A 137,302-nucleotide genomic window follows, 5' to 3' on the forward strand; every position below is an offset into this window, starting at 1 on the left:
GCGGGCCGGCCGGGCCGCCAAGCCCCATCCGCGCCCCTGTCCCGCGCGGGCCACGCGGGGCGCCTTTCTCCGCGGGGCGCCGAGAGCGCGGGCTCCGGGCTGGGCTCAGAGGCGGCGGGGCGGCGGGCTGGGCCTGGAAAGTTCTCGGAGCTGACGCCCACTCCCCGCGGGCCGCCCGGGGTCCGGGCTGGAGGGCGCAGCGGGCCCGCGAGCGCTGGTCGTCCCGGAGCGCGGCCGTTTCGCACGCGGTAGCCAGGCCCCGCGGCTCCCGGTCCCCAGTGTCCCGCCGAGGGTCCTGCGCGGAGCCGCTGTCCTGGCAGACGCTCCGGCCCCTCTGGGTGCTCCGAGGGCCCGAGACTCCAGAGCCGGTGCTGGGAATTTCGACGTTTCCAGGGACCCCGAGGAGCGGCCCCAAGCCTGCTCGGGGGGTGGGGAAAAGGGCACCCAGTGCGCGGTACGGGGAGGGCGGGCTGGCGGCGCCGAGCGGAGGAGCCGCAGGGGACACGAGGCCTGCAGCTCCGGTGACCCCCCCACTCCCGCCCCGGGTGTGAGTTCCTGCCTCTGGGGCACAAATCCACAAACAAATAATTCCCGGTATTTCCCAAACGAGGGGACCAAGGCGGTGCGGGGGGGGGGGGGTGTGAGAAGGAAGGAGAGAGAGAGGAGGGGACAGGGTCGAACCCGCTGTTTTTTTTACTTTAAAAATTATATATTTTATGTCACAATCGCTTTTCCTTAAGACCACAAACATCCAATTTGGCTTGGCGTAATAAAATCAGCCGGAGCTCCCTTAAACGGAGCCATTCCGGTGAATGAAGTTGTGAAATCCAATCTATTGTATCCATAAAGGAGAATGCTTTCGTTGTAAATTCGGGCTATCAGGCAGCCATACCTGGGGCCCGCCTCCCCTCCGGATTTGCTACTTGAAGGCTTATCAAATTACTTCAAAATGTGGGGCTACCCTCTCCATATCTCATGGCAACAAAAATTAAATATGGCAACATTTCTTTTAATAGTAGGAAAAGGTCAGGTACAACCCCCACAACAAGGGGGTATAATTAAAAAAAGACTTTCCCCCCTCAGCCTCTCCTCTGTGTTGGGAAGCACCTTTACTATTTTACCAATTAATTCGAGTTTCTAAAACAATCCAAACGGGCCAAGGCTTCCTTCACGTCCTCTTCGGTCCGAGGCTGCAGAGCGTCTAGGGCACAGCTCCCGGGTGGATCGCACTTGGGCCCAGAAGACCTCAACTGCCGGACACCCGGACCTCCGGTCCCCCTGGTGCTGGGACCTCTTGGCTCAGCCCCAACCGACGGCCGCATCCCTGCCCGCAGTCTGCGCACCTGGGCCACAGAAGTGCCTGGGAGTCCGGCTCGCTCCTTCCAGCACTTATGCTGGGCCCTGAGGCCTAGCAAGCTGTGGGTTGGGCAGTCTCCGCAGTGGCCTCCGCAGTGGCCGGGCCAGACAAAGGAGTCGCTCAGGAGGGGTTAATCCACCCCCAACTCTTCTCCATCCCCGCCCCACACCCTCCTGGGGCAGCATGGGGCAGGGAACGGGGAACAGCCTGGTAGTATTGATCTGGTTGGCAAACGGGGTCGGGATCTGGGCTGCTGTTCCTTGCACGGGGGTCCTGGTCCCAGGCCCTCGCGGTCCAGACCACACCCTCCCCCTGCGACACCCTCCATGTCTGAGAATTAACTGACTCCAGGCTTGGGCCAGGGGCATTGTGCGCTGGCCAGAAGCCGGGGCCCCCAAAGATTTTCCATCCGTGCTCCCAAAGAGGGGTGTTGGGGGGCCGGCAAGGAGGAGGTGGAGAAGCTGGAAACTCCCAGGTAACCGAGGAACGGCTCTGTCAGGCCCTCGCAGATTTATGAGGTGCCGGTGGGGTGTCGGCCAGGCCTCGCGGAGGCAGCCAGCGCACCCCGCCTAATCTTTGACTTCCATCTAATCATTTTGTTCCTGCCACTTTCGACTCAGTGTCCAGAGAAGCAAACAAAGGGAGGATGGGGGATGGGGCCACTCGGCAGCAGCGAGGGATCCGCCGGGGTCCCCCCCCCCAGCCCAGTGGGGACCCCTTGAGCCCCAGGCTCCTACCCTGTGTGGGTCTCCGGGAAGGCGAAGGACGAAGGGTGATCCTAGCGGACGTGGGGGACTCACTCTTCAGGCCGGCTCAGCCTCTTCCGCTGGTCAGGGTGGGAGCCGCGACGCCCCAGCGGGTCTCAAAGCCCCAAGCCGCCAGGCCGGGCTCCTTGGGAGCAACGCCCGTGAAGGCCCTTGGGCGGCGGGAGAAAGAGAAATACTTTCTCCTAAATTGCAATGGAATTCGTGGAGAGCGTTGGGCCGGGTGCCCCCAAGGCGGGGGGGAGGTGGTAGAGAAGGCAGAGGGAGGCCGGATTTCTTTTCTTCCCACCAGATAAAAGATCCGCCCAAGCGGGTAAGACTTAAGGAGTGAAACTTGAGTTTTTCATGTTAAAAAAAAAAAAATTCTAAAATGGAAAATGACTTTAGTGGTCACCACCCGTAAGTCAACTAAAAACAGGGATAATTAGAGTGTGGGGAATTCAGGGGACCATAAATCTTCGGCGCCTTTTCTACGGGAATCGGGAGCCTTTACGGTTTGTTGAGTTTTATTCCAGGGCTTTGGTGGATGCGGGTCTGCGCCAGGAGCCCCACGCCGGGGCGAGCCGGGCCGCGCGCAGCGAGGGCGCCGGGCACCCCTGGTCTCCGTCCCCGGAAGGTGGAAACCGAAACCGCGCGTTCTGCCCAGCGGAGGGGCTCTTCCTGTGCCGGGGCCCCCTCTCCGCGGCCCGGTAACCACAACTTGGGACAACGTGAAGCAGGGTCTCGGGGCTGGGTGTTGGCACAGAACCGGACTCCGGGGCGGGGGGCCTCCTCTTTTTTCCAGACCAGACTCCAAGGAGAATATTCGAGTGTCCACAGGGACTGGGAGGTGAGGCATTTTTTACAGCGTGCCCCACTCGAACCCCCACCCCTTTCGCCCAGGCCCTTTGTTCTCATTTATGGAAGGGGGGCAGGAGACAAGGACACGAAATCACCCCCTCCGGGGCTTCATTTTCAGTATCCCCCAAACGGCAAAGAATACATTTCACTCCATGGGGGATTTTTCCCCACCGGGTAGAGACCAAATTTCCAGTTACCCACGGAAGACTCTTCCTTTTGTGAAACAGTCTCCAAACAAAAACACCCCAAATCCAAACATCACCTAAAGCCCCATCAAAAGTGGGCAGAAGGAGGTGCATTGAAGTGTCCCCCAGATAAAAGCGCGCCCTTTCCTTCAGTTCTCTCCAACCCTCCCCTTTGTTGCAAAGACTCAGTCTCATCCTAAGAAGGGGGGGGCTACAGGTTCACAATCAGACGAGTTCTCCCCCCAAAACGATTCTCAGAGGACTTCTTTTGTTTGACGTGGGCATGGGGGAGGGGAAGGAGCCCGCCGGAGGGCGGCTACTGGGCCTCCTCTATCAACCCCCCCAAAAAACAAAGCCCGCGGCCTCTCCTAACTGGCAAGTTCGGGGCCCCTGGGGCTAGGAGGGATCACTACAGAACTAGGGGAGCTGCCCGCCCAGCATGGAGCCAAGGTTGGGCCTCCCCGTTCTGAGCTCCCTCCGACCCTCCCCCAAACTGAGCTTCCCAGCTCTAAAAAGAATCCGGGTTTTCCAGGGGACGAGGGTGAGAAACCGCAGGGAACAAAGCGCCGTCGCCCCGCTCTGGGACCCAGGCAGGGCTCGTGGTCTCTTCGGCGAGTTAAACGGAACCTGGAGAAAACAAGCCTTTGCAAAGCGGCACGAGGTCCCAGCCCCGAAGCGGAGCGGAGGACGGTCCTCCCGCAGGGACTGCAGGCGCGACCCGGGACGGCGGCCACCCCGCCTTCAGCGGCCCTCCCAGAGCAAAAAGACACGCTTGCGGCGAAAGGCTCTTACACACCAACCGGGTTTTTATTCGTTCGCTACCCGGGTGCGCTCCGGGCGCGCTGGAAACAAGGAAACGCACGTACCTGGCGGCGCTCCGAGCGCGGCCTCGCGGGCCCTCCGCCGGCGAGGGGGCCCCCAGAAGCCACTCCCCGCCCGGCCGGTCGCCCCACGGCCCGTCCCTCCCTCCCCGGCGACGCACCCTCCGAGTCAAGTCGTCAGGAAGCGCGAGGAGCTTCCCGTCCGGGCGCAGCATCCGGCTTCCAGGGCGCCGTCCCCGGGGAAGATCCCCGCGGCCCTGCAGGCCGGGAACGGGGCGCCGAGGCCGGGGAGCGGCGCGTCCCGCCGCCGGGCAGGGGCTCTCGCCGCAGGTCGCACCCCCGGCCCGCGCGCATCCTTCCCGGCCTGGGCTCCGCGTTCCCCCGTTCCCCGCCGAGCCTCGGAGACGGCCGCGGGGCCCTCGGGGAAGACGAGGAGGCGGCAGCGGCCGCGGTCCCGGCAGGAGCCCCGGGGCGGGAGGGGTGCTGGGCGGAGGGGCGGAGGGGCGGGCGGGCTCCCCGCGCCCCGCGGCCGCCGCCCTCCGGGGCACCCCGCCCCGCCCCCGCCCTCGCCCCGCCTCCGCTCCGGAGCCCTCCCCTCGCGCGCCTCCCCCCGCGCCCCGCCCCCTCCCCGCGGCGCCCCCCCCCCACTTCAGGCCGCCGCGCCTCGCCCCCCGCCGCCGCGGCCCAATCACCGCCCGCCGCCGCCGCTCCCTTTGTCTGGGCCGCGGGCTCGGACCAATGGCGGAGCGCGGACACGCGGGCGGCGCGCGTCTGGCCCAATGGGCTGGCCGGGCGGGCCGCGTGGGGCGGCGCCGGGGCCCCGGGGGTCCGCGCGCGGCCGGGCGGCTTCGGGCAGGCCCGCGTCTGCGGCCCGGACGGCGGCCCGGGCGGCGGCCCGGACGGCGGCCCAGAGGCAGGTGGCCCGCCGGTCGCGGCCCGCAGCGTTGTCCCCCTCTCGGAGTCGCCTCCGCTGTGCGGGAGGGCGGATGGCCCTGCGGAGCGGGACGACGGCGCGCCCCGGAGCGCGAGGCCCTGGGGGATTTGGCCCGAGGGGCTCCGCGCGCCCGGCGCCCTGCAGAGAAAGGCAGCACAGCGGGAGGGCTCGAGGGTCCCTGAGAGCCGGCGCCCCCGAGGGACGTGCCGCCTAGAGGCGTCTCCTCCCCGAACTGGGTCCCCTGGGGTGGGAGTGGGGTCCAGGAGCCAGTCCTGGCCGCGCTCCCTGCCTGGAGGCTCTCAGGTCACCCTGGATAAGGAGTGGCCCTCTGTCCCCCTGAGCGGGGTCATATTGAGGGGGAAATGTCAGAACGCCAAGAGCCGGCATCCACAGCCTCTCAGATCTGGGGTCTGCACAGCCGGGGCTGCACACCTGCTGCCCTTGGGGTCCTCCCGCAGGTGGGCTTCTTCCTGTGACGGCGGGGTCACAGGAAGGGTCTCTGCCTGTGCCCTCACCCAAGCCCTGTGGGAGGGAGAAAGGTTCTGACCTCTGTACAATGTCCTTGTTGCCTCCTCACGGAGGGAGAAGGTGAAAATCTCCAGGATGCCAGATCACTCCTTCTGGTCCCCTTTTCCCTAGGGAAACACATGCACACTCGAGCGCGCGTGCACACACACACACACACACACACACAGCATGTCGGCTTGCTTCTTCATGGAGGACTTCTGCCCACGCCGCTCCGGTACCTTCTTTGAAAGTAGAAGACATGGTCTTAATTCCACAAGGAGCAACAACCACCATGCATGGCCCCAGCCTCAGAGAGGGTGGCTTCCAAATCTGGGCTCAGAGTAAAGTCACGGATAAACCCAAGTAGGATCCTGAGCACAGCGCTTGTGGGTGGTTCCCTTCCAAAGCACTGGACGTGGAGATTGGGAAGATCCTGCTCTGTGGGGTGAGTTGGACACTGGCATGAGGTGCTGCCTGCCACAGGGACCTGCCATGTCACACGGTCCCAGGACTCGTCCGGTTTGGCTGAGGTTTCTCGGTCCACACATCACTGGAGCTGATGTCACCAAAGTCACCAAGCAACTCTTATGTCTAAGGCCTCAAGACAGTGACCTCCAAGGCTCCACTCTGGGGTTTCCCACTCCAGGCCTTGGTGATCCTGAGGCAGGCCTGGAAGACCACCCCTAACCCTGGTGGCAGCCCACAGACCCCATCAGCTTGTCCTTGGAAATTTTGGTCCATGGGATGCAAGTCCTGAGAACTGACCAGGTTAGGATGCCGCCAGGAGATTGAGTGAAGATGGTGATCTGGTCCCTTCCTGGCGGCCTCTGGACTTCCCCTAGAGACTGGGCAATGACAGAAAAATTTAAAATCCATTCTAACCAGGAGCACAAGAAGGGTGCCCTCAGTGGACCAGAGATCCCAAGGGGTTCCAGGGAGATGGGTGGTAGTGGGACTGGTTGCTCTGCCCCGAGGGGAGAAACCAAGCTAAAAGCAGGGGCCAGGGCGCCTGGGTGGCTGAGTGGGTTAAGCCTCTGCCTTCGGCTCAGGTCATGATCTCAGGGTCCTGGGATCGAGCCCCGCATGGGGCTCTCTGCTCCGCGGGGAGCCTGCTTCCTCCTCTCTCTCCGCCTGCCTCTCTGCCTGCCTCTCTGCCTGCTTGTGGTCTCTGTCAAATAAATAAATAAAATCTTTTAAAAAAAAAAAAAAAGCAGAGGCCACACCTGCTGGCAGGTGACAGGAGCTCAGGGGATGCTGCTGTGGGGCCACAGGGACAACTGTCAGGGTGACCCCTGGGGGGGTCTTGTGGGGGCAGCTTCACCCCTGGCTGTGCCAAGCACCAGACAGCAGATAAAGAGGAGACCCTACGGGAGCCCAACACCCGGAAGGAACAAGGAGTCCCCTGTCCCCTGAGCGGTCCCCAAGTCCCTCAGTGGCCCGCTGGACCCTCCACACAGTGGCCACAGGCCACCGACAACGTGCTGTTGGACAAACGGGACACTCGGCGTCTGAAGAGGACCCCAGCCCTGGAGGCGGCGGCGCCCGGGAAGTTCCCGAAGCAGGGCAGAGGCCGCAGCTGTCCGCGGAGATCGGGTTCCCCGGCCCCCTGGTCGCGGGCTAGACTCCGTTTCCCAAATTCCTTAGCAAGTAGGTGTGGCTGGGACACCAACCCTTGTCCAGTGGAACTTGAGCAGACGGGACAGGTGCCCGTCTGGGAATGGCCCAAACCCCCCTCCCGGGGGCCTAAATGGTGACAAGCCCGGTGAGGGTGACGGGAACCTTCAGAGACTGCGGGTCACCGTCCTGGGCTTTGAAGGCCAGGGTTCAGGCCACGGCCACTTGGAGCTCTGGTGTGGCTTCTCCGGAGACAAAGGCGCTTCTCCAAGTTTGTGTGGTCGCGCCAGGTCTGTGCGCAGGGGCAGGCAACCCTCCCGGGCTTCACTGCCCTGCACGAGACTCTCACGTCCACCTGCAGGCCGTGGCCTCCTGGGCAGTGGGAGGCACTGCTGTCCTTGGACCGGGCAGTGCGACTCCGTCGGCCCCAGGGTTGTTGGCCGGCGCATGGGGAGGCTGCCCTGGAAAGGCAGAGGGCACAGCGCCATGTGCTGGGGGGTGTCGCCCGAGGGGCCGGCCTGCGTCCAGGTGCCAGCGACCCTCAGGGCCGCGAGCATGAGCATCCGTGGTTGTGGCCCTGCCGCCCGACGTCGGGTGGTTTGTTTGCGGCGTCGCTGTGGCAACGGCTGCCTAACACGCCCACCACAGCTAAAGCAGAAACGGTGCCCGGGGAGCCGGTGTGACAAAGCCCGAAAACATGTGGCGCTGGCTTTGTGCTCAGCTCGCCGGGGGGGGGGGGTGGGGGGTGGGTACAGGGAAGCGGACATGGCGAGCTGGAAATAATAACACACTTCCCTTGTCGGGTCGTGGCAACACGTTCGGAAAAACTGGGGCAGTGATCGCCAAGGCCCCAAGGGCAAGGGCGCGTTGGCCGTCTCTGCGGCTTCCCTGTGGCCTCACCAGAAAGCCAGGGCCGGCTGGCAGCGTGGCCCGTGGGGCCCGGGACCTGCAGGTTGGCCCTGCACTCGCGCTGCAGAGAGTGGGAGGCTCCACGGGTGGGAGAGAGACTTGGGCTTTGGGCTGGGCCATCTCCATGGAGATGAGGTGCTTTTCTCCCTGGGGGAAGCCTGGGTGCTCCTGGACCTCTGGAGGCCAAAGGGCAGATGGTTTAGCTGCCCAGCCCCGGGCCCCGTGGCACAACTCTTCCCTGGGTCCGTTGCAATCAGTGTGACCAGGAGCATGTGGGAGAAGCAATGTGCGTCAGCTTCAGAGGAGCCCGGAGACCTCTCCTGAGACTTTTTCGTGACTCCCCTTCCCACGGCTGGGGCGGGGACAGTCCGAGCGACCGAGGAAGCCACCCGCTGCAAATAGGCCCTCCTACCCCCACGTGGGACCCTTGCCCTGGGCAGGTGAGAGCTTCAGAAGCATCTAACGTGCACAGTTACATGCGGGGTCTCGGTGTTACAGGACTTGAGCTGTGTTGGCCTATAAAGAAGCAAGACTTTCCAGAACCCATGGAACGTGTGAAACAGCATCCGTAACACCATCCGAGAGAAAAGAAGAGATTTTATCCTTTATTTTACTTTAAGATTTTTAAAATTTATTTATTTATTTTAAAAAGATTTTATTTATCTATCTGACAGACAGATCACAAGCAGGCAGAGAGGCAGGCAGAGACAGAGAGGGAAGCAGGCTCGCCGCGGAGCAGAGAGCCCGACGCGGGGCTCGATCCCAGGACCCTGGGATCCTGACCTGAGCCGAAGGCCGAGGTTTAACCCGCTGAGCCACTCAGGCGACCCCTAAACTTATTTATTTGACAGAAACATAGCAAGAGAGGCAACACAGGCAGGGCGAGAGGGAGAAGCAGGCTTCCCGCCGAGCAAGGAGCCCAGTGGATGTGGGACTCGATCCCAGGAACATGACCCGAGTGGAAGACAGATGCTTAACAACGGAGCCACGGAGGCGTCCTGATTTTATCCTTGAAAAACAGCATCCGGGGAAGCAAACTCTCAGATGATTTTTGTTTTCTTTTTCTTTTTTAATAATTTTATGTATCACACAATTTTTATGAGAATATGTTGTTTACATGTTCAGAGGAACAAAAACAACAAAACCAGGTTTGTTGTGAAAAAAATAAAAATGAATTTTAAAAGATACCTTCCAGAAGTCAACTATCTTGGGACATAAAAAATGTGGACATTGAAATAAACAATATGTAAAAAAAAAAAAAGTGCTCAGGAGCACCTGGCAGGCTCAGTCAGCAGAGCGTGTGACGTTTGATCTCGGGGTGGTGAGTTCAAGCCCCACATTTGGCATAGAGATTACTTTAAAAAAATGGGGGGGGAAAAAAGGCCAAAGAGTAGAATAGAAACGGTGGAACCACGAACTAGTGCGCTGGAGAATTCTCTAGAACACAGAGTAAAATGTAAAAAGTTATAAAATAGGAAGAAAATTTAAGAAGCATGAAAATTAATTCCACAGTTTCCTATATCCCGTTATTTAGATGGAATTCCGAAGCACGGGACTAGAGGGAAAGCTATCTACTGCAACAAAGAGTACAGGAAAACGCCCCGGCCTCGAGAACACACATGACAACACTTTGGAACCCAGACAAAGTGAGCGAATAAAAACTCCCAGTGGGGGAAAAAAAAAGAATATGTTACTTCCAAAAAAAGAAAGAAAAGGATAAGCCTGATGTCAGACATCAGCAACTTCAGATTCCAAACAATTCAGGGTACCTTCACAGTTTGGAGGGGAAATTATTTGAGCCTGTGATTCTCTGCCAGGCCTAACAGCCATTCAGCTGGGAGGAAAAACAAACACTTTTTTGGGTCATGCCAAGTGTTCGGAGAGTTTATTTCCAACAAATACTATCTGACATAATTACTAGATTATATGCTCTAGCAAAACGAAAAATGAATCCAAGAGGAAGACAGGGCCTACAGGAGTCAGTGAAATTATTTTTATCGGGGAACTCATGCTGGAAAATCCTCTCAACAGCCTGGGAGGAAAATCCCGATGACCTCATCCTGAGCAGGGTGGAGACAGGAGGAGGGAAATAACACTGGAAAGTGTGTCTTATTCATGGGGACAATCTGGATCCTGATTAATTCTCAACATGGGTAGGAAAAGGTAAGTTCACATATGCATGCTAAAAATTTTAAGAAACCACTAGGTGCATAGAAGTACGGTATAAGCCTTCCCAGCCATTAGAAGGGAAAGCTGGAGCAAAGAGGACTTTCAAATCTAAGAGAAACAGGAAATGGGGGGGGGGGGCAGGAAGCCTCCAGATGGAAAGCTGAGGCTACATCGCAGGACTGGATTTCAGTACCCTGGTGATCACAATAAACACGAAGAAGTTAAAGTCATGCATTCAAAGGCAGAGACGCTTGGGATAAATAAAGGTTCAAAATCCAGACCCCGGGCTGTCAGGGAGGCTGACCCCAGCACCCAGCCTGGGCCCATAGAGCCCAGGCGGGAGGTTCCTGAGGGACTTTCCGAGCCTACGAGGAGGGCTAGGACAGAGTCATCCCCCTTCTTTTCTCTAATTTCCCACAGCAACTTGGTGCTTGGTGCAGGCATCTTGAAGTGCTGTTTCTGTCCATTAACGCTTCCAAATTTTGGTAACTATGTAATGTACTAATGAAGAAGCTCAAATCACATATGGATGTTTATGATATATTAACACACACGTGTACAAAACATAAAAAATCATATAGACGTTGATGATTGTATTTGAATATAGTTGGTTTCTCTTATAATCCTATGTGTTTTCTGTATTTAAAAACCTTATTCAGGGGCGCCTGGGTGGCTCAGAGGGTTAAGCCTCTGCCTTCGGCTCGGGTCATGATTCCAGGGTCCTGGGATCGAGCCCCGCATCGGGCTCTCTGCTCAGCAGGGAGCCTGCTTCCCCCACCTCTCTCTGCCTGCCTCTCTGCCTACTTGTGATCTCTCTCTCTGTGTCAAATAAATAAATAAAATCTTTAAAAAAAAAAACAAAAAAAAAAAACCTTATTCTGAGAAGGGATCCACAGACCCCCAGATGCCAAGAAGAGACCAGGCCAATCTCCGCGGCTCTGCTGCTGACCCCACACCCGGGCAGGGCGGGCACGCAAAGGGACGCGCGCTCCAAGGACTCCAGGACGAGCCCATTACCTCCGTACCCGCTCCCGGGGGCAGATGCTCTGGTCTTCCCCTGGGTCCTGTTGGGTTTGGGTGAGGAGCCTGCAGCCCCCGGTCCCCTCGCCCAGCCTGCAGCCCCCGGTCCCCTCGCCCAGCCTGCAGCCCCCGGTCCCCTCGCCCAGCCTGCAGCCCCCGGTCCCCTCGCCCAGCCTGCAGCCCCCGGTCCCCTCGCCCAGCCTGCAGCCCCGGTCCCCTCGCCCAGCCTGCGGGCGGTCCGGCCCGTCCCCCCTCTCGTAGTCGGAGCCCAGGAGCCCAGGCCTGCGAGAGGCACTGCCGGACCCCGGCTGTCAGCTCCGGCGCCCGCCCCCCTCTGTCGTGTGAAATGTTCAACTTCATCACCGTCGATGCGGGGGACGGAGTCTCCGCTTCCTGCACCCCCGCCCGGAAGCAAACTTGGAGCGAGCGGAGAAAACGGCCAAAGCTGGCCGCGGGCTAACGGGCTGCTCCGCCGTCCGCGCGGGGGCCGCCCTGCGGGAAGTCCTAGGGCCGCACGGGTCCGTTTCTAAAGATTTATTTACTTCAGACAGGGAGAGAGCGAGGGAACGTGCAGGGGTAGGGGGAGAGGGAGAGAGTCTTAAGCAGAGTCGGAGCAGCACGGAGCCCTGCGCGGTTCCGTCTCAAGACCCTGAGGTCGTGACCTGAGTCGAAACCAAGAGTTGGTTTCAAGCGGCGGTGCCCCCCAGGTGCCCGGTAGAAGCGCACATTTAATTCCGGTCCGGTCCGGTCCGTGTACCGTCCTTCCAGTCACCGTTTTTAAAAATGCCATACCAGGGGCGCCTGGGTGGCTCAGTGGGTAAAGCCTCTGCCTTCCGCTCGGGTCATGATCTCAGGGTCCTGGGATCGAGCCCCGCATCGGGCTCTCTGCTCAGCGGGGAGCCTGCTTCTCCCTCTCTCTGCCTGCCTCTCTGCCTACTTGTGATCTCTGTCAAATCAATAAATAAATCTTTTTTAAAAAATTTAATTTAATTTAAAAATGCCGTACCAATGGTGATGGTTGCACAACATTGTAACGGCTCTTCATGTCACCGAATCGTATGTAAAAATGCTTTAAATGATGAATTTTGTATGTATAGTTTACCACAACAAAAAGGAAGAAAAATTCAGAGGATTAGAGAAAACATGGCTAAAGCAAATGCTAACAAAAGGGAACATATGTAGCAATGCTAGTAAGAGAAATGGAATTCAAGGCAAAAGGCGTGTAAAGCGATCCCCCAAAGCCCACTGCATTTCCCTTCCATCCGCCACAGAGCCGTGCCAAGTGCATTGGCTGTCCCGTAGCCGTTCAGCTGCAAATGACAGAAAACTTTACAAACACTGACCTGGGGGCGCCTGGGTGGCTCAGTGGGTTTAGCCTCTGCCTTTGGCTCAGGTCATGATCTCAGGGTCCTGGGATCGAGCCCCACATCGGGCTCTCTGCTCGGCGGGGAGCCTGCTTCCCCCTTCCCTCCCTGCCTGCCTCTCTGCCTACTTGTGATCTCTGTCAAATAAATAAATAAAAAATCTTTAAAAACAAACCACCAAAAAAACACTGACCTGCATGTTGTTTGTCTCATACGGCAAGAAGTGCAGACGTTGGAAGTCTAAGATTAACAGAGCTACCCGAGGAAATTGTCAGGGGCACAGATTCTGTCTTTTGGCAGCATGTGGCTTACGTCCTCATGGTTACAAGATAGCTGCTGTGCCTTTAGTCACATCCTGTTTCCAAAAATGAGCAAGGGAAAGGGCCAAGGGGTAAAGCTTTATTTCCACGAAGCTTCCCTTTATTTTTAGGTGGAGAAGTCCGCAGAGGTTTCTGCCCACATCTCCTTGGTCAGGACTGGGTCACACGGACACCCCTGTCGTCAAGGGAGACAGAGCCTGCGGCACCAGTCACGAACGGCTATAAACCAACTAACATGTCTTCAAAACACGGAGAGCAAAAAATCACAGGTTCACCTGACTGGTTCAGTTGGTGGAGCACACGATCTTGACCTCAGGGCTGAGAGTTTGGGCCCCACGTGGGGTGTCGAGATTACTTAAAAATAAAATCTTTTAAAAAACGATAGTGTACACAAAGCTGCACATAGATCTTAACACAGCAGTCTCAGAAATTGAGAGACCCAGTGCACAGAAAACAACGAAGTATATGACAACTAACCAATGTGATCCCGCAGATCTCTGTAAGAGAACTTTGTGATGGATGAACAGAAGCTCTATTATTTCACACGTATGGACCCGTCACAGAGCTGTCCATTCATTGGGTCACAAAAGAAATCTAATAGATTGGGGCACCTGGCTGGTTCAGTGGGTGGAACACTGGACTCTGGATCTCAGGGTTGTGAGTTCAAGCCCCACACTGGGCGTGAAGGCTACTTAATTGAAAAAAAATACATCGACTGGATTACCAGAGCAGAAACCATGCAGTTCACATTCCTTGACTACAGCGAAGTCATTTAGAAATTAAGAGGAAGTAGTTTACATAAAGATTAATCACTTGGATGTTTAAGGACATCGACATAACTCCTGGCTAAAGGAGGAAATCAAAACAGCAATTGTAAACTCTTTATAAATGAAGAAGCAATGAGAGTATTATAAGCCTGTGTGCTTATCCCCAAGGAATAACTGAAAATGTGCACCCTAAGTACATTATGGGAAGGCAAGAAAGACTGAAAAGGAACAAATCCAGCCTTTGAGTGGAGAAGTTTATAAAAAGCAGCAAAGAAATCCCAGCATTTTAGTTAAGGTTTTTACACTGGTGTTCATAAAGGAACACAGGACCTTGAAACATTTCTGTTGGTTTTTCCCCTTTGGGTTGGTAGAAGAATCAGGACGACCCCTGTCTTCTATGCTTTGCGGAGGGGGGTTCCCTATCTGTCACTTATCTGTTCCATGAAAATGTGGTGGAATCTTCCTTAAGACCATTTGAGCCTGGTGACACTTCTATGGCTAGATTCTCGACAACTTCCACTGATCATTTCTACTTCTTCTTGAGTCAGTTTAAGGCTTTTCTTCCTCCTGGGAAATACTCTAGGTTTCGGTTTCTGTCTTGTTGGTATACCCCATGTTCTCCTGCTCAAACGAATAGACGCCCCGCTCTGCATTCGTATGTTTGGTCCCTTTCCCCACCCCGTGCTTGTGTGCGTGTGCGCGTACGTGTCTACACTCCCGAGGGGTCTTCCTGCAGCTCCGGAGGGACCCTCAGCCCGACAGTGACATCTCTGCTGCGTCCCGTCACCTTTCTTTCCCCACTGGCTCTTCTCCCCGTGTATAGAGGCGCCGGAAAGTAAACAGCGTCAGCACAACAGGCCAACCCCAAAGGCCTCCTGTGCCTGCGCTCTCCTCCGCTCCCTCTCGCCTCCACAAAACATCTGGAAAGGGTAGTCCGTCCACTCCAAGGCTCCTGTCCTGTTTTGGTGTTTCCCCAGTCCTTTGGAACCGGTGCCCCTGTCAAATAGACTAAAATGAATGACTGCAAAAATAAAACAAAACCCCAAAGGCATCCACAGTGCGGGCCCTAATTTTGCTGGATTCCACAGCCATGGACAGCCCTGCCAGCTCACTGTGGCTGTTGCTAAGTGCTCGCTCTGGGCTCCCGTGCTGCTCTCCTCTTGCTGCGAGGAGGGTGCTGGCCCACTCTGGAATCCACCACCCTGGGCCCTGCTTCCACCTTTCCTCGCTCGGCCGGCGGCCTGCAGAGGCTCCGGAAAGCCTCCCCTCCCTGGGCAGCTCCCTTGAGGCCCCCTCTGGGCCTTTCCTTCACTGAGCTTGCTCTCCTGTCTCCCCTCCTTCCTCTGTTTCTCCCCCTTCCTCCGCCCACCCAGCGCGTGCTCTCCCTGCAGGACCACGCTGTGGGCTGGGTGTTCCACACCTGCGTGCCAAGAACGTCCAGATCGACCCTCTAGCCTCCTCCTGGATGTTCACGGCACCTCCGGGTCAGCGTCCCTGTGTCGACGCGGGTTCTTGGAGCTAACTGGGGAGGATATAGGTTGGCTCACAGATTGGAGGGCAGAGCTGCATGACTAGGCAGGGGGCAGGGGCCCAGGACCGAAGCAGGGGTGCTCCTGGAATCTAGGGGCAGGAACCCCCTGGGGGTCTGCTCAGGCTTCTCCAAGGGAAGTTTCTGCCCTGCTCTGGCCGCTAGCCCTGCATGACACCCCTCAAGGCTCCGCGGCTAAACCCCCACTCCCTTAGGCTCATGCTCCTGTGAGCTGGAATCTGGACGTGGTGCAGCGGGTCCTGACCTCTGCTCTGCGAGGTCTGAGGTTTGGGCTGGGAAGACAGCTGGGGGTGACTCGAACAGCCCGGGGCCTGGAATCATCTGGAAACACCTGCATTCCTATTTCTGGCGGTCGACACCAGCTGTGAGTCTCTCCTGTGGCCTCGCGCCCTGCAGCCCGGGGCGCCAAGCTGCTTGCCGCCCAGTCCGGGCCTCGGAAGGGAGAGAGCGGAGCCGAAGCTGCTGGTCTTTTCTGACCGAGCCAACCCGGTCAGCAAGACCAGCCCTGGGTCGGCGGGACCGGGGAGACGCAGATCTACCCACTAATGGAAGGAGGATCAAATCATTTGTGAGCATTTTTGTTTTCAGATTCGGCAAGAAGGGAAGGTCGCACGAGCCTCCGCCGGCTCTGCTGGGGTGGAAATCCCAGGCAGGGAGAATCTGACTGCTGAGTCCCGGCCGTCTGCAGAGAGATCCCCGGGGGAGACCGCTTCAAATTCAGACCGCAGGCCCGGAAGTGCGGTCCCTGAATTCAGGATGGGGCCTGGGAAGCTCGCAGAAAAGCTCCCATAGTGATTCTGATGCGGGGTCCCCAGGGGAAACTCACTTTGAAAGACATCAGAGTGACTTTCTCAGGGTTTTTCCAAACTTAGTGTGAGCCATCAAGATAACCACACCCGGCCGCAGCCAGAGCCGGGTGGATACGTGATGGAGGGGTGGGCCCCAGGCCTGGCTGCGGGCTTGGAACGAGGGGTCCGCCACCAGTGGGAGGTGTGAGAGATGGGAGCCGGGGGTCATGGTCTTTGGCCTTGCTGGCCACCTCACCTCTGTCCCCTCGCAGCCTGCGAGCCCCACGCAGGCAGTGTCCTTTCCTTATTTCCTGTCCCCCAGCACTTGCCCAACATCTGCTCACAGCACCTCCACAAATCCTAGGAATGATCTGGATCAGGTGTGTGTGTGTGTGTGTGTGTGTGTGTGTGGCTTAGCCAGGGTTGTGTGATCATGTGTGTGTGTGTGTGTGTGTGTGTGTGGCTTAGCCAGGGTTGTGTGATCATGTGTGTGTGTGTGTGGCTTAGCCAGGGTTGTGGGCTTGCGAAGACTTTTGTCCCCAGAGAGCTGATGGTTCTCCATCTGAGTGCACAGCAGAACCAACGTCGGGGGGGCGCCTGGGTGGCTCAGTGGGTTAGGCCTCTACCTTCGGCTCAGGTCATGATCTCAGGGTCCTAGGATTGAGCCCCACGTCCCACTCTCTGCTCAGCTGAGAGCGTGCTTCCTCCTCTCTCTGTGCCTGCCTCTCCGCCGACTTGTGATCTGTGTCTGTCCAATAAATAAATAAATAATCTTTAAAAAAAAAAAGAACCAACGTGGGAACCTCCAGAAGGCCATCGGGGAATCCAGCTGAGAGGTTGTGGAGAAGACCCCGGACGGGTGTTTCTTGTTAAACACTTAAAGTTGTATTTGCATATGCAAATGTATATAATAAATAGCGAACCGCCATATATATTTGGCAACTACACAAAGTCACATTAGACACACACATAGCATCAGTTAGGATCTGTTGTTGTTATGCTTTTTATTTTGAAATGATCATGGATTCCCGCACAGTTGTCCGAAATAGCACAGAGGGAGCCCGCCCCCCCTTTCCCCAGGGTCCACCCGTGGTCACACCCCGTGAAATGATCCCGCAGCATGGTGACCTAGGTATTGGCCTGGATGCGGTCAAGATACAGAACACCGGGTCACGCCAGCGCCTTCCGTGACCGCCCCCCTGCCCCCCGCGACCACCCGCCCCCCTCCATTTCTACACTTTCCTGGTTTCACGAGTGGCGTGGAGGAGGGGTCACACAGGCGCTGACCTCTGGGCCTGGCTTTCCTCACTCGCTGTCATCCTGGGAGCTCCCCGACCCGCCAGAGGTCACGTGCGTTGTTTTCTGGTCTTGACCGTCACCAGTAGAGCCGCGGCGTCCGCCGGAGCTCGGGGTTTGGTGTGAACACGAGTCGCGGCTTCTCTGAGATAGTGATGCCCCCGCACGCGACCGCCCTTCGGGCTTGGTTTTAAGAGACACCGCCAGGCCGCTGTCCAGAGAGGCTGCGCCACGGCGACCCCCGCGCTCTCCGGCCGCGGCTTCTGCGACCGGGGGAGCCCTACCGTGGCCCGTGTTGGGGACTCGCGTCTCCCTAACAAACGATGACCTCGAGCGTTTTCTCGGGGGCTCATTTGCCACCTGCAGGGCCCCTGCAGGAAAATGTCTGTTCACGCCGTTTGCTCGTTTCCTAACCCAGTTGTTGTCTCCGCGGCTGGGCTGGGGGAACCGCGCCAGCCCGTGGATGGGTTTGTGGTTTGCGTGTCCTCCTCTAGCCGGCAGCGTGGACGGGCCTCGTTGCTTTTCTTTAATTGTTTTTTTTTCCTAAGATAATTAATTAATTAATTAATTTAACAGAGAAAGAGAGAGACAGCGAGAGAGGGGACACAAACGGGGGAGTGGGAGAGGGAGAACCAGGTTTCCCTCCAAGCAGGGAGCCTGATGCGGGGCTCGATTCCAGGACCCTGGGATCATGACCTGAGCCGAAGGCAGACATTTAGCAACGGAGCCACCCAGGCACCCCTTAACTTTGTGCTCGTGAACAGTTTCGAACTTACAAAAAAGTGGCTGAACTGTTACACAGTCCTTCTGCGCTGTTCACCCAGATTCCTCAAGTAGTGACGTTTCGCCACATTGTGTCACCCTAGCGTTTTACAGCTTTTTTGAAACACTGAGAGTCGCAGACACGGTGCCCAGTTATCCCTTCAGTGAGCGTGGATTTCCTCAAACGAGGACAGGCCCCCCCACAGCCACAGCGTAGCAATCAAAATCAGGACACTACTACTGACACGACGCTACTCCTCAACCACAAACCCCGGGACACTTCATGGATTGTCCCAAACGTGTCCTAGAGAGTCCAGAATCCATCCCGGGGCCACAGGTCGGTCCGTTGTCCCGTTCCTCGGTCTCCTCTGATCTGGAATCCCAGTCTTTCTTTGTGACTTCGTCACGCAGGCTTGGGAAAGCTCACCGGCCACACTTTGGTCAGACGATCGAGGTCAGTGCCTCGGCAGTCAGGAAGGAAGGCAAGCTAAGCAAAGCGTGTTGAGCAGAAGGGTAAACTGAGGCCAGGAAAATGCAGGGGCTTGTTCAGTGCGGCACGGCTGGTGTACGGCGGGGTTTCCGAGCTCGCCAGCCCCTTCCCTAAGGCCGCACACACCCTGGGACTCTGGGTGGTGCTGTCCGCTGATAAGGCGATCCAGAAGGTCAGAGGACAAAAGGGTTGCTTTTTCAAAATCTACTTTAAAAAGTGGTACACTGGGGCGCCTGGGTGGCTCAGTGGGTTAAAGCCTCTGCCTTCGGCTCAAGTCATGATCTCAGGGTCCTGGGATCGAGCCTCACGTTGGGCTCTCTGCTCAGCGGGGAGCCTGCTTCCTCCTCTCTCTCTCTGCCTGCCTCTCTGTCTACTTGTGATCTCTCCCTGTCAAATAAATAAATAAAATCTTTAAAAAATAAATTAAAAAATATTGTTTTTTTAAAAAGTAACACCCTGGACCACTTTTTTACACATACCCAAAAATAGACTCAAAATGGCTTCAAGACTTAAATGTACGAGTTGAAACCACAAGCCTCCTAGAAGAAAACCTAGTAATTTCTCTGACATCGGCCTTAGTGGTATTTTTTGGATCATCTGTCTCCTCAGGCAAGGACAAGGAAAGCAGAAATAAGCAAGTGGGACTGCACGAAAATAAAAAGCTTCTGCACACTGGGGTGCTCGGTGGAATCCATCGGTGGAACATGTGACTCTTGACCTCAGGGTTATGAGTTCGAGTCCCAGGTTGGGTGTAGAGATTACTTAAAAAAAAAAACCAAAACCAAAAATAAAAAAAACCTGCACAGCAAAGGAAACATTTGGTGAAACGGAAAGGTAACTTACTGAGCAGGAGAGGATATCTGCAAATGGTGTTCCTGGCAAGTGGCTAACATGCAAAATGTGTAAAGAACTTAAGTGACTCGATATGAATAAAACCCAAATAATTCAATTAAAAAATGGGCAGAGGACCTGAACAGACTCTCTGATGCCCAACAGGCACGTGAAAAGATGCTCTTCATCACTCAACGTCAGGGAAATGCAAATAAAAACCACAATGAGATCTCACCTCCCCCGTCAGAATGGTTAAAATCAAACAGACAAGAAGCACAAGTGTTGGTGAGAGTGCGTAGAACAAGGACGCTCGTGCACTGTTGGTGGGGTTGTGCACTGGCGCAGCACTGTGGAGAAGAGTATGGAGGGTCCTGAAAAAACTAAAAGTAGAAGTACCGTCCGATCCAGCAAGTCCATGTCTGGGTATTAATCCAAAGAAAACAAAAACACGAATTCGGAAAGACTTATGCACGCCTTTCTTTGTTGCACAATCACTTATAATAGTCAAGACGTGGAAACAACCCAAAGATCCACAGATAGATGAATGGATAAAGAAGTGCTGTGCATGTGAGCTCTCTCTCTCTCTCTCTCTCACACACACACAATGCAATATTACTCAGCCACAAAAAAAGAATGAAATCCTGCCATTTGCAACAACGTGGATGGAGCCAGAGGGTACTACGCTGAGTGAAATAAGTCGGAGCAAGACAAATAGCATATGACTTCACTTATAACGCAGAAATCTGAAAAACAAAACGAACACGCAAAAGAAACCAACAACAACAAGACAGAAACAGACTCAGGTACGGAGCACAGACAGAAGGGACGTGGACCAAATGGGTGAAGGGGACGGAGCGGGTGATCTTGGGGTTACAGAGAGCGTAAGACACAGGGACGTGAACAGTGTGAGGAATGCGGTGCTGATACTGTAACAACATCGTACTGTGTATAATGTAGCATCACTCTGTCCTGCGCCTGAAACCCATATGATGCTGTCTGTCAACTACACTTCAATAAAAATTTTTAAAATGTGATACATCTGGGGTGCCTGGCTCTCTCCCATGAGTGTGGGACTCTTGACCTCCCCGTTGTGAGTTCTAGCCCCAGGCTGGGTGTAGAGCTTACTTTAAAAATGTGATAAGTAGGGGCGCCTGGGTAGTTCCGTTGTTAGGCGTCTGCCTTCGGCTCAGGTCGTGGTCCCCAGGTCCTGGGATCAAGCCCCGCATCAGGTTCCCTGCTCTCGGCTGGAAGCCTGCTTCTCCCTCTCCCGCTCCCCCTGCTTGTGTTCCCTGTCAAATAATAAATAAAATCTTAAAAAAAAAAAGGCAAAAACAAACTTTAACTTGAGAATTGCTCTTTATATTTCGTGACTATGATATTCTTGAGGGGTACAGGTGACTGACTTGGTCAGCTATCCCTCCATTTGGGTTTGTCTGATATCTCCTCCTCATTGGGTCCCACTTCTGTGCTTTTGGTGAAATCTTCCAGAAACGACTTATTGTTCTTCCTGGTGGTGGCACCGGGAGGCACATGACGTCTGCCTGTCCCAGTGCACGCGGTATGAACATTTGCCACCCGGTGAGGATCACATCTGCCAGGTTTCTCCACCATAAGGTCAATTAATTGGTATTTTGAACTCACAAAATTAGTAAGCAATAATTAGTAGAAACTTGTGACGCGACGTGCTGAGTCCGCGTGGACACCCCGTTTCTCCAGCCTCTCGCGGGCCGGCAGCTCCCCAAGGGCTCTTCCGTGAACCGGGACGGACGAGCCGCCCGCCCTGCTCACCTGCGCCCACCGCCGCGTGCCCTCCGCGTTTCAGGCTCTGCTTCCTGCCCCGTTTCTGTGTTCGTTCATTTATTGGCAGCACGGGTTACCTCTACCGGACGGAAGGACGGCGGCCCGGTACGATCTTCATTCTGGTGCTCGATTTGTCCCAGCGCGGCCGGTGGGACCCTCTTCAAGCCTCTTCTGACTTCCACGACTTTACCTTCCTCCTCTGCACACTGCCTTCCTTGGCAGCCCCACAAGCCTTTCCAGGCACATCTGGAGCCTTCCCTGCCCCAGCCCTGGAACCCGCCATGTCTCCAAAAAGCCCTCGTTCCTTTTAGAGGAGAGTGGAATTTGGACGTCCAGGTCTGGGCGCCAGGTGTGCTCACTGCCCCCGGGACTTCGGTTTCTGGGCCCTTTGGGCAGACGGAGCCAAGAAGCACGCGGCGCGCACATCCCAGCGTTGTTTCTGTATTAAAGAACCAGTTCATGCCCATAGGTGCTCCCCAAGACGAGGGGCGGGGGGTTGTGGGCGGGACCTGGGAACCCTGTGCCGGACGATGTCCGCGGACTCCACCTGTCCCCGGGGACATGCTGGTTGGGGGACCCTCTGCACGGCAGCCAGCATTGAGCCCAGAGCCCCAAAAGGGAACCTGTCTTCATTCTCTGGCCTCAGGGCTGCGGGGGCTTCGGGTCTCAGGTCCGGACAAGCCAGAGCCGTCTCCGGTGGGCCGGGGCAGCAGTGAGCCCATGCTGGCCCAAGGCGTCTGAGCCAGTGGCCTCGTGCGAGAGCCGGACACCCCCTGGCTCAGAATCCCAGCAGTCAGGCGAGAGGGCTCCATCGGCGCTTGTCCCCTCCCAGCACTGTTCAGGCTCTGCTGTGCTCTCAGAGCCATTTCGAACCCACCCTGGGCCAAAACCTAAAAGACAGCCTGCCCTGATGAGCACAAGCCCTTAGCATAAAGGTTCTGGAACTTGCTCCCTCAAGCCGCGGAGTGGGGAGGGGGGACCCTGTTCGGTGTCGGCAGCACCAGGTCAGGCCTGGTATTTGGAATTCGAGAGGGAAATTGAAGCCTGCCGGCTGCTCTCAGAGGGGGAAACTGAGGCCGGAAGAGAGATCACACACCTGGTAGCATCGGCTCTGCCCTGTGCACAGTTCAGTCTGGAGCTCGGGGAAGGGCCTGGAAAGGGCTGGAAGGCGCCTCCGCCCTCGGAGCCGGAGCGGCCCTTCTCTCCTTTTTTTTTTTTTAAATTTATTTATTTGTTAGAGAGAGGGAGCGAGCGAGCACAGGCAGACAGAGTGGCAGGCAGAGGCAGAGGGAGAAGCAGGCTCCCCGCCAAGCAAGGAGCCCGATGTGGGACTCAATCCCAGGACGCTGGGATCATGACCTGAGCCGAAGGCAGCTGCTCAACCAACTGAGCCACCCAGGCGTCCCTGGCCCTTCTCTCCTGAGGCGCAGGGAGGCGCGCGGCCCTCTGTGCTCGCAGGTTCATTTGTTTGATGAATTTGTCATAACTTGAAAGGCGCTGGTTTATAACACTCACTTCCTGTCCCCGTCCCGCTGCCAACAGAACCGCAGGCCGGTTAACTGCGCGTCCATCACCGGCCGGGGCGGGGGAGGCGGGGCGGGGAGCCTCGGGGGGGGGGGGGCCGAGCTGTGCTCGCTCCGGCTGCACCCAGCCCGTGGCCCCCGCGCTCCAGCGCCCCCTCCTCCTCTTCCTGTGGGGTGGACCCGGTGGGGACGCGAGGACCGACACCCTCCGTGTTTGCCGAAGAGGCCCAGCCTTCCTGGAGAGTGGCAGAGAGGAGTCATCGGAAAGCGGCCGAGCCACCAGCTTGGGCTTGGAGGACTCGGGGCCTTGGGGGGCTAAGTGGGGAGGCGCAGCAGCGTGGGGCTGGCTGAGGACGGCCAGGACGGCAGAGCTGTCCTGCCGCACGTCCCCACGGCCGCCGGGAGGGCACCAGGCCCCTGGAGCGTGCCTTCCCTCGGTCATTTCTATCGTCTCTACCGTGTGGACTTTGGTTTTTAAGTCTTGTGTTATTTCCCTCGGACCTCCGTGACACTCTCCCACTCACTGGGTGCCTGAGAGCAGCGGGAATTGGCACTCGGACCACTGGAGAGACCACAGGCCCTAAATCAAGGTGTGGGCGGGGCCAAGCACCTTCCAAAGGCTGGGGGGGGGCGGGGTCTTCACCGCGTCTTCCCGGGGCTACCCCCCAGTGTCTGCCTCCCCCTCACTGGACTTCTCCCTCCCTGTGCCTCTGAGTCTGAAATGCCCCTCTACCTTTCTCTGATCATGAGGACGCTATCATTGGATTTAGGGCCGAGCCTAAGTCCAGGATGCCCTCATGTGAAAATGGGATGTAATTCAGAACCAGGAGGGACCGCGGACCTGGAGCCCGGCCCCCAGTCTAGAAATGCAGGTGCGTGGCCCTGAGAGGGACCTGGGCCTGGCTGGAGCCCTCAGCACCCAGGTGCCTGTGTGGCTGGGCTGCCTTCCCAGCTGGGCTGCCTTCTCAGCGCCCCTTTCCTTGGGCCCGGGACACCCTGGCTGGGATCAGGGTGGGAAAGCCACGGAGAAGTGCTGGGATCTCTTTGAGACCAGGTCCAGGTGCTGCAGAGACCAAGTGGGGCCAAGGGGTGGGGCGTGCCCGCCTGTCCCAGCGGCCCCTCCTGGGGTGGCTCTCTGCCCACACGGAGCCGAGGAGCCGGTAACGTCCTAGTGTTTGGGGCCAGGCAGCCCTGGGCCCTGTCTGCAGCCCTGGGGCCTTGGCTAGTGACCTCCGCTCCTCACCTGGAGGCCCCCCTCCACTGGGGGTCCTGGGGCGGCCCGTGCCTACTGCTTTGGTCCAGCCACCAGACTTCACCCAAGACGTGGCCTTGGGAGGAGCGAGCAGGTGGCCTATCGAGCCCTCCATGCTCCCCTAGCTCTAGAGGTGGCCAGGCCCAGAGTGGGACCCCTTACTTGCAAAGGTGTAGGGCCAGAGGAGGAGGGAAGGCCAGTGGCCCACGTTCGACGAAGGCTTCATGCACTTCCCCCTTCCAGAGGCAGGACCAGGTCGGAAGCTTGCACAGGAGACTGAGGGCTCTGTGTCACCCCCTGTGGGGCTGAGAGGCCAGGAGCCAGGGACACGGCGGCAGTGCCCTTCCTCCACCGAGCCGTCTGGGCAGCCTCAGACAGGGGAACGGTGATACCTAGGAGCATGTTGGGGCCCAGAGAGGGGGCCTGCGGCTCTCCCCGCAGGCCAGAGGATCACCAGCCGCTGCCCTGGGCCTGCGGGACACCGGGCCGTGCCTGGCTTCCCCAGGGCCCCCCCCTGCCCTCCTGCAGTTGGGACAGGAGGGGCTGGGGGCTGACGCAGGACATCACCTGTCAGGACTTGGGGCCATTTCCTCTCCCCCCCCGCCCCCGCCCCAGGGGGAGCAGCCAGCTTGACCCACCATATCCTGCCCTTTTGGGCCCCCGGCTGCCCTAACCCCCTCTGTCCTCCCAGTGCTTCTCCTCTAGGGTGGGGTCAAGGGCGGGAGGCCTGGGGGTCCTTAGGGAAGCCGCTGCAAGGCGGGCCGTTCACGCCCACAGCGCCCTTGGAGGGAGGCTGGGGAGCCCAGTTTTCAGATGAGGCTCGGCAGGATCGGAGCCACCCAGGGCCCCTGCTGGCCGGGGGTTGGGGGGGTAGAGCCATAGGGGGAGAAGCAGGGTCCCAGGGGCTCCCTGCTCCTGCCGGTGGGGGGGGGTGGCGTTCCCCAGTTCCCAGGGATGCAGGTCCTAACGGGGTGACCGGAGTTTTTATAAAGTGAGGTGCCAGGGATGGAGGGGGCTTAAAGCCGCCGAGCGGGGCTTACAAACGGTGGAAGTGGCCCCTTTCATGTGCATTTCACCACGATCTAAAAAATAGGTAAAAACTCCAAAGAGAAAAGAAGAGGGAGGCAACGGGAGATTTGAGACACAGAAAGGATGGAGACCGGCGGGGCTGCGGGGACGGGGCCGGTCTCAGCCACCAGACGCCAAGAGGCATGACCCGACTGTCCTCAGAGCCCCGTGGGGCCTGGGACTTCTGGCCTCTAGAGCTGCCAGAGGACATCTGTGGTTCTGAGCCTTCGGTGACATCCACACCCAAGTCCTCCAAGTTCTGCCCCTTTGCTGGAATGGGGGGCGGGGGAGGCGGGAACCAGGGCACTGCTGGGGTCACTGGGATGGGAGGCAGGAGCCCTTCCGTCCCCAGCGTGGGTCCGACCAGGGCATCGGGGAGTCCTCCCCTGCCAGGACGGCTTGCTGTAAGCAGGGGGTGCACGGGCACCTTAGGACACAGCCGGGCTCACGGGGCCCCGAGGGGCTGGGCCTCGGGGCTGGGGCCCCCCCACAGGGTGAGAGGTTGGGGCCAGGAGGCCAGTTCAGGGAGGGTCCCCGCGGTCCACAAGGGGGTGGGGTGGTACTTGGTCTTGCTGTTGGTTGACCCAGGAGACCATACCTGCTAGGTAAGGCCTTCCTTTTCCAGGCTTCCATTCCCTGGCCTGCTGGCCCTCTTGCCTCTGCCCCGCCCTCCCCACCCAGCCTGTCCCTCCTCACCCCTGCACGGACCTCATCCACACCTCTGCCTTCCGTCCGAGCCACACTGGGACCCCCCCGGCGGACTCTGCAAGCCGGCGGCTGGCTCTCGCTCACTCCACACGCCCGTGGCTGGTCCAGCTCCGGCCCGCCCCAGGCCGAATGCCGTTCCCTGACCCGCAGCCGCCTCCCCTGGGCTTGCCCCCCTCCCCCCACCCAGTGGCCTCCCAAGTATGGCAGCCATCTCTTCCACACTCAGAGCTCTCCCCTGGCCTCTCATGCCAGTCTTCCCAGTGCTTGCAAAGACCTCTGGGATCCAGCCACTGGCTCCTCCCGCCCCTTGCTCATCTCTTCTCCCCTCTACCGCCACTGAAGGCCCACTGGCCCCCTTTCATTCCTAGAAGCCTCAGGGCCTTTGCACCCGCCAGCCCTTCAGCCTGAAATGACCCCTCCCCCCCCCCCCCCCCCCCCCGCCACAACATTCATGACTTGGTTCCTCATTTCCTTGATTGCTTTGCTCAAATGCTGTCTCGCACGTGCCCTGTCTGAATTTGCAACACCCCTCCAGCCTCCTGGGGGCCACGCACTCCCTGAGCGTGCTGTAGAGTTGACTCCTCGGTGCAAGATCTCGCCTCACCCCCCCCCCCCGCAGTGTCAGCTCTGGGGTCAGCTCCTCAAGGTTCCAGCTCTCTGGGTGCCCCCGGCGGGCCCACAGCCGGTCCCGGGCGACAGTGGGAGGATCCACAGGGAGGACTCCTGCCCGCAGGCAGGCTTGACCTCGGCACGCCCCTTCCCTGCGAGCCACCCCCACTTTCATGCACAGTATCTTCCAGTAGGTGTGCTCTGCCTCAGGAACCTGCCTGGGAGCGGCGGCTGGGTCTCCAGGCCGCGGAATCTGGGCTCTGCGGACACTGCTGTGGGGCTGGCGGTACTCAGTGTGGGAGGGGAGAAGGCCACAGTCTTCGGGGGAGAGAAGTAAGCTGGGCGGACAGACACTTGGAGGCCTGGCGCCCAAGACAAGCTCTCCAGCGGCCTCGCGGCCTCCTCTGCTCCAGCCGGCAGGAGCACTCACTGGGCAGCGAGCAGAAGCCTCTGATGATTGGCACAAAAACAGCAAAACAGACCAATGGAACAGGAGGGAGGGTCAGAATGAGGAACCCCCGACCCCATCTTCCGATCCGCTGGGCTCCCACAAGGGCCGTCGCAGTGCAGGGAGAGAAGATGGCCTGAGTCTGGGCCTCTCATCTGAGGTGCCGTGTCAGCTGGATTTGATGGGGGGAATGACCCTTGATCCCTACATCACACCATATACAAAAATTAATTAAAAATGGATCACAGACCGCTATGTGAAAAGTAATATCAAAAAAAGCTTCCAGAATAAAAATAAGAGAACCTCTTTAAGACATTGTCACTGGGCAAGATTGCTATAAGATACAAGAGGCTCTCTCCATGGACGATTGGACTTCATTGAGCTTAAGGACATTGGCTCATCAAGACGCCATTTAGAGGGACACCTGGGTGGCTCAGTGGGTTAAGCCTCTGCCTTCGGCTCAGGTCATGATCTCAGGGTCCTGGGATCAAGCCCCACATTCAGGGAGTGTCTCTGCTCAGCAGGGAGCCTGCTTCCCCCGCCCCCGCCCTCTGCCTGCCTCTGCTTACTTATGATCTCTGCCATCAAATAAATAAATAAAATCTTTAAAAAACAAAAAAGACGCCATTTAGAGAGTGGAAAGGTAAGCCACACACAGGGAGACAACATCCACCCCATACATCTGTGTATCTCTTTTTTAAAGATTTTATTTTTAAGTAATCTCTCAGCCCAGCACGGGACTCAGACTCACGCCCCGAGATCCAGAGCTGCACGCGGTACGGGCTGAGCCAGCCGGGCACCCCTCCGTCTGTCTACCGTGATAGACAGAGAGGCACCCAACCGAAGCCTCCTTCCTGCGCAGAATACATAAAGAACATCCACGAAACCATAAAAACAAGACAATCAAGCAATTTTTGAATCCAGTACAACACTTGAACAGGTACTGTCCAGACCTGTGGGGTTTCCAAGTGGCCAACACGCAGGTGAAAAGTAGCTTGGCGTCCTTAATCATCAGGGAAGCAACCGCGTCCGAGAGCTGGGCGCCCCTTTCTCCCGCCTCAGGACTCGCGCGGAGACAGGGGACGGCCCGGTTTCCAGCGGCCAGCTCCCAGCCCGCGGACTTAGCCGCACGACCGTGTGGCCAGCTCCTTACACGCACTCCCTCTGTCCCCTGGAGCCCTGCGCCAGTGTCCCGGGGCTGCCGTCCCCAGAGGCCCACGGAGTAGCCGGTTCAGAACAGCACAAATACCCCATCGCAGTTTGGGAGGCCACAGGTGTCCAGCAGTCCTTCTGGCCGGAGCTCCCTCCTGGCTTCTGGGGCCTTCGACAATCCTCGGCACCCTGTGGCTTGCGGTCCCATCACTCCAGTCTCTGCTTCTGTGGCCACGTGGCCTCGCCTCTGTGCCCCCTGCCCCCCAGCCCCACTGGAATGCGGACATTTGTCACTGGGCTTAGGCCTGCTCTCACCACGGTGGCCTCATCTCAAGATGACTAACCAATTACATCTTCTCCTAAAGAGCGGCACGTCGTGGCACTTGGTAGTTGCAGCCTGCGATGGGGCCACGTCGCTCAGCAAGCCTCTGCAGCGCAGGCTCTCTGGGGCTCACCTCTGTCCTGAGAGCGCAGAGGAGGAGGGACACCTCCCTCCCAGGGACCAGCTCACATCCTCACCGTGCGCCCAGGAGCGGAGGAGCTGCCCGCGGCCAGGCCCGCGTGGGGGTTGGCATCCTAGGCTGGTCACACAAAGGACCCCAGACTGGGTGCCTGGCGTAGCAGACACGTGCTATCTCAGCGCAGGAGGCCGTTGTTCCAAATCCGGGGCTGGATGGGGCCGCACTCCCTCCCGAGGCTCCAGGGGCTCAGCCTCCCTCTTTTCTTCCCACTTCTGGTGACCCTACGAGGTCCTCACCTCTGTCATCATGAGGCCGCCCCGAATGCCCCTGTGCCTCTCTCTTAAAAGGACACTTGCCACTGGGTGTGGGTTTGGGGCCCGACCTGATGCAGAACGCCCTCCCCCCACACCTTTCCCTAGGTTGTATCTGCAGAGAAGACTTCTCCGAGCCAGCTCACACCCACAGGAGCCGGGTGGACTCTCTTTTGGGGTCACCATCCAGCCACTCCAGGAGGGTTCCCAAAATATCAGAGCACTGATATCAGTCACCCCAGCTGTGTGGTTACAGAAGTGGAGTGTGGCATCTGAGAGCTGTGGGCAAGTCACCAAAGACCTCAACCCCAATGCCAGACGAGGACAGGCCCGTGTGGGGAAGGGGCCCCCGGCAGTGGTTCAGGCCGGGGAGAACGCTGGCAGTGGGGATACAGGCCGCCACTGTGCACACACACTTGCCTCCAGGCTTCTCCGTGTCATCGGGACCACCCTGCCATCCAACCCCTTTCATCCCCACTGAGAGAGCGTCTTCCCTGTGATTGTGGGAGACACGCTGGGCTCAGGGAAGTGGGGTGCCCCAGCAGTACATGGCAGACCTGGGTGTGGACCCAGACCTCCTGAGCCCAAGGAGGCCCTTGCCTGCCTGGCGGTGGACTGAGCCTAAGCAGGTGCGGCTGGGCCAGAAAGAGTTTGCGGGAAGAGAAGGGTCTCGTCCCAAGTCCTCGGGGACTTGGGCCCTGCGGATGCCAGCCAGCCCCCGAGACACGGAGGAAGAGGGACCTTGGAAGTGCCCCTAGAGATTCCATTTCTGGAATGGTGTGTGGTGGGGGACGGGTGTGTGTGGTGGGGGACGGGCACAAGTGCAGGCACACAGTGGGGCTGCGTGTGGCCCAGACAGCCAGAGACACGAGGGGTTCAGGGGCCAACTTCCCCTCCATGCAACTGGCTGAGGCCTAGCGGGGCCTCTCTCGTCTCGCGGCCCAGAACGGACGGGGCCCACAGGGCTAGGGAGCCATACTGAGCTGATACGCCCCTCGGAGCTTTGAACTTGGTATCGTGGGTTTACTAATGATGTGAATCACCCAACAGGAGGAAGAAACAGGCCGGGTCCCCACATGTCCCCTCAACCCTGGGGCCGGGCCTCACCCTTGTTCTGTCCCAAGTGCCCTGGGCTCTGGCTCAGCCCCTTCCCCGCAGACCCCGCAGCCCAGCTGGCCACCTCCACGCTCCAAGGGGCCTGTCCCGGCAGGGAAACAGCCGAGCACCTGTGCCCCACCGGGCAGAAGGCGAAGACGCCGCCGTCGCACCCTACCTGCATTGGAGGACGGGGGTGTCTGCTGTATGGCCACGGGGGAGGATGAGGACAGGAACAGCTGCTCCCCCCAAAACACTCTGCAGAGGCCCCCTTGGCCCTTCAGCTGTCTGGGTCACGTCTGGCTGTCCTGAGCCAGAGGCCAGCAACGGCCCCTGTGAGGTGGCCCATCGCCCAAATCCTCCATTTCTCTGTTTTGGGGGCTGGTGGGCAGCAGCTGGAGCTCAGATTGAGGCCAACGGCCGGGGCCCAGATGCTGGCTGCCCTCCTTCCTGCCTGCGCGGCCCTGGCCAGTGGTGAGGGGTCCCCGGGGGCTGCGGCTCAGCGCTCGGAAGACCGCCCTGCCCCCTCTTGGTCAGTGAGGACGGCATGGCTGCTGTGTCCCAAGGCCTAGCGAGGGACCCGGCCCTTTCTCATCCTCTCCCACTTCCGTCCCCCCCAACCCCCTTCAGATTCCTTTTCTTTTCTTTAAGATTTTGTTCATTTATTTGACAGAGAGAGACACAGCGAGAGAGGGAACACAAGGGGGAGTGGGTGAGGGAGAAGCAGGCTCCCTGCTGAGCAAGGAGCCCGACGCGGGGCTCGATCCCAGGACCCCGGGATCATGACCTGAGCCGAAGGCAGACGCTTAACGACTGAGCACCCCAGGTGACCGCACAGATTCCTTTTCTGACTTCATGCAGGGAAATCTCTCCCGCCCCTCCCCAGGGGAGGGCCCTAGGCCTGCTCCGTCCAACCCCCGGGCCCCTGGCACCCCTCAGCCCAGTGCACGCTAAGCCGGCAAATCTCCGGAGCCAGCCCCTCGCCCGGCCTCCGAGGGAAACCCCTCAGCACCCACACCTGTCACCCTCCTGGGGGCTCCTAACCCATGGCCCTGGATCCCGGGGTGGGGGCAGGGCAGAGTCGGCGCCAGTCCGGCCAGCAATCCCTGTGGTGAAAACAGGGCAGCCGGCCAGGCGTGGTCAGGGCGCCCAGCCCCGTGCCCGCCTCAGCTCACCGTGCCCACCCATGAGACATCAGGAAGTTCCTTCCCTGGGCCCCCACACGACGGTGTGCCTGCCGGCAGGGGACCCTGACCCCTGCACGAGGCTTTCCCAGGGCCCTGACAAGGTGAAGGAGGCTGGCCTCAGCCCCGGAGGCCCGGGCCCCCCGCGGGCCATGACTGTGCAGCTTGCACCCCAACCACGGCATGGAATGTTCGGGGCTGTGGGCCTCTGGAGAGCGGGACCTGCTGCCCAGGGCTCACTTCGTGTGCAGGCTCAGAAGACAGGTGCCCAGCTTTGGGGATGGGCTTCTGGGAGCTGGTGGACCAGACTGGACCCTGTGGATGGAGGGACGACAGCCAGAGCAGGGGGCACCCACCCTGAGCCCAGCTGGTGGTCTCCATAGGGCCTGGGGAAGGGGCTGTAGGGCAAACTGAGGCACCCCAGGGCCTACAAACCATCAAGGGGTCCAGGGAGAGCAGGGATGGGACCGAGGCTCCTGGGGAGGACTGAGAGCACTGAGCTAGTGATCCCCAGCGGTACGGCCGGGGGGTCTCTGGCCCAGAGATGTGTCGGGGGTCACGCCTATTGTTTTGGATTTCTCTGATTGCAAAAAGAATACTTTCAGGGGCGCCTGGGTAGCTCAGTGGGTTAAACCTCTGCCTTTGGCTCAGGTCATGGTCTCAGGGTCCTGGGATGGGGCTCTCTGCTCAGTGGGGAGCCTGCTTCCCTTCCTCTCTCTGCCTGCCTCTCTGCCTACTTGTGATCTCTGTCAAATAAATAAAGAAAATCTTAAAAAAAAAAAAAAAGGAATACCTTTCAAGAGAGAAATGTGAGAAGTCTAGGAAATTATAAAGAAGAGAACCATCCTGCCCCTACCAAGGGGCCTGAGGCTGGGTGGGTGGGCCAGACAGGCACAGCCTGGGCCAGAGACGCTGCAACCCCGGGGTTCCCTGGGGTCCCCGTATGCCTCGCTGCCCCTTTGCCGCCCCTGCCACTTACTGCGAGAGAACAACCCACAGTCACAGGGAGGACCCCACTGCCTGGCCCAGATTCTGGCAATTCAAGCCCAGACCCCCAATTCAAAGCCTGCAAATCACCCTCATCTGCCCCTCCTGACCTCCATCCGCCTTCTTGCCTCCAGGAAGCCCTTCCTGACCCCCCACCCCCACCCCAACTCGCTCTGAAGTCCCTGCAAGGTCCTCCGGCTTCCCGCCAAGGATGTCTGGGCTCTTCTCCCAGTTGGGTGTCCCTGTGGTCAGGGAGGAGATCCGGCGGCTGCCCGGTGGTGCGGGAGTTGCTCCACAGGACCGAGAACTTCCCAGGAGTGAGGTGCATGTCGCAGCCAGCTGAGGCACGGGGTGCCTTCAGGTTGGGCTTCTGTTCCCAGACGGGCCTGGTACAGGAAGGGGAATCTGGGGAGGGCCGAGCGCATCTCAGAGCTCCCACCACCTGGAACACCCCCGCCCCCGCCGCCCCCTGCCAAGGCTCACCCTCTCACCCCCCCCCCAGCTGCAGCCATTTAAATCCAGAAAACATTTGGTTTCACGACACTGTTTTGAACCCTGAGTCCTGACACTGATTTTTACCCTTCTCCTGCATGCCGCCAGCCCCCAAGCACAGAGCCAGGCAAAAACTATGCATGCAACACCCACTCAAGGGTTAACTGAGGCCAAAAAGCAGAGCCACTGTTGTTCTCCCGGCCCCCAGCCCCAGGCGCTGATCCCTGGTCCCGTGGTGACCACGGGAGTGTGGGTGCAGACAAAGCTGTGTTCTTCCAGCCCCGGGTTTGATGATAGCAGCACAAGGACCCCATTCTCTCTTGTGCCCAGCTGTGTCCCCTCCCCCAGTGAGCCTGACACCCCGGGAGGGCCCCCAAGGGCACAGGCTCAGCTGCCGGGGCTGGAGAAATTCACAAGGGGCCTCTGCGGGGGAAGCCAGCTCTGTCTGAAAGGTACAGACAGCTGCAAGTCGGCACATCCAGCCTTGGGTGGGAAACTGCCTGCCTTGTTACAACTGATTTTTGAACCTAAAAGTGGAGGTTCATATCCAGCCTGTTAAACATAATCTTATTGGTTTCAGTCCAATGTGACCTTTTGGAATCTGGCTTCCAGATTCTTCCCATATATTAGCAGTTCTCCCCAGCTGTAGAGATGGTGACCTGCCTGGCTGTGCCTTCATCCCAGGGACTCAGAAAAACAGGCCTGGCTGGCAGAGCCTGCAGAGGGGACTTCCCAGGGAGAACGGGGCCCTTGGCATCCTGCTTGTGGGTGCCGTGGCCCACAGGGTGGGGTTATAAGGCCCACCTTTTCCTGCTCTCCGTCTACAAGCATAAGGGCTTGGAGAAGTCAGGACACAGTCTGCCCGGTCCATGAGTCTGGGGCTCTCGAGAACCCACAAGCCAGTCAACCCATGTCCCGAGGTTTTGCAGAATCTGGGACCCCAGCACCCAGCCCCTGGGTAAGAACACAGGCCGGCCAGTCCCTGACTGTCCCAGTCTCCATTTGCTCATCTGTAAAATGGGAATGGTCGTCATGCCATCTGTATCCCGGGCTACCCAGAGAATTAAATGAGGGTCCAGGACACCATTTGGCACCCAGATGTCCAGGTAGTCACATAGACCAGAGAGGTGGACCAGTGGAATTGGCCCAAGTCTTGCCCTCTGGATCCTGGTCTGGTCCCACGACCAGGAGTGAGTCCCTCCCCAGGGACTGCCCCTTCTTGGCCAGAGCCCAGCTCAGCCAGGTTGCCAGCCCGGCTGGTACTGTGTTTTCTGTTGAGGATGTGGGCCTTCCTTTCGGCAAGCTGCCCCCACCGGGGTCCCTCATTCATTCCCTCTCCCAGAAGCACACCCCTCACCCTCAGTTGTTGAAAGCCAGGCCCTCGGCCCCAAAGGCACACCGCAGAGGACGGTCCGCCCCAGCCTGGAGGCCTCAGGAAGCCTCTGGCCTGGTGGCTACTGGGCCCGGGGCCTCCTCCAGGCCGCCGGCAGGGCAGGGGGAGGCCGCGGCGGAACGTTGCCCCTGGGCTGGCGGAGGGGATGGGGGGATAGAGTCCAGCTCACCGGCCGCACCTCCGGCCCCGCGGCGCCCCCTCCCCCACCCCCACCCCGGGCGTGACCTTCGCCGCCGCGCGGACAAAGGCCGGCGGGGCGGGCGGCGCCTTTAAGGACGCGGCGCGGCGGGGTCGGTGCCAGGAGGCGCCGGGCGAGCCCCGGGGAGCCGCGCGGCGGGCGGAGGAGAGCGGGCGCCCGCGGCCAGCCCCGCAGCCACCCCGGGCGCGCCCCGCGTGGTCGCTCGCTCGGTGGGGGCGGGATGGGGCAGCCGGAGGCGCGGCGGAGGGGGTGGCACTGGGGTGCGGAATGCGGCGGGGGTCGGCGGGCCGCGCGTGGGGGCTGGCGGGGAAGCGGGGCGAGGTCTCGGCGCCCCCCCCCCGCGACCCGGCCGAGCTCGGGAGGCAGCAGCGGGCGCGGGCCCCCCAGCCCCCCCGCGCGGCGGCCCCCCCGCGTCCCGGCCAGCGGCGGCCCCGAGCAGCGAGCCGAGCCGGCGTGCGGGGCGGAGGGCGGACCCCGCTCGCTCCGTCCGTTTCCCGTTCGCTGTCGCCGGCCCGTTGCGGGGGGAGCGGGGAGCGCCTCCGGGCGGTGAACCTGCGATGGTGGCGCCTCCAGCCGCCTGCGCGCTCCGGGGACCGGCGGGACGGGGCAGCGCGGCGGCCGCTTCCCGCGCGGGGACCCGGAGCGGGGCCGGATGGGGACCCGGAGCCGCCGAGCGGTGGCTGCTCCCGACGCGGCCGCCCCCGGCGGGCTTTGGTTTCTCGCTCGCAGCCGGGGCTCCGCGCTCCCACCCGCCTCGCGCGGCGGCTCCGGGCCTGGGCGCTCGCGCTCCCGGAAGACACGAGCGCAAACCCCGGAACGCGCGGCGCGTCCCCGGGCCCGAGTCCGCGCGTGGGGACCGACCGGTCCGCGCCCCCGCGGCCCCGCGCCCGCCGGACGCCGGGCCCGCAGCCGGGGGCTCGCGCGCTGGGGACGCGGCCGCGGAGGTGGCTCTCGGGGCGCGGGGCGCCGGGCCGGCCTCCGCGCTGCCCTGGGTGCGGCCCCGCTGCCCGTCCTGCCTTGCCCTGTTGGAAAGGGGACTTTCCCGGGGATTCTCCCCGCCCCCCGCCGCCGTCCGCACGCAGCACTGATGCGTCATGGACTGGGACGCGGTACATATTCCTGCAGGTCAAAAATCCACAACAACAACAACAATAATAATAATAAACGGGGCTATTGAATGATCTTTCAATTGAATGGATCTACTGTCCTCTTAACAAAAGCGGGGTGCGCAGGCTGCGGTGCTGGTCCTGTGGCCATGCCTGGGCCAGGCCCTTGGCTTGCCTGGGAGGAATGAGAGGAGAAAGGGCTTTGCCACAGTCCCCAGCTGCTCTATGGGAATTTTGATGGGAATAATTTATTGTTGGTTCATCTATGCTGCAGGCTAACAGGCGGAGGGCTCAACCCCCCAGCAACAAGGAGGAAGAGAAGGGGCAGATCTGGCGCCTGCCCAGCCCTGGTTTCTTCCCAGACACAGCCGGCTCAGCCTTGGTCATCCGACTGGGAGAAAAGTCCTAGGGAGCGCAGGGACAAGGGGAGGTTGTGAGGTGGGCCCACCCCATCGAGCGGGGTCTGGGATGTGAGTGGGGAGCGTGGCCAGCAGCAACTTCACAGCAGGAAGAGAACAGGAGGGCTGCCAGACTGAACCGTCCAGGCCTCTGGCTTTGTGTGTCAGAGGCCAGTCTGCACCAGGCAGCCCCGACCATCTGGAGCCCTCTGCTGGGACAGAGGCAGGAAGGGGAACCTAGCAGGGCGGTGGGGGGGTGGGAGGCTCCCACCTTCGGGAATGTGAAGAAGTCCAGCAGGGAAGTCTGCTTCAAGGTTCTTGGCCATTCTGGAGGCTGGGGTGAGAAGGGGCAGGTGCCATTTCCCCCTACATCTGGGGGGAACTGGTACTCAGAGGAACTGTGCTGGTCATGTGTTAGGGGTGGGGTGTGATGAGCTGGGAGCTGTGGCCAGCTCAGTCCCCTGAAGATCGGGCCAGCCTGGTTGGTCCCAGACACGTCCTGTAGGTTTTGCTCCTGGCCTTGCCTGTCGCGGCTCCCCAGGGCCAGCTGGATTTTATCAGAGGAAACCCTGACACCCAGCCCATACCCCCTCTCTCAGCCCCCCACCCCCATGTGAGATCAGGCCCAGGAAGCCCGGCCCCAGAGACCCTGTCCAGACATACCCTGACAGCGACATGTGTAAACACACCCAAACGGCCGGCCGGGAAGGAGCAGCGCACAACAACTGCTTACTTGGCCCTCCCTCCGGCGGGCGTGCGAGGCCTGGTCTGGGAGGAGGCAGGTGTCGTCGCAGAGAAGGCATGTGGCCAGTCTCTGTGGGGAACAGGGGGCGGGTGCCCAGAAGCCCCCTGTACCTGGCCCCTCATGAGGTCCAGCAGCTCCTGTCCCCCACCCCGGCCCGGCGCACCCCCCTGCCGGGGCTGTTTCAGCCACTAGGCCGCCCACCTCCATTTCCCTGGGCTGGGGCCTTTCCACAGAGGCAGGAGGAGGAGGGCCCGGTTTGGGTCAGCCTCCTGCAAGGAGACCCCCAAAACGCACCCCTCCACAGTTTTGGCTATGGAGGGTGGTCATCGGTAGAGAAGGAGCCGTTGGCCTTTGGGGTGGGCGGCCTACTGATTCCTCCCCGACATCCCGCGGGCTCCCTTGCCTTCTTGTAGCCCATGCGAAAAGGTGTCCGGGAGGCTGGAGGGGGGCAGGAGGACAGCGGGCAGTAAGGACGCAATGGGGGGCTCCCTCTCCTCGGGCCTCCCCACCCCTTCATCCTCTTCAGCAGTACTAACCATATGAGCCGCCTCACGGCCACCAATCCAGCGTCTGGGAGGGGGAGCTGGGCAACAGGGACGCTCCTGCCCTTTTATGAAAATCACTTCGATTTAACACAGATGGGTCTCCTGTTGATAACCTCACGCAACCAGCACCCTGAATTATACTGTAGGTGTGAACACACTGGGTTATATTTAGCAGCAAATTATGACTCTGTTTAACAAGCGCCTTCCCAGAGCTGAGGGGGCTGGGCAGCCTTCCGACCTGGTTGGACCAACCAGCAACAGAATTACCCCCCCAGGAGGGAGGGGCCTGGGAAAGCTGCTCATCCAATTTCAAAGTCTGGCTTCCCAGCAGCTCCTGCTGCCTTTTGAAACTTCCAGCCACAACCCCAAGGCTGTCCTGGAGGCTGTCTGTGGCCTGCAGGGACCAGCTGTGCCCCGGGGCGGGGGGTGGGGGTGGTGTCTGGCCTCAGCACGTAGGCCCCTTGCTCAGGCTGGAGCTGGGACTTGGGAGACATCCCGCCCAGGCCACGGGGCCTGACAATGCTGGAGGGAGACTTCCTGGGGGAGGTGTAGGAAGGACCCTCCCACCCCGGCCCAGCCCGGGTCAAGTCTTCTTCCTCTGTCTGCTGCCTCCCCCGTCACCTGGCCTTCTGGCCTTCGGTGACAGGAGGCAGGAGGCATTGTTTTCCAGTGGGAGGGGGGAGGGGGGAGGGCGCCTTTCTCTGGGGGAGGGGATCTCTGCCTTCCTCTCCCCTCCAAAGGAGGGCTGCTTTAACAAAGCTTAAGCCCCCAAAGAGGACAACGTGGCAAGAAGACCATCCTCCAGTCTAGGCACAAAGGCCCCAGTACAGCACCTTGGGGAGGGCCTGTTGGGGGTCCAAGCTGCCCTAGTGAGGGAGCCACATGGGGGAGAGGGCTTCTGAGGTCTGGGCTGGGGCTGGTCCACACTGACCTTCCCCCAGCACCTCTGCTCCCTCCAGTGCACCAGCCAGAGGCCCTGATGAAAAGAAAGACCCCCCCCCAAATCTGGTGGCAGAAGACCTCTTTCAAGATGGGGTGGAGGCCCGGCTTCTGGGTGCTGGGGCCGAGCTCTTCCAGCTAAGGTACTCCGGGGAATGTGTCTGATATTTTCCTTTTTTTAAAAAATCCCTCTTACTTGGGCAAGGGGGTGCAAACTCTTCTTTTTTTTTTTTTTTAAGATGTTTTTTACTTCTTTGAAAAAGAGACACAGTGAGAGAGGGAACACAAGCAGGGGGAGTGGGAGAGGGAGAAGGCGGCCTCCCGCTGAGCAGGGAGCCCGATGCGGGGCTCGATCCCACGACTCTGGGATCATGACCTGAGCCGAAGGCTTAACAACTGAGCCACCCAGGTGCCCCTAAACTCCAAATCTTTGTACCGTCCTTGGAAAGAGCAGATGTGCACCACTCTCCTCTTGGGCCAGGGGAGGGGGTGCTGGCTCAGCTCACCCCCCTTCGCTCTCCTGCACAAGCTCTACACGCTGGGCAAGTGCAGACCTGTGGGTACAGGGCCCCCCCTTCAGGCAGGCCAGCCGGCCTGCCTGCCCTCTGGACCTGGGCCCCTGAGCCTGGGGGGGGGGGGCTGTAGAATTAAGAGTCAATTTTTGTCAAGAAATTGTTCCTAATTTGCCCTTTGACTAATGGCCCAGGGAACAATGGCGAGACTCCTGACGCACAATTACAGAGCACGCGGCTCTGCTGCTCTCTGGCCCAGGCAGGTGCCTATTTGGAGCAGGGACTAATTCACAATTTTATGTAACTCACCCAACAACCCCACCCTCTGGTGTTAAAAAATGATTATTTCATGATTTCAGACAGAGCAGGATCGCGGTCCTTCGGGAGCTGAGAGATCTAGATCTGTCGCCGCCTCCCGGGGACCCTTGCAGATGCTGGGGATGGGCTCTGGACGGCAGGAGCCCAGGCTGCGTGGGGGAGGCAGGTTCTCCAGATCCTTGCTGACACACGGGGCCTGCTGTAAACACGTGTCGGCGTGGGGCATGGAAGTGGGTGCACGTACGTTTTGTGCACACGGGAGTGTCATGTGCTGTGTGATGCCCTAGTGTATGCCCCTGTGATGTATGTGGGACGTGAGCACGCAGGAGAGGACACATGTGTGTCATATGGTCTGGGAGAGCACGTGCCCAAGTGTCCGAGAATGGCTGGCAGCTCGGGGATCTCTTTATCTTCTTGGGGCCACAGGGCAAGCCCGGAGGAGTGTTCACCAGTTGAGGCGTGCGCCAGCAGGTTTCTTGTAGGGAGGGACCTTGCTGGGGGCTCACCTTGCTGGTGGTGTTGAGGCGGGGCAGGCATGCGGGCTGCTGGGGTGTGAGCCCCTACCCCCATGAAACTGTGGGTGACTGCAGGGCCTGGACACCCCAGCTCAACCCAACTTGCCATCGGGACCCCTTGTTTCTCCTCTCTGACATCTCCCTGGTTTCCTCTCCCGCCCCGGTGGAAGGCAAGTCTACAGATCCTTACACCACGTTCCTCTAAAATTAAAAACATTTGTTAGCTCTGGACAGCAGAGAGAGTGAAAAGGAAACTGGAGGTTTCCTTGGAGCTGATAGCGCTCCCAGCCAAACATGCCCGGCCCCAGCCTCAAGGGGGAACACTGGGAGCTCATTTCCGTGGCACTTCGGGAGCTGCCTAGCGGCCCGGTGCCCGAGCTGGGAGGCTGCCAGCCCCTGCCGCATCCAGCGGCCGTCGGCAGTCATTTGCTGTAACAACTGTTTTGAAACAGCATTGGAGGGGGGGGAGCCCACAGATTTGTTTTAAGTGATTCTGGGGGAAGAAGGAGGGGGTGGGGGGCCATGGGTGGGCAGGGAGCAGTGAGGCCCAGGCCCATCCAAGGTAGGCAGGCCCTCTGGAGGTCTGCAGCCTGCATCCCGGTGCAGGTCACCAAGGGCAGGGCACAGCACTGGAGAGGCTCCGAAAACCAGCTCTCACCCCCCTGGATGAGTAAACTGGTGACGGTGAGCTGCAAAGCCTCAGTGAGGGCGATCTGCAACCCGCGGAAGGCAGGGAGCTCCCCTACCGGAGCGTTCCTGGAGCAGCTCTCTGCGGGGCCAGCTTGTGTCCAGCGCGGCGGGGGTGGTGCCATCAGCCAGGCTCCAGGACCTTCAGACCAGCTTCTGCCCGCGGGGGTGGGAGCAGGGTTTGCGATTTCCCAGCCGGCACCCTTCCGAGCACACGGTGGGGGATCCTGGAGGCTAGAAGCCCCTGCGTCTCCCCCAGCAGGCGGTTGAGAGGCCGAGGATCCCCTCCGGGCTCATGGGCACCCGGGTCGCAGCGGCACACTCGGGGAGCTCGGAGAAATTCCAGGGTTCCGCCCGTCGCCAAGGTGTTCTCTTGGATGGAGGATCCTTTTTCTTTTAAGTACTTTGCTCACGTATATATTTAATTTCAAATGGAGCTTTAATACTTAATGTTACATTTAAAGATTAAAAAAAAAAAGGTTTCTGGGCCAGAAAACAAGCTTATTGGAGAAAGTCAGCAATGAGAACTCCGTTTCCGAGCCAAACCAGGCAATATGCGGTCAGCGAGGGGCGCTTTGCGGGGGGTCGGGGCTCCGAGGCTGGAGAGCTGGGCCGAGGGGCTGCGAGAAGCTGGTGGGGGCCCCAAGGCGCACGGACCGGGCAGCCACCGCGCACCAGGCCACCGGAGCCCGGGGCGCAGTGTGAGCCCGGCGCGCTCCGGGACGCGCGGCAAGCCGCTCCAGGCCGAGCTCCCGCCCCGCGTAGCCCTGCCAGCGGTCCCGGGGCGCAGGCCGGGGCCGCCCCCGGCCCCCCACCCACAGGTGAGGCTGATTTCTCCTGAGCCGGGCCGGCTTTCCCGGCTGCGCGCGGGAAGCGGGGGCCTCCGTACGTAGACACAGGGGCGGGACCCGGAGGAACCCAGTCCCCCCAACACACGCCGGGGCCGCCACGGAGACTCCATCCTCCGGAAGCCGCGGCCCGAGCCCGGTGGCCCGCGTCAGCCCCCGCCCCGCCCCGACGGCCGCGCCAGCCCGAGCCGCCCCCCCCCCCCGGTCCGCAACGGGGACCTAATTCAATCGCCCGCGGCCTAATGAATAGCCGCGCGCTAATCGGATCGCCAGGCGCTTTACGGATTTGCGCGGGCCGCCTCCTCTCCGCGGTCGCCGCGCGCCGCCCGGGGTCGTTTCCGAAGGCGTCGGCCTGGGGACTGGCCGGGGGCTCGGGCCGCGGGGGGTCTGTCCCCGCCGCGTCGCGGCCTCGCCCGAGACTCACCTCGGGACCGCGCGCCCTGTCCCGCGATCGTCGCGTCCCGGCGCTTACCTGCCAGCCTCCCGCTCTCCGGAGCGGCTCCGCCGGCCGCGCCGCCCGAAGCGGGCGCCCAGTCCCGCAGCCCCCGCCCGCCGCCCGAGCCCCCCAGCCCAGGTCAGAGATGCCCGCGGGGCAAGGCCGGCCCGGGCGGTGCGCCTGCTTCCCCTTTCTCTCCGGATTCCTTTGATCCGCGGGCTCTGCGGCGCACCTCGGCTCCCGGGCTGCCGGGGTCGGCCCGTGGGGGTCCTGGAAACCGTCCCCAGCTTATCTCCTTTCATCAAGCGGCCTTGGGCGCCTTGAAACCGCGGAGCCAGTAATTGCTTTTTTCAGGAGGCCCTGTGCGGACTGGACAACAGCCAATCAGCGCCTTGTTTACACTCGGTGATTGACAGCCTGCTGGCAGCGTGCCAGCCAATCCCGGCGGTCCCGCGGGAGCGGGCGGGGGGGGCGGGAAAAGGAAGGAGACAACAGAAGGCCTCGGGCTTAACCCCTTCGTGTCCCTATTGGAATGAGCCGGTGGAGAATTTCTAATGCGTGTGCATGCGTTTGTTAGCATCTAGTTTAAATATCGTTTTGTTTTTTTTTAAATCCCCCAGAGGGGGAGGCAGAGATTCATGATAAGAAAGAGGAGTAAAAATAATGCACCCATCACTACTGAGACATCACCTTGACTCCCGGAGAATAAATAGCATTTTGTTGGGAAACCAAATTCCAACAGAAATATTTATTTGGAGACTATTTTAAAAAGTGCTTTGCATCTAATAACGATGAAGATAATCGTTCAGTGGCTCTTTTTAATGGGGGAGAGAATTTAGCGGATATGCAGAAGAGTGGCATTGAAAAATACCGCGCAGGGTTTTCGCATTGTGCATATGAAGGTGAACATATTTTTAAAATCTAGTTGCAGATGAAGAAACGGGCAATCTTTGTCTTGGCCATAAAGTCCCCTATTTCCATTTTGATCAGTGCTCCGTTGCAAAGTATGGCCGAGGGAGATAAAAATGAGAGTTGGCAGATAGATGGCCAGAGAGGCAGGCCCCTCTCCCCGAGGTCTGATCCGCAGGCAGGGAAAGGAGACAACTGGGCAGGTGACCCTGGGGCCCCGCGCTGCCCAGCCGTCGGGCGTGGGGGCATTCCTGAGCTCGGTCGGAGCAGGCGAACGTCTCGGAGGGGTGGAAGGGCCGGCAACCCGAGGAGGCCTCTACGTCTGGAGCTCGGGCCTACTTGCGCGGGGTTCAGCCACCTGCCAGACAGATTCCAGGTATTAAAAAAAACATCCGCCTTCACGGGTGTTGCTGTTTCTTCTCCCGGCCTCTGTGCACCAGAAGCCAAACGTTAGGCCTGCTGGATTAAATTAAAAAAAAAAAAAAGGGAAGAAAGAAAGAAAGAAAAAGGAAAAGCCTTCCCCTATGCGCGGACACGCGCTCCCACTCGCCTTGCTCCCTCTCCCGCCCTGCGCCACCACATTCCCATTCAGCAGCAACGATCTGCGCAGAGGAGCTGCGCAGTCGCCGGGCTTGAATTAGGCGCCATCGCGCTCAGTAGTAGCCCTGCTGCTCCCTGATTGGCAGCTCTCTGGCCCGGCGCCAGCCTATTGGGAGGCCTGTTTACGCCGAATGAGTGGCACGAGCTCCCGGCCGCGGAGGGCCGCGCAGCCAATCAGCGCGCCGGCTGCTCGGGGCTGAGTGGCACGAGCTTATTAGTATGCAGGGCCCGTGGCTCGCCGCGCCGGGCTGCAGGTTTGAGAGCCGCTCTGGATGGGCTCGCTAGAGTCGTTGTTGTGGAAGCGGTGCATTTACAGTGCAACAGTCAGCACATTGAAAATACCAATAGGAATACAAAACAAAGTCACATTTACTGATTTAATTGTATTGCATTCAATTGTATCCAGGAAACAGCCTCCAGTAAGTAACTGAAATTGCTTTCATTTTTTGTTTTTGTATTTTTATTATTATTTTATTTTTTATTTTGGCTTTGGGGATTTACATTTTTTTCTTTTTAGCAAGAGAAATTCAGGGTTGCGATGTTAAGAAGTATATATCTTCCCTTTTAAAAAATTCCGTTATAATGTTGAGTAGGCTTTTTTTTTTTAAGATGGACTATATTATAAGACCGATTTTTTTTCCTCTGAAAAATCTTATCGATCGGTTTAAAATTCCCCCCGTAACGCGTCCTTGCTTTGCTCTGAGCGCTTGTTGTCTCGATCGACACCCAGCATTAAAAATAAATAACCGCGACAGGCCCGGGACCGCCAGGCTGCGTCCAGCGCGAGCCGCGCCGGTGGCTCCGGGCGGCCGTGGGCGAGGACCCGGGCGCCGCCAACGCGAGCCGGGCTCCCGCGGCACCACGGACGGACCCCGGTTGTTCGCCCCCCACCTCGCTCCCCCCCGCGAGCCGCAGCGGCTCGGCCCCGCCCGGTCGCTCGGCTGCCCTGGGAACGCGCCGGCTCGGGGAGGCTGCGGCGGCGCCGGCCGCTGGCCGGAGGGGCTTTCCGGCCGCCCGCGAGGGGCCGCGGTGGGGAGCGGTGATGCGAGTTCTTCGGGTTTCGCTTTCCAGAGCCTAATTCATTGCAGAACATTTCGGAAATTCTTTTCCTGGGAGGCGGGGGGTGCCGAGGACGGGGAAGGGGGGCACGAGGCCAGCGCAGCGGGGTGTTTTCGCCGCGTGCGTCCCGGGCAGCGCGCGGGGCTCGGGCCACGGCCGGCCCGTTGGGGTCTGCGGGCGAGAGCGCCCTGGGGACGCGGGTTCCTGCGCGGCCCCGGCCCTCGGTCCTCTCCCGCGGGGGCGGGCGCGGCCGTTTCGCAGGGAGCGGGTTCTGCCGCGGCGCCCGAGCCGACCGCGCCCCGGTGCGCCCCTGGCTCCAGCCCAGCCTGCAGGCCCCACGGCGCCCGCGCGCTGCGAGACTGCGCCGGTAGGCCGCGCGGAGGGGGTGCTCCGAGCCCTAGGGCGGCCGAAGCGGCGGTCCGTCGTTTTGGTCCTTCGGCTTGAAGCAAGGCGGACCCCAGGAACCCCGGATTCAGGAGCGCGCGAGCCACGCAGAGTGGGGGCGGCAGGTCTGGGGACCGAGCCCGCTCCCCGGGGAGGAGCCCAGCGTCCCGGCGGTCCGAAGTTCGGTTCTTTCCAAACTGTGCTCGTCGTCGTTCCTCCGCCCGGCGCGAGGCCCCTGCCCTCCGCCGCGTTCGCTGCGTTTCCTGCTCTAGACCCGCCAGGCCTGTGGCCGCGGCCTGCGGCGGCGCTGGGGGAGGGGGCTGCAGCCCGGGCGCCGGCGGGGGGCGGCTCCGCGGCTTCGGGTCCGGGCCGCGGCGGCCGCGCGCCCCCGCCCAGCGCCGTTCTCCGCCGGGGCTCCGCAGGCCCAGGGCCGCCCGCCGGCCGGCGTGGAGGCGCCGCGCGGCCTCTCCGGGAGCGAAGAGCACAAAGGAAGTCCCTCCTGCCCCGTAGGAATCGCAGCTGCAGGGGCGGGCGACCGTCCTCGCGCCCCCAGGGTGCGTACCGAGTCTGGCGGGACGGTGAGCCCGCGACCCGGCCGCGGGGCGCGCGAGACTGAGACCGCTGCGCGCGGCCGAGCCCGCGTCCCGAGAATCGCGAGCAGCTCGCGTCGCAGTCCCCTGCGGGAAGAAAGGCCCCACCGAACAAAAGCGTAGCGCACGAGTCCCCGGAGGCCGCCGGCAAGCCTCGCGGCCCCGCGGGCGCAGCCCCGGCCCTCGGCGCCTTTGAAGCCACAGGTTCCGGATCTCCCTCCCCTCCTTCTCTGTCTTTGTCCCTCCCCGAGACCCCGGCCCGGGCCGCCCCTCCCCTGACCCGGCGCCGGCAGCCCGCTCGCCGGCGCTGCCCCGGCCCTGGCGGCGCGGCGCTCGCTTTGCAGGCCCGCGCGGCGGCGCGCCGGTTTCTTTGTTAGACCGGGGCAGAGAGCCGGCGATCCCTGGAGGCGAGGGAACCCCAAACCCCTTTGTATGAAGTTGAGAGACAAAGAGAACTCTTTGTGCAGGTCCCATTTATTTACAATGCGAAGGTTCTCCGGATAAATATGGAGAAAAGCTTATCAGCTGAGCAAATATGTGTTCACTTAATACATTATGTTTTCGGTTATAGATTAAATCAAACACAAAATAGTCTGCAAATAAGACGTTGTAGAGCCCGTAGCGCTCGACACAGCCGTCTAAACTGGTGGTCACGGCCTGGAAAGCACCCTGGTCGCTGTGCTACCCCGGCGGGACGGCGGGAAGGCAGGAGCCGGGCTTCCCGCGGGGTTCGCCGGCGAGAGGACCGAGCCTGCCCCTCTCCCTCCGGCGGGCGGTGGCACCGAACGCCGAAGCAATGCAGGTTTAGGAAGACGAGGGGAAATAGGCAAAGTGAAAGCGGTCCACGCGCGCGCCCGGTCGTGCAGGTTCTGTCGCCGCGGCCGTGTCTCCCCACTCGGCCTCCCAGGGCACTCCCCCGGCCGCGTGGGGGTGGAAGGAAGGGAGGCGGGGGTGTTTTTAGGTGGCTTTGCCGGGAGGGGGAAACCCGGGGCTGAGTCCCGGGGTCTGCTGGGACCTGAGCTGGGGCGAAGGTTGCGCGGGGCCGGGCCGACTCCCCGCTGCCGGAGGGCTGAGCCGGCCGCCGCAGACCCCCGCGTGCCCGGCTGCGCGGCCGCTCGGAGACCGACTGGGCTCGGCGACCCGGGGCGGGCGCTGCAGGGAGGAATTCTGTGGCTGATTCGGGGCGCCGGGAGAGAACACTTTCTGACTCTCAAAGCATCCCCCACCCCACCCCACCCCCGCCCAAAAGTCCCCAGTCCGCAGAGAAAGATCCTGGGAGAATTTGATTGGGGGGCGGGGTAATTGTTCCAGCCTAGCCGGGAAGCTCCCCGCTCGGGGACGGCAGGCCGGGCACTGCGGCGTGGCCGCCCAGGTGACACCGGCGGCGGACGCAGACTCCTGGGACACTGGGGAGCTGGCCCGGGGTTCCGGCTCGGTGCTGGGGGTGGGGGCCTCGTCGGGGGCGGCGGGTTCTAAAGAATGGGCCGAAAGACGCATGGGGGGATGGGAACAGGGGAGAAAGGAAGGTTATAAAAAAAAAACAACTCTTGAGTTACAATCAATAAAATTACTCGCTTAATTAGCATGGTTATTCGGTTAAGCGGAATGTAGTAAAAGCTGGACCTCGGAATGAGGGGCGAGAGGAAAAAGGCGAGCGTGGACCTCAGGCCTTTTCCTCCGAGACACCTCTGGGCAGCGGGGGAGGGGAGGGGGTGTGCGTGTGAGTGTGTGTGTCTGTGTGTGTGTGCGTGATGGCTTCGCAGATTTGGGTTTTTATCACCCAGCGGAGCCAGCAGCCTTTTGCCGCGGCGCCCTCGCCGCGGGGACCCGCGGGGACGCGAAGGGGACGCGGCGAGCGCTGCAGCCGGGTTCCCCCAGGCTCTTCGGGGCCGAGCGCGGCCGGGACGGTGCGTGTGCGCGCGGGGACCGGGCGGCCCGGGTGGCCCGGCGCGCGCGCAAGCGGCGGGAGACGCGCGGACTGCCCCGGGCCCGGCCAGCGGGCGGGGCGAGGACACCCCCCGCAAGACGAGCCGAGCCCCCCGAGTCACCGAGTCTCTTCTGCTTGCCTCCGCAGACTATGGACCCGCACGGCGGCCGCCGGCTCGGCGCGCGGCTGCCCGCCGAGGAGCCCAGTCCGCCGGCGTGCTGACCCGCCCGCCACCCCGCCGCTGACCCCGGACGCCGCCTCCTCCGCGCCGCCCGCGCGCCGCCCGCGCGCGCCGAGCCGCCCCGGGGCCCCGGCCGCGCTGCTCCCCGGAGGCGGCGGCGGGCCGGGGCCGGGGCCGGGGCCCGGCATGGATGGCCGCGACTTCGCGCCGCCGCCGCATCTGCTGTCGGAGCGCGGGAGCCTGGGCCACCGCAGCGCCGCCGCCGCGCGCCTTGCCCCCGCCGGGTCGGCCGCGCAGCCCCCCGCTCACTTCCAGCCCGGAAAGTACTTCCCGTCGCCGCTGCCCATGGCTTCGCACACAGGTCAGTGCCGGCCGGGGCGGGCGCGGGAGAGGAGGCCCAGCCGAGAGGCGGGCACGGTCCGGGGGGAACGGGCGCGCGCCCCTCCTCTCCGTGGAGCCTTCGCGGGGCAGCCGCGCTTTCATTTCCCCGCCGGGGCCGCGGTGGCGGGCCCCGAGCCGCCTCGCCGCGGTTTAGAGCGGCCTTCCCGGGGTCCCCGGGGTCTCGGAGGGCAGCCCCCGAGCCGGCTAAAAATAAAGCGTTCCCCTCCTGCCCCCTCCCCCACCCCTTCCTGCAGAAAACCCAAACTCCCCCGGAAACCTCGTTTCTGCATTCTGCATTCACATCCTCGAGACATTCCGGGGCCGGGACAACGAGGCACTTTCTGCGGGAACAAAACGGCTGTTGTGCCTGGGGGCGGGGGGCGCCGCGGCCGGCGGATTAGGGCGGTGTGCGCGCGGGGTGCGCGCTAATAGGGACTGCTGGTGTAAGACGAGCAAATCCTGTTTCTATATAAAGCCTTGAAGTGTCAGGGTGAGAATGGGTTTGCAGGGGCTGCCTGGGCTTTAACAAGTGCGTCCGGTATCCTGCTAAAGCCGGACAGAGCGTGGCCGCAGCGCGGCCGAGGCTCGCGGCCCGCCGCCCCGGGGGAGCGCAGCGCCGGGCGCCGGCCTGGCTGGGGGTGGCGCGGGGGCCGCCTCGGCATTTCGGCATTTCGGTGCAGGCGAGTGAGTGCGCCGCGAATTTGCTCCAAGAGGAGTGAACGGGCCTGCCCGGCGTTCCCGTCCTGGCGGATCCCTTTCCGCCCAGCGTTGCTCCTGGGCAGGGCTGACCCAGGCCTCCCCAGCGGCCCGAGCCCCTCCGGGGCGGCTCTGATATTACCGTTGAGCAAGGTCAGGGGAGAGGCAGCGGGGAGCCCAGGGGCGGCTACCTCGAGGAGACCCTGGAGGTCACCGGCCTTAGCCCGCAGAGTTTGCAGGAGTAAGGGTTGGGGCTTGGTGTGGGGGCCTGCCGGTCAGGCTTGAAGGCTGGCTGGCTTTTGTTTACAGTTTGTTCTAAACATCGGAAATGCTGTTTGCCGCTTTTTTGGGTTTGTTTGTTAATTTGGCAGTAACAGTTATTATTGCTAGCTTGATGAACTGTGAATACTAATAAAATTATATCTGCTTTAATGGGATTACAATTAGTGTGTGGATTAAAACGGATGGAAGGCTCGGGCTAGAAGGGAAAATGTCAGAAGGGAGGGCAGTCAGAAGGAAAAACATAAATTTCCTAAAAAGAAAAAGATATGCAAAATTCCTTAATTACTAATGGGCTTTTAGCATGTACAACACAGAGAGGTTCAGAAAGTTAGATGGAGGCGGGAGCGGAGGGGCTGGGCTCCCGGGTGTCCTGGACTCAGCCCCGGAGAGGGGCCTCCGCGAGGCTGCCCTTCTTCGGCTCTTTCTTGCTGTTCCTTTTTCTGGGCTTTTCTTTTCTCCTCTCTAGATTTATAACTTGAAAGAGGAAACGTAGTTGCTTGGGAAATTGGTGATTTAAAAATATCTGTGCTGGCTGTCCCTGGAGTTAATGTCTCCCCTGCCCCGGGTTTGGAGGTGGTGCCCACCTGGGGCAGCCTATGCTGGGGGGCTGCGGCGCAGGGCTCCTGCTGGCCACAGGGACAGTGTAGCCTCCCTGCCAGACCCTTTTCTCGGCTGCAGGCTTGCAGCCCCGCTGAGGGTGGGAAGGCTGAGCCTGCAGGTTGGGGGATGGGGAGGGAGGAGCTGCAACCCCCCCCCCCATGCTGTGCCTGCTAGCCCAGCAGGTAGGAGCATCACCGCCTGAAACGAGGGTCCAGAGAGGGTCCGGAAGGGCGCCTGATGCCTAGGCTTCCCCCAGGCTATCCCACTCTGGGGAGGCCCAGGCAGGTGGGATTCCCCATCCATTCAGGTCACGGCTGCCTCCCCGGTCCCCACTCCCAAACCTGCAGCCTAGCCTAGGTCTTGGTTAGCCGCCATGTCCCTTTTCTGCTGTTTCTGCCAGATGCAGGCATCACCAAGTCAGGTGGGAATGTGGTCGGGGTGGCCCGGACCATTGTCTTGATCTTTCCAAGTTTGACCACGTGGTTCTTGGAGCAGAGGCCGTGCTGGGTTTAGAGATCCCGGGTGGGCCCTGGCCTGGTCTGTGTCCTTGACCTAGACCCAGCCCTCCTCCCCATATGCAGGGTGCTCCAGAGGGCGCTGGAGGTCCCCAGGGCACCCTCCGAGGGGGGCTGAAGGGCCACGTGTTCCCTGTTCCTGGAGGCCATTTCCACCCCCTGGGGGACCAGAGTGCTATTGTGTTTGGAGGTGTCCGACCCATTAGTGACGGAAAGGCTGGCCCGAATGGGCGTCCAGCAAGAAATGTCTGCCGCCGAAAGCCTTTTGAAATTGCTGACAGCCAGAATATTGTATTGGTTTTTAAAATTTAGCTACATCATTTTTTTAAAGGAATTATACCCCAGATCACTTTGCTTTGGTCTGTATCTATATATGATCTAGTTTAGAAAGAAAAAAAGCATAATTAAGTTAAAAACATTTTTTTCCCCCATTTGTGTGCGGATTTCCAAATGGCTAGTTTGGCGGACTTTCTTCCCATTTCCGCAGACGGCCTCCGATCCTCAGGCCAGGCCAGGCTGCCCACAGCCTAACCGCCCCTCCCTGCCCGCACTGCTCCGACTGCCCCCAAAAGGAATTGCCCCGAAGCTCCTTCCTGTGTGTCCAGGTCTAACCGGGAGTGGGGTCCAGCCACCGAGGATGGAGTCCCGGCTTCCCAGGACTCGTGATCCCCGGCATGGCCCCGCGGAGCTGAGCCAAGGGGCTCCCTGTCTCCCCCCTCACCCTTCACCCCCCCACCCCCCCACCCCCCCCCGCCTGTGCTGCCTCACCCAGTGCTTTCAAGGTGTCAGCTCGAGGAGGACCCTGATGGGACGTTGGGCTCTAGGGTTTCTTCTATTGTTTTTCTGAAAATGAAAGTGCTGGTAGCTTTATAATCGGGCTGTGGGGTTTTATGGTAAAGTGCTGTTGCAGTAACCTTGTCACCAAAAGGTGCAATTAAAATGTTTGGAATCATTATTTTTAGTGCAGTGTTAGATTTTGTCTCTAATACAGATGGTCCAGAGGCAAAGCTGTGAAGTCTAGGGGAAAAAAAAAAAAAATCAACAACGCATCAAAACTCAAGATTTTCCATCAGCACTACCGCCTGGAGCGGTTGGGGACCGCGCCTCTCCCGGCTCCTTTCAAAAAGAGGCGGCGGGGCTTGGGAGAAGCCGGTCCCCACCCCCTCTTCCGGCGGGTCAGCGCCTGTCCTCCATCCTTCTCTGTCCATCCCCCGCCTCGGGCCGAGCCTCCGAGAACCACCGCGCCTCTACCCAAGACAGGCGGAGGTGCCGATTTCCGCAGTCTGGCCGCGGGTTGGGTGTTCCTCTCTGCCTCTTCTCTTGTCTCTTTTGGGGTGTAGATGGCCCGGCCTGGAGGCCGGGGGGCCGCGGGGAGGGGGGCGTTGGGAATAAACAGGGCGGCAGCAGGTCCCTTCTGCCGGGAGGACGGCAGACTCCTTCCCTGCTTAAAGGCGTTTCGGATTGCCAACCTCGAAAGGAAAGAAAGCAAAACACACTGGAGGAAGAAAGATGATTTCCTAGTGTGAAAAGACCCCATCAAAGGTTCCCCCTCCCTCATCATGTGATATTTTTTTGTAAAGAAAAAAATACATTTTCGTAAATACCTCATTAACTCAATGACACGATGGTGTTTCTGCAACAGTTACCAACATTAAGTAGGTGTGAAAAGAGTTACTTTCTGAAGACTCTACCCATCCTGCTTGGGAAGTGACAGAACCAGACATCAAAGCGGGCCGCCCTGCTGCAGAGCCCCGGGGATCCGGCGGCCGTGTAGACCAGCCCGGCCACAGCCGCCCTGCCCGCCCCTCCGAAGCCATTTTTGGAATGTGGGTTTTTTCTCAGTGGGGCTTGTGCTGCCCATGTCTGATTATTGCCTATAAGGATATTCCTATAGGAATATCCAGGTCACGTGAGTAATAAAACAAATTAGCCAGCGAGGCAGGGAGCGGCCTCGTACAGATAGCACATCTCCCCAGGAAAACACGCGCACCCCAAACGCTGCCCGGTTATTCTTAGAAATCTCCCTCCTCTGCCTCGAGACTGGGTTCAGCAGCCCGCACAGACAGGACCGAACGCATAGGAGTCTGTTAGAATAACATGGATGAGGCTAAAAATACCCCTCAGAAACACACATAAAAAAGCCAAATCCAACAACAGAACGAGCTAAAAATATTCCAGGCTTTGGCAAAGAGCACAGAGTTAAATAAATTATACAAGAGCCATTCATGGGAGCAAGTCGACTTTCTCTCTTACGGGAACTTGGTTCAAGCTAATAAAAATAATAATTTACTGGCCACTGAGCTTTGCATGAGTTTAAATTTAATTGGTGGGGTTTCTGGCGTTTGTCACTTCTTGGCGATTATTAGTGGGCTTGCCCTGGCCTGGGGCGGGGTGGGGAGGGGGTGCCGGGCCTAGGGTCCCAGGAAGCACAGGATGGCCTCTCCTCAGGAGGAGGGCCTGGGTGCAAGGGCACGATGGCCCCCCAGAGGCCAGGTGGAAGGAGGAGGGAGGTTGCAGGGCTGGGGGGGGGCGGTCAGGGGAGGCGGAAAGGAGACGGGCTAGGTGCGGCTGTTTTAATTTGATAAACGATCGTACACCTTTAAGAGTGTGTTTTAACAATCAAGATACACTCCAGCAAGTTGATAGGATGTTCGCTGTCAACTTACATATGTCATCAGAGCGGGCTGTGAGCATAAATAACGTGGAGTGCACGGCAGCCTCCGCGGGCGCGGGCAGGTAGCACCCTGTCCCCTGGCTGGCGCTTTTCTCTCCTGGTGTCTGGGGTCAGTGGGCAGAGGAGGATAGGAGTTGGGGGACACGTTGGTGGAGGTCTTTCCTCTTCAGGGAGGTCTCGGGTCTCCCCGCCAAAATAAGAGTTCGGTTGTATCGCTAGAGAAGCCACTGCGGGAGGACCTGAGGCTGGTGACTTCAGGCAGCAGATGTCTACATTCAGCCACTTTAGGAATGTCAAATTTGCACCCAGGGATTAGGGTCCGAGTAATCCCCTTTGGTCTCTTCTCTTCCTCCGCTGTTCCTTAGAGGACCGCCCCTGTAAATCCCTGGGGGCTCTCCTAACTCCTAAAAGACTACACTTCCCAGGATGCCCCTGGTCCAGCTCTGGGGGTGGGGGTGGTTCCCAGGCACTGAGAGTTCCGCCAGTGCCACTGAGAATGAGTGCTTTGCAGGAGGGCAGAGAGGGTCCTTGGTCACCACCCCCCGGAGCTCCCCTTGCTTGCGTCCTGGGAGAGGCTTCTGGGCCCCGGCAGTGGGGAGCTGCCCCGCCGCATCCTTGGACCTGCATGGCCGCTCTCTTGACTGGTGTGACCAGAGTCCCTGGGGATTCCCACCAGTGCCCGTCCCCATTTCAGCCCACAGCTTGTGCCTCCCTTCGGCGTGGCCTTCTCAGAGGGGCCCTGGTCTCCTCCTCGAGGACCGGTGTGGAAGGGATGCCCGGGGCCCTGCCTGGCCCCCAGGCTGGTCTCTGTCCTGGAGTCCCACGAGAACACCCTTCACAGCCTTCGGTGTGGCGCCGTCTCCTGGCCTCACGTCTTCAGTCCCTGCCCAAGCCAGGTGGGTCTGCGCGCAGCCTGGGAGCAACGTCTGGCAGTTTCTGAGAAGAAACCGTCCCCGCCGGGACAGATGCCCTGGGCTCCTAGGACGGCCCGGCTCATCATCACCTGTCCAAAGAAGGTTCTCAAATTGGCTGCCACCTGCAGCCCCCTGGAGAGGGGGCCTGTTCCAGGTGCCCCTTGCAGACAGCCTGCCCCCCGCCAGGTCCCCCCCACTGCGAGGTCCTCCTGCGTCACCCCATTGCTTTCTCCACGTGTGACTTCAGAGTGGCAGGAAGCACAGCGCACACCCCCTTTGGCAGATAGGCCATGTGCTCTGATGACCCCCCGCCCCTGCTCGGCCACCAGGGAGCCGCTCCTGGGTGCCCCAGCCCCCACTAATCTCGGGGGCCTCCTTTCTCATCCCAGAGACTGGGCGGCGGGGGGTGGGGGGGATCGCCACAAAATCCAAGCGTGCTCGCAGCGCCCCGAACACGTCCCACGGTGCCCCACCAGCCCCGCCGAGAAGGGGGGGCAGCCGCTCCACCGCGACTCTGACGTTTTCACGGGGTAATACACCGCTCAGATCACGCAGGTCTGTGGGACTGCCGGCCGCCTCTGTTTGTTGTCATATACGCTATGGGTGCGTCCTGCGGCCCTGTGAGCAGCTGCCACTGGAGGCCCGGTGACCCCGGGGGTGGGGGTGGGGGAGGGTCGCTGGAGGAGCCGCGTGGGCCTGGTGGGGAGGCGTCCAGCCCGAGAGCTGGGAGCCAGGGGCTGGCATCCGAGGGCCGAGGGCGGCCGCAGCTGTCTGGGTGATTAGGTTCCAGATGGAATCAGCCAGGAAGCGGTTTTTTCGCTCTGACCTGGGCTGCGGAGAGGAGGAGAAGGGAACAAACAGGTGGGTTGGGTTCCCTCCTCTCCCCTCCCCCCTCCCCCCTCTCCACTCCCTGGCCCCCCAACAAAGAGTCCAATGTCTTTAGGTGCAAAGGCTTTTGAGGCTCGGTGGGGGGAGACCCACTGTGTGCCTGGAACCGGAAGGAGAGAGGAAGCAGCCCCTCCCCCTCCCCAGGCCAGGAACTTGGTTTTCCATTGGAATTTTCCAGGAATGGGGGAGGGGCGGAGAGGACCCCTGTGCTGTCCATAGAAGCCTCTAAGCAGCGAGCTGGGGTCCCCGAGGGCGGTCTGGGAGCAGCACCCTGTTGGGGCACCCCGCCGAGAACGAGAGAGTCCCAGGGTGAATTACGTCAGGACTGTACGGCCCGGGGCCATCTTCCCGGGAGGGCAGGTCGTGGCTGGGTCCCTCTGTGGGTTCCTCAGGGGAGCCAGGGGCTTTCTTCCTGGGCACAGCCACGGGTGGCTCGGGGAGTGGACACCGGGGTGGCCCGTCCTTCGCGGAGGAGGGTGTGCTGGAGCCCAGCTGGGCAGGGGTGAGAAGGCCTGCTAGGGACAGCTGGACAGGAGACCCGAGCAGCCGAGCCCAGGGCGGGGACGCGGTGGTGGGGGTGGGACCTCCTGGGTGCCCTGTGCCCCGCCTGGTACCCGCCCACCACAGGATGGGCTCCACCTCGGGCACCGATGACAGCCCCTGCCTCCTGGCACAGCCCCCATCCCCTCTGTGGGCAGAGGTGGAGGCCCACCCCGCAGACCCCGACGGGGGCACCGGCGCATCTCCTGGCTGAGCTCACGTGTGCCCCGGTGCGTGGACGTGAGCCTCCCGCTCACCCGTGCTCACGTCGCCGGACAGGCCTTCACGCTCACGCACAAGCAGCCTTCCAGGAATCCGATTCCGGCGCCCCTGGGAGAGCCAGCTGTCCAGTGACCTGAGTGCGCCTGCTGGTGCCACTTCCTGCCACCTGCTCTGTCCTTGAGGTCCTGGGCCCCCCGCAGGGTGGAGCCCACTTGGGGCCCTTGCTGCGCGGCTGGGCCCTGGGGAGCCGTGGACCACGCTTTAGCCCCTCTGTGCCTCTACCACCGCGGCCCCGCAGAGACCCCCACTCCCCTTGCCGGAAGGTCCCGTACGGAGTCCCCACCTTTCTTAGCACTCCACGTCTGTGCCCAGCCACCCACGGGCTCCGGCCCCTTCCGGAGCTGGCCGGCAGCCAGTTCTCCAGGGGGCCGCCGACACAGCCGTCCGTGCCCAGACCTTGTCACATGTTCGGCGCTGCCGCTGGCCCCACCAGGTCCGGGACTCACCCACTCTCAGAGCCTCCCGGTGATCCTGCCATGTGGCTCTACCTGGGCCTCTGGCTCATCTCCCGTCCCACGGGCTGCGTGGCCTCCTGGCCCTGACCTCCTGGGTGCCCTGTGCCCCCAGGCCAGCAGCGGGCTCTGCCCAGCTCCCCGGACCAGTGCTGGTGGAGTTGGAGCCCTTCCCCACGGGGCTGCAGAGTCCTAAGTCTGGGGTGTCCACCCCTTCCTTTCTGCCGGAGCTGGGCCACCCAGGACCGTGGGGGCCCCCAGGTGGGGGTGTGTGCACGCTTGGGGAGCACGCGTGTGCCTGTGGGTACAAGGAGAGCCTCGTCTGGGTGTTCTCCCGCAGTTTCACTCCCACGTTGGAGAAAAGGGAAGATAAGGGCCGTCTCTGGGAGAACGCAGTTAGGGGGAGAGGAGTGGGGGACGCGCCAGGGTCCGCATTGACCCTTGGTCTCTTCACTGAAAACCAAGGTGCCCTGCCCGCCTACCTGAGCATGACATGGCACGTGCACGCTGGCAGTGCCCTCTGTGTGTCCCCAGCCTGTGTGGACACCTCCCGGGGGCCAGGTCAGTGTCTCACCTTCCAGAAGCATCTCCTGTCATTGGCAGAGGCCCCCAAGCTGTGTGTGCCACATTTTAAAAGGTACGAGCACTAAACAGACGGACAGAGGAAGCTGTCCCTCTGTTAGTGTCACACCTGGCGGCAGGGGTTGGGGGTAGAGACCAGAGGCTTCACCTGAGTTCCAGGGCACCGGTGAGTGACGAGGGATGCTGGGGAGGGCTGCCGCTCTCCTCCCTGGTGGCTGTGGGCAGCTGCCCGGCAGTGGACTTGCGTGTGGTGGGGGCCACCAACCAAAGGAAAAGGAGGGCGCAGTGGAGACATGGGAGCTGGGAGAAGGCAGGGGCTGTGGTTGCCCCCTTGCCCTGCATGGCATCTCCATCCCAGGCAGACGAACCTTCACACGGTGCCTCTCTGGACCTTGGCGCCTGGCCTGGGAGGTGTGTGTGGAGGGACTGGCCGTGTCCAGGCCTTCTGACAGCTGGTCGCCCCTGCTCTGTCCCTTAGGAGCCCATTAGAGCTGGCTGGACACGCACACTTGTACTCACCCTGGCCCCAGGATGTGCCCAGAGGCCTGGAGAGAAAGCGACTGGTGCCTGTGTCTTGCAGGAGGGGCTGCCTCCCTGGGGACAGGCCGGGAGGCACATGGGGCGCCTCCTGGGGGACCCCCTTCCTGGATCCCAGTCCCCCAGCTTCCCATGGTGTCTGTCTAGAGGGCCTGGGGTCTTGAGCACAGAGGTAGAAAGCGACACCCAGCTTTGGGGTCCTGCCATCCTTCCCCTGGCTGGCTTCTGCCTCCGGCGGCCGTCACACGGGGCGCATCAGATGTGTCTGGGCTTCGTGGCCCCAGGGTTTGACATCATAGGGCTGGAGGTGGAGATGCTGGGTCGGGCAGGGCGGCCTGCGAGTTTGGGAGCCCCATAGATAGGGGTGCTGAGCGCAGGTCTGGAGATCACAGGGAGCCGTCCAAGGCCAGCGGCAGGATGGCCCGTGGGAACTTCAGGCCGTCGACCCAGGGCAGGTGCCCTGGTGGGTCCTGGAGGAGGAATGCTTCTCTCTTACCATCAGTTCTCTCATGTCATTTCTCTGTCTGAGCGGGAAGAGATGCTCGTCATACGGGGGCCAGGACTCCACCTTGAGCAGAGAGTAGGCCTGGGGTCTCTCCCTTCCCTGCGCATCTGTCCCCGGCCCGCCCTCCTTGTCCTCAGCCCCCCAGCCCTCCCCCACCGTGGATGTGCCCTGCAGCCTCCTCTCTGCTCCCCCTTTCCCATACCCCCAAACCCTGACCCCAGACTGACACCTGTGCCCAGCCCTGTGATTTGGGCCAATGAGAGGGAGGCTCAGTGAGGACAGGAGCTGGGGAGACCCCCAGGGAGGAAGTTGGGGGGCAGCCACCGGCTTGCGCATGGGGACGGCCACCTAACCGCGGCAGGCGGGCTCTGTCCCTGCCACTCAGCTCCTCACTGAGCACGGGAGGCCTGGAAACCCTGAGGTCAGCGCTGGCCTCCCTTTCTCTTTCCTCCCTTCCTTCATTCCCTCCATCCCCCTGTCCTCGGGCTCTCCACGGGCAGCCCAAGAGCCGAGCCTGTCTGTTGACCTAACCTGGGCGCATCTGCTGGGAGGCCCCGGTGGGCGGCCGGCCACCCCGGCCCAGGCGTGTGGGGGCCCCAGGGGGCGGTGAGTGGAAGATGTGTGTCCTCTGGAGGCATCTCCCACTCCCCTTCCCCTCCACCGCCCTCCTGCCCCCGGGGGAGCCCCGAACTTCACGTGGTTTCTGGGCCTTCCTCCTCCCACTCTGCCTCCGGACCCCCCCCCCCCGCCAGCCTGCGCGTCTCACTGAGGTCCTTCCCACGACCCTCCCCCCCCAGTCCTGCTTCCCGCCCAGCCCCCTGCTCCTGCCTTCCCTGCCCCCGCTCCCATAGCCCTTGCCCAGGCACTCAGCAGGGCACCAGCCCAGATGCCTCCTCCCCGACACTCTCCAGGGCGCTGGTGGCCCCCAGGTGGCGGGTTCGGGACCGGGCCTGGACGTGACTATGGTGAGGGCACAACTGGGGCTCCCACCTGCTTTCTGGCCTCAGCAGTGGCACCTTGTAGGAAGGTGAGAGCAGATCCCTTTGTCCCTGGCCAGAGTGCGCGGGAGGGGGTGGGAAGGAGCTGGGCTCTCGAGCCTGCGGGACAGCTATCTTGCCCACTCCGCCTGCTGTGTACTCCGGCCACCCCGGCCAGCAGGTCGCTCGTGGGCACTTTGCCTGAAGCCGGTCCCCGCTTCGAGACTTTTTGCATCCCTTTGGGCCTCCTAAAAATAAGCCTTTAATTTATTTTAAATTAACATTAGAATTAACTCTAAATTAAATTGTAATGCGTCTTTAGGCCAGTTCTTAAAAAGTCCTTAATGTGCGTGAATACAGAAAAGATTGGGAAAAGTTGGGAAGACGTTCATGAGACTGTCCCATCCCTCATAACCTGTTGTAGGTTTGATGGCAAATACCCAGCAGGAATCCGGAGAGATTAAGTCCGAAGGGCGAAGGGCGCTTGAGTGGGAGACGGGCAGACGGTCCTTAGAATGTCAGACGCAAGGGGAGGGGCCGGGACGCGACCCCAGGCAGGGGCCTCTCTGGCTGCTGGTGCCTGCAGGGATCAAGGGCTGACGTGACCTCGGGCTTGGCGGAGGCCGCCATCCGGCCAGGGTGGGGCTGGGGGAACTTCCCACGTAGACCTGGATATCGGGCTTTTCTGCAGAAGCAGATCTGTACCCTGAGTTGCCGACTCCCCTCCTGATCCTTCCTGAAGGTTCCTTCTTTGCTCTGGGCTCCCCTGTAAATGCAGCAGAACCTCTCCCCGCCTGGGGTTCTGTGGCTTCTCTACGCGTTAGTGAGCTATTGCTGTGTAACAAATCGTCTCAAACTTGGTGCCTTAACGCAGCAAACACAATTACCTCATACTCCCTCCCTGGGGGTCAGGAACCGGAGTCGAGGTGGCAGCCAGGGCTGTGGGCATCTCAGGGCTCGGTGGTTGGGGGGTCCCCTTCCAAGCTCTCCCACTTGGCTGCCACAGGCCTCGGTTCCTTCCTGGGGCTGGCTGGGGACTGTTCTGTAGAAGTGAGTCTAATCTCTCCCACGCCCAGGGGAGGGATACCAGGGGTCGGGGGCGTTGGGAGCCCCACTCGATCTGGACCCCTCCTGAAGCTGTCATGGCCCCGGAGGCCCTGGGGGTTGTCCCCTCGTTCCCCCCACCCTACCGGGCTCCCTGCGCGGGACCTGGCCCGGCCTCTCAGCCTCTGTCCCCTCTTGTCCAGCTCAGCCCCCTCCTTGCTCTGCAACCCTGTCATCACTTCCTCACGGTGACCCCTCTCTGGCCTGTCCCCTCCAGAAGCCTGCTGCCTGTAGAGGACCAGACCAACGGGGACCTGCTCCTCTGCAGACCGGGCACGTTGTCCTCTGACCACCTGTGCAACGTCTGCTTCAAGACGTGCCCCCCGCAGGCCTGCGACTCGGCCCCAAAAAGGCCTCGAGGACAGTGCAGGTCACGGAGAGATCCAAGGGCCATTGTGGGAGGCCAGGGTGCCTGGCCTGTGGTTTCCTCAGCTTCCAGGCTGGGCCGCGGTGGGGTTGGGTGACCCCGTGCATGGCGGGTGCTCTCCGTAATTGTTTGTCTAGTGAATGAGCTGGGTTAGAGTTTCCGTGTCCGGGCGGAGCCCAGGCTCCAGGCTGCGGCTTGGGTGACAGGGACGTGGCCCGGTGAGGTCTGGGCAGCACTTTTCACTGCTGTTCCTGAGCCGGGTGCCTGCCCCGAGGAGGTCAGCAGGTGCCCTGGGCTTACCTGTCCCCCACCCCTGCCCCTGGGAGCCAGTGCCGCTCGGGCCAGACCCTGGGAACCTCGCCGGGCCCTGGGTCCCTCTGAGGCTGTGTGTGAGGTGCCCTTAGGCTCGGGGACAAGTCCCCCGGGGCTGACGGGGTCCTGGTGACAGAGCTCAGTGAGACCACTTGCTTGCCCTGAGGTCACACTGGGAGCGGTGCGGGAGCACGGGGCTCGGGGCTGGAAGCCCAGGGCTGGTTCTCTGCCCCTGCGCCTCCCGCCCTGGCCGCTGGCAGGCCCCAGGCCTCGGGGAGCTGGGGAGCATAGGGCTGGATGCTGAGGTGGGAGCCGCAGGGGGCACCGCTGAGCCTTCCCTCCCGGGGGGAAATTCCTGCTGGGCTCCCCCAGGCATGGGCCCCCAGGGGCTCCCCTGGGCCGGCCGTCAATCCGGCCCCATTCTGGAAGCCACCCCTCCCGCCTCGGGGCTGCGCCTCTTCCTGGGGGGTCTCGGATCCGGGGTCTGCCGTCCCCCACCCCTGAGCTGCTCTTCTTGCCCTCAAGAGTCCCCGGAAACACCACAGTTTCACCTCTGAGAAGTGAGGTTTCGCTTCTCCTTCAGCTCACTGTTTCTGGAGCTGAGAATTCCTCATCTCTGTACTTCTAGAGAAGCTGGAAGCACGCGGACAGCCCATGGGGCACACCCCACCCCGCGCCCGCCCCGCTGCCCTGCGAGCACCGTGGGCCGAGCACTAGCCCTGTGTACCCAGCACCGTGGGCCGAGCACTGTGCACCCAACACCACAGGCTGAGCACTGTGGGCTGAGCACTGTGCACGGGGCCGGGTCTGTGCCTCCCACCAGGAACCAGGAGCAGCCCCGGGGGGAGCCAGGCCTTTTCCTGCTTCTAGCCCTGGGGACTGAGAGGCAGTGGGGAGGTCTGGCCCCTCAGAAGTTCGGGCTCCCTGGAGGTCTGTGCCAGGAGAGGCCCGGGCCCTGGGTCACTCGGCCCACCTCTCTGTTGGGAGTGTCGGGTGTGGGTGCCGCCGGGCTGGCCCAGATCCAGTTTCCCTCCCGGGGCCCTTTGGGGATTTGGTCACACTCGGTGGCTCGGGGGCCAGTCACCTTGGCTCTCTTGGCAGGACACCCCCAGGCCTCTGTGCGGCCGAGGGCATAGGCTTGGCAGGCCTCCCCGGGTCCCCCTCCTCTGCCCGCACCCCCCCCACACCACTCCTGCACGGCGATGCAGTCTCGCCGAGAAATACAGCACTTTTCGCTAATCAGACCCCCGCCCTTTCCCCGTCGCCTCCCCGACCCTCGTGTCTCACACCCCACAGAGCACTGGCCGGCGCTCACGGCTCACCGGGACTTCCCTCCGCGTCCCCAGGCTCTCGTTTGTGGCCTTTGCCCTGGTGCTCCCTGGCCCTCTGCCCTTCCCGCCGGTCTCCCCTCCTTCAGGGCCCCCCGCCCGGCCATGAGCAGACCCCTGTGGCGGAGAGGCCCCCTCCTGAGCCGGTCCCCTGTCAGGACCCACGGGGGGGCCGGTGCTGACCAGGCCTGAGGCAGGACCAGCTGCCCCGGGGGGCTGGGGTCAGGCGGTCTCACTCTAGAGTCCCTCTGGCCACCCGCCTTGCCCGCACCCCGCGCTCGCTGGGGCACCTGGGCCAGCCCGTCGCTGTTGCTTTGTCCTCCATTGGGTTGAGGTGCTGGGAACCCTAGACTCAGCAGGGCCCACGCCGCCCTGGGCCTCTTCTGCCAGGGCAGGAGGGTGTTGAGCCTCTGAGCGCAGGGCCCTGTGCGGGCCCAGCTGAGTTTCGCAGAGGAGGCTGGTGCGAATGGGGCCTTGAGGAGCCAAGAGTCGGGAAGGGACATGGTTTCCTGGAAGGGGCAGGAGGGTGAACCCCGGTGTGGCTGGACAGAAGCGCGCTTGCCAGAGCTGGCAGGGGTCCAAGGAGAGAGAGAGGCGCTGGCAGCGGGGCCCCGCCGACCTTCTGGAGAGAGTACCGGTCTCTCTTTCTCAGAGACCAGAGGCTGGTGCGTGCGGCGACCTGCGGCGGTCTCGGGTCCCCCTCCTGGGCCCACGCCAGGACACCGCAGCCCGAGCCAGCCCTGTTCTGGGAGTCAGGCCCTTGGTCCCCTGTCCTTCTCAGGCACGAGGCCGCAGAAGCCGGCCTGAGTGCTTGCAGCAGCCGGGGGAGCTCTCCCAGCCCAACATGGTAGCGACCCCACGGCCAGCGGTCGGGACCCCAGGGTGCACAGCTGTCCCTGTCCCATGTCCCGCCACCACGGAGCTCCCGCCTGGGTGTGGGTGCGGGGGGCTGGCTCAGCCTGTAGCCTCGTTCGGCGCCCCACCCCGAAGCCACCAGCCTCCAGGCTCGGTGTGGGTCTTGCCTTTACTCAGGACAGCGGAGGGGTCCGTGAACTCCACCGGGAGCAAGAGGCCGGACTTGGAGGCTTTTGTCCGGCTCGGAGGACCGAGGGAACGGCCTCTGCAGCCAGCGGGCTCGGGGGACGGCTCGGAGGCCGGAGCCTGGGCAGCCGTAGCACGCGTGCCCTCAGCTCCACGGCCGGTGCCCAGCTTGACCTACAACGGCGGTGGCCCCCAGGTAGGGGAGAGGGTGGCAGGAGAGGAACTAATTGTGAACCTTGGTCTAGGGTTCTGACTACCCACATGGGAGGGGTAGTTGGCCGGATCGGTGGACGGATGGGTGGGTGAGGGATGGAGGGAGGGAAGGAGAGAGGGAGGGACGGGTTGGCGGGTGGAGAGACGGGCCCACGGGGTGGGAAGGTGCACCCGATGGTGGTGAGCCTGACCTCAAGTGGTCTTCATCCCACTCCTGTCTCCTATCCCTTAATTTCCCCTGCCTGCTGCCCTTGGAGCCTCTGCCCAATGCAGGCAATGATGTCGCCTTCATGGGGCTGGGGCAGGGGGAGGAAGCTCACACCTGCCAGGTAGCGGTCTAACGCCAGGCCATGCAGGACAGTCTGGCCGGGTCTACTTGGCACACAGGGAAGGGCTGGCCAGCAGGGCACACTCCTCACCCTTCAGGCATGGAGCCTTCCATTGGGGTCCATCCTGTGCTGGCGTGACCGTGTCAGACCAGACCCTGCGAGCAGACCTGCCTGGGCCTCTGTGTGACCACAGCTAACACGGGGCGGGTCCAGGGGAAGCTGGAGGGCGTGGGGGCCCGGGCCCGGGGCACAAGGGGGCAGAAGACCAGCATCTAGACCCGAGCGGCCACCTCCTTGCAGCTGGCTTCTTCAAGATGGTGGGAAGGGGGTTGCCTTGCTTAGGCCGAGGCCACTCTTCCAGCTGGGGCGTGCGGGGGTGGTGCTGACCAGCCCTGGCCACCTCCCCGTGCCCCCCCCCATACTTTCCTGCCCTCGGGAGTGTCCTGGAGGCGGAGGTGCTGGCCGCCTGCCAGCGAGGGTGTGCAGGGAAGGGTGGCTGTGGGAGAGCAGGGGCGAGCAACAAGGGGGCGGCCCTTGGCCGCTGCTGCCTGGACCCCCCGGCCGAGGGGCCCTCTGAGTCACTCTCAGCATCGAGTCCGAGGGCGGCCCCCTTGCCCAGCCAAAGGGCTAAATTTACCCTTTTAATAAGAACCAGACTTATATCCGATTTTCCTTTTCTTTTATTAGTTCTGGGCTGTTGGTGGTTGGGCCTCCCCTGTCATCTTGCCTCCACGTTTGTCAGCTGGGTGGCTCGACAACCACAGAATTTTCCTATTATGGCCTGAGAACCGCTGCCTTTGGGCCAACCCGGGCTTCTGGAAGGTTCTCCTGGGCCATTGGAAAGGGGCTTCCCATGTGACACACTCGTGCTTCTGGGCGGGTGGCCCTCACCCTGGGCTGCCTCCGCCTCGTAGGGCTGGGCCGGCCAGGAGGCTCCCCCGTGGCCTCACATTCCTGCCTCCCGTCTCTGTCCCTCCCCTCTCCCGGTGCCTGTCTCAGGCTCCTCGTCTTGTCTGGCCACCGTCTCGGATTGTGGACAGCAGCTGCGATCGCTGGGAGGGGCGCTCGGGGACTCCCAGGGCCGTGGTGGCAGAGGGCTGCCTTGAGGCCGGGCGGGGCTTGGGTCTGGCCAGACCGAGTGAGGGAATGGTGCTGGACAGGCCGACATCTGGGGGCTGCCAGCCTGTGGCCGGAGGGGACTGCCCCAGATCTGGACGATGCGTGGGTCCTGGAGAAGCACAGCAAGGCTGGCCCTGTAGGGGGGCGTCCCCGATCAGAGAGGGCTTTGTGCCAATCTAAGCCGCTTCTCCGCGGCAGAGAGGGTGGGCTGCTTGTGGGGAGGCGGGCCTGGCCACGTGGCCTGCCAGCTGTCCCCCGGCATCCACACGACTCCTGGAGCCACGTTCAGGTCCAGGTGACTGGGGCTGAGCAGCTGGGGGCGCGGGAGCAATAGTTTGGTGCCAACTAGGGCTCCCTCCCACCACCACCGAGCCAGGGCGCACCCCCACCTCCCAGGGTGGAGGAGGAGGCGGGCAGGACCCGGGCAGCCAGTCCGCCTAGGTCCCCTCCCATGGCACCCCGCGGCGCAGACAGAACCAAAGGCCAGGAGCCTCTTCCTGGGTCCCAGCCGGTGAAGGGACCGGTTTGGTGGCAGCGAGCTCTGGGAGGCGGGTCTCAGGCGCCCCGCACACAAGAACACGACCGCGTGCGCGCTCAGAGCTGCGCGTCCACACCTGTACCCAGAGTGCGGACTGAGCCCGCCAGCGCGTGCACCCATAGCCAGGTGCGCACGCTCCCAGCCACGCAGCCAGGCCAGACACCACACGGGTGCCCGCATACCAACCCTCTGCCCCGTGCGTGTGTGCCCGCCATCGTCTCACGCCTGGGCTGGTGGTGGGTTCCAGCCCCGCGGGACCGTTCCCTGGGTGCGTCCGGAAACGGGGGCTCCAGACTCTGGCACACCCAGAGCGGCCCCATGGGCGGCGGTGCGGCACCGTGGGCTTCCAGGCAGGGGCAGTCCCAGAGCGGCCCCTCCCTCCGGGGCCTGGTCGTCCCAACCCTGTCCCCGTCTCCCCACCTGCTTTCAAGCAGGCTAGGCCGAGTCCTCTCTGTTGTTGTCCATGCGGGACTGAGGTCGGACACCAGCTGGATGCACTCCTTCCTCTCTCTCTGTCCCGGAACGAGAGGGCTGTGGTCAGGTCCCCGCTGTGGGCTGCCTGTCCTTCCTGCCTCTTCTTCCTGACAGCTCCTTCCGGGCCTGGCTTGGCACGGAGGGGCCCTTTGGTTCCCTAGGCAGACCTCCCGTCCCTCCAGTGTCTCAGCTGCCTCTGGTGTGCTGGGGGAGACCCAGGGATGGCCCCAGGGGAGTTGGGGAGCCCTGCAGGGCCTGGGGCGGTGGGGAGCCCGAGCAGGTGTGAGCGGGAGGGTGGGAGCTGGTGGCTACAGAGCCGGGGAGTGGCGTGCCGGCAGCTCGGCTGGGCTCCAGGAAGGGCTTGGTTCTCAGGAGCGGCTGCAGCCGTCTTGGCCTCTCCTTTGCAGCACATCTGGGTTTCCAGAAAGGGAGGCGGCCGTCCCCGTGGCTCAAGACAACGCAAATACTCATGGTGCCCAGCTCTCTGAGCCCCTTCTGTCTGCCTGTCTTCCCTCATCTTCTGCTTCCTCTGCCATCAGCCTGGGGTCACAGGGAGGAGACAGGCTTCCCGGTGTCCTCACCGTAGGACAGCCTGGTGCGGAGGTGGGGGCTGGACAGAGAGGGGGTTACAGTGGTACTGTGGGCACCTGGCCTCCCCTGTCCCCAGGCCTAGGGTGTATCGGCACCCCAAACTCCGTGTTGCTGCCGGTTGGTCTCCGTGGTCCCTAGACGGGGAGGTCTGCAGACAGATCAGCCGTGGAAGGCCCAGCTGGGCTGTTCGGCCGGGCCACACGGGGCCACCTCTGCCGGGGCCGACGCAGCTTGCCGCCCGCCGGCCGCCAGCCTCTCTGCGCAGCAGCCTGTGGGCGGAGGCGGGGCTCAATGGTCACTCAAGCCTGGCTCCGCTGGGCCGGGCTGCCATGAGGGACACAGCCGCCACAGCCATAGTCCAGGTCATCTGGGCCTAGGGATGTGGGGTCAGATGGGGCTCAGGGCCGGGGCTGAGCCTGAGGAGCCAGGCCGCTGGGGGCTGTCAGCAGGCCCTCCCAGGAACCCTGGCCCCTGGCGCCATCTTCTCAGCCAGCCCGGCGCCCAGGCCTCCGCGGGGTACTAGGCGAGCTTGGGCAGTGCTGGAGCCAGGACAGGAGCCCTGTGTCCAGCTGGGGCTGGTCAGGCACCGGGGGCCTGAATGTGCAGTACAGATGGGCTGTCTCCCGGCCCACGGACACCTCGCACCGCATCCAGGCCCCCTTCCTGAAGTCATCCTCCACACGTACCCCATCTGTGATGAGATCGGACGGTGCGCGCTGGAAGGGCTGGGGCGGCCTTCAGAGGACGGGCCTCATTCAAACCCCAGCTGAGGTCCTCGGGACCGTGGAGTCCAGATGCCCCACGGTGGGCCTGCCGTCGGGACTGCATGAAAGCAGTTACTGGGAGGTTTGTAGAGCCCCTGGTCTGAGACGGGCTGGTGCCAGTGGCTCTAGGATTGGGGGTCCTAGCCGGGGGCAGGGGTGTCCTAACCAGGCACCTCTCTGGCCCTCCCTGATGCTCCGGGCTCCCACTGTGCCTTCCCGGGCCGGTGACCACGGCAGTCCGTGGGCAAGGACCCTGCCAAGAGGAAAGAACCCTTCAGCCCAGTTCCCGGCCAGACTTGGCCGCGAGGCTCAGCCCTGGCTGAGGCCCAGGCCGCCTCAGCTCACGCTCTGTCTGGGGCTGGCTACTGGTTGGTGGGAGGGGCTGGGGAGGCAGCAGCCAGGTCAGCCCAGGCCCCTGCTTGGCCAGGCCCATTGCCATCTCCAGGCTCCTTGGAGCTGGAGGTGACGGTGAGAGCCAGCTAGGGTGGGGGGCTTCATCAGCCCACTCCCTGCCCCCCGCCCCTCATCGTCACAGCCCCCCCCCCACGCCCCGGGCAAGGCCGGCCCGACCCTCAGCTGCTTCCGAAGTGCTCGGCCCGAGTGGCGGGGTAGAGACTGAACCCTTCCGAGCAAGGAGTGTGGAGCCCCACGGCACAGGATTCGGGCCAGGGGACTGACCTCATCAGGGGGTGTGGGAGCCCCCCACCCCCCAGACCTAGTGCTGCAGACGGGGGATTTAGGAGCGAGTCTGTGACGGTGGCTTAGGGATGGGGTGTCCGTGTGGGTGGTGGGGGGTGCCGGAAGCCCCTGTGGCACTGCGTCTGGGCAAGGGCCCTGTGGTGTGCCCTTGGGGCCAGGGGCCTTCAGTGACCCCTGCTTCCTTCCTGGTGGCCACTTTACAGCGAAGTTGCAAGCATCATATTTGTATGACAAGCCTCCTCTGTTTTCAACATGAGAGGGAAAGAGAGGAGAAGCCCCCCAGGTGGATGGTCTGAACCAGCCCACCAGGCTGGGGACCGCCAGGGGCAGCAGGTACCATCAGGGGGGCGGGGTGGCCCCAGAGGGTGGAGGAGGGGCTGGGCTGGCACTGGGCTGGGCTGTCCCACCCCGTTCATTGCCCATGCCCTGAGGCACGGGTCGCTTCTCTGGATTCTGAGAAACCATCTCTCTGAGGATCCCTAAGAAGGTCCCCCACCCCTGGTCAGGAGATAGGCTGTGTGTGGCGAGGTCGGCCCCAGGCTTGGGGGCTCTGGCATAGTGGGAAGTATGTCTCCTGCCTTGTGGAGCCGAGACCCGAGACCCGGGCTGGCTGAGCCGAGGCGCTGCCCCTCCCCCGTGCCCCTTGCAGTGCGACCCCCCTTCTGGGATGGTGTCGGAGCAGGGCACCCCGAGAGTCTCCACCCGAGGCCGTTTCCGTCGCCCCAGGCCATGGTGTCCTGGCACCTGCCCAACCCAGATTTCAGCTTCGGGCCGGCCCCAGGCCTCAGGCCTGCTCCCCGTCTGTCCTGGCCCCAGGTGGAGACCCATGGGGTGGGTCTTCAGAGGTTGCCCGGTGCCTCTGCGGGAGCACCCAGGCCCGGGCGACCCTGTGCAGGATCCACCTCCAAGCCTCAGCGTCCCTGGACCCGAGGGCCAGAGGGCCCTGTGCGACTCTGAGCTGCATTTCCCGCCCAGCCTAAGGCCTGGCCCTCCGCCTCGCCCCCGCGGTGTGGGAGAGCTCAAGGTGCGGGCTTCTCAGGCTGAGCTCCTGGAGAAATCCTTTATCCAGACCCAACTCTTGGACTCGGTTGCTTCCCAGTGTCCCGGGAGGAGCAGGGTGGGAGGGACTTCCCTGGGAGGGTGCGGGGGTGGGAAGCCCTGGGAGACTCGGGCTGGCCAGGGCGAGGCAGGAAGAGGCCTGCTCATCCCCCAGGCATGGCCCCCCCAGGGTCCCTAGAGCCCAGCAGAGGCCGCCCTCCCACTCCTGCCCCTCCACCCACGGCCTCTGGAGGCCAGCACTTCCCTTCCCAGCCCAGAGTCCCCTCCCCTGGCTGGACGCCTGTGGTCTGGCCGCGGCCCATGGCAGTCCCAGCCCTGCGGTTCGGGAAGTCCCTGGCTCCTGGGCACCTTCGTCCCCTGCCCCTGGGTCCTCTCGGGGTCTCCGTGCAGCCTGACACCCACCACAGAGGTCAGGTTGAAGCCTGGTCCCCCGCCAGTGCTCACAGACCCGCCTCAGTGGCCTCCGCCCAGGGAAGACCCCTTTCCTCCAGTGATGTCCCATTCACTCACAGGCGGGGTGGGAGGCCAACAGGGTCCCCATCGGGGCAGTCCCTCCCTCACCCCTGCTCTGGGCCCTGCCTCCTCTGTGCTGAGTCACCCCGTGTCTGGGAAGCTCCCAGGGCCAGGCCAGGCTGGGTGAGGAGTCACAAATTCCCCCTGCCTCCCGGGCTGGGAAACAGCCGCCCTGACTCACCTGGGGCAGGGCCTGCTGCCTGCAGGGACCCCCGAGCCCCTGCGAACCCCACCGGGCCCCTGCACGCAGCCCCACGGGGCGGTGAGCCCCCAGGTCCCGGCTCCCTGTCTGCTGGGATGGTCCCTGGCCAGGCCCACGGCCCATGGAACAGAGGGGAGCAGGTGCGGCCAGAGCGGGGGGCCACCCCGCCCAGCTCTAAACCACCGGCCAGGCACCCGGGGCTGCTCCTCGAGGAGTGGTCGGTGACCACACCCACCTGCTCGGCCTGGCCGCAGCCTCTGGATTTGGGCAGAGGGGAGACCCGGTGGCGAGGGTGCAGGTGCGCCCGGAGGGCCGCGAGGCTGGCGTCCAGCGGAAGCGTGGAGGGTCCTGGGAGGCCGATGACTGCGTGCGGTCGCTTGCCAGCCCGGCTGGGGCCTGACCCCGAGAGCCCCCTGTGGCTCTGAAAAGCGGGTCCTTGCCTTCTCCTCGGGCTTCTCTCATTTCGCTCTGTGGCCCTCCTTCCAGTCTCGCTCACCTGGGATGGGGCTGAAGAGCCTGTCGGACGGGGCCGGGGCTTGAGGACCCCACTCTGGGGAGAGGCCATCCCACCCCCGTGCTGCCCGTGCGGTGGGCAGAGGCCGTGGGGCCCACCGGGCTGAGGCAGGGGGTCCGGGGACACTGGAGCTCTCTTGGGAGGTGTGGGCAACGCAGTCTGGCAGGTCGGCCGTGGCGGAGGGACCATGGCCTGGGAGAGTCGGGGACTCTCGCTGAGCGGCTGGCTCCCCATGGGCACAGTGCTCGGCATCCGGCTTGGGGGGCGGCAGAAGTGCAGACAGTCACGGGAGGGCAGCGGACCCCAAGCATGCCTGTCGGGGGCCTGGGTGGGTGGGTTCTCCTGGCGGTGACCTCCGGGCTCTTTGAGGACAGAGAGTAGGGGGCTCGAGAGTCAGCACCGGGGCAGGGCTCCCCGGCGGGGCAGCTCTGCTCAGACTCACTCTTGCCCCCCGTGTCCACAGCCGGCAGCCGCCTGATGGGGAACTCTCCGGCCTCCTCCTTCATGGGCAGCTTTCTCACTGGCGGCCTGGGCTCAGCAGCCCCCGCGCACCCCAGCGGCCCCGCCCCAGCCCCCTCGGAGCAGGCCTACCGCGCCTCCCACCCCGCCACCTCCCAGATCTGGTTCTCCCACTCCCACGAAGGTAAGCCCGGGGGGTGGGTGGCGTGAGCAGAGGGGCTCCCTCCCCTGCTGTGGCCTGCTGAGGAAGCCCCCATGGGGGACGTGGTGGTTGGTTGGAAACGGGTTGGGGGGGCACCAAGCAGTGGTCCTGGCCAGATGTGCACCACAGACGAGCAGAGGGAGGGAAGGCGGTGCGGCCGAGAGGGCTCTGGGAGAGCCGAGGAAATGTGGAACACAGCTGGGCAGGCCGGGGCCGGGCTGCACCCTCTGCCTGGGGCTGCACCCACCTCCCCAGACTCAGAGCGGTATGGGCTCCAGATGTGCCAGCTGGGAGGGAGGGGAGGGGTGGGGAGAGCTGTCAACGTGCTCACCCCGTCACCTTGCGGGCTTGGCCGGGAGCAGAGTCCCTCCCAGGCCCCTGGCCTTCCCGTGGAACGCAGCCCGAGGCACATGGGCCATGGGCCCGGCCCCCCTCTGGGACTCTGGGGCTCCCCGCAGTGTCCCTCCCTCTCCCCGGTCTGTTCAGCCCGTTGGCGCGGCGACGCCGGGAGCAGCCGAGCCCCATGCCTGCTGGCTCCCGTGCGGCCCCGGAAGGGTTAAGGCCGGCGGCGCTGGCTGGCACGCGGAGAGGTAATTGCAGTTGGCAGCGGGCACGGAGGGCTCTCGCTCCTGGCACCGGCGCCGCCGTAACTCAGTGACGGCTGGGCGGCAAGCTCGGCGTTTGCAGAGCGCGCACCCACACACCGCGCCCGCCGCCGTGTTCCAGGCCGGGAGATTAGCGCCCGGCGCGGCTGGAGAGCCAGAGAAACTTCTTTGTGCAACAAGAAAGGGGCTGTTTTCCAAACAGGACAGGTGACAAGTGAGGGACAGTTGTTAAAATAATCTGGGCTTTAAGCGCCGTGCGGAGTGCACATGACGGCCGGGCGATAAGGAGCAGCTCTCCTGCCCCGGGGAGGGGAGGCCGGGCGGCCGGGCAGGCAGGGCGGGACCCCTGGCCCCTACGCGGCTCGGTGTGGGGGTGGGGGTTGGGGGGAGGCTTGGCTGGCAGCCGTGGGTGGGCCCCAGGCACTCTGCGCCTCTCCCCCGGGCCTCTCCAGCCCTTCCGCCTTCTGTGTCTGCCAGGCGAGCTCCCAGCCCTGGCGGGAGCATCTGGGAAGGATGTCTGTGGGAGGGGGGAGGGCGGCCGAGTGTGGGGGGGTCAGGCAGGGGGAGGCCTGCAACAGCCACGGGGGACCACCTCCAAATAACAAAGTAACGGCCATGCTGCACCCGGGTCCAGCCGCAGGTGCACAGGCGCTCCCGGGCTAGCTGACTCAGTTTCCCCTCCGTGCGGGGTAGCGGGGTGGGGGGGCGGTGGTCCGGGCGGCAGCTCTGCTCCTGGAGGCACGGACCCCTCCCCTCTGTGTCACCCTTGGGGACCTTGTCAGCGTGGAGGGCGGTTTGTGGGCAGCGCCACCTGCCCTGGGGCCCAGGGAGAAGGTGTCCCTGTCTTGCCCCCCAGGGGGCTGCAGGGAAGGGGGGAGGGAGGCAGCCTGCAAACAGCGCCCTCAACGGCCTCCCGCCACTCACTTCCCCTGAGCCAACGGCTGCATCTGCATCGTGAGACGAGCTGCGGCCCCAGGGGCGGCTACCTGGTGGGGGTGGGGCCCCCCAGCCTCTGCCCCAGCCTCTGCGGCCTCCACCCTGCCCTGTATGCCCCAGAGGCTTCTCTGAGACAGGGCTGGCCTGAACGGGAAGGGGGTCAGGGCTAGAGCACCCTGAGGGCACTTCTCCCTCTCAGGCTGGCCCTGAGGTCTGTCCGTCGCCCCCTCCCCACCAGACACGGCCTGTACCTGCTCGGGCTTGACGCGCACGCCGCCTGGTGCCTGCCAGGGCGAGGGGCTCCATGGGCAAGGGCAGGCGGGCAGAGGACAGAGGAGAAGAGGAGACGGCCTCGTAACCAGCCAGCCAGCCTGGGGCGCGTGGGGAGCAGCCCGAGGCCGAGGCCCGGGAGAGGGGAAGAGGGGAGAGTGCCCCCCACCCCCGACCTGCCGGGTCCTACCTGAGGGTAGCTGCTGTGTGTGTGTGTCCTGGGGACCGTGCAGCCACCTACGCCGGCCAGGCCCGTGCCTCAGTTTACCCCCTCACCACCTCCCTTCTCTCCCCCGTCCGCGGAGCGGCCCCGCCTCGGGATCTCCTTCCTGCGGGGGTTCCCCTGCCCTCCGCCCTCCGCCTGTCTGCCTGCCGCAGCCTCGCTCCCCGACAGGCCACGTGGTGCCGGCTGCCTCACCGTGAGCTCGGCGCGTGAAGGCCGGCGGGGGGGGGGGGGGCCGGAGCGAGTGGCAGCGCCTGCTGGCGGGCTGCCCTGGCACAGTGCCTGGCTGCTAGTCTCGCTGGGTGCCAGCTGGCTCCCCGCGTGCCGGGGCCTGTTTCTCTGCCGTGTGTGTTCGGAGAGAAGGGGGGTGAGGCGGGCGGGGGGCACGCGACACGGCCGGAGAGCGGGGGCCGCCAGGCATGGTGGGCTGCCTGGGCGGGCTGCTTCGAGGGCTGGCTCTCACCCCCGTCCTGCTTCCTTCCGCCGCCCCCGGGCTGGGCAGGCTGGCAGGCACCCAGCAGAGCCGGCTCACCGCCCCTCCCTGGCCGGGGGCTGGCCCGGGGCTGGCCCGGGGCTGGCCCGGGGCTGGGCTCCTGAAAGGCCAGGAGGCCAAGACAGGGCGGCAGGTGGGGGCCAAGGCAGGGGAGGGGTCCAAGGGACCCCACTGCACCCCCAGCTCCGGGCAGGACTGCCCACTCCTCCGTTGGGGGACCTGGCTCGCCATCTGGGGGGCAGCCGTCCGAGCAGCGCCCGGGCTTCCTGCTTCCCTGCTTCCCTGGCGGAGCAGCTGGGCGCAGGGGGGGCCGGGGCTGGAGGAGCCACCCGGAACATCTGGCCGGGGGCAGGGCCTGGCGGTCCAGCCCCCGGGCCTCCTGGCCGCCTAGGCTCGCCCAAAGGAAGGGACGTTCCCCTCTGAGGCTTAGGGTGGGAGCCGGCGGTAGAAGTGGGGGCAGGGGTGAGCCACTGTCCAGCTAGCCTGCCCTGGGTGGGTCAGAGCAGGGAGGGGGCCCACGGCACAGCTGGTCCCATTGTCATGGAGCCTGGCCCCTCCTCCCCACCCCACCCCCAGCTGCGGGCCCGGACCACCCACAGGGCCGGTGAAAGGGGATTCTGTTCCTGGGGGCTCAGCTGGGGAGGGGTGGAACCCCCGGCCGCTGCACACCACAGGCTACTGTGGTCTCTCATGCCACCTGGACCGGGAGCTGTGGGAGGAAGCAGGCACTTGTGCCGTCCACGGCAGTGGCCCCTGGGGGGCTCTCTAGCAGAGGCGGCTACTGCTCCCCCCCGGGGCTGGGCCAGTCTCCAGTGGGTGCTCCCTGATGCTCCCAGCCCCCCAACTTCCCCTTGTAGACGTTGGGGAGGGAGGCTGGAGCGTGTCTGTGCGAGAGGCAGAAGGGTCGCCCAGCATCCCCCACCTCCGTGGGACCTCCGGCCATCCTGCCTCCCAGAGCGTGTGTTCCAGAACCATGGAGAGGAGCTGTGTGAGGCGGGTCTCTGTCCTGAGCCCCGGCCCCTCTCCCCCCATCCCGTCCGCTCCTTCTCCCTCTCCTGGCCTCAGTTTCCCTGATGGCCTGGGACTCTGACCCCACAGAGCCACTGATGACTGCCCGTGTCTGTGGTCACCCTCACCCTGCCTCCCTGACCCCGGCCCCTGCTGGAAGGAAGGGGGTGGCTCGTGGGACGGCTGACCGCTCTGAGATCTGAGGACAGAGTGTGGGGAAGGGCCCCAGCTCCCCGGGTCCCAACGTGGAAATCAGGGAGGCCCGTCTCCTATGGACCTCGGACCCCCTCCAGAGCGTCCTTGGGGCTGTGGCGTGGCCTTCCCTGACCCTGACGGGGTCCTCCGCCCCTGGCTGCACCCTGCTCTGGTCCTTGTCCCCTGCGGGTCCCCGTCTGCTGCCCGCCCGCCCCGTCCCCGCCGTGGGCCCGAGTCTGGCGCTCGGGCAGGCTTCCTCCACGTGGCTCCTAACTTGTGCAGTCGGCTGCTGAGGGCACAGGTCCCGGCCTGACCCCCGGGAGGCTAGGCCCGGGCAGGGCCACTCTGCCGGTCTAGCCTGCCTTGCGCTGCTCCGGGTTCTGCCGCCACAGGTGGCCCTGAGGGCGGGAGGCCAGGGCCAGTCCCTGGCTCTAGGTCAGGCCGGGAGCACACGTGTGTGCTCAGGATAATGGCATTTTGTGCTGACCCTGGCCCAGGGACGGTGGCACTTGCCTTGTTTACTTCTCTGAGAGACACCGTGGCTGGTGGGCGGCTTTTCACCCGTCCTACAGGGGAGGAAACAGGCCGGGGAAAGTGTGTGGCGGGCTTTGAGTCTAGACAGCCCAACTGAGAGACTGTCCACCCCTCCCCTTTCCTCGGCAGCCCCAGGTGCCCCCGAGCCTTGGCTCCCTCCGCCTTCCTCATGTTGGCAATGGGCACCCCCTTTCCCAGCTCCTGCGGGGACCCAGCCAGTGTGCGTGCCTGGGCAGCTGTGGGGGGCAGGAGGTGGTCAGGACCCTACTGGACCAGTCCCAAGGCCCCTGGCCCCTGCAGGGGTCACCTTAACTGCTCAAGAATGGGTCCCGAAAGGCTGGGGGAGCCATGGCACCCCTGGGCCTCTGTTGCCCCATATGCACACGGCTGACCAGGAGAGCCCTCCTGACCCAGCATGATACAGTCTCACACAGCCTGCTGGCCAGCCGGTGCCCGGCAGAGGCCTCCTTGAGCGCTCGCCGGTGACCACTCTGTCCTGCCACGTCCCCCGTAACAGCTGTCCACTGCTGGGCCAGGGCCTCGGCCACTTCCTGGGCTGACACCTGTAGTGGGAGCACGGGTGAGAACAGCACTGTCTGGGCTGGGGAGAGGTCCCCATGTCACTGCCCGGGCAGATGACCTGTCTGCAGCACAACTGTAGGTGGGTCTGGGTTGGGGTGTCCTCGTGGCCCCCAGGATCCTCTAGGCTCGATGACCTGCTATGGCCGGGCCACCCGAACCCTGGGGCTTGGAGCCCTCCGGAGGGCAAGTAGGCCGTCCCTGGTGGGCTCCCGAGCAGCCAGGGTTGTCCTGGGGGATCACAGTGAAGGTTCTGGGGGTCACGCCAGCTTGCCCCCAGCCCTCCCAGGCCCTCGGGCCCTGCCCCCCTCTGAGGGAGCTCTGCATCTGTGTTCGGGGCAGCACGTGCCAGGAGCCCGGGCTGTCCGCGAACTGCCTGGATCCCGGGCAGGCTGCCCGCTGCTTTCGTGCCAGAGCCGCCCAAGGTGCAGGGCCTGGCACCTTCCCCCGGCTCTTAGCCCTGCTCTGGGCCTGGGACGAGACTGGCGCTGCCAGGCCCTGCACCTTGGGCAGTGGGGGGCACCTGAACCGGGATGTTGACAGGTGCTATGAACCTGGAACCACCACGAGCCCACACTTAGGCCCCGACCCCCAGCTGCGGGAGGCCGAGGCATGGGCACTCCCCGAGGGCTGCGCTTCCAAAGCCCACTCCATCCTGGAGAAGGCGTCTCCCTCCGGAATCCCAGCCTGGACAGCCACAGATCCGACCGCCGAGTGTGAGGGGGCCTCTGGACGGCTGGGAGGACATGGGGAGGGGCCGTGCGAAGCTATTTCCCCAGATACTGGAGCAGGGGTGGCACGTCTCCTGCTCACTGTCCATGCCCCCCCTTCCCAGGGCAGAGGTTATTAGTCAGTCGTAGTGCTCAAGGTGCACATGGCTGCAACCTCAGAATCCTTCCTTTTTTTTTTTCTTTAAGGATTTCATTTATTTATTTGACAGACAGAGATCACAAGCAGCAGAGAGGCAGGCAGAGAGAGGGGGAAGCAGGCTCCCCGCTGAGCAGAGAGCCCGATGCGGGGCTCGATCCCAGGACCCTGAGATCATGACCTGAGCCGAAGGCAGAGGCTTTAACCCACTGAGCCGCCCAGGCGCCCCTCAGAATCCTTCTTAACCCAGCACTCTGGGGGGTCGCTGTCACTTAGTAGACCTGCGTGCCACACTTGGAACCCCCTGACATCCCGAGAGGGGTGTCATGCAGGAGAGAGCCAACGTCCAGTCATGGGGCCAGGACCCCTAGCCGGGCCTGTGTGGCGGGAGCATCCCAGGGCGGGTGGGATCTGCAGGTGGGAGTGGGACATCCGCTGGGGCTCCATCTGGAGGCCGTGACCTTGCTGAACCCCGCTCCCTGAGCGTGGTCTAGCCCAGAGGAGACAGGGCCTCTGATTGGCCAGATAGGCATTTGGGTTCCTCAGTGCCGGCCCTCCAGGGTCGTGCTGTGGGGAGCTGCCATCGGGGTCTGACGCTGGGACCCTCCTGGTGGCCCGCAGCCTCAGCTCGAGGCCTGATAGTCGATGAGAACTTTCCAGCAGTTGGAGCCTCGGGATAGGGGAGGGGTCACCCTCCGCGCTGTTTGTCAGGGTGGCCTGGGGGACGGGGCGACTGTTGCAGAAAGGCAGAGCCCTGGGGGAGGGAAGGTGGCTGGGGTTCCCAGAAGAGTTTACTGGACTCTGTGGGCCTGGGCTGGGGGGCAGCTTCCCCCAGAGAGCCCTGGTCCTCTGGTTGCCTGACCACACGCCCCCACCCCCCCAGACCTGGCTTCCCGAGAGATGCGAGAGCACGGCCCGGGGCCTCCCAGGAGGGTGGTCTCTGGGAGGTCAGGGGTGTGAGGAAGTAGTGTGGTGAGACCCAGGAGCAGGGAGGTGCTGCGGGGTGGTCCGAGTGGCCCCGCTCGGAGAGGAGGGCAGACAAGGGGGTGCGGGCGCCCCTCCTTCCTCTCTGACTCAGAAGCTTGCAACAGACCTTGGGTCCCCCCAGGTACCCGCCTCTTCCCTGGGGGGGTCGGGAGAAGCCCCCCACTCCATCGTTCTTGCCCGTGTCCCCTATAAAGTGTCCCTGCCTTCCTTCCTATCCCCTCTGGGCTTCGACCCTGCTTTCTGGGCAACCCCTACGTGGGAGGGCTGCCCACTCCCCACATGTCTCCCCAGCACCCCCGACTTCCCCGGACAGCCAGCAAAGGCCCAGGGGATCCCGGGAGGGGTCTCAGTGTGAGGTCGCTCTGCCCCCCAGCAGCCCAGGGACCTGGAAGGTGCTGCCCCTGCCCAGGGCCTGACTCTTTCTGCTTCATTGCCCCCATCGGGTGAAGGCCTTGACCCTCTGCCCCATTGTCACAGGATTGGCTTGAGTCTGATTGTGGCTTGAGTCTCCTGTGGCTCAGAGCGGCAGGGACAGGATGCAGGGTGTCCTCCATCCTGTGGACTCGTGAGACGCCCACTGAGGCTCGGGGCTCCTCCTCAGAGCTCAGCAAGGCCCTCCGGGGCCTCGAGGGCAGTCAGAGCCCAGGGACAGGTCTGGGGCCTGGCCCCCCTACCCTGGGCTGTTGCTCTACACACATTTGCCCCCTGTCCCTTAAGGTGGTCACAGTAGCCCCAAACCCAAGGGATACAAGGGGTCGGAGAAGGAGGTCCCAAACCACGCTGTCCCCTGCAGGGGTGTGGACTTGAGGAGCTCTGGTCCTGGGTTCCTGGTGTCCAGCCCCCTCCCCTCTCCCTGCGCCTCGAGCCTCGAGCCCTGCTGACGACCACAGCCCCCACGTTGTCCCCCGCATAGCCCCTTCAAGGACCCGGCCGTGGGTCCCAGCCACGGCGGCCCCGGCTGGTGCCCCCTCAGTACAGCTGCTCTGTAAAATCAGCTTTTCTTTTCTTCAGGTCAGAGAGGATGGTCGTGTTGGGGGAAAGAAAGGGACCTTTCTGTGTCCGGGCTGGGAGGCCCCCTGCCCCCGATCCCCTGCAGCCCCCCCCCGCCCGGGTCTGTGCCCCTTCTGCTGCTTCTTCTCCCCCGAATTCCCCTGTGGGGTGTCCGAGGGGCAGGCTGGGGGTGGGAGGGGGCCCCTGCGCTTGGACGGCCACCAGCTCAGAAGGACAGATCTGTGCACTGCGGGCACCGTCCCAGCGCCACCACGCAGCAGGTGGGCGGCAGGCCCGGACCTCCCCGGGGGTCACGGGGGGGGGGTGGTCCACGCCCGGGAAACGGGTTCTGGGCAGGAGGAATTTACAGACTTCTGTTTACCAAAACGAGGCCCGTAAAACATTTAACAGCAGCCAATTAAAAGGGGACAGCTGTGGTGGTTGAACCTCTCCCCCTCACCCCGGCCCCCCGCCCCGCTGCTCCCGGCCCCGGCCTGCTCGCGGCTGTTGTCAGGGCCTCCAGGAGCTGAGTGTGATCTGGGGAGCAGCTGTCCCAGATGCGTCTCCGCGCACAGACCAGGCCTGTTGGCTGGACTCTGCGGACCCGGCCCGGCCTCAGCGGGAGGGGCTCGAAGGGGACGGGCCGGGGCGGCTGCACCTTTCCCGAGCCCTTGGATGAGCCTGGGGACGCAAGCCTTAAGCAGGGACACCTCTGTCCGGACCGTTCTGGAGCCTGCGGATGGGGCTGGCGTAGTGGGGTGCTTCAAGCTTGTGGGATCTGCCCAGAACATTCCGTGGGGATGGGGGAGGAGACTCCACAGCTTTACCTCAGACCCGCTAGGCCAGAGAACCGCCGGTGGCATCATTAGGGTCTGGAGGGGGGCCTGATCCCAGCGGGGGCTCCCGGCGGGCTCCCGTTCGATGCTGGCCGTGTCCAGTCCAAGCTCTGCCCCTGCAACCCATTCTCAGCCTGCCCTGGGGCGGCACGGCTCCCCCTTAGCCTCAGGCCTGGCGAGGGGCCCCCGGATCCCTGACGCTCACGGTGAGCTGCGGACTGCCCCCCACCCCCGTGCAGCTGCAGCGGCCCAGCACTGACCTAGAGCCCAGGCCCCACCGGCTCCGACCCTCCACCCCCCATCCCTCCCGCAGCCCCGCCAGGCCCGCCTCAGGCCGTGAGCCAGTGTCCCCGCCGGAGGACTAGGGCATGGGGGCCTGGAGGACAGTCCTGTGGTTCTGACCCTGCCCCTTCTGGAAGGGTGGTTCCCTCGGCGCACCCCACGGAGTGCCCAGCCACCAGCCGGTGCAAGAAATGTTCACTGGGTCCGCAGAGGGGTTCAGTCGTAAGTGCAGTTCGGGAAACAGTGGACGAGTGAGAAGGAAGGGACTCCCCCGGGACGTACTCCGAAGGGTGCGGCTGCCCCCCCCCCCACCCCGGCATGTGGCTCCCGGAGTCGGCCGCAGCAGGCACTCGCCTGGGGACCTGGCCTGGCCTGCCCTCTGGGACGGCTGTCTACAGGGCCCCGCAGCAGCTCCTCTCTGGGGAAACCCCTGGACGGCCGCTCCCTCTTTGCAGCCAAGGCCACCCAGAACGGTGGGAAGCTGCTCCAGGAGCCGGTCGCTCCTGGGACAATCCCAGTGTCCCCGAGAGCTTTCCACGGAGAAAGTGTTCAGAGCGTGCGCTCAAAGCGCGAGTCTTAGAGTGAGACTGCGTCCTCCCACCTCAGCTCAGCAGGTGACCCGGCTGTCCCGGTGGGGGTCCCCAGCGGCACCCCTCCCTGCTGGGCCAGGTCGGGAATCCCCAGCGGTGAAGAGCCACGCTCAAGGTGCCTGGAGGCTCTGGGCGTCCAGCAGACACAGCTGGGCCTGGCTGGGGCAGGGGGGCCAGGACGGGCCTCCCAGGCCTTGCTAACTCCTGTCTGTCTGCATCCCTCTGGGGGCAGTGTGGGCAGCCTGGGCAGCCGAGCTCCCAAGGTCCAAGGCCGGCGGGGGTGGGGGATGAGGGTCAGGGTGTGGCTGGCGTTCCTGTGCGGGGCAGGACAGGGCCAGGCCTAGAGGACAGTTTGGGCCCTAGGGGCACAGAGAAGGGCCTGCCAGGCATGACTCAGAAGTGCCGGGGAGGGTGTCCGGGCTGGGGGCCTGCTCCCTCTGTAGATCTCAGAGCAGAGAGGAGGCCCAGGCAGCGGAGACACCACAGGGCCGGCAGCCTCCAGCCAGACGGGGCCCGGCCATACCCTGACTGCGCCAGCCTCAGGGTGTGGACTGCCCAACCCCGGAGCTGCCCGGTAGCTTGGATGGCACAGGCCAAGGTGGCATCAGGCCCCGGCCGTCCTAGCTGGGAGTTGAGGCCGTGTCCATCGTGCATGTCCTCCCAGGGTGCCTCTCTAGGCCCACTTTCCTGCCCGGCCCCGGAGCCCCCACGCCACCATGGGCAGCTGGGGAAGGCACCCCGGGCCCCTCCTCCACCGTCCACCCTCCTCTCCCAGCCCATCGGCAATTCGATTTGTACCGCACGGGAGGGAGGGTGTTGGTCTGGCCTGAGCTAATGGGATGTGCTGATGGGTTGATTTCCCACCGGCAGACGACACACCAAGCCTGGCAGGGCGTCGCCCCTGGGCCGCCCGCTGCTTCTCACCTCCCTGGGGTCAGGGCCGGAGCGGGCCAGGGCCTTGGCCATGCCTCTGCAGCCAGTCTCCTTCCTTCCCTAGCTCCAGGGTACCCCAGATTTTCGGGGGGTCTGGCATCCACCTTCCTACCCATGAGCCACTTGGATCACCATGGAAACAGCAATGTTCTCTATGGGCAACATCGTTTCTATGGAACCCAAAAAGGCAAGTGCTGGCTTGGGGCCGTGCTGGGGTCTGGGGCGCAGGGCATCCTGGAGGGTGGGGAGGGCACATGCGTGCGAGCTGTCCCACGCACATGCACACACACTGTGCAAAGGCCCGATGTCCAGGGCATGGACCCTGTCAAGGAGGCCGAGGGAGGTGTGGCCCCTAGAGAAGGGACAGGTGTGGGGAGCAGCTGCCTTCGTGGCCTGTCTCGCAGAGTTTTCCTGGGGGGACTGGCCTCTCATTTGGGTTTTAGAAAGGGTTCTCTGGGCTGGTGCCCAGGAGACAGGCAGGGAGACTGCTGGTTTGGTTACGTGTTTCTGATGACATGAGCTTGAATTGGTGTGTGAGGGTCAGGAGGTCCTAGATGAATCCCCATCCGTGGCCAGACCCTGGGAGGGGTGTAGCTATGGAGGAGGGGAAGGGGGGAGGCCACCTCCCACACAGAGGGACTCTCTCAGTGGTATCCAGGAGGTGGCTGGGCACATGTGGTGGGGGTCGGTGCCAGGGGAGCCCCCCGGGTGAGGATAGACGCAGCTCAGGGGAGCCCCAGGAGCACCCCCCCCAGCCCACGCGTGGTGGACAGGACGCCGGGCAGGGTTTCAGGAGGTAGCGGTCAGATCAGAGTGTGCCAGAACGGATCTCAGGCAAGGAAGGGGACCCTAGCGAGACGACCCCAGGGCGGCAGATTTGGGAGTGAGGCTTCGGCCAACCCTCGTGTCCTCCGACCCCCGCCGCAGCCCTTTCTCCCGAAGAGCCTCCCGCTCTAGGACACTGGTGCGTCTTGCCGCCTTGGGCCTGGCCGGGTGGCCAAGGTCCAGAAAGCCGCGGCCTTGACCCCACCCTGGACTGGCTGGTGGGGATTGACACAGATGAGACCCTGCCTGTGGTGGACAGGGCTGGGAAAGCCCCCCGCCCCATCCCCAGGGGATGGTCAGCCCCCCACAAGCCCCGGGCTGGGTCCCCCAGACTCCCACATGTGCAGCTGTTTTGACGGCGTCTGTGAGGGCTGAACCAGAGCCCAGAAACTCCCCTCCAGCCGTGGGTCGCCAGCATCCCGAGCGCTGGTGGCCTCTTGGCGTTCAGCGTTGTGGCAGCGTCCCATCCAAACATTTGGGTTTCGGAAATCAAGCTAATTAGGGTTCACCCAGGCTACCCTCTTCCCCCTTGTTTTAATTAGCAGGAAATTGACAAGGAACTTCTGCGACTGAGGACAGTTTTACAAGTTCCAAATGTTTCTTTGTTCCTCTCGTCTGCCCCCTCTGGACTCCAGGCCCTCCCCTGTCTGCCACCCCAGCTGGCTGCAGGGGGGTGGCCCCCCAGGTCCCCGGAGACAGGAGCCCAGCCCTCGCTCTGGGAGCAGTGGGCGTCCCCAGGGATGGCATGGCCGGCTTGGCCCAGAGCCCGGGCTGGACAGCAAGCCGTAGTCCAGCAAGGGGGCCGGGGCTCCTGGAGGGACCTCTAGCTGCAGGGCTGTCGAAAGCCGATAGCAGGCTAGAAGTAGCGACGGAGCCCCAGCCAGAGGTGCCCACAGTGACCACCGTGCAGAGGAGCCTATCATCAGACAAGGCCTCACTTCGTCCTGGGGGGTCTTAGCTCTCACGGGGGCCTGGTCAGAGCCCGGCGCTCGGTGGTCATCCATGTCCGGTCCCCAGGCCGCAGGCTCTCTCCTGCCGTGCACGCCGTCCACGTAGCCCACCCTCGGCCGCGGGTCAGCGCCCTGCCTGGTGTTAAGGCTCCAGTGGCTGTGAAGACCGGCCCGGGTCTCACTCTGCTGGCGTTGCCTGGGAAGGGGGGGCACCTGGTCTGCGCACGCTGCCACATGCTCCTGCCTTTCCCCCACTTGTGCTCCTGGGCACCGGGCGGGGGGGCTGGACCCTTCGCAGCTCCTGTCTCCGGGGGGCTGCACGCCAGTCAGAACCTTTAGGGGAGACACAGCTTCGGTTTGGGGTGACGCCCGAGTCTAGGCGAGTGGTCGCGTGCGTGAGTGTGCTCTGTGCTCTGATGTGTGCGCTCACGCGCGGCGAGCGCCGGGAACTGCACGTGGTTCACGGCATAAGCTCCTTGCAACAGCCGCCGCGGGTCGCTACCAGCTGCTGGCGGGGAGAGGCTCCTAGAGCCTGTGTGGGGCGGGGGGGGGGGTCTGACCTCTCCTGCCCCTGGCCGAGCCCTCCCAGTGACCTCGGTTCTCTTGGCATGCAGATAACTTCTACCTGCCCCCCCAGCCCACCCTCCTGCCTGCCAACCACAGCTTCCCCGGCGTGGCCCGGGCCGCCCCCGGTCACCCCATTGGCTCCTGCAGCCGTGACCGGGGCGAGGCTGGCCCCCTACAGAAGGGGGCCAAGGAGTTCGACCGCTTCCTGCTGGGCAGAGAGAAGGCCGGCAAGGCCGCAGAGGGCAAGGAGCGGCCGGCGGCCGAGGAAGACGGCAGCAAGGAGCGGCACAAGCTGGTGCTGCCCGTGCCCGCGGACGGCCACTGCAAGGAGGGCGGCGTCGCGCCCCGCGGAGCCTGCGAGGGCCGCCCCAAGCACCTCGCCTCCTGCCTCCTCAACACCAAGGTGCTCAACGGCGAGATGGGCAAGGCCGCGCTGACCAGCTGTGCAGGTGGCATGCTGGTGCGGCCCGGTGTGGCCGGGGCGGCCCCCGGGCGCTGCGCCAAGGAGGCGGCGGGCCCTGCAGAGCCCGGGCCGGCCTTCAGCGAGGGCCTGGAGAGGCGGCAGATGCTGCACCACGCCGTGGCTTACACGGTGCCGTCCGGCCTGCCCGCCGGGCCGCCCCCGCCCCTCAGCACGGCCGCTGCCTCCTTCCCCTGCCTGCAGCTGCACGCCGGCCCCGACGGGCTCTGCCCGCTGCAGGACAAAGTCCCCCGAGACCTGAAGGCCAGCGGGCCCACCTTCGTGCCTTCCGTGGGACACCTGGCGGAGAAGAGCCGCCCCTTCCAGGCCGCCGAGGCCTGTGCCGTGGCAGGTGAGGGCAAAGAGCGGCACCTGGATGGCGCCTTGGGCCCTGAGCACGCCGTGCCCTACGGGGTCTCCTACACCCAGCTGAAGGCCGAGGGCAAGGGCGAACGGCGGCCTGGGGGCTTCGAGGCTGCGCCCAACCCCCGGCTCAAGGGCCTGGAGTATTTCAACAGCACAGGCCCCGAGACGCCCTTCCCCGCGCTCCCCAAACGTGGTCTGGACAAGAGTGGCTACTTCGAGCTGCCCGCCCACTCGCAGGACTGTGCCCGGCCAGGTCACCCGGACCCGCTGGGGGGGAAGGTCCCCCAGGCCTGCTGCACTTTAGAGAAGACCTCCGCAGGCCCCCCTGGGGCCCAGAAGGTGGCCCGGATCCGGCATCAGCAGCACCTGGTGACCCCCGAGGGGGAGCCGGGGGGCAGCGGCGGGGCTGAAGCCAAGCGCAAGTCCCTGGCACTGTCCTCTCTGGGCTATGGCGGGCCCCACCTGCCCCCGTGGAGCATCCAGTCGGGCCAGGGCTCCGCTATGGCCGTGGGCGAGGAGCGTAAGGGGGGCGCCTACCTGGACCCCTTCAGTGGCGGCCTCCAGCCGGCCAGCCTCCTGCCCCAGGACCTGCCCACACCGCCCGATGAGGTCTCGGCCATGCAGAGCCTGCTCAAGTACAGCAGCCAAGCGTTGGTCGCCGGCCGGAAGGCGCCCTTCGTGGGCCTGGGCGGCCTCAAGGCCAGCTGTGCCCAGCAGGAGATGAAGTTCCCAGCCCCCAAAGGCCCCGCCCAGGCCCCCAGCGAGGCCGAGAGGCCCGACTGTGCCCGGAGCCGGGAGCACGACACCCCGCACAGCGACACAGAAGTGAGGCAGCCGCCCGTGGGCATCGCGGTGGCCCTGTCCCGGCAGAAGGACACGGTGAGCCGGCCAGAGACGGCCTATGGCGCCAACACCGGGCGGCAGGGCCGGGCAGCCCCTGCCTTCAAAGGTAGGCCCCTTGGTGGGGGGGGGTGGGGGGGTGGGGGGGGGCTCCCGGGGTGGGGGGGGGGCTCCCCGGCCCTCACGTGCCCGTCTGAAGCTTAGCTGGGATGGGCCCTGGGCTCTCCTGCTGTCCCCTCCCCACGTCGGCGGTCCCGTCCCTTGCAGGGCTGGCCAGCCCACCCCCATCCCTCGGGGCCACCGATTCCCTGCACCTGCCTCCGGCAGAGCCCCTCCCTCCTTTCGTCGGCCGCCTTGGCTCGAAGCGGGGTCCCGGTTTGCTTTAGCCGCTGGCTCCCCGGCCACCCCGACCATCAAGCCTTCTGCCTTCTCATCCCCGTGCAGCAGGCGGCCCACCCCGCCCCGCCCCCGCGCTGGACCTGGAGGCCGAGGAGGAAAGGGCCCGGCTGCCTGAGGACCGCCTGGGGCTCGCCAGCCGGGAGCTGCTGCTGCCGTAAGGACAGGGCTTTGGCCACCATCTGGGTGCGAGTAGGACCACAGCTCTGGGACAGAGCGGCCTGACGGGCCGTCCCCGGGCTTTGCTGGGGTTTCTGCCCCTGGTGCGGGGGGAGCTCTGCTGACTTTCCCACCGCTGTCAGGGCCACGGCTGGGATGGAGGCCCCCGATACCAAAGCCCACCTGATCCCGGGCTGTCCCCACGAGGCTCCAAGCCCCTCCCTCCAAGGCCGATGTCGACAGGACGGGGTGGAAGGGCCGGTTGGGTGGCCCGTGGCCATGCTGAGCCCCCGACGCCCCCCGTGACCCACAGAGACAACAAGGACCGCCTGGAATTCTCCCGGATCCACCCGTCGGGCGGCTGCCCCGGGGACCTGGCCCCTCACCTCATGATCGCAGGCGGATCTTCCCTGCAGACCGGCCAGCTGGGTGGGGACCCGGCCTCCCACCCGCACCCCGCCCACCCTCCCTGGCTGCCCCGCACCCGCAGCCCCTCCCTGTGGATGGGGGGCCATTCCTACGGTCAGTGCTCCGACGGCAAGCAAGGGGGCAGTCCATGGGCGTGGGGCAGGGCCAGCGTGGGGCTGAGCGGCCCTTGGCCTGGTGCGGGAGGCCCGAGAGCTCAGGGCCTGGCCGGACTGGGCTCCCCACTCCACTCTGCCTTACCGCTGTGACTTGTGTCCTCAGGCCTCGGGCACCCTGCCCTGCACCAGAACCTGCCCCCAGGCTTCTCCACCTCCGTGCCAGGCTCCATGCCCTCCGTCTTCCCCCTCTCCCAGGACAGCCCTGCACAGCTCGTCATCCTGCCCTCGGAGCCCACCCCCCACACCGCCCCCCACGCGCTTGGTAAGAACCTCCTGGGCGGGCTGCCTGAACATGGAGGTGTTGGAAGCAGGTCTGAGGCAGGGAGCAGCCCACAAGGGGGACGGGGTGGCGGGGCAGGCCCCCGGCCACCGCCCGGGAAGCAGGCGGGCAGGTAGAGGAGCTGCCAGGGAGGAGGGATGGGGTGGGGGTGGGGGGCGCCCAGGTGGCTGGGGGGCTGCCCGCATCCCACCCTTGCTGGGTCTGATGGCTCCTCTGGCCCTGCCCACAGCCGACGTCATGGACCAGGCCTCCTTGTGGCCCCCCATGTATGGGGCCCGGGGCCCCGCCTCGCACGTGCAGGCCCCCAGCCAGCTCCCAGTGTACTCGCGGTCCCAACTCCTGCGGCAGCAAGAGCTCTACGCCTTGCAGCAGCAGCAGCAGCAGCAGCAGCGGGCGGCCCCCCTCCAGGTACCCGCTCCGTGCCGCACCCAGCGGGGACACAGTGCTCCCTCCCTCCCTCCCTCTGCCGCAGCGCAGCCCCACAACCACCCCCCCCCTCCGCACTCCTCGGGATGACGCCCTGAGCCTCTCCCTCACCCCGACAGCGGAAGCCCGAGGACCATCACCCGGAGCTGGAGGAGCCCGCCCAGGAGAAGACCCCCAAGTCTGCCCACAAGCCAGTTGCCTTAACCCCCACAGCCAAGGGCACCCCCTCCCCGGCCAGCGTAGGCCCTGCTAAGCTGTCCCCTTGCTGCCACTCGCCTACCCCGAAGCCCCCCGCCAGCCGCCCCACGACACCGCCACGCCCCAGCGTCCCGTGCACTTTATCTCTCTGCCCCTCGGGCAGCCCCGGGCCCAGCTCCAAGCTGCGCAGCTCCGAGGTCACGAGTGGGGCGAGCCGGCGGGCTGGAGCCGACCTTAGCACGTTGGAACCAGGTGAGAGCGGCGGACGCTGGGCTGACCTTGGCCTGCCCCCTTCCACTCTGAGGCCTCTTCCCACTTCTGGATGTGCAGAGCCGAATTGTGGGACTGCCTCGCGGGGCCCCGGCAGGGGCGCCCTCCGCTCCCTGGGCCCCTGGTAGGGCCCAGGGCGCCATTGCTGTGCTCTGTTCTCTCTCTCCTTCCCCATCCACGGCCCTTCCGTGGTGGAAACCCTCAGGGTCCCCGCCGTCCCCTGACCTCTCCTCCCCAGTTCCCGGCAGGCGGGGTAGGACGAGGGACGGGCTCTGCTGGCCTGCAGTGGGGGCCACCAGTGACAAAGTGCCCAGCGTGCCGGGGACGGTGGCAGGAGCTGGGCCCACCCGCAGGACCGGTTCACGGCCCCGAGTCTGGCTCTCAGCCCCCCTCGATGTAACGTGTTCCCTGTTCCTATCTCACCTCCAAAGGCAGAGGCCGAGAGCGGGCTGGGGACCCTCCCGCTCAGCTGTGAGTCAGGGATCTGAGGCCACCCTCTCTCCAACTAGAACAGAGCCCCCCATGCCCCTGGCTGCCCCCTGACGACACCTGCTCTTTCCACAGGCCTGCCTCCTCACTACACCTGCCCCACGGCCAGCTCGGGCTTCGGCCTGTCCCCCAGCGCGCACTCTCCTGACCTCTCGGACCCCAAAACTATGCAAACTGCAGCCCCCAGGGTCCAGCCTGAGCCAGCGAGGACGTTCCCACCCGGGGAGCTGCCCCCCCGAAGCCCCCAGAGCCCACAGGAGCCGGGGTTGTCCTCAGGGGCCAGGGAAGCCACCCAGGACCTTGCTGCCACCCCCCACCCTGCCGAGCGGGGACCCCTGGGGAAGGCAGCAGACCCCAGCCCACTGGAGGGGCTTCGAGAACTGCGATGTGGGGTCATCCTCGAGGGAGGGGGCCCCGAGGCCGTTGCCCAGGCTCAATCTACTCAGGGAGGGGCAGCAGCGGAGGGGGGTGGGGCGGTGGGGCCGGGGCCCTCGTTGGGGGCCGGTCCCCAGGCCCTGCAGCAGCAGAGAAGCCCCGGCGCCCTCGATGAGGCCCCCCCTGGCAAGCAGCAGGCCCCCAGGGAAGCCAGGTCAGAGGAGGGGACTGAGTATCAGGAGGACGAGCCGGAGGAGGAAGAGGGCCAGGGGTCAGCTCGCAGGAGCAGCCACCTGCCCAGGGCGCTCCGGGGCCTGGATGCCCTGGTCGCAGCCACCATCGACCTGGGGGACCTGCCAGGCATCGGGCCGCGGGACCCACAGCTTGCCGCTGCCCCGGGGCCCCCACGCACAGCCCCTTCGCCCTGTCGCTCAGGGACTCACGGGATTGCCCTGCTCAGTGAGCTGGCGGACCTGGAGATCCAGCAGCAGAGGAGGGAGCCAGCCTTGCAAGGTGAGCACCGCCTGAACCTCCGGGAGCCTGCTAGGGCCCAGGGTCGGACTGTGGGCTTCAGCTCAGCTGTCCCACCGTGGGGCCCCCACCGTTCCCCACCCCAGGCCCCGCCGGCAGCTGTTGGCTGGGGACAAGGTCCTCGGCTTCTGGGACGTCAGTGACGTCCCCTGACCATGGTGTTCACGGTGCCCTGGGGGGGACTCAGGGGTGTCCCGCAAGGATGCCAAGGCCGTCAGGGGGCCGGGTGGCTAACTGGGAAAGCAGCGATGGTTGTGTTTTCCTCTGTAGGCATTCAGCCCTGACCCGCTCCCACGCGGGCCCAGGGGAGGTGGCCTGAGGCTGATCACACTGTCCCCAGGCCTTGGACCCACATGTCCCCCGCAGTTTCCCCAGGGCTGGGGGCTGGGGTGCTGGTCCTTCCTGCCCCAGGGTCGACCTGCAGGTAGAGAGGCTCCTGGGCTCCCAGCACCTGGAAGAACCCCAGGGCGCAGGCATAGGGCCTTGTGCCAGCCCGCGGGGAGCGTCGGACCGGAGCCCGTGGGGTCCCACGCAGGCCAGCAGACCCTCCTTCCCACCTGAGCAGGAGCCTCGAGGGGCCCCTGAGGAGCCTCCCTCCTGGAGGGAGCACCCCCAGCCAGGCACTGCGCCCGTGGTGTTTACAGAAGGAACCTGCCAGAGTTGTCCGGGCTTGTCCGCTCGTCTCCCTGACACATAACTCTCCCCGAGGCCCGTCGCCGGCGCCTCCAGTGCCGCCGGGAGGAGAGCCGACACTCGCAGAGGCCGTCTCCCCAGAGGCCTCGGCGTCACTCTTCCGTCCGCCCAGACGGGCTGTCCACCCAGCTGGGATGTCCACCCACAGCTGTGCCGCCGGCTCCCCGCCAGACCCCACGGAGGGCCTCGCTTAGGGCTGGGGGCTGCAGGGTGCGGCGGGGGCACCTGGACAGGCCTGGAGCCCCCTGTGCGCTGGCACAGGGAGCCAAGCAGAAGCCGGGCGCGGTGTGTGGCCAGCCCGTCGGTGCACATGAGCGCCTGCCGGACGGGCGCCCATTCACTGAGTGAACGCTCACGTGGAGGCCACGTGCGGCCCAGCGTGGGCGCTGCCGCTGCGGCCGGGCCAGGTGCCCGTCACCTTGTGCGCAGACCAAGGGAGACGCGGTGGCCACGCCTCCACTCCACCCAACCCCCTGCTGCTCCCAGACCCCTACCTCCCCTGCTGGAGCCCTCAGACCCCCACCCTCCTTCCCCTCCTGGACCCCAGACCCCCGACCCCCACTCTCCCCTGCTGGAGCTCCCAGACCCCACCCTCCCTCACCTCCTGGACACCCCCAGACCCCCCACCCACCCCTCTTCCCAGTCAATGGCCAGCGTCCGCACTCTCGGAACCAGAGCCGTTCCCTGTGAGCACAGTGAGCGCCTCGCCTGAAACGAATCAGATTAGCTGTATTCTCAGATGACCGGGGGGATTCATAGAGGGTTAAAGTGGGAGAAATATTTCCCTGAAAGCAAGGCCAAGAGGGACAGCAGAGTCTCCTGCCCCCTCCTCCCCAGAGGGGACGCCCTGAACTCCCCCTCGGCCAGGCATGGTATTTGATGAAAGTCCCCAGGGGCCCCTGGGAAGCGGGGGTGAGGACGTAACCACGTTGGCAGCTGGACTGTCGTGGGGGCGGGGGCTCAAACCCCAAGCCGTCGGCTCGTGGGCACCCTCACTGGCCAGGGTGCACAGACCCCCTCCAGCCCCACCCAGCAGGCCTCAGCTGCAGGATGCTTGGGCTGCCCCCACCTGGGCTCGGGTTGGGGGAAGTGGGCGGGTAGGCGGCCAGGCCCCCAGACCTCCCTACCAGAGCCATCCCAAGGGACTTGGGCCCCACACTGAGCCCTGGGAGCAGGAAAGGGGTTTAGTCGGCAGACGCTGTGTCTGTCTGGCCTCGGGGGGGTGAGGCCTGCTCGCCAGGGCCCGGCCCTGAGGCTCCCAGCAGTTCTTCTCTTGGAGGCACCGCCTGAGCCTCCCATCCTCCCCGGAATTTCGGAAGTCCAGTCCTGTCCCTCCCGGAGGGTGGATGTCCCTTTTTTCCTGAGTGAGCCTGAAACCAGGTGACGCTGAGCCAAGATCCCACCCTAGAGCCCACTTTGTACGGGTCTGCTGACCTCCACGCTCCTCCCCTGCTGCCTGGCCCTCACCCCTGTCCTGGCGGCCCCCTACCCCCCACCGCCACCGACCCCATGAGACAGGACAGCAGCGGGAATCCTGAGCCTCCCGCCCCATCTGTGCCTGCAGGGTGTGGTTTGAAGCTGCGAAGAGCCCTCCCCAGCCCATCTCCCCACACGCACCGGCCTCCCAGGCTCACCCGCGGGGCTGTGGTCTCCACAGGCCTAGTCTGGAGGGTGGGTTGGGGCCAGCGGGGGTGGGGGTGTGGAGCAGAGGGGCTTCTGGCTGCCACAGTGACCCCAGCAGATCTGGGGACCTGGCGTGGGACTTCTAGCTGATAGAGGGCTTGGGGATAGCCCTGTCCTGGCTGCTGAGGGAGCCAGCGCCCCTCAGCCTCCCTCTGGCTCCCATACCCGGGCACCTCTGATGTCACAGCACTCTGAGCGCCCAGGGACTCCCACGGCCGTCCGCGGCTCACACCCAGCGGCCAGAGGCTGGCGCTCCCGGCACCCGCCTGGCGACTCTGTCCTGTTGCTGAGGCTCACTCTCCCTGCGGCGCCGTGGCGGTGGCCATGACCGGGCCATTTCCCCTGGCACACAGCAGGGATCTCACAGGCGGTGCTTGAAGTGGGGTGTTCTCCCCGCCCCTCATGCGTCTTCTCGTGCATTCCTCTCCTACATCCGTGTGGCTCATGGTGTCTCACTCTCTGATTGGCTGTGATCGGCCCATCTTCACTGTTTAATCTGATGATGGAATCACGTCAGATTGGGCCCCACGGTTGGCCCGTGTGGGCGCCGACGTGTTCCCGTCACGGTGGGACCCTTCCTGGCTCTCCGGAGGTGTCCCAGGGACACCTCCCCTGCCCCTGGGACCCGCCGTTTCTCGGAGAAGCCCGATCCCTGTTCTGGTGGGATGGTATTAGAAGCCAAGTTCAGGTGTTGGGGTGCTCACTGCAGCTGGGGTTTTGCCCCTCGGAGGTTTTGCCTCTCAGAGGGCAGAGTTATATGTCCTGAAAATCACAAGTACCCTCAGACAGCTTCCATTCCCAGGCACCCCATCTGACCGCCCAGGGCTCCCCCCAGCTGGCCCCTTTTCCCTGGCTGTGGCTCCTCGTGGGGTCAGCCTGCCCCTGTGTGCCTGACTCCCCATCTCTGCCACCAGCCTCCCCTGTCCTGAGTCCGGGCTCCGGGCCTCTCCACTGGACAGATGCTGCCCTCCACGGGCTCAGCTCCGACCCTGCCCTGGGCCATTCCTCTCTGTCACCCCACTCATCACCGGGCAGAAGCACATAAGCACTCTCTGTCGGAAGCATAATAAGCCGGTCCCTTGGTGCGTGAATGCTTCGGGCACTGCCCCTAGGTCTGGGCCATCTCAGCTGGCCTGACCCACAGCAGCCAAGAGAGATGTCCCCCCACCTCCTCGGAGCTGAGGTAGGGGCTGCTGGGGGCCTGGCCCTGTGCCCGTATCGTGGCTCCCAGCCGCCTCACCCTGGTCCTCAGTCCCCACATTTTGGGGAACTGGACAGCTTGAAGGGTCTGGGCCAGGACGAGATGCGGGCTGACATCGAGAGCCTGTCCAAGGGGCAGTATGTGCCTGCCGCCCACACACACGCTGACCCTCGTGTCCCCTGCAGAGGAAGAGGACATGCTGGCGTTTGACCTGCGGCGCCTGGCCACGCTGGCCTCGGCCTGGTCCCTGGTGGAGGCTGCTGGCCTGGACAGCCCGCCGTCCTGCGCCCAGCCCCCGGCTCCCGACCCCCGCAGGGCACCCACACTCACCCCCCGCATGCAGATCCTGCAACGCAAGGACACCTGGACCCCCAAGACCAAGCCTGTGAGTTGGGGGGGCCCAGCTGCCCCAGGGCTGGAATCCCAGGGGACCCCCGAGTCTCCCCCCACCACTGGCCACCCCCATGTTGGGGACCGAGCCCGGCTCACGGTGCACCTGCCCAGCAGGTGTGCCCCCTGAAGGCCGCCATCGAGCGGCTGGACACGCAGGAGGTGGAGATGCGCGTGCGGCTGGCAGAGCTACAGCGGCGCTACAAGGAGAAGCAGCGAGAGCTGGCGCGCCTGCAGCGCAGGCATGACCATGAGTACGGCCAGGCCGGCGGGGGAGGGGGCACGGTGGTACAGTCCAGGGCCCCCGCCTCAAGGTCAGGGAGCCCCTGCGGGTGCCGACCTAGACTGCAGGCTGGGGTCTGGGGCAGCCCCCAGACACAGTGGAAGGAAGGATGAGGAAGCAGCCCGTGCATGGAGACCTGGCTCCCTGGGAGGGCCTGCCCTGCCCCCGTAGCCCTCCAAAAGGCCGGTGCCCCCTGCACCCCACCCCACCCCCGCTGGGGAGTCAGGTGGGTGCCAGCCTCTGACCGCCCGTCCCACGGCCTCCAGGAGAGAGGAGAGCTCGCGCAGCCCCGCACGGCGAGGGCCCGGCCGGCCGAGGAAGCGCAAGTACTCCAGCCTGCTGTCCCCTCTGCGTCCTGGGGGCCAGCTCCCCAGGGGCGACGGCAAGAAAGTCAAGTAAGTCCTGGGTGCGTGTGCGGGCAGAGCAGGGCGCTTCGGGCCGGGGTGGGGCCGGTGTGCCCTCTAGGCCCCTCTTTGCGCCCCCTTCGCAGCTCCCCCGAGGACCCAGCCCCTTCCTCCCAGAACTCTAGTCCCGGTGAGTGTCCAGGGAGGAAGCCCGCTGCAGGCGTCACCTTCTTCCCGATGCTGTGCTCGAGGCTCGCTGCTCCCTGCTTCCTCTCGGAAGCCCCAGAGGGCCTGGAGCACAGCCACACCCGGTCCACACCCCTGGCCGTGGCCTTGCCCCCACAGAGCAGCCTCTCGGGCTGCCCCGTCTGACGCCGCTGGTCACGCCCTGCACTGCTCACGCTGCGGCGCCGTGTTATTACCCATTACCCGCCCGGCGCACTCGTTGGCACGCTCCCGGGCCGGGCATAATTGTCCTTCTCGGCTACAAATTGCCTCTCCCGGCAGACCTATTTGCATAAATCCTACGAGCTCCTGCAAAGCCGATTGGCGAGCGCGTGTGCGCCCTGCATCAATCCTGATGATTTGGTAATAATAGTTAAATCGGCACTAAATGGTTTCTTCAATTAAGACAGAGGCAAAAAATTAATCTCAGGGCTTTATGTCACAAAACATTAGCAAATGCAGGGAAGGTTACGGGGAGGGGGAGTCCGCCCGCCCGTGGGCAGGGGCGGGGAGAAGCCGCCTGGCTGGGGCCTCCCCAGCCATCCCTCCCCCTTGCCCAGGTGCCACTCAGCAGGGGACCCCCCAGAGTTTCTGCTCGCGGACCAACTAAAGCCGTTGGGAGCCCTGGCCAAGGCGGAGCCCACGAAGGCCGGGGTCTGGCCAGGGGCCCTGTCAGGGAGTCCCCGTGAGGCTGCCCCATGCTTTCCCAGGGCCCCCATGGCCCTGGGCCCCAGCCCTGGAAATCCCATCCTGCTCCTTGCACTGCGGCCACGTTCTCCGCTGACCCACGAAGGCGGGTCCCAGCTAGAGGGTAGCAGCGTCAGGACAAGAAGGGACACAGCATCCATGACCCTCTCTTCCCAAGGATCAGGGCTCCTGCCTGAATCTGGGGCTTCTACTCTCTCTCTATCCTGCTGCGGGGCCTGGCCCAGCACTGCTTGCCGGCAGTGGGGACCGAGCAGGAAGCAGAAGGTCATGGGTGGGAGTGGGGGGCAGCATCACTGGATGGCCGGCTTCCCGATTGGCTGCCTCTCTAGGCCCCCAAAAGCCAGGACCCTCAGCCTCCCTCTATGACTTCTCTTCATTACCACCCTGTGAGTGGGGGATGGGGCGGGGGTCAGGCCCAGCCCCTCAGGCAGCCAAGCTCCCAGCCCACACCTGTGGGGCACTGGGACACAGACCTGGTGTCAGCTGCTTTCCGGGCCCTGTCTGGGACATATGTAGAGTGCAGGGTCCCCTCCCTCCAGACGTGGAATTAAGGACAGGGGTGTGAGCCCGGCAGTTGGGGTCCCTGGAGGCTGGGAGGCAGAGCCTGGACGTGAGTTTCTCTGGCCACTGGGCCCCATTGTCTTCCTGGCAGTGGCCAAGTTGGAGGGAGGGGACCCCACTCTCAGGAGCCTCTCTAGCTCCCTCCTTGTTCTTAAGTCTGGGGCAGGTGGCCTTGGCACTCACCGAGGGCCAGGCCTGGGACACGCATGGCCCCACCCCAGGCTTGCAGAGGGCCACAGTAGTTACTGTCCCCATTTTCCAGGTGTGAAGACTGAGGCCACAGCTCGATCACGTAGTGGTCCAGCAGGCCTCAGAGCCCTGGCTCCTGAGCTTGGGCTGCCCTCCCTGGTCAGCGAGCGGAGGCCCTGGCCGGGAAGCAGAGGGCTCAGCCCCTGGGACCACCCAGCAGCCGTGCGTGTACTCACAGCCCAGTCCAAGAAAGAAGCAGAGCCCATGTGGGGGCGGGGCAGGGTCTCTTAGCTGCTGCCACAGGGACCTTCGGGCGGACGGGGCCGGGGGGCCAAAGCGGGCTGGCATCGGACCCATGTCCACCGACACCCCATCCCCCCAGGGCAGTGCGGTCCAGCCTGAGCCTGCTGTGTGCTGAGCTGCGGGGCAGCGACGGGCCCCCGAAGAAGCAGAGCCGACTGGAGGCCGGTGTCTACGCGGGCCTGCAGCCGCCGTCGGGGGTGAGCACTGCGGCAGCCTCCGGGGGCTCGGGGGCTTGGGCAGGCAGCTGCAGGCCACATACCCACCCCGTGCCGGCCCCCAGCTGGGGTCCCCCTGCCAGATAAGGAAGCGGAGGCCTGGGGAGCCGCAGGTAGCCGGGTGTGGCTCCGGCCGCTCGTGTGTCCCCCGCGTCTGTGTTCCCGTGGAAAGAAAAAGACTGTTCTGGGTTCCAGGCTCCAGCCGTGACGGCCCGTGTTGTCCACGGTGACTGGGGCGCTCCCTTGCGTAGTGGGCGGCCTCCCTCGGGGGCCTTTCTCGCGCTGCCAATGGGCCCTTCCTCTGAGCGCGGGGCACCCCCCGTCCCACCCCCCATTTCAGGGCCCTGAGAGGGACAGGTGAGACCCCTGGGCCCGTGGGCTCCCTCCCCCATCGGGGGGGGCGGTCTGGGGGTTGCTGCGGAGTGGGGGATGGGTAGGTTCCAGTGGCGAAGCCCCGCGTCCCAGGGCCCGGCGCCCCCTTGGCCTTTGGAGGACAGGACCCGGGAAGTGCGGCTTCGGCGCCAACCCTGGCAGAGGGGCGGTGGCCGGCGGCAGGGTGGCGGCTTGGGGCGGGGGCACTGACCCCTGCCGCCCTTTCTAGGACAAAGTTCGCTGCAAGAGGGGCAGTGGGCAGGGCGAGCTGGCGTCCGCCGCGGCCCACAAAGTGACCCAGCTGAAACCGAAGGTCAGGACCAAGGGGCTTCCTGCCGGCCTCGGCCCCTTCAGGCGGAAGGAGGCTGCCCCCGGGGGACGCATCCGGAAGAAGCTGTCCCGAGGCAAGACGGCCAAGGTGCCCGGGGCAGCCCGACACGCCCAGCCCGAGGCCGGCGGCGCCAGCAGGGAGACGCCCAAGTTCCCGGCCCAGGCAGCGGTGGCCACGGCACAGGAGGCAGGCAAGTCGTCGGTGTGAGGGCCCCAGCCAGGAAGTCGGCTGCGGTCCCCCGGGGCCTGGGGGAGAGGGCCGACGGCTGAGACGGCCTTCAGAGCCGGGTCAGGACCTCTGAAGGGTGCAGGACGCGGGGAGAGCCTTACTGCAGCTGCGGGGGAAACAGCCCCCGCCCCAAGGCTGAGCCTGGCGGCTCTCTGCAGGGCCATGGGGAGAAGGAGGCCCCCGGACACATCCTGGACAGGGGCTAAAAATAGGCCTTCCTCCTGCCGAAGGCTGCTTTCCTGCAGTGTCCGGCCGGCCTGACCTGGAGGGCTGTCTGGCCCCCAGCAGAGCCACGTGTCCAGGGACAGGCGCCTGCGAAGATAAATGCTTCTGCCCCACCAGGCCTTGCCCGCGCCCTCCGCGTTCTCGCCTGAGAAAGAGCAAAGGGAGGGGAGAGGAAGCAGGAAACAGGAGGCCAGTTAGGGGAAGGGGCTGCTCTGGGGAGGGGCATCCCCAGGACCAAAGGCGGGCGCCCTGCTGCTCAGGGCAGAAGAAAGGCAAGCAGAGGCCGGGAGAGGAAGGTCAAAGGGCCCACCCTCCCCATCCTGGAGCAAACACCCTCCCCAGATGCCTGGCCCAGGTGCCTCTCCCCTAAAGTAGTCCCAAGGGCAGCAGGGACGGCCCCCTCACCGCCCCCCGACATAGCCTTGTGCGCACAGACCATCGGGCCCCCCGACCCCACCCCGACATGGCATGGCCCCAACGCCGAGTCATCTGAGCCCTCGGCCTCCCCCAGGCTGTGGCTATGACAGCGAGAACTGCGAGAGGTTCTTGGGGACAGAGGCACCCCCCAAGGAGCCCGGGCTGACGCTGCATGCGGGGGCCGGCGTGACCATGCTGGGACCCTCCCCCTCCTCTGTGGTCAAGATGGAGGCCAACCAGAAGGCCAAGAAGAAGAAGGAGAGGCAGGGCTTGCTAGGTAACCAGGAGGCACGGGCGGGCCAGGGCTCTGCCTCGTGGTGGGGGGAGGTTCCCAGCCTTGGGGACCCCTGTGACAGCCGCCATTCCCCCCCCCACCAGGGGCCTGCCGCCTGTCCAGCCCAGACAGCGAGGTCAAGGTCAAGAGGCGTGCGGTGAAGACCAAGGTGGGCACCAAGCTGGAGCGCGCCCCAGGGCGCAGGCCCCTGGGCGCACCAGGCAGGAAGAAAGCCAAGGGCAAGGCCAAAGGCAGCCTCCGGACAGACCCGGGGGCCGCAGCCGGCAGGGACGCCCTCTTTAGCCCCGCCCGGGCCTTCGCCTGCCGCGAGGAGGGCAGCAAGCTGGCCAGCGAGCGTCTCAAAAGAGCCACGCGCAAGAGCACGATTCTCCAGCCGGGGCTGAGGGTGAGGGCCGCGGGCTCCCTGGCGGTCCTGGGTGCCGTGGGCCGGAGGCCGGTGCCACGCTGACCTCATTCCTTCCCACCCGCCCCAACAGCGGAAGAACGGGGCCCTGTCCATCGCGCTGTCGCCTCGCAACGCCAAGGCCATCCTGGGGAAGGGCAGGAAGGTAGGCACGGTGGAAAGCGAGGCTGTGGGCCAGCAGGTAGCGTCCCCACCCCCCGGGCACCGGGTCAGGGCACAGATCTCTCCCGCCCACCCTCCAGTGGGAGTTGACCCCTCTGGCCCCCCAGGGCAAGGGCCGGGCCGTGAGTCGGCTGCTGGAGAGCTTTGCGGTGGAGGACGATTTTGCGTTTGACGACCACGGCAGCTTTGAGGAGGAGGAGGAGGAGGAGGAGGAGGAGGACGGAGAGGAAGAGCCGGCGGCCGCCAGCGGGCCTCTGAGCGCCGAGCAGAGCGCCGCCCTGGGTGAGCGGCCCCGCGAGAGCCCCTGGGCGCCAGGAGGCGGTGGGGGGGGGGGGGGGACCGGGCAGACGCTGACGCCCTGTCCCCTCAGCGCGCTCGTGCACCATCCACAAGGAGGACCTGCAGGACGGGCTGCCCGTGCTCATTCCCAAGGAGGACAGTCTGCTGTACGCGGGCAGCGTCAGGACCCTGCAGCCCCCCGACATGTGAGGCCCGGGTGCGCGCGGGGCAGGGGGCGGGCAGGGACGCGCAGGCCGCTCACACGTCTGCCCCCGCAGCTACAGCATCGTCATCGAGGGCGAGAGAGGCAACCGGCCCAGGATCTACTCGCTGGAACAGCTGCTCCAGGAGGCGGTGAGGGGCCGGCGGGGCCAGGAGCGGGCGGTGAGGGGAGGCCCGTGCGGCTGCCGGCCAGGGGGGCTTGGCCTGGCCGTCCCCCGCCCCGCCGCCCGCTCACCGCCCGCCTCCCGGCCCCGCCGGCCCCGCAGGTTCTGGATGTGCGGCCACAGTCCAGCCGCTACCTCCCCCCGGGCACGAGGGTGTGCGCCTACTGGAGCCAGAAGTCCCGCTGTCTGTACCCGGGCAACGTGGTCCGAGGTGAGCCGGGCCGACGTCCGGCGTCCAGGCTCCACAGACACGGCTCCCTGGGCCCTGGGTGGGGACAGGGCGGGCGGCTCTTGCCATCCACAAGGCCCAGCCGGGAACAACTGGGAATGTGGGGGCCCCTGGGCTGCAAGCAGGGGTGTGGAGCCCCGGGGTTGTGCAGGTGAATGAGTGGCTGCGGCGAGGCCGTCTGTGTCCTGGCAGCCGGGACAGCCCCGAGGAGGCAGAATGGTCCCGGTGTTTGCGAGGCGCCAGGAGCCCCCCCGCCCCGGCCGCCAGGGCGAGCCGCGCGGAACCGGAGGGGGCCCCTGCTCAGGTGGGCCTCGCCCCCAGGCTCCTGCAGCGACACGGAGGAGGACCTGGACTCTGTGGTCGTGGAGTTCGATGACGGGGACACCGGCCACATCGCCGTCTCCAACATCAGGCTGCTGCCTCCCGACTTCAAAATCCAGTGTGAGCCCCGGGGCTGCTGCCGTGGGGCCCCCTCCCTGCCCTTTCCCTGCCCCTTCCCTGCCACCACCCTGCCTCTTCCTTGCCCCCTCCCTGCCCCGAGACCTGGGGGGACGCCGGCCCGTGCTGAGGCCGCACGTCCGCTCTGCAGGCACTGAGCCCTCGCCCGCGCTGCTGGTGTCCAGCAGCTGTCGGAGGACCAAGAAAGCTTCCTTCGAGGTCCCCCCACCCAGCGAGGCCCCTGCTCCGAGCCTGTCCCCCAAGGTGCATGATGGCCCCGAAGCCTCGAAGACCCCCGGGAAGAAGTCCGTCAGCAAAGACAAAGCCGGTACCCACAGGGGGCCAGGGAACCCCGGCAGGGAAGCACCTGGGTGGAGGGGGCGGGGTGCCCGGAGCTCGGCAGGGGGGCGGAGGTGGGGGTGGGGAACCGGTGGGACCTCTGACTCCACCTGGCCTCCCCCCAGGCAAGGCGGAGCTCCTCAACTCAGGTGCCAAGCCGCCCGCGGGGGCCGCAGACCACTTCCCGGGCCGCCGGGGCAGCCCGCTGCTGAGCTGGTCAGCGGTGGCGCAGACGAAGCGGAAGGCGGCGGCGGCGGCGGCGGCGGGCAGCAAGGGCCCGGGCGCGCTGCAGAACCTCTTCCAGCTCAACGGCAGCGCCAGGAGGCTACGGGCCCGCGAGGCGCTGTTCCCCGTGCACAGCGTGGCCGCCCCCGTGTTCGGCAACGGCTTCCGCGCCGACTCCTTCAGCAGCCTGGCCAGCGCCTACGCGCCCTTCGTCGGCGGGGCCGGGCCGGGGCTGCCCGGGGGCGCGCACAAGCTGCTGCGGGCCAAGAAGGCCGAGCGCGCAGAGGCCGAGAAGGGTGCGCGGCGGCGGCCGGGCGGCGAGTTCCTGGTCAAGCTGGACCACGAGGGCGTGACCTCCCCCAAGAACAAGAACTGCAAGTCGCTGCTCGTGGGCGACAAGGACCCCAGGCTGGGGCGGCCCCTGCCCAGCCCCGGCTACGCGCACCCGGCCCTGGTGGGCAAGGACAGGAAGGGGCGGGTGCCCGCGCACCCTCTGCCCGTGGGGCTGGCGCTGCGCAAGTTCACCGGCCAGGCCGAGTTCCCGCTGCCCTGCGACAGCGACTGCCACAGCTCCTACTCGGACGACGAGGAGGACGGGCCCGGGCTGGCCCCCGGCGTGCCCTCCCGCTTCCTCGCCCGCCTGTCGGTGTCGTCGTCCTCCTCGGGCTCCTCCACCTCCTCGTCGTCCGGCTCCCTGTCCACCTCCAGCCTCTGCTCCTCGGACGACGAGGGCTCCTCCTACAGCTCGGACGACGAGGACCCGGCCCTGCTGCTGCAGAGCTGCCTCACCCGCCCCGTGTCCGCCCTCCTGGCCCGGCCCGAGGCCTTGCGCTCCAAGGGCGGCGGGCCCCACACGCACGCCCAGCGCTGCTTCCTGTCCCGGGCTGCGGTGGCCGGCGGGGGCGCGGGCACGGGCCCCGGCGGCGGCAAGTCCAAGCTGAAGCGCAAGGAGGCTCTGAGCTTCTCCAAAGCCAAAGAGCTTTCGCGGAGGCAGCGGCTGCCCTCCGTGGAGAACCGGCCAAAGATCTCTGCCTTCCTGCCCGCCCGGCAACTCTGGAAGTGGTCCGGGAACCCCACGCAGGTAGGTGGCCCGCCCCCCGCCGGGGAGGCCGCGCTGCCCGGGAGCCCGCGCACTCCCTCCCTCGCGTCCTGCTTTCGGTTTTCCTATTTCGGGTCGACAAACAAAAGAAAAATGAACTTCGGGAAGAACAAAAGTTCGCGCCTGATGTGACCAGGCAGGTAGCTACCCCCGTGTCCCCTCCAAGTCCCTGCCACCTGTGCGGTGCCGTGGGGCACGTCCCCCAGGGTTTTGCTTCCCATGCGGCGGACCCCCGGGGGCACATCTTTCTGTGTCTGTGCCCAACGGAGCGGGGTCAGGGGGCCGCGGGGTGCTGCCCCACTGCGCACGCACCCGGGCATCTTTGCCGCGCTCCGTGGACAGACACGCCGTTTGTGCCTCTCTGCCCTGGGAGCCACACCGCCGTGGACGCCCCGTGGCTTCTTCCCCTCCGAACCTTCCGATCCAGCGTCCCTCCTCAGTCAGTCACGACCCAGCGTGCAGGGCGGGCACAGGTGTGACCCTAACCCTGGAGCGCCCCTTCTGGCCCTCGAAGGCGTCTGTGCACACGCCTTCGCACACGAGACGTACCGTCTGTCCTTCCGCCGCCCCTCCGTCCCTCCCTGTCTTTCTCCTGCCCGCCAGTCCCCAGGTCCCTCACTGCCGTCTGCCTCTGGCTGTGTCCCCTGCAGCGCCGGGGCATGAAGGGGAAAGCCAGGAAGCTGTTCTACAAGGCCATCGTCCGGGGCAAGGAGACGCTGCGCGTCGGGGACTGCGCCGTGTTCCTGTCGGCTGGGCGGCCCAACCTGCCCTACATTGGCCGCATCGAGAGCATGTGGGAGTCGTGGGGCAGCAACATGGTGGTGAGGGTCAAGTGGTTTTACCACCCGGAGGAGACCAAACTGGGGAAGCGGCAGAGCGACGGGAAGGTGAGAGCCGGGGCGGGCGGGGGGCAGGGGGAGTGGGGACCCGAGGTGGGGCTGGGACACCGGGGGGGGGGGGTGGGGACAGGGGTGGCAGGCGAAACCAGAGGAGTGGCCCCATCCGTGAACACCCCCCGCCCCCCACACCTTGAGGTGTCCCCGCTGAGAGCGGAGGCACTGGACACAGGTCACCGGGGTCCCTCCTCGGCCGCGCCTCCCAGGCTCCCTGTAGACGGGGGGGGGGGGGGGGAGGGGGGATGGTTTCACCTCGCAGGGGGCGCGCAGCCCCAAGCAGGCCGCCTCCGCAGCAGACCCCACCCAGGAGGCCCCCGGCATCCCCTCTGTTCTCCCCCGGGAAGGACATGGGTTTGCAGACGCTGCAGAGAGGGGCAGGACCCAGAGTGCCGGGGCCACGGCTCCAGGACTGATCCGAGGGGCCCTCCCAGAACCGAGAGGCGGGCCTCACACTGGACGGGGCTCCCCAGCCCGGCCCCGCCCAGCTCCCCGCTCCCCCGACAGAACGCGCTGTACCAGTCCTGCCACGAGGACGAGAACGACGTGCAGACCATCTCCCACAAGTGCCAGGTCGTGGGGCGGGAGCAGTACGAGCAGATGGCGCGGGGCCGCAGGTGCCAGGACCGGCGCGACCTCTACTACCTGGCGGGCACGTATGACCCCACCACGGGGCGCCTGGTGGCGGCCGACGGAGCGCCTATCCTGGGCTGAGCCCGGCCGAGCGGGGCCGGGGCTGAAGCCCAGGGAGCGGCGGGCGGCAGGAGCACGCAGCGCGTCGGCAAATATGCAAGCGCACCCGGGCCCAGGCTTCAAATTCCTCTCCCCGGGGAGCGGCGCCCGGCCCTCGGGGGTCCCCCCCGCCTCGGCCGCCCGGCCGCACTCCCGTCGGCCGTCCCCGAGAGAATCCAAGCCATATTCTCCCTAGTACCTCCGACTGTCTCCCGCCAGGGAAAGCAGAAATCAGGTGTGTTGTCTATTTATTTCTCTATGTAAATATTGTATTTCTGCGGGAAGTTTTATGGAAAACAATAGTGGAAGAGGATTTTTTCTCCCCACACGCGTGATGAGGGTGTATGTGCATGCGTGTGCGTGAGTGTGTGCGTGTGTGTAGGTTTCGTTCTGGGGGTTTTCGTTGAAAATGCACTGTTTTGCTCAGCCTGCCTGAGTTCTGACGGGGGCGTCTGGCCACAGAAGCAGCTGGGGGAGGGGCTGGCCACGGGGGGGTGGACAGGACCCTCGGTCACGGCACTGATCGCGGGGCCCCGTGCAATGGAGTCACACTGGTGTTTATTCCCTTTTGACCCACCTACTAGGAAGAGCGTAGCGCGGGGTGCAGGGCAGTGAGGGAGGGCCACCCTGAGGGTCCCCGGGGAGAGAAGGGATTCCAGAGGCTAAAATAAAAACCAGGACCAGCTGGTCCCCCAGCCCGGGATTGTGACAGCAGCCATATGTGTATCTTACCTCTGTTCAAAACAAATATGAACAAATATTTTAAAGTATCGATAAGAAAAAATGACGTTTTGATTTTATTTCCTGAATATTCCAAGTTCTTTCTGATTTCCGTTGTGATGGTCAGTTTGCCCAAGCCTCCACTCGGAGCAGGGAAGGGACCAGCCCCCACCAACTCACCGGGAGGTTCCGGGGCCTTTTCTGTGGCCACTGGGCACGGCAGATGGCCTGGCTGGGAGACTAGTGTTTGGGGCATGGGGCCAGCTCGGGTCCCTCCCGCCTGCCCAAACCCACGCCCACGAGGGGCTGTTCACCCCGCACCCAGGAGCCTCAAAGTGCTTGTCACCCCCTCATTCCTCCTGTGTCAAGAGAGACAGGGTGAGCCAGACCCACGACCTAGCAGCCCTTATCCCAGAAACCTACATAGGGCCACGTGTCCCCACGTGCCACCACACTCCCCAGGAGCCCCCAGAAAGCCCTCTCCCAAGTTAGTCACTGTTTCTGCAGCCCAGGTCCCTGGGAAACGTGGGATGTCGGTGGTTGCCCGGCACCCCAACCGGGCCCCTCTCTGGCCCCTTCCTTTCCGGCCGGGAAACCACTCCGGCCCCACCTCCCGCTCCTGGCTCCACGGGAAGTACAGGGGCAGGGAGGGGGTCCCCTGCCCACCAGCTTACCTCTCCCACCTCGTTCTCCCCTTTGTCTCGGCACGAGTGCAATATTTCAGTCCTGGCGGTCACCCGGGAGGCGGCGCCTGAGGGCCTGCTCGCGGCTGGACAAGCAGAGTGGAGAAGACGCGCCCGGCGCCAAGGCGCTGAGTGGGGACAGCCCGGCCGCAACAGCGAGAGCCCGAGGCCCTTTGCAAGCCCAGGCACCCAGCGAAGGAACAGCCCCTTCTCTGGCCCTCGCGCTGACTCTCCGCCCTCCGTCCCTCCACCTGTGCGCGTGGGCGGTGCGGCCTGCCCTCCGACCCAGGGTAGACGGGGCGGAGCTCGCTCTTGTAAATGTGTAAACTAAGAGGATGGTTGGATTTTTTTTTTCAATGTAAACACTAAAAACAAACAAACAAAAAAAACAAAGGTTTTATGAACAGCAAACTCTATGTAAAGGCATTTTAGTATTAAATTTTTTATTGATAACTTGCTTAAGAATAAATATATGAACTATTGTACAGGTGGTCAGTGGTCCAGAATCCTAACTGTGCCTCGGCGTCCGCATGACGTCATAGGTGTCTCCCCGGAGGCCACGGCGTCTTGGGGGGTCTCAGCCAACATGCCCATGTGCAGGCCAAGTCCCCTCAGGGCACGGGGACTCACACACGTGAGGGGACTATGCAACCAGAATGGGCCTGGGGTGGCTTTGGCCTTTAACACCTCCCAAGATGAGGGCCCCTTTCTTTACACATCTCACCAGCCAGGGCAGCTGCTCCTGGAGGAAAGGAGGGAAGGCTCAGCCCCCGCAAGGCACAGGCACAAGGGGGATGGGGGGTCCGCAAAGTGCCAGCTATTAGAGGGGTCTGGGCAGACCGGACAACAGACACCCTCCTCAGGGAGAGAGGAATTCATTCATTCAACAAACATTTTCTTAGCTGAGAGCCCTGAGGAGGGTAATAAGCAGTGCTCCAGACCGTTGATGGGGAGCTGAACCCCCAAGGTTGGAGGTGGTCAGAAAGCAGGGTACATCGGGGGACTGGGAAGCCACCCCAACAGGCTGCTAGCTAGAGAGCCGTGTCCGGTGAAGCTGCCCTAGGTCTCTCTGGACCTGTCCAGCCAGCCAGGGAGAGGCACTCCGTTTCCCCCCCCCACCTCCAGGGTCCCTGGGGAGGGAGGTCCCGGCTGGAATTACAGACCCCAGGAAGGAGACTCAGATTAGAGCAGGTGGACAGGGCAGGGTAAGTGTGGGAAGTGGGGCTACGACACAGACAGGTACCCCCCCCCCGCAGGTGTGTACAGAGCCGTGGGCCGTTTGCGCACACACACCCACACACACGCAACCACCAGCCCACGCGGGGGCTGCCCTCAGCCAACCTGCTGACATTTCCCCCCCCCTCATTTCCTCCATCGGACCAGCTGTCCAGAGAGAGCAGAGGGGACAGGGCCCTGGGCACAGAGACAGCATGGAAGGGGCAAGAAGCTTTTCCCTCAGCAGTTCTGAGCCCGCGAAGCAAGGATGATTAGAATGGGGTGTCTGAGCAGGAGGCCTGGGGCTGTGTGCACTCAGGGCACGCAACTGCTTCGATCGCCCCCTGACTGAAGTCTGAGCGCCCGGATTCAGCTGTGCCTGAAGGCAGACAGACTTTACCTTTGGACTGAGTCCATGAATCAGCAGCTCCTGCTTTACACAGGGGAATTGGTGGGTTTTCCGTCTTGGTGGCCCATGGTCCCAACGATCCAAGGGCCGCACGCAGCAGGAAGAGGGACAGAGTGGGGCCGGAGGAGGCCTTGGGGGCCAGGCTGAGCCACGGGACTTGATAAAACAGGAAGGGCAGCTCTGAGGGAAGCAGAGCCTGCTAACCTAGGTTTCTGGCTTAAGGACCCTCCCTGGGCTGGGGAGGAGGGACTGGGGCCAGGCCAGAGGCTCAAGAAAGCCAGGCTCAGTGGTTTCACACGTTTACTTGTGGGCAGGGCAGGGGCAGAATCCAGGGCACCCAGGGCCAGGATGGGGGGGAAGGCCTGGAACCACCGCCTCGGGCTTCTGGGGGCCATGAGCCGGGATTTGCAACTGCGCCGCCCCCTGCCCACACCAAGACCTGCCTGGCCACACAGGGCACGGTGGGCACCAGCGGTCACAGCGGACGTTCTGGAGCGAGAGCAGAGTGAGGCCAGGGCGGGATGGGTGGCGATGCCCAGAAAGGGCAACGATGGCCGCCCAACAGCCGGGTGGGAGAGCTCCTGCTGGCCCGCCACGGGTTCGAAGCCTCCGTTCCACCGATACTAGCACCAGCCACAGCCTTCTAGACGCTGGGCACCCTGAGAGGCAGACAGGAAAGGACGTCACAACAGTCCTGCTGCCAAGACAGCATCCCCGGTGGAATTCCGCTGTGAGGCTCAGGCTGAGCCAGGCCTGCTAGCTCCAGCCCTGGGCTCCCCGCTGCAGCCAGATGGACAGTGACATCAAGGACACCGTGAGGAACAGCTCATGAGGGCTTCCCGGAGGAGGCGATGCAGGCAGAAAGGCGGTGAGGAACATGGCTGGCGGCCAGCAGGCACAGGGGCCCGATGCTGGAGCTGGAGTGTGACAGGCCCGACTGCGGTGGCTACACTGTCTGCCGGACAACAGGCTCTAGGCAGAGGGCCCACACGCCCGCTGAGACCACCCACCCTGGGCCAGGGTGAGAGGGGCCCAGCCAGCACCTGGGGAAAGGGCTGGTGCCCAAAGAGTGGCTCTAAGGGCCTGAGTGGGGGCCGGAGTACGAGGGGTGCTGGGGGTGGCGCGGGGGGGGCGTGGTGATGGGCCCAGGAACATGGGCATGTGGGGCGAGCTGAGAGGCTGGTGACCACAGGGACACAGCAAGGGGGGGGCCAAAGCAGGACTGGGCGAGCCCCCAGAACTGCACCTGCTCCCTTCCCCTCCCCCTCCAGGTGCCTCCCTGCCCCCTCCCGCTTCCCACCTTCACTCAGAATGGCCCCTACCTTCTAGAACCTCTCACCCCCCAGAATAGGGCCCCGGGCGAGGGAAGGGGGTGGACAGTGGAGCCCCAAGGGTTAAACACACAGGACTGCACTTGGATCAAGACAAACGAGCCATTATGTGAAACGCGAAGCAAGATAAATGATGGCACTGGGCGCGGAGATCGATACAAGGGATGTTTGATCAGGTAGAAATGACAACCCGGCTGATCGCCATTCGTTTTTAACACCACAAGCCAATCGGGGGACACGGCCCTTTAATTGTTTCTGCCCCAGCCTGGGGTGGGTGGGAGCTGGTCCCAGACCCGGGCCACGGACAGGTGAGAGGTCAGCTCTGTGACCTGGCCCACGAAGGGGCATCTGGGCACTCAGCCAGCCAAAGGCCACGGCCTCCCGAGTCTGCAGCGGAGAGGCGAGACCTGCCTCCGAGGCCCCGGCTGCCAGCTAAGGCAGTGGACACAGCTGGCACCCAGGAGTGACCCTGAAAGGCTTCCTTGCTTCCTGCCAGGACCCCAGGGGTCCCGACCTCCCTACTGCCTCCTTGCCACCACCCCGCCCCAGCCCCCAGGGGTCCCAGTGAAAGCCCCCCCCGCCCCCCCCCCGCCCCACGCTGCTTCTACTCTAAAAGCCAGGCCTCCTGCGCCTCTTTCCACCGCCTGCTCAAACCCGGGACAGTGACGGAAGCAGGGCGGCTCCGGGCAGACCGGCCGGGAGGTCACTAAAGGAACCCTCTCAGGGCCCCCCCAGGGCCTGAGTACCACGGGCGGGGGCACCAAGAGGCCCTAGTGACACAGGCCCCCAAAGAGGACAAGGGAGGCCGGCAGGGCGAGGCGGCGGGTGGGGGGCAGCCCAGGGCTCAGAGCCCACCGCTGGTTCCTGCCGCCCCCGGGAACAGGACGAGATGAAGGCGAAGTTCACGAGAGGTGGCAGAAGGGGCTTCTGGGGGCACACGTACGCACACAGGGCCCTCTCTCTGGGCCCCACGTCACTGCCCCAGGTGGGAAGGAGAATGGCCCAGCCAGCCCTGGGCTGAGCACGTACCCCTTCCAAGCACAGTCTTCTCATCCTCTGGCCAGCAGTGACAGTGACGGGACTGAGTGTGGGGACACACGCCCGGCCCCAGCCTGGACGCACTGGAGCCGGATTCCATCCCTGCCCGGTTCAGGGGCCCCATTCCCCCCAACCTGGGGATCCCTCGGGGCCCAGGGAGGTGCCCCCAGAACTCTACCAAGGTCCTCACAGCCGCTCCAGGGGCTCGGTCCAGGGACTGGCAGGGACTTCCCTGGGGGGCCCACACCCCCTTCTCTGACACATGTTCAAAGAGCCTCCTAAGCGTCAGCTCTGCATGCGCCTGCCGCCCCTGTGTGAAGGATGAGGCCTGGAGGGGTCTAGACACAAGCCATGGGATACGCCTCCCCCTCCCCACACTAGCCTGGGATGCCGTGGGCCCCGTGCGGCTCCCTGGCCAGCCCTGAAGGAGCATGGGGGCTGCTGGGGCAAAAGCTCTGAGACCAAAAGGACCAGAAGAAGAGAACCGAGGGCAAGGCCCAGGCTTCCAAGCCAGGCGAGCAGAGATGCCTCCAGGGAGGGGAGTTCTGGGGGGAAGCTGGGGTGGGTGTCAACGCTCCTCCTCCCCGTACTGGCTGTCCTGTCTGCAGGCCCCAACTCTGGGGATGTGACCAGTCAGGAGCACTGACACACCGCTCCTGTGTCCAGGTGGGCACAGGACCCCAAGAGTAGTTTGGGCCCCCGGGGGAGAATGTCTCCATCAGATCCAGTAGGGACAGACCCCCCCCAGGGGGATTCGGATGGATAGGGTGACTGTGGGCCCTATGGACAGCCCTGGGACCCCATCCTTGGGCCTCCTTACCTCCAGTCTGGCCAGGACAGCCAGAGGCCGCAGGACAGAGGACCCATGGGGGCTGTAACTGGGTTGTGGAGGAGGGGCAGGCCCTCTGCGCCGGATGGATCCCCGACCCACTGTTCTGTAATCTCGACGCCCGTCCCATCCCGAGCCCTCCTGCTTGGGAGTCCTGCGGGGGCACGGTTCAGGCAGGAAGGGGACAGGGTGGCCTGCGCACACACCCTCTGTGTTTGGTGCGGTCCTGAGTGGCCGGGGTCCGAGGCCCAAGCTTCCCAGCACCTACAGCGGCCCTGAAGCTCACACACCTCTTGACTCCGTTCAGCCCCTGATGGGTGGGGAGAGGCCCGCCCGCCCGAAGCGGGAAGCTGCAGGCGCCTCTGGAAGACGCCCACCGTCCTGGCCCTCGCTGCCCTGGACGGGAGCTGACCAGGGCGGCTGGAGCCCGGGGCGGGGCTGGGGGGCTCCAACTGAGCTGCAAACTTGGAAAGCTGTTTTCTTAGGCTTCACACTCCCCTGATGGCGTCCCCCTTCTCCGCCTAGACTGAATTTCAGGTGCTGTCACGGGCGGCCCCAACTCCGGGGGGGGGGGGTCCCTTCCTATGGGCATTTCCCGTCTGATTCTGCAGGGCTCCCAAGGCAGACTGCACCTGTCCACAGAGACAAAGGCCCGGGACTGACCCAGCACGCGGGGCGTCCGGGGCCCATGCCTACGGTTCAGAGAAAACCTTCAGCAGTTCCCTCTTCCTGGATGGAGGTACGGTCGCGGCGGCGGACAGCTAGGGCTGGCGAGGCTGCCAGCGCCTCCCATAGAGGGCCACCGCCGTGGGAGCAGGCGCCCCGCCGTCAGCAAAGGGCTTCTCGCCCTTGCAGATGTGATGTGCTCCCAGCAGGAACACAGCCTGCTCGCATCCGAGCCGTCCGTCTGCCCGTCTGTCCCCTCCCTAGGTGCATGCTGAAGACCTACTGCGTGCCGGGCTCCCTGCCAGGCACCGGGGCGCAGGGCTGAGCACCTCAGGAAGTCCCCGCCGGACAGGCCCCTCCTGAGTCCGGGCGGCGGCAGGCCGAGCAGCCCGGCCGAGGAGGCGGAGGAAGGGAGCCGCCTGCTCCTCTCCCAGGAAGGCCAGGCCCGGCAGCAAGTACTTCCAGGGGCACCTCCCCGGCCTCCCTCCGCTGGTTTAACGCGCGCAGGGGAATTCAAGCTCCCGCTTCCCGGGCAAAGCGGCAGAGTCGGGCGCCACCGTCCCCGCGTCTCCTCGGACAACGGGGCCCAGAAAACCGCCTCCAGGCTGGGTCGCTGACCCTGCGCGGGCTGACCCCGAGGCCGGGGCAAAGCTGCTCCCACCCCGCCCGGCCGCGGGCGCTGGGCTCGGGCTCCGCGGGGAAGCCGCGCTCCGGGCGGCGGAGGGGACGGCGCGCCCCGGCCCCCCGCGCAGGACGGGCCGGCTCAGGCCTCGCACGCGGTCTGCTGCGAGCGACGTTCGCCCGCCCCGTCGGCCTGCGCGCCCGCGGACCGGCTGCGAGCCCCCGTCCCGCGTGCGCCCCCCGCACGGACGCAGAGCCGGGGCGGCCGCGAGCAGGCCGGGCGGGGACGCGGCCGTCGTGGGCGAGGTCCCCGGCGCCCGCCGGCCCCGGGCTGGAGGCGCCGCGGGGGGACACACGAGCCCCGCAGGCCGCGGCCTCCGGACGCCGAGGGGAGCGACGCCGCGCCGGCCCCGCGGACACCCGAGGCCGTCCGGGCTGCCCGACGCCACGGAGCCGCTGGCCCGGAAGACCCTCCGGCCGCGGAAGACGCGCCCCTGCGGCCCGACGCCCAGCCCTGCCGCCGGCCACGCCGCCCCGCACCCGCACGCGCACGCGCCGAGCCACGCGGGCTGCCCTGGGCCCTCCGATCCCATGACCCCGGCTGGGCCAATCGCGGCGCCTCGCCCCTCGCCCCCTCTGGGGAGGTGATTGGCTTTGGGGGTGAGCACGTGACCCGAGCCGAGCCAATCAGGGCCTGCCCCTGGGTTCTCGGGCGCGCCCCCCCCCCTGCGAAGGGGAGCCCGTGCGGCGGTCCGCCCCCGAGGTGACCGCCAGTGAAAGCGGGGTGCCCGGGCTTCGTGCTGTCCTCAGGCAGGACCGCACACCCGACCCGCGGGGGTCGCCGGATAAAGTTCAGGACCGCCAGCCGAATTCGACTTCCCCATCAGCAACGAGTAACTTCTAGCGCAAGTACCGTCCAGGCGGTGTTAGGGATATACTTATGCTAAAGGCGACTCACTGCGCCTCTCAGTCTGCTTTAAGTAAACTCCACCCCGAGCCCGGAGCTCAAACTCACGACTCCAGATCGCGTGTCGGGCAGTGCTACCGGGGGAGCCGCCAGGCACCCGCTCTCTGTAACGTCCTGTGTTGATTTGCCACTGGGGGTCAGTGCGTTGACCTCGAAACCCAGCTGTTTGTCCAGCTGGGTGCTGCCGAGCCCCCCGGCCATAGCGGACGCACCCAGCAGGTGTCCAGCATGGAGCAGAAGGGTGCACATAGAGGAGGCCAAGCAGGCCCCGAGGCACAGGAGGCCACTCCTGCCACAAACTCATGGCCTCCGTGAAGCCCGGTGATCTGCTGACCAAGGGAGAACCAGTGTGGGCGTGCAGATGTGCCAGCCCCCCACCGCAAGTGGACCCCGGTGCCGTCACAGCCTTGCCTTGCAGGACAACCCTTCCGGCCCTGGTGGGGGGCAGGGCACAGAGTGCTGAGCAGAGGCCTGGATGTCCAAGACCAGGGTGTACACAGAGTCCTGGGCGGAGCCCGGCCGACTCGCCAGCCATGAGGGACTTGGGAGCAAATGACTCGACTCGGGGAGGCTGGAGAAGGAGAGTGGACAGACATCACGGACTGTGCCCAGAGGCTGGGCATCTGCCTGCCCATGTGAATGTCATTGGAGGCCCATTGCAGGAGGGTCCTGCACGGTCCAGTAAGCATGTGACCCACCCCAGGGCGGCCTGTCATCTCCCCTCCCCCCAGGAGCCTCAGGCTTGCTTCCTGGGCTCACGCTGAGAGCACAGCGGGCAGGAAGGATGTGCACAAGGACCCCTCCATGAACCTCTCCACCTGCATCCCCTGACAAATACCCAAGTGTCAGCGACAACAGACCTCAAATCCCGACGGTGACACCACACCTCGGGGGACCCAGCCGCTCTGCAGCGGCAAGTCAATGACGTTGGGCCCTTCCGCCATGACATGTCCTGATGGGCCTCGTGAACCCCTAGACCTGCCCAGGAAACCCCGCCCAGCCCCTGCCCCCGAGGAACTCCTTTCTGAGCAAAGGACGATGACCATCCCCGTGCCACGCCCACCCAGGCCCCTGCAGCTCGGGTCGAAGGGGTGCAGCCCACAGACCCACATAACGGCTGTTTCTCGCTTGGCCCCAGACACGTCCAGGAGCTGGGGGAGCAGGCAGTGTTTCCTGCATTGTACCAGCGAGCTTGGGCTCTGCTTTCTGTCCTGACTCCGAGTTGGGCTGCTCTGAAGTGCATTATCCAGAGGAGGACACGGCCAGCCCAGGAAATGGGAGCTGGGGCCACACCGAGGGAACGGGGAAAGAGGGTGTGGGGTGACCAGCCTGGACTGCAGTTGGCAGGAAGACACGGGTGGGACTGGGGACCTCAGGAACGTTCCTCCGCGGCATGCTGATGTGTTAAGGGGGGGCCTTTGCTATCCCAGGAGGGCAAAAGGCACAAGGGCTCCAACTCCCTCAGCAATAAAGGCTGGGTGAGCCCTCAGGGAGGAGCCCACCCGTCCACAGCACCGGCTGGAGGCGCGGGCAACAGTGGAAGGTCAGCAACAGAGGGATCAGGACCACCAGCCAGAGCTGTGGCCCCACGGGAGAAGAAAGGGTATCCTCTGGACTTGCCTGGGGTTGGACGCGTTTTCTTCTCTCCTCCTCTCCTCTTCCTTCCTCCCGCTGTGGGGTCGCAGACATGCGGGTGGTGGGCAGTTCTAGCGTCGACTCGAGGCTCCAGACACTGGGCAGGATCTTAACCAGAACTCAGGGAGTGCGCACACCCCAGGGGACTGTGCTCCCAGTCGCCTCCCACTGCCACGGTCACGTGCCCGAGGTCAACCTCTGTTGGGAAGGACATGTTTTTGTTGACCCTTAGACGGCGTCACTGTGCCAGGCGGGGCCCCTGGAGTCGTGGGTGTGAGTGGGGGAGGGATGTGTGACCTCCGCGGGGCCAGAGTGGGGCCTCCTGGCCACTTCTTCCCACGGCAGATGCCCCCGCTTCCTGTCAGAATTGCCTTCACCAGACCCGCACGGTTCCGTAGAGCCGCCAACCGCCCCCCGCACAGCGCTGAGCTCGGGACCCGGGCCTGGACGGCCACAGTGCGCTGACCCCTGGCCCAGGGAGGAAGCCCTTTCCTGGACATGCCGTGAAAAGCCTGTGTTTCTACTGGATGGCCAAGCTGGGATGGGTGGCCCGGCCAGGATGCAGAGAGAAGCCAAGCCGAGCAACAAGAGAAACCCGGCATCTCTGATCACCTCGGAGACCCAGAGGGCGGGGCTGCCCCGGCGGCTCTGGCAGCAACTTCGGCTGAGAAACTTGGCATTCGGAATCTCTCAGTTGTAACTGGAGGGGCGTGAGTGCACCAGCCCTAAGGGTCGGGTGCCCGGTCTGCCATCCCTTTCTGAGCAGCCAGAGGCCCACGGTCACCCCTCCTGCCAGTGCACACGCTCTCCCCGCAAGCTCTGGTCCAGCAAGCACACTCTGGTGGCTGGTGGGGCCAGCGGAGGCCGGATCGGGTAGAAAGGGTAGTGAATTTCTGGGGGACCCCCCCCCCCGCAAGCTACTGCAGAAGTACTGCAAGGCTGAGACTTCCAAGAGAATGCTGGAAGCACGAACATGCCCAGCAGCAGCCACCCAACCGCGCTGGGCAGACCCCGCTTGGTGCCTTGCATCCGGCCAGCAGCTGGGGAGGGAAGCAGGGGGCAGTGTGTGCACTGTCGTGTCCCTGGCCCATTCCACAGCTCCCAGGTCATCTCCTCTCTGCCTGTGCTCCTGTCCAGCGCGGAGGGCACACTGGTCATTCGGGGCCTGGCCACCCATCACCGACTTGCCTCCCGTGCTCTGGGAAGGTGGGAAGGGGTTTATGGCCACTCCCATGTCCTGCTTAAAGAGGAGGCCAAGAAGGGACTGGGAGAGTGGGAGCATCCTGGGTAAGGGAGCTCCCTGCAGATGGAGAGTAGTTCTGGAAAGTTCTCAGCAGGCCTGCTTCTCTTGGCCTGTCAAGCATGGTCCCTTGCTCTCCTGAGACCTAGTTCCTCATCTCTGAAAATGAGAAGATGCCGACAGGACGGGGCATCAGTGGGGGCTCCAGCGTGCCCTGTGACCCCGTGGCCACTGCTGCTGGGTGCTGAGGGGCCTGTTGTGTGCAGAGAACGAGGGGGAGCCCCCCCACTGGTCATTTCTGGCCCCAGCAGCGTCCCCTGGTTTCTGGTTACTGGGAGGGACAGAGACTGCATCTGTTCTCCCCTTTTCCCAGCGTGTAGCCGGGCCCCTGCCTGGCCAGGGTCAAGCTTCCCTTGCAGCTAGATGCCGCGCTGGGACCACGGTCTAGCCAACAAGGGTGAACAGGGAGGACACGTCCTTCAGTGTCAAGGCTGTGCTCCTCCTCGTCCGCCCTCCCCTCCTGCTGCTTGTCCTGTGCACGTGACAGCTGAGCAGCCAAATGGGACCAGGGGCAGGAAGCGGCACTCGGGGATAGCAGAGCAACAGGGCAGGAGGAGCGCGGGTTCCTGACGACCCCGAAGCCCCCCCAAGCTTTCCTGGAGGCTTTCCGTGAAAGAGAAAGGAATGTCCCCCTCACTTAAGTCTGTATTTTGGAGTTCCTGCGGGGACAAATCCGGAGCTTGGGCGCGATTTAGCGTGCCCCCCCCGCAGGCTCAGAGGGCTCCCCCTCCACCTCTGCACTTCCTCCCAGACCCTCATCCCCATGCTGCTGGGACACTTCCCTCAAGAGTCCCCGGGACACTGCCATCTCCGAGGCCAGCTCACTCTCAGTCCTAACGTCAGGCCGGGTCAGGCCTCTCGCAGCACAGAGCACTCATCGCAGCCTGTAATTATGTATTTATTGTGGATTTCCTTGATTGCCCGCTGCCCCGGACTGCCATTAACGTGTGAGCAGGGCCCCTGCCTGTGTGTGTGTGTGCACCGTCATGTCCCTGCACCCAGCTCGGGGTCTGGGGTCTGGGCATAAACGCGCACGCAGCAAAGCCCCACCAGGTGGGCGCTCACCCTGTCGACACCACGGCCCTCCCCCCGCCCCTCCCCCAAAGCCCAGAATCCCCTCCCCAGTTCGCTTCGCTCTGCGCCAGCCCTGACCTCCCACCGGAGCTCCATGCCCTGGGCCGGCCAGCTAGCCACACCAGCCGCATGTCATTTTCTGGAAGAATTGAGACTGAAATTCCAGAAGCAGCTCCAGTGCTCATTGGCAGTTGTGGCCAGAGTTTCTGCCCTATAAATGGGGATGATACCCCTCACCTCTTAGTCACGGAGGCATTTGGAAGATCAAGAGGTGGTGTGTGTTCCCCCCACCCCAAAGGGCAGAGTGAGGGACAGATAATCCCAAGGGCTGGCACAGGTCCAGGGCCACCGGAACCCACCCACACTGCCGGTGCAAATGGTGGTCAGCACTGCCCTTGGAGGACCGGTGGCATCCGGACCAAACCAAACACTTGCCTCCCCAGCCACCCCACTACCAGGCACACGCCCAGAAGACAGGCGCTAGAACGATTAGAGCGGCACTGCTCCTAACCCGGAGGGAGCCGGGGGACGGGGAGAATAAACCGTGCCGCCCCATACAGTGAAACACAACACTGCCGTGCAAAAGAACAGACAGACGCAGGGGTGGGCTGTCGCCTGTGGCTTAATGCTGAGCGGGGCCCCCTCGGAGGACAGGCAGGGCTCTCCGTCAGTGTGCATTAAAGATCAGGCTCCCCAGATGCCACACGATTTCCCTCCCTGCCCCTTGCTTCCCCTTCTCCCCTGCCCCACCTCCTCCCTGCTTTCAAAGCCATCTCACGTGCCACCTCCTTCCCTTGTCTCCATTCTGCTAGGAGTCGCCTCCCTCCTGAACCTCTCCAGGTCCTTGACTCAGGCTGCCTTATCCTGAACTCATGTGTGGCTGTGCTGTTGGACCCTGAACTTCCCTACTGGAACACACTCTTTCCCCCTTGGGGTCCCCTGGGTCTGAGCCCCGGCTGGGCAGAGGAAGGCCCCCTTTCTCTGGGTGAATAGGCCCCTGCTTCGAGGGCAGACCTGTGTTTGGCATGGGCCATTTGCCCTCCAGTGTGTACTGGGCACCCAGCAGACACAGGAACCATGAAGAGGGGACAGTGAACAAGGCAAGTCCCTACCACCGGATTTATAGTCCCCCGTGGCGACTGTTTAATGAAAATGGAGCATCCAGGAAGGCCTCCTGGGGGAGGAGGCACCTAACTTCATTGCTCACACGCGCCAGCAGGAGCAGGGTTCCCCCGCTGCGTGCTGTGCCTTGCACTCCTCACTGGCAGGCTGTCCTGGCAGGAGAGGCTCCAAAGGGTTCTGTGGGAGAGAAGGGTTCAGCTGAGCCCTGCGCCGCCGGTGGGGGTGGTGCGGGGATACGGGGTGTGGAGGCACGTGGTGTGGATGCGGGGTGTGGGGCCATCTCTGCACAGGACGCTTACAGGTTTCACTCGCATCGTGTGGCACGGCCATAAAACAGAACAGCGACATTTCTGAGATGAGTCCGTTCCCGCCTCAGAACCGTCCGTGCACACCTCACTGCCCCAGCGGCCCCGCCCGGTAGCCGGAGCCCGTCCCGGAGCCACGGTGTCAGCTTGGCCAACGCGTCTGAAGACAAGAAAGCCGGGTCCGTCTGTGTGCCCACGCTCCTCCCTGCCGGGTCGCTGTGTCCCTCTCCCCAAGGTCACAGCTCCTGCTGGCTGGGCCTCTCCCGGGACTCCGCTGCCCTTCGGCCGCAGTGGTAACAGCTCCCCTTTGTTGCTGGCCCCGGGCACTGCACCCTCCGCCCTCGAATCCACCGACTTCCGCTGACTCGGCGCCGGCTCGGACCGTCTGCGGGGGCTAGAAGCGCGGAAGGCCACGTCAGTGCCCCGGCGGAGGCCGCGGTCCGCGTCCCTTTCCGAGGAGCCTGGCGTGCTTAATGGAAGCCGGGGGAGGCCAGCCCTCTCGCCCGCGGGGCCGTTGCCGCACCGGGCGCTGACGCCGTCGGTGGAGCGGCCGCACGGCCCCTCCGCCCCCCGCAGCGGACCCCGTCTCCCCGCCGTCCGCGCGACCCGGCCCGAGGCCCTCTCCTCCGTTCCCGGCCCCGGGGCGCAGTGGCGGGGGCGGCGGGGGGGCAGAAGCCGGGCGCCCGGCCCCGGGGAAGGGAGGCCCGCGGCGCGGCAGCCGCCTGCCCCGACCGGGCCGGTGGCCTTGAGGCGGTCACTGCGGCCCCGCGCCCGCGAGGGCAGCCACCGACCGGCCGGAAGGCGACACGGCGCTCGGGGTCTCGGCGACGGCCGGGGCGCCGCGGGGAGCCTTGGGGCGGGGGTCCCGGGGGCGAAGCGCGGGCGCGGTCGCCGTCCGTTCCCCGAGGCGCGGCCCCGATCCCCACGCCCCGCCCGCCCGCCGCGGCCCGCGAACCACCGCGCGCGCCGCCCCACGTGGGGCCGCACGGGCTCGCGGCTCCGGCTCCGGATTGGTCGCCGTCCGGCCAATCAGAGGTCACCGCCAGCTGCGGCCGCGCCGATTGGCAGCCGCGGGCCGGCCGGGGGAGGGGGCGGGGCTCCCTTTTGTTCTTTCTTCCTCGGCGCCGCGCGCCCCGCCTCCCGCTCGGCGCCTCCCGCTCCGCGCCTCCCGGGACCCCCACCCGGAGCCGGGCCCGGCCGCCGGGGATGCGGTGGGGGCCGCAGGCCGCCGCCCGACGTCCCTCCAAAATGGCCGCGCGGGGGTCCCGGCCTTGCCCCCGCCCCCGGCTTGTTCACACGCAGGAGAAAGACACGCGGCCTGTGCGGGGCCTGACCTTGCCCCGCCCGCTCGCTCTCTGTCGCGCGGTCCCGGTACCCTCGCCCCCTCCGGTCTCCTCGGAGCCGTGCAGAGCGCGCCAGCACCGAGCCTGCGCTCCGGGCACTCGTTAACAGGCGAACGAGAGAAAGGCTGCAATTTCCAGGCGGAGGGTGCACGCGGGGGTGCGCCGCGGCGGGCGCGGGGTGTCCCGATTCGGCTGACATGTCCCCGAGACCGTATTCCGGGCGCCCGTCCCCGCTGGGGCTGGGCGGAGAAGGGGCCAGAGGCGCAAACTCTCCCTAAATCATCCCGGCTCTTCCCTCTGGGGTGGCTCTTGGGGCCAGGGGCCCACACAGGGAGAGAGGGGCTCTGGGCTGGGCTAGGGGCTCCGGTCTGAGTCGGCCTCCTGGCTCCCCACCTTCCCCCTAGAAACTGCCCCAAAACATTTACCAGTGTGGCAGTGGCCACTCACACATACCCCGCAGGCGGACAGGCTGCAGGACTGCCCAGGCTGTGGACCCAGGGCTCCTAATCTCTACACAGGGACCTGAGGTCCCCGACCAGCTGTGAGCTCAGAGGCTCAACTCCTTTTCTTCCACCAGCTGGCCACCAAGGAGACCACCAAGCCATGGCTGGGACCCTAGGAAGGGGGGCAGCCAGGCCCCAGGGAATCCTCAGCCCCCCTTCCACCCCCATTGACCTGGAAAAGCCCCAAAGCCCTAGTTAATGGAGAAGATGAAACCCTGACAACGGCCCAGGAATAGCATCTCGACCAAAACAGGACTTATCTGCCTGGAACTGGAAGTCCGTACAGACCGTGATTCCCTGGGAAAGACAGACTGATCCGATCAGAATTCGGAATACCTCTGTGCCACCGCGGGGCAGTCCCTCAGCCATAGATGTCTCTTTGGCTGCAGCTCCCAGCAAGCAGTGTAGGAGCTGCGGCCTCCCCCGAAGCCCGGCTGTAGTGGCCCCTGGAAGGACTCCCAGCCCCAGGGCCTTGGCAGGTGTCTGCTGCCTCCCTGGGGGTGGGGTGCCGGGAGGCTGACATCTGCAGAGTGTTTTTACTGTCGGACAAATTGAATCAATTAAACAGGCCCCGTCCGGGGGGCTGGGCATGGCGCACAGGAAGAGGGGAAGCGGAGGCAATGGGGCAGCACGCCTGTCTCTCGGGGTGTCTCCCTGGTGCACGTTCGGGGGCAAGATGGGAGCATACACCCCTTTTCCTGCTGTTCGGGGGGCTGACGGCCGCAGTGAGGGAAGAGAAGGCCACCCCGAGTGTTGTGGGGGAGAGTCCGCCAGTGGTAAGGGGTGCCTGCTTGGCCACGCTGACGGAGACCCATTTCCCCACCTAAGATTCAGGCATTTGGGCTTTTGGGCTGCCTGCCCTATGACCTTCTGGGGCACCAGAGTTTCCCAACCCGTTGCAAGCACGGACGGACGGACGGACACACACACACACGCCTCCGGAAGCTGGGAGGCTCCACCTAGAGAAGAGTCCGCCCCAGGAGGCCCAGGGAGGCAGCAGAGGAAAGAGGAAAGAGGAAACAGACGGTGATAGCTGGGGCCCCCAGTCACCCACCTGGAGCGGAAGCCTCCTGCTCAGGCAGGCCCAGAATGATTTAGGGACTGGCTGCTCCGTGACCCAGCTGACCCAGAGCCAGCCACTGCCGGGGAGCCTGCCCCTGCCCAAGCTGCGACCTATCCCCTGAGTCCAGCAAGGGGGGCTGGGCCACCTCCTCAACACCCTCCTGATCCTCGAGCTGCAGGGGCAGGCCGGGGGGTGGGGGGGGGGGACTCAGGAGAGGCTCCCCACGCAGCGGCCTTCCCCGTGGCACCGCGACGACGCTCTCACTGTCACCCTGAGCAGCCAGCCCAAGGCTGTCTCTGGATGTCAAGTGACCATGACTGGACTACCCCAGGCCGACAGGGTCTTATTGGTAAACCGCTGTGGAGGACAGAGTGGTCAGCGGGAGACCTTCGTCCGCCCTCACCAGGAGCCACAGCGCAGAGGCTGAGAAAGGGCGCTGGGTGAACCAAGGTCGGGTTTAGGGCTTGGCTGAGGATCCGAAGTCCAGGAATCAGCCTGGGCTAGTTCACTGGATGATGGGGGGGGTCCATGGCAGGGCGTATCCATGTGGGGGCCGCCCCCTTCCCAGCCAGGCCACGGTGAGGAGGCAGCCTGAGTTCCAGGCCCAGCTGTGCAGACAGAGGTCCTGCCAGGTGGGGGACAGCGGGGGTGCGGGGTGGGGGGAGGAGGGACGGGGAGAGGGTCACTCTCTTGGTTCTTGCTCTCTGTCACCTGCTGAGGACCCCGCCGCCCAGAGGGTAGAGCTTGGAGGCACAGAGGTGTTGGGAAGGGCCCAGAGGGACCCGAGAGGCATGGTGGGTCTCAGCCTTCTGTATCGCGTCTCGAGGAAGTGAGTGTTGAGGCCCTGTCCCGGCCACCCGTCCCCCCGGAAGGGCGGGGTTAGTCCAGGTTTGCTTGCGGAGGAGCTGAGCACCAAACCCTTAACGGGGCGGCACAGGGCCCTGGAAAGGACGAACGGCGGTTTCTTCGCCCCCTAAGTCTTTGCTGCATCTTCGCCGCTACCCGGCGAGCTGCGGTGCAGCCTCGGGGCGGGAAGTGGCCGCCGGGCGGGTCTGGGGACCAGGTCTGAAGACGTCCCGCGGCCTCCTGCGCCGACCCTCCGCGTCCCATCCTGGCGTGAACCAGGAGATCAACCTCCGGCGCCGCCGAGGGCCCTCCCGGCGGGAGCCCGCGGGTCGGCAGCAGCGGTCCGGGGGCGCCCTCCAGCGGCCGCGGCCCGGAAGGCGGCCGCCCTGCAGGACCCCCGGCGGGGAGCGGGGGCTGGCGGTTCCCCAGCGTCCGGCCCCCGACGCCTCCGCTCGCCGGCGCCCCGCTCCTGCCGGGGGGGGGGGATCTAGGAGCCGAAGGGAGGGACAGAAAAAGCGAGACGCCTTCTCGGGGGGCTGCGCTGGGTTCCCGCCGGGACGCCGAGGCGCGGGCGCGGCTGCGGGGGGCACCCCGCGTCAGGCCGGGTCTGGCTCGTCCGGGTCGGGGCGTCGTGCGGCCCCGGTGTCCTTCCCGGGCCCCGCCGAAGCCCCGCGGGCCGCGCCTGGAGCGGAGCCGGCGGACGCCGTGCCCGGGTCGTGGCCTGGGGCGGTTCGCCCGCTCGGCCGGGACGAGCCCCGGGGTCCGGCACGTCCCAGCACCTTCTCAAGTGCGGGTCCACGTGTCTGACGTCACACTCGCCGCTGTAGGGCCACTTCCGTGTCCAGTCGCTGGCGTTCACCGCGCGGCGCTGTCGTGCGCGGGTCGGCGCCGCCGGGTCCCCGAGCAGCCGCCGCCCAGCGCGCGGGGACCCGGCCCGGTGCCTCCGTCCGCGCGGCCTCTCCGGACCCGCGGGGCGCACCGCGGGGCGGGGGCGCGGTCCCGCAAGCTGCCCTGCCCTGCGCCCCGGCCGCGTCCGTGAGCGCCGCCGCGGGATCCCCGTGCGGCCGCGGGTCCGAGCGGCCTCCCTCGGGCCGGGACACTCCGCCGCGCGCGTCCCCTGTGCGGGGGCTCGCGGACGCTTGCGCTGTGCCCGCCTCGTCCGGCTGCGGCGGTGCGGGGACGCGGCGCACCAGCCCCGCACGGCCGCGCGCTCCCACGTCCCACCGCCGCGCGCCCCTCCTTCCCGGGCGGCCGTCGCGGCGGCACGAAGGCCCCAGGACGGGACCTGCTCGCTCAGATGCCTGCGCGCGAGCCGAGAGCGGAGCCCGTGCGGGCGCAGGGGCAGAGGCCGGCGAAGGGAGAGGCCGCTGCCCGCGGAGCAGGGAGTCCCGCGCGGGCTCCGTCGCAGGGCCCCGGAGCGCGGCCCGAGCCGACGGCGGACGCAGCCCCGACGAGCCCCGGCGCCGCTGAAAGCGACCTTCTCCTTCGTTACTCTGTGTCCACGGACGGCGGCTGGTCGGGGACCGACGACCGGTCACCGCCAGCCCCACCCCCGCCGACCTTCGGGGACGCCGCTGCTGTCCACGGGGGTGGGCTCGTGGCTTTGGGATGCGCGGGAGCAGGGCGAGGGGCGAGCAGAGGCGGCGGGGGCCGCCGTGACACCGAGACACCGTGCGTGGGTGCCCCCGGCCCGCGCGGCGCGGGGCCTTCCGGCCGACCGGACGGCCGCTCCGTGCACGGGCCCGCTACGGGGGGGGCGCGCGGCCTCGACCGCGGGCTCACGGCGCCCATGCCCGGCCGCCGCCGAGCGTTCCCCGAGGGGCCCCGCCGTCGGCCCCGCCCCCGCCGCCCGGCCCGCCAGGAACCGCGCGTCCATTGGCCGACAGCGCGACGGCCCGGGCCAATCGCGCGGGGGAGGCGGACCAGCGCCCAGTGGGAGCGCGGTGGGCGGGGCTGCGGGCGCGTGCGCACTGGGCCCACTGCGGCCCCGCCCCCGTCCGGCCGGTGTCCCCGCGCCGGCTGCGCCCCGGCCCGCGCTGGAAGCCTGGGCGCGCTCCTGCTCCCCGGCGTCCTGCGGGTGCGCCCCTCCCCGCGCCCGCCTCGCCGGGTGCCCCGGCGTCGGCGCTCGCCCGCCCCTCGTCGACCCCGGGCGCGCGGACCCTCCACCCGGGACGGGGAGGGGGAAGCGCCGGTGGCCGCGGCGTCCTCACGGGGCGGGCGTCCGCGCCGCCGCACAAAGGGAGGCGCGGGATGGCGAGACGGCCCTCGGGGCGCGCTGGGCGGCATCTGGCCGCGCATCTGCCAGACAAAGGCGTCCCCGGGCCGCGAGGCCGCCTCCCCTCGCCTCCCCTCGCCTCCCCCTGCCTCCCCCTGCCTCCCCCTGCCCCAGCCCCGAAGCCCAGTCCAGAGACTTTGGGAGAACTTCCGTTAGGTCAGCTCTGCTTCAGGGGGAAACTAGTCAAATGGAGGCCGCCCGACCCTCCGCGGAGAGCCCTCCCGCCGGGTTCCAAAGGCCGGCGGGGACCCTGGACCTCCCGGACAGAGCCTTGCCCTTGTCTCGGGAGCCGGGCCTCTGGCGGGGTCCGGCCGCCGCCCCCGCCTCAGGCCTGCCCAGGTGGCCTGGGAGGCTCTACACAAAGGCCGACGGCCAGAGAAGACCCCCGCCCCCTGCCTGGGATCCAGCCGCAGCGACACAGTGAGAGCCTGGAGCATCAGAATGCGCGGAGTGACAGGGCCAGGCAGGTGACGCCCACACTCTCTTCCGGGGAGCCCAGCTCAGTGCAGAGAGCCCTTTGGGGAGGAGCATGGGCCCATAACACCTCCCGCTGTGCACAGTGAGGGGGGCGCACCCTTCGAGGACAAGCACCACCCCATCCCCTTTTCCCCTATCCTCTCTGTTGCACAGTCCTGGGGGACGTGGGGCATGTCCAACAGGCCGGGCCCTCTGCTCCCCTGGATGGCTTCAGGAGCCCCAGGTCCTGACAGGGAGGGAGGACAGGGCAGGCAGACAGGGAGGGCCTCAGAGGAGCTGGTGGCCCCAGAGCTGGGGAGGTAAACCTCTGTGAGTCACCCGGCTCCCGGCCTCAGTGCTCTTAACCCAAACTGGAAATCCTGCTCTGCTGTCCACACTGCACTGCTAGAGAGTTGGGGGCTCCCCACGAAGCTCTCAGAAGAGAAGCCAAAGTCCTCCCAGAAACTCACAGCCCCATTTCTTTTCTTTTCTTTTCTTTTCTTTTTTTTTTTTTTTTTTTAAGATTTTGGTTATTTATTTGACAGAGATCACAAGTAGGCAGAGGGGCAGGTGGAGAGAGAGGGGGAAGCAGGCTCCCCGCTGAGCAGAGAGCCCAATGCGGGGCTCGATCCCAGGACCCTGGGATCATGACCTGAGCCGAAGGCAGAGGTTTTAACCCACTGAGCCCCCCGGGCGCCTCTCATAGCCCCATTTCCTCGGACCACTTCCCTGCTCCGGCCCGACCACCTCATGGCCCCAGGCGCTCAAGCCCCAGCTACACCGGTCTTCCTGCAGCCCCTGGAATATACCCAGGCCTGCTCTCAGCCCAGGGCTTCTGCACTGTCCATGCTCCTGGGGGCCTCTCTCTTCCCTCCCATCTAGGTGCCCCATCTCCTTCAAGTCTTTGCTCAAATGCTGCCTCTCAGAGGGGTCTTCTCCAGCCCCTATTCAAGCTTTCACCGCCCCCCCAGCTTTTCCTCCGTAGCTCGCATCCCCCCCCCCACACTGCAGTTTCCTGGTTTTTAAGTCCATTTCCCTCCACTAGGATGTGAGTTCTTTCTGCCCATTGTGTTTCCAGCTGTATCCTGAACAGGGGGCCCTCCCTAAGTATTGGTTGACAGTAAAGTAGTGACAGTAAATCCACGATACATCTGTAGGCCACCTTTCAGATCAAGGCCGACCCTCCCAGCAGCCCCACCCCGGAGCCAGCATGCAGCAGCACACGGGGCTGCTCTGTATAACGCACATGACAAAACGCTGACATTCTCAACACATCAGAGCGCCTCTGTTAGGAAAACCCGCAGCACTTCAATAAAATGGAGGCCGTGGCTGGGAGCGGATCTTCTGCCGTGACCCCAGCGGAACTGAACAGTGCCCCCCCCCCAGCTCAAACAGCTGCAAGGTGTCGTTTCTCACCTAGCAGACGCAGGCATGACAAGGCCGGTGCAGGGGAAAGGCGGGGAGGGCAGGAGCCCCGCTGAGGACCGGAGGGCGTCCATCCCCCGCGGGCAGCCTCTGGCTCCTGGGCTGCTGACACCCGGGTGTGGCACTGTGGCTGCAGGAGCCCCAGGTAGCTGGGGAGACGGATGCCCGCGCCACAGCCCCATCCTGCCCGCCCCTCGCTCCTTCCCCGTCAGCTCCCAATGCTGTTTTGTATTTGATGCTCCGAGACAGCAGCTGGGAAGAGATCACCCTCTCGCCGGCGAGTGGTAGGTCGGAGTGGGAGCTCCACTCGTGACCTCCGTGGAGAGGCTCCCGGGCACCGGGCGCTGGGCGGGAGGCCGCCAGGGCGGCCCCAGAAATGCTTATTAAAGAGCCGATAAATCACGGCTCCGTCCAGCCTCTCCCCTCCGCCTCGCTGCCTGACTTCTTCATACTGATGCATTTAATTTATCTCTAAAAATGGGCAAGACTGCTTCTTTGATTTCCACAGGGGCCGCGTGGGGCAGAGAGCTGACAAATTATCTCCCGACCCTGGATGGCTGATGTGATGGGGCCCCAGCGCCGAAGGCCCCGTTCCAGTCCCCCGGATGCTCCGCAGTTTGGCTGCAGGCCATTCCCCAGGCGGTGTCGTCGGAACTGGTGCTGTCCTGGCAGCTGGTTCATTTGCCCATAGCGGTGGACACCCATCGGCCCGCGAGACCCCCGTCAGGCGGCAGGGCCTGGCCCCTGGCCTCTCTTGTCCACGCCTCCCATGGGGACAGGCGGCCTTGGGACTGGGGCGGGGGCGGGGCGCTGACCTCCCCTTGGGCCTGACAGTTTGGATCATTTTTTTGCCTAAATCACCAAGACAGGCAAAATCTGTGGGAGTCACAAGAAGGGATTTGTTTTCAGCAAATTAATATTTTTGGCATAAAGAAATCTGGAAAATATCCAAGAGGATTACTTGTCTACACCGGACAGCCTGAGGTAATCCGAGTCTGAAGGAGGCATCCCAGAGCGGTTTCCAGAAGAATCCCAGCCGAAGAGCCACACTCTCTCCCTAGAAGTGGTCCTCAGCCTTCCTCAGCGGCCTTGAGGATGCACCTGAGGCGTCCGGGCTGGGGTGCCGGGAGACCACACGACGGGACCGCACCGGGTCACCCGGGCTGGGCGCCGGCTTCCTTGGGGTCCTTTCCGCCGCCTGGGAAAGGCCCTCCGTCTGCCGGTGGCGTCTGTGGGCCGCCCGGGCTCCCTCACCAAATTGCCCGGCGCTCTGTTTCTCAAGGTCGGGTGTCTGCGGCTGTCGGCAGGAATCCCGAGTGAGGACATACCCCGAAATGGCTGTGGGGTGCCCCAGGGTGAGCCTCTGCAGGCCCTCGAGCGCTCTGTGAACATACGCGTTTATCTGCAGAGGCAGGTGCGAGGGCGTCCGGGTTGGGCATCAAGTCAGCCTCAGGCGGCGCGGTGCCCGGCCAGCGGGAGAGGAAACGAAGGGGCTGGTTTTTCTCACGTAACCTGGATTTCTCCTGAAATCTGGAGGTGGGGCTGTCCTCGTCCAGGACCGCACCTCTCTGTCTCTCCGCTCCAACACCGCTAGCGGCCGGCCCGGGTGTTGTCCTCACGGTTTGCTAGGTGACTGCTGGAATGTCCACCGTGGCTCACAGAACAGTCAAGGTGTTGGGGGGTGGGGGGGAGAAGACAAAAAAGGAGGAAGACGCAGGCCCAGTACGTCTGGCTCCTATGTACTTATTTGTTTATTTATTTTAAGGATTTTACTTATTGGAGTCCCTGGGTGGCTCAGTGGGTTAAGCAATTGCCTTCGGCTCAGGTCATGATTCTGGAGATCTGGGATCGAGTCCCGGCTCGGGTTCCCTGCTCAGCGGGGGGTCTGCTTCTCCCGCTGACCTTCTCCCCCTCGTGCTGTCTTCTTATTCTCTCTCTCAAATAAATAAATAAAATCTTTTAAAAATTCTTAGTTATTTACTTGAGAGAGATAGCGAGCACACACATGCAGGAACAGGGGGAGAGGGACAGGGAGAAGCAGACTCTCCGCCGAGGAGGGACCCCGATGCGGGACACCATCCCAGGACCCCGGGGTCATGACCTAAGCCGAAGGCAGCTGCCCAACGGACTGAGCCACCTGGGCGCCCTGCATCTGTCCCCTTTTTTAGGGAGAGAGAAACCTCTTCCAGGAACCTCGGCCGCAGATTCTACCCTAGGCCTCGCTGGTCGGAACAGGCCACACGACGACATGTGAGGGGTCCTGAGACAGCCAGGAACCAGGCTGTCACGGTTGGTGTTAGCCGAGCATACCGCACCCCTGGGCCTTTGCGGCCCCAACGACAGGAGGGTTGCACAGGCAGAAAGAAGGGGGCGTGAGGCAGGCGCACTGCCCCAGGGAGGAAGACTCTGGCATGTTCAAGCAGAGGACAAATTTTTTTTTTTTAATTAAGATTTTATTTTTAGGGCACCTGGGTGGCTAAAGCCTCTGCCTTCGGCTCAGGTCATGGCCTCGGGGTCCTGGGATCGAGTCCCACATCGGGCTCTCTGCTAAGCGGGGAGCCTGCTTCCCCACCCCCCTCTCTCTGCCTGCCTCTCTGCCTGCTTGTGACCTCTCTCTGTCAAATAACTAAAACCTTAAAAAAAAAAAAAAATTTATTTTCAGGTCATCTCTACACCCAACATGGAGCTCGAACTCAGAGCCCCGAGACCCAGAGTCTTCGTGCTCATCAACAGAGCCAGCCAGGTGCTCCGGAAGAAGAATTTTTAAAAAGATGTATTTATTTATTTTCGAGTCAGAGAGAGCACGTGCACATGTGACCAGGGGGCAGGGGCGGAGGGAGAGAGACCGCCCGCTGAGCACAGAACCTGACACGGGGCTCGATCCCAGACCCTGAGATCATGACCTGAGCCGAGACCAAGAGTCAACCGCTCAGCCCCCCTGAGCCAGCCAGGCGCCCCGGGCGGAGGAGCTAACTTTGTCATTAGGGATCGGAAGGCTCACAGGTGAGCAGGGGTGGGGGGGGCCGGGATCAAGAACACGCGGCCGGTCAGGAAGTCTAAGGTCGCGCGGCCGCCGCTGGCTCCGGCCACCTCCACACAGCAAAATGCGACCAGTGCCACATGCCGGGGGCTCAGGGGACCCACGGCCACCCCTGCCGTCAGCCACGTCCAGGGCTGTGACTCAGAGAGGGGGATGACCCGGCTGCCAGAGCCCGAGCCACTGACCTGAGGGGACAAGGAGGAACCTAGGGGCCGTGAATCGGCACGACGTTGTGGAAAGCAGTTTGGGGATGTGTACGAAGAGCCCACAGAGGGGCCCAGGAGCGTCACCTGGGGGAGCCTCCCTCGAGGCTGGTGGCGGCGCGCCGGGAGCTTCTCCCGCTCAGGCCATCACAGCGAGGTGGCTTTTAACCCTAGCGCGTGGTGACAGCCGACTTGTCCGGCGAGGCACGTTCACGAGTATGTGATCACGGGGACACGCTCACGTGCCCGCGGCTGTCTGGGCAAAGCGCGGGGACGCGTGATTCACCGAGCCCGGCCCCCCAGGCCTGCCTGCTGTTCGCTTCGTTGGCAGGAAGGTGCGGAAGAAGCTCCCCCATTTTAGTAGAAATTTCTCCCCTGAAAATTAGGGAAAGTCCTACAATGTCAACACCCTTGGAGCAGGCTCCAGGTTGGCCGAGAGGCTCGGACGAGCGGACACGGCCAGACAAGCTCATAAAGATGCAGAAACGAGAATCGCCGCCAGCGTGTTGTGCGTGATAGAAACTTGGGGCCGCCTCGGAACCATCGGGGAGCCGCGGCCGACGGTGGATTTCCACGGCCGAACACCGCCCAGCCACGACGAAGGTGCCCTGCGTGTGTGGGCGTGGGAGGTCACTGGCATGTGGGTAGAAGGAGAGTCGGATCTCGGAGGAATATGTCCCTTAAATCCTAAATAACCTGAAAATAGGTTAACATGGGCCTCACGAAGCACAGAGGGCGCTCCGGTTTCCGGTCACCGCGGGGTAACTGGCCATCAACAACCAGAGCAGTGGAAAGAAAAGAAAATACGCGGTAACTTCTGGAAGACGTTGGACCATAGACCGCCCAGGACCGTGAGAGCCCTAAGAGAAGAAAAGCAAAGACGTGCGGCCTACGGTTCTCTTGCCTTTCTGCTGGGAGGTGCTCTCTGGACTGAGACACCGAAACTGGGGTTGGGAGAGGCTGAAACGGTTGGAATTAGCGGGCCAGAGCGCCCCAGCGGAAGCAGCTGTGCAGAGGACAAGCTCCAGAAATCTACACAGACGTTCCCTTAAGGTTTTTGGTAAATTTTAAACTTGAACCTGTGTTCAAGGAAACCCCGTGAGACTCAGCAAAGAACCGCCCCGGCAGAACGGTGGAGCTGGACGATTCCCAGGGCTCACGGGGTCGGAGAGACGTGCCGGTGCCCAACAGACCTCATGAAGCACCCAGGGCATTTAAGGGTCACTTCTTAGTAGTAGAGCTGACCTTCCCCAGAATAAAAGGCTAACCCAGACTCGCTCTAACAAGGCTTGAAAATAGCCTCGGGGCGCCTGGGTGGCTCAGTGGGTTAAAGCCTCTGCCTTCGGCTCAGGTCATGGCCTCGGGGTCCTGGGATCGAGTCCCACATCGGGCTCCCTGCTCAGCGGGGAGCCTGCTTCCCCCTCTCCCACTCCCCCTGCTCGTGCTCCCTCTCTGGCTGTCTCGCTCTCTGTGAAATAAATAGAATCTTAACAACAACAAAAACAAATTAAGACAATTAAAGAAAAAAATTGGTAAGAAATAGGATACCCAACCAACTACATCAACACTCGAACGTTGACCTAATTGATGTTTACAGAACACTGTACCCAACATGACAGAACGCGCATCATTTCCCTTTTTTTTAAATTAATTTATTATTTTTTTATTACCTTTTTTAAAAATTTCTTTTCAGTGTAACAGAATTCATTGCTTTCGCACCACACCCAGTGCTCCATGCAGTATGTGCCCTCCTTAATCCCCACCACCGGCTCCCCCAACCTCCCACCCAGTTCATTATTTTGTAAAAGTATGCTCCACACCCACGTGGGGCTTGAACTCGCAGCTCCGAGTGTCGCATGTTCTACTGACTGCGGGTCCCCTGCACGTCCTTTCCAAGCGTACCTAGAAAAGAAACAAGATTGGGGCACCTGGGTGACTCTGTCAGTCAGGGTCAGGTCGTGATCTCAGGACTGTGACCTAGAGCCCAGCTGGGCCTGGAATCTGCTCAAGATTCTTTCTCTCTCGTCCCCTGCCCCTCCCCCCTCTCTAAAAAAATTAAGAAAGAGCAAAATTCTGGGCGATAACGCCAGTTTCAGTAAATTCAAAAGGATTGAAATTACATAGATTATGTTCTCTGACCTCTACAGAATTAAAGTAGAAACAAGCATAAAGAGATTCTGGAAAAATTAAAAATATTTGGAAGTTAACAACATATCCCTAAGTAATCCATCGATTAGAAAATCACAAGGGAAATTAGGACATATTTTAACCAAATGATATGGAAAACACAATGTATCAAAAATTTGGAGATGAATAAATAAAATCTTTTAAAAAAAAGGGGGGGGCGCCTGGGTGGCTCAGTGGGTTAAAGCCTCTGCCTTCGGCTCAGGTCATGATCCCAGGGTCCTGGGATCGAGCCCCGCATCGGGCTCTCTGCTCAGCAGGGAGCCTGCTTTCCCCCCCTCTCTCTGCCTGCCTCTCTGCCTGCTTGTGATCTCTGTCCGTCAAATAAATAAATAAAATCTTTAAAAAAAAAATTGGAGATGAAACCAGAACAGAGCTTAGAGGGTATATATAGTTTTCAATGTTGATATTAAAAAAAATAAGGGTTCGAAATCAAATATATATGTCTCTATTTTAAGACCTAGAAAAAAAGAAGAGCAAATTAAACCCAAAATAGAAGGAAGGACAAAGAAAATAGCAAAAATCAATGATATAGAAAATGAATACATAATAGAGAGAAATCAATGAACGCGAAAGCTAGCTCTCTGGAAACCTCAATAACTTTGACAAAGCTCCAGGCCAGGAACACAGGCTTTATGGGCTGGATTGCGTCTCCACAAAATCCAAGTGTTGACGTCCTAACCCCAAGTCTTAAACGTAAAATGCAAAAACCATCAGACTTCTAGAAGAGACATAGAAGAAAATCTACACAAACTCGGATGGGATTTTCTGGGTATAGCACCAAAATCATGATGCGCAGAAGAAAAAATGGAGTTGGACTTCATTAAAATTAAAAACTTTTACTCTGTGAAGGACACTGTTGAGAAAATGAAAAGATAAGACACAGACTTGGAGAAAATGTTCGTAAATCACACATCTGATAAAGGTCTTGCCTCCAAAAAACATAAAGAACTCTTAAATCTAATAATAAAATACAGCGACCCGGGGCGCCTGGGTGGCTCGGCTGCTCGGGCATCCTACTCTTGGTTTAGGTTCAGGTCGTGATCTCAGAGTTGTGGGACTGAACCCCAGGTCGGGATCCGGGTGCAGTGGGCAGATTCTCTCTTCCTCTCTGCCCCTCCCCCCAGCTTGTGCTCTCTCTCTCTCTCCTTCTCTTTCTCTCAAATAAATAAATAAATAAATAAGTTAAGTTTTTTTTTTTAAGATTTTATTTATTTATCGGACAGACAGATCACAAGTAGGCAGAGAGGCAGGCAGAGAGAGAGGAGGAAGCAGGCTCCCCGATGAGCAGAGAGCCCGATGCGGGGCTCGATCCCAGGACCCTGAGATCATGACCTGAGCCGAAGGCAGAGGCTTGAACCTACTGAGCCACCCAGGTGCCCCAGATAAGTTAAGTCTTTTAATATTAAAGATTAAATTAAAAATCTGACATGTCACCTCCTCAAAAATATTAAAAATAGAATTATCATATATATAACCCTGAATTCCGCTTCTGGGTATTTACCCAAAAGAAATGAAAGCAAGGTCTTTTTTTTTTTTTTACTTTTATTAATTGGGCACCTGGGTGGCTCAGTCAGTTGGGCAGCTGCCTTCGGCTCAGGTCACGATCTCAGGGTCCTGGGATCGAGCCCCACATCGGGCTCTCTGCTCAGCGGGGAGCCTGCTTCCCCCCTCCCTCTGCCTCTCTGCCTACTTGTGATTTCTGTCTGTAAAATAAATAAATAAAATATTTTTCTAAAGATTTTTATTTGTTTATTTGAGAGAGAGACAGTGAGAGAAAGCCTGAGAGGGGAGAAGGTCAGAGGGAGAAGCAGAGTCCCCGTGGAGCTGGGAGCCCGATGGGGGACTCGATCCCTGGTCTCCGGGATCATGACCTGAGCCGAGGGCAGTGGCTTAACCAACCGAGCCACCCAGGTGCCCAATAAACAAAATCTAAAAAAAAAAAAAAAAAGGTTTTTTTAAATTTATTTATTTGACAGAAAGAGCCAGAGAGGGAACACAAGCAGGGGCAGTGGGAGAGGGAGAAGCAGGCCTCCCGCCAAGCAGGGAGCCCGATGCAGGGCTCGATGCGGGGCTCGATCCCAGGACCTTGGGATCATGACCTGAGCCAAAGGTAGACGCTCAATGACTGAACCCCCCAGGCGCCCCTGAAAGCTAGGTCTTAAGGAGATATTTGCACACCTACATTCACTGCGACAACATTCACCACAGCCGGCGGTGACGTGACACGAGTGTCATCGATGAATGAATGATCAACAAAGCAGGGTCCCTCCACACAACGGAATATTATTTATCCTTAAAAAGGAAGGAGATTCTAACACATGCTACAATAGAGATGAAACTTGAAGACATTTTACTGCGTGAGATTAGCCCTCAGAAAAGGCTACTGGATGAGGAACCTTTTACACGAGGTCCCTAGAGCCATAGAAACAGAAAGTAGGATGGTGGGTGCCAGGGGCTGGGGGAGGGAAGTGCAAGTTATCGTTTAATGGGGGCAGGGGGCAGGGTGAAGTTTGAGTTTCCAAAATGGAAAAATTCTGAAGATCGGTGGCGCCACCATGTACTTAACACCACTGAACACTTAAAAGTGGTCATGATGGTACGTTCTATGTTATGTGTATTTTATCCTAGTTTTTCAAATGAGAGCACCGGACTGCTGGCAAGGAGAGCCAGGGATGCTGTCACTCACTGCTGGTAGGGATGCAAACCGGTACAGCCACTTTGGAAGGTAATTTGGCAGTTTCTTAAAAGATAAAGATAAGGTCAGCACTCAATCCCGTGCTTACGCCGCAGAAATTTTATCCACCTGATCTGAAAGCCCTGTCCAGACCAAAAGCTCCATAGAAATGTTTGTGTCCGCTTTATTAGTAATTGCCAAAACCCAGAAGCAAACAAAACGTCCTCGATAGGCGCGTGGATACACGAAGTGTGATGAGAAGGACGGAGCTCCTGAGCCAACACAGACATGTGGACGATCCTGAAGGGCATGTGGCTAAGCACAACCGGCCATTCTGGAAAGGCCCCATGCTGTTGCCTCCATGACCGTGGCCTCTAGAAAAGGCAAAACGATAGAGAGAGTAAATAGGTGACGGCCGGGGCTTGCAGGCGGGTGGGGACGGAGGAGAAGGAGCACAGAGCCTTCTTCAGGGTGAGGAAGCTGTCACCATCGCCCTGTGATGATGGGTCCACGGCACCTGCATTTGTCCGAACCCACAGAATTTTAGAGCAGACGAAGTGAGCCATGCCCGAAGCCACCAGGTGGAGGGGGTGGGGACACAGGGCTGAGCCAGGTCGCTGTGGAATGAGCGGGCTCTGTAAGACGAAGGGCAGAAGGAGCGCCACGGGACTCGCACTGCTGTTGGTCAAGTTGTTCCCGTGGGGTACCCATCAGGAACTCTTTTTTTTTTTTTTAAGACTATTATTTGTTTTGTTTTGTTTTTTGTTTTTGTTTTTAATTTTATTTATTTGACGGACAGAGATCACAAGCAGGCAGAGAGGCAGCCAGAGGGCGAGGGGGAAGCAGGCTCCCCGCTGAGCAGAGAGCCCGATGTGGGGGACTCGATCCCAGGACCCTGAGATCATGACCTGAGCTGAAGGCAGAGGCTTTAATCCACTGAGCCACCCAGGCGCCCCCCCATTAGGAATTCTGAAAGCAAGGCCGGTGCACTGCGACCGAGTGATTGTGTCGGAGGGTGGTGGGTGCTGGGGTCGGGTTTCGCACTGCTGGAGTGGGAGCTGACAGAGAAGCACGGGGCAGGGCAGGTCGATCCATGTGCTGTGGGTTAGAGGTGGAGACGGACGTGGGAGCTCACGGCTACCTTAATATAAGCACGGGTGGCCACCTATAGAAACGTGTGTGTGTGCGTGTGTGTGTGTGTGTGTGTGCAGGGTAACGTGCGCACATTCACCTCCTCGCTCCGTCACCAGAGAGGGCCTGCCGTCGAGGACATCCCACTAGCGATGAGCACACCCAGCCCCCAAACTTTGGTCTCTAATACCGTTCTCCAAGAAAAGGAAGGCACGGGGGACGCCGCTGACTTGGGCCCGAGGCAGGGAACGTACGCTCCGTGCGGCGCCCGGGAAGTAACCCACACCCGAGCGCTCCCTCCGAATGGGCTCCAAGGGGCCAACGACGGAGCAGCTGAAGCGACAGAGTAAGTGAGGAGACGACCCGCCGCACCCGCGGACACCGAGACGCCCACCGACGGAGACGCGGGAGAGGATGAGTGAGTGGGGAAGACACCGGTCTCACACGCAGAGTGGAAAGGGATTCATGTCGAGGCCCCCGACCCAAGAAGGTGAAGCGTAAGTGGGGCATGACCCCCCCGACCCCGGGGTGCGGGCTCCACGGAGTGACGTCCTTCCAGAGAGAACAGTACACACACTGGGGAGAATGAACACACCCCAGCCCGGGCTCAAGGTCCCGTCCTCGGTGGCGAGTCTCACTGAGAACAGAGACCCCTGACGTGAGGGGATGAGAAGGCCCTTCGGCTCTGCGGTCTCCCTCCCCAGACCCGTCGCCCGTCCTCACACGATCCCGACGGAGGGATGGCCCCAGAACCACCCCTCCGCCCCGCCAAGAATTGCCGGGCCCCCTAATACCAGGGACGTGAGAGACGGCTCGGCCCCGAGGAGCCTGAGAGAGACATGATGACTGGGGCGGAGAGAGGGTGTGACAGGAAAACCAAGGAAACCTGAACGAAGTGGACTTCGGTTAACGACGGCGACAGCGAGCCAGGCTGGTTCCTGGTTTGGGCCGCGCCGGGGACAGCACAGGGAGGGCGGGCGGGACTCTGCGCTGTCTCTGGGCCTTTCTGCCAATCTGAAACTTCTCAAGTTGAAAGCCGACTAAAAAGAAAACGACAGAAGGAAGGGCGAGAGGGAAGGAGGAGAAAGGAGCGCACGGAAGGACGGGCTTCGCTCGGGGCTCGGCCGTTCCGCGTGAACGTGCCCTTCGCAGAGCGCGGGGACGACACGAAGGACCCCGGACGGCGCCCCCAGGCCTTCCCGGGGCGCTTCTGCCGGTCACTTTCCCTTTCAGTTTCCCGAAGGCTTTACCTTTGCGCTCAGACCCTGTGTCTTTTTCAGGTACGGACGGATGTGCCCCTGTCCCAGGCGCAGTCTCCTCTCGGCTCGGGCGGTGCAGGCCGGAGCCGCGGGGCCTTGCCCTGCCGAGGGTGCGGACGGGGCTGTCCGGAGGCCGGTCCGAGGTGAGCCGCGCTGCGTCCCTGTGGGCCGCCGGGAATGACTGGGTGCCCGGCACCACCACGGGGTCTCCTGCATTTCTTCACCAGAGCAGAGGAGGCCGGATGGGCCGTGGGAAGCCGGCCCACCTCCAGGCCCATCTGGCCCTGTGTCCCGGGAGAGACGCGGCCCCTGCAGCCACCCCTCCTGGGCCCGGGCTGGGGGCGGGGTGGGGGGAGCATCTGAATTCCGCTGCCCTGGGCTCTGCCCTCGTCCGCAGGAGCCGGCTGGGTGTGCGGATAGAGCCTCTTGTCCTCACCGGCCAGCCGCTCTGTTTCCACAAAGGACGAGGAGTGGGCGTGGAGGGGGGATCAGAGGCGGGGGCCGGGGGGTGGACCGGGCAGCAGCTGGACTAGTCCTGGGGCGCTCACCATGGCTGAGGCTTCGCCTGGGACAGGTCCAGCCCATCAGATGGCTCCCGCAGCCCTCCGGAGCCCCCTGCTCCTGGGACAGCTGAGTCCCGCCCTCCTCCCTGGGAGCACGGTCCCTGAGAGAGGGTCTCAGAAATGCAGGCCTTTCTCTAGTGCCCCCCAGCACGCACACCGCAAATCACGGCTTACCATCAGCCTCTGCTTTGGGGAAAGCAAAGCTCGGGGAGAGGGAGGGAATGGGGAGGGCCACGGGGCAGGGCGCAGACCCCGGGCCAGGGAGTCCCGGAGGGGCACAGCCATGGCGGGCATCCCAGGCAGGCTGGGCCAGACCCCAGATGACACCACGTGGGGGGCAGCCAGCGGGCTGCGAGGAGCCCACAGGAGGAGGACAGAGAGGGCCTTTCTGTTCTGTCCCTGAGACAAGACCTCACTCCGGGGGCGGAGGGCACAGCCATGGCTTTTGTTTGGGGTGTCTGCTGCCCCTCTGGGTGCCGAGGCTTTGGCTGGCTCGGGACAGAGGGAGCAAAGGCCTCTGGGAGCGTGGAGCCCAGCGTGGGGCCCGGGGAGACAGAGGCCCCTCCCAGACCCTCCCCGGCCTGGCCTCCGTGGCCACTGGCCAGTAGGTTCTGGAGATCACGCCGTCCTGTAAGTGAGCTAAGCTCAGGTGTTAGCTGGCCCTGATACCCTCCACGCCCCTGACGCCCGCAGGCTCCCCCAGCAGCCCGGCCCGGCCAAGGCCCTGTTGCGGCTCTGCTGCCCCGACTCCGAGCTCCAGTGTCTCCCGAGGGCTTTGTCTCACTGCCCCGGAGGCAGGGCCAAGTCCGCTGGCTCAGGTGAGCCGGACAGGCCCTGGGCACCTACTGCGAGCCCTGCAGGAGGGGTGGGAGGCCCCGTGAGCCCACCGTGCTTGCCCTCCAAGAGCCTGTGGCACACCTGCTCGCGGGGCCACCGGCGACAGAGTGGCCACCGGTGACAGAGTGGCAAACAGCGACTGCCGTGAGGGTGCGGGGGAACCGAGAGCACGGCTGGTGGGACCGTGAACCGGCCGCGGCCGCACAGACGGCGGGGGGGTCCCCCCCAGAAAGTTAGGACTGCCGTGAGATCGGGGATCGCACCTCCCGGCCCGGACCCGAATGGATGAGAAGCCAAGCCGTGCTCCCCGAAGCTCGGTTCCCAGGAGCCCAGAGGTCCGTCCGCAGGGGAGCAGACAGACGAACGGCCGTCTACCCAGATGGAGCTCCACTCCCCGAGGGACATCCCGACCCCCGCTGCACCGCGCGGCCCGGAGGGCGCTGCGCACAGAGGGAGAAGCGGACGCAGAAGGACGAGCGCTGTGCGCCTCCCGCCCGCGAGCTCCCCGCCACCAGAGCCGCACACGGAGCGTCCGGTCGTGCAGAATCGTAAGACTCTCATGAGGTCCTTTTTGTCTGTTTTTTCCTTCTGTCACCTTGTGCCTCTAGGTCACACCCGGGGACCCCTGCCGCATCCAATGCCTCGGGGCTCCCCTTCCGCGGTTTTGGTCCTCGGTCCATATGGGGCTAGCACTTGCACGTGGCAGGAGGTAAGGGTCCGGCTTCATTCTCCCGCACATAGACACCTGCTTTCCCAGCACCGTTTGTCGGAAAGACCGTCCTTGCCCCGCTCGCAGGCCCTGGCCCCTGCTGGACACCGCTTGACCACACGCGTGGGGGTTTCTTTCTGGGCTCCTGCTCCTGTGTTCTCTCCTCTCCCGGTTCACGCGGCGTTGGTTACTAGCGCTCTGCGGGAGGTTTTGAAATCAGGAAGGGGGAGTGCCCAGTTTCTTCTTTTCAAGGTCGTTTCGGGGCTATGAGAGTCCATATGAATTTTAGGATGGACTTTTCTACTTCTGCAAAAAAACATCGTTAGGACTTTTACAGGAATTGCACCGAATCTGTAGATCACTTTGGATAATGCTGACAATATTGCTTAACAATTCATGAATTTGGGGTATTTCCACTTATTTATGTCTTTTAACATGTCTTTTAGCAACGTTTTATATTCCTCACTGTACAAGTCTTTCATGTCCTTGGTAAAGTTAATTCCCACGTATTTTATTCTTTTTGATGCTATTATAAAAAAGATAAATTTTACATGTTGTATATTTTACCACAATTTAAAAAAAAAAATCATTGGATGGATGGATGGATGGATGGAATGGATAGATAGATAGATAGATCGATTGATCCTATAGACCAGGGAGGGAGACAAATAACGCAGGCACTGACCTACTGGGACTGGTGCACAGGGGACAGATGGGGCTATGCAGGGGCCCCATGGATGGCCATGCAGGTGGTGCATGGCACAGCTCCAGAGGCTACCACTCCCACTACCCGGTGCTGTATCAGGTAGGAGAGGCTCGGTTATGCTGTGTAACAACTGACCCCACAATCTCATTGACTTCTAGCAATAAGGATTTCTTTTTTGCTCCCCGTGTGTGTCCCTCCAGGTTGGCTCTGGTGGCATCTCTCCAGCCTCCAGACTGATGGAGAAGCCCCTCTCTGGAGTGCTGTGGCCCCAGAGCAGAGAGGAAAGAGGGCAGGGCCACTCCACCCTGCTTCCTAAGTTCCTCAAGCTCTATCATCGTCTAAAACATGTCCCATGGCCCAACCCGTGATCAGTGGGGCAGGAGGTGTAACTCTCCAGAGAGGGGCAGCCTCCTGCAAATGCAGGGGGACCTGTGGGCCTCATGCATCGTGACAGGCCTCCCTGGAGGGCACCCCACTGGAGGGAGGGGAGGGGAAGCCTCCCGCAGGAAAGAGCACCGGGCTGGCCGCCAGGCAGCAGGGGACGAGACCGCAGGCCCCCCCAGCTGCGGGAAGCCGTGGGGACTCCCTGGCTAGCAGCAGCAGCCCCCTGCTTCTCAGACGGAAGCTCACTGAGTTGGATGTCTGTGGCCTCTCACCAGAAACGGTCCTGGAAGCCCATCTCTCACTCACCAGAGAGCAGCCTTTCCAGGGCGAATCCTTGAAATGGTCTCTGCCCTCTACTAAAACACTGGCCGTTACGGTGACATGTCAGATTTTTAATTTAATCTTTAATATTAAAAGACTTAACTTATTTGGGGTGCTTGGGTGGCTCAGTGGGTTAAAGCCTCTGTCTCCGGCTCAGGTCATGATCCCAGGGTCCTGGGATCGAGCCCCGCATCGGGCTCCCTGCTCAGCGGAGAGCCTGCTTCTTCCCCTCTATCTCCGCCTACTTGT

At 63.5% G+C, this 137,302-nt stretch overlaps 1 protein-coding gene across 2 annotated transcripts; it reads left to right on the forward strand.

Annotated features, from left to right (window-relative positions):
- Nucleotides 1–46,854: 46,854 nt before the first annotated feature.
- On the forward strand, nt 46,855–103,101 carry BAHCC1 (BAH domain and coiled-coil containing 1; the record flags this gene model as incomplete). 2 transcript variants are annotated; one of them, XM_080826024.1, is made up of 27 exons in its annotated part: nt 46,855–47,029; nt 69,124–69,303; nt 79,714–79,836; nt 82,039–83,766; nt 84,102–84,210; nt 84,526–84,734; nt 84,900–85,058; nt 85,306–85,484; nt 85,622–86,024; nt 86,535–87,347; nt 91,128–91,327; nt 91,450–91,586; nt 91,882–92,010; nt 94,025–94,142; nt 94,762–95,053; nt 95,828–96,010; nt 96,112–96,413; nt 96,505–96,612; nt 96,701–96,875; nt 96,964–97,078; nt 97,151–97,226; nt 97,361–97,469; nt 97,809–97,928; nt 98,077–98,253; nt 98,390–99,570; nt 100,239–100,475; nt 100,989–103,101. In XM_080826024.1, the coding sequence occupies 27 exons, from the start codon at nt 46,855–46,857 to the stop codon at nt 101,193–101,195; spliced, it is 7,944 nt and encodes a 2,647-aa protein (XP_080682150.1). In that variant the 3' UTR covers nt 101,196–103,101. The 2 variants fall into 2 exon arrangements, with proteins under 2 accessions (XP_080682150.1, XP_080682151.1); XM_080826025.1 differs by having other exon boundaries at nt 85,622–85,952.
- Nucleotides 103,102–137,302: the final 34,201 nt, after the last annotated feature.

Source organism: Martes martes (assembly GCF_963455335.1).
Source record: "Martes martes genome assembly, chromosome: 16".
In the NCBI taxonomy this organism is placed as follows: Eukaryota; Metazoa; Chordata; class Mammalia; order Carnivora; family Mustelidae; genus Martes; species Martes martes.